Genomic DNA, 109,149 nt, shown 5'->3' with positions numbered 1-109,149 from the left:
AAAAGGCGGAGCCTTTTATAGCTGATGAAGTGGCACATTTGAAAGAAACTTCCTTGGCACATGCATTCTAAAAGCAGTTTGTGATCCTTGCTAAATCTTTCAAGTGGATCTCAGTGTGTACAGTGGCTGTGGTTACAGCTGTGGATGCACAGTTTTGTTTCAGGGTGAATTAGAGGATTTAATTTTGTGGCATTGTTCCTTCTGCAGTGCTGTACCCTGTTTATCGGCCCTTTTGCACCTTAATAAGAAAGAAGCCAGATTTGAATGCACTTTGTTACTGAGGGGGCACTTTTTAGGCAAAAGAAACGGGTACTTTTAAACAAAAGAGCAAATGTGCTGAGCAAAACGGCCCATCCAAGTGGTGATACTTGGTAGTTGTTGTTTTTTTATTGTAATTATTATTTTGGCTTGTTCATAAGTGTTCATTTTGTTTAGGTCTTGACACCGAGCTGCCAAAAAGTGCAGTCACTAAAGAGAAAGAAAAGGGTGAAGATTTTGATTGATTTAAATTGTTGATGAGTAACAAAGAATAGTAATGAAGATTATATGGAGATTTCATATATATATATGAAAGCATAATGATTAATTGCACTTAAAGTTGATTAAAAAAGTTCTCTATTTTGTTTTAATACAGAAGAGAGTACTGGTGTGGAAGCATCTGCAGGGATTTATGATAATTATCTACAACTACATACTCCTCCTGTTTAGTTTCTGTCAGTGCATTATATGTTGAGTTTCGCTGGTCAAGTGTCGTGTTCACTTTAAATTTGTTGTTGAAGGCCACACCCTAAGCATCACACTACTGTAAGTTACGAAGGAAGATTTTTGTATGACTGGACGACATGGCTGAATTAATCCTTCTGGAAATTCCAGTGTGTGAGCTTGTGTTTTTTCACACCCCAAAACGCTCAGTTAATAATACATCACATGCCTGCAAGGGTGTGTGGTAACACATTGACCTAGACCATCTCTTATCAACTGTTTCACTCATCGCCTGCGTTCATCCCATACGAAGTTCACAGTAGCTTTTAGATTTGTTTCCAGGATGTATATATACCTATGCCACGGCCCAAATTTATTCTCTCATTAGAGAAGCAGAAGTTGAAGTTGGAATTGTTGTGGAAAAAGCCTACTTGAGTTCCCTTTCTGTCTATTTTTTTTCTGTGCTATTAAGTGTGAGCGTTTTTTGTTTTGCTTTTTTTTGTTTTTTTTTATTGTGAGATTTTTTGATTTGGATTGTTTTTGTTTTTTTTATTGTAATGCTAGCTGTGTTTGTGGAGTTTAGGGTTAAATGGTGGTGGGTGGGAGGGTAAGGGAGGTACAAAGCCTGATAGCACTGGAAATGGTGCTTTAGCTGAGAAAGAGTTTTTGCACTAAAAGTCACTCATGTCCTTGTCCTTGGAGGAGGGGGACTGGAGAACCGGGCAAGGCCTTTGAGTTTCTGTGAACACAGAGTCTGTTTAATCTCCACTTCACTTCTCTATACTTACATCTGCAATTAACTCTTTGAAAACCAAAGCAGGGAAACACTAGGAGTACTTAAAGACTATTTTTGGCTATTAGAAGAAAGAGGTGAATCTTACATTTTCAACAACAGCATAAACAAAACCATTTCCTAGACGAGTGTAGGTTAAGAGTCCAAAGCAACTCCAACAGAAATAAGCAGCTTGAGGAAAGACACAGTATTCATGGAATGGCTTATTTCCAACAGTTAACAGGATCAAACCCTAAGCATCTGTGTCTGTGTAGCAGTTTGGTGGAGTTATCAGAGGTCTTTGCGAGTTCGCACAGACTCATTGGCTTGATCTGGAGGGGGCATAAACATTGTTCATTGGGTCCAAAAGGAGTCAGGGCAGAGTCTTGAAGCTTGACAAGTGAAGAAGGATTTTGGAGAGAATGTGCCTTAACTTAAAAAGAAATTAGGAGGATTGTTCAAAAGATGGCTTCCATTCCAGCTTCAGAAACGATTCTTGAATATTTGTTGGTTGAAATCTATGTTCTATTTTCTATTTTGTTAGTTTCTTAGTGTTGAATTGTTTATTTTTTCTTTGTTTGTATATTGTAAGTAACTTGTAAATACAACTAGTAAAAAATGTATCCTGGTAAAAAGTTGATTGCAGTGAGGAGATTCTGTCATCTTCCATTTAGCGCTGTTTATTGCTTCCAGCCCAATCGATCTTGACTCCACTGACAGACACTACAGCGAGAAAGTGTCTCAGAAAAACATTTCCATGACTTTAAGAGCACCATGTATGTAATATCCAAATATTAATCTATTTGTGTCTTTATTTGTTTAATTTATTGGACAGGATGTCAAAAAGCATTAAAGATTACAATGACAGTGATAACCGTAATAATCATGGAGGATAATCGTTTACAATTTTAGATGTTCTGGCTGGGTCGAAGCACAACTAGCTGAGGATGACATAATTCATGGCTAGATTCGCACAGTTGTTCTCACCTGATCCACTGCTGTTTGATGCCCAGTGGGCATGTTGCACAAGGAGCGGCTCATGAGCGGTGGGTACTAGTTTGCACAGATTGGGGAGGGTGGGTAGCATTTTTGTGCAGTTTGGGCAGGGGAACTATGTCTTACAAGGGGAGTTTGTTGAGCCTTGTCAGGTATTGCTGTGCCATTCTGTATACCTAAGGAATTTATAGCCATCTACGACTTTGACTGCCTCAGCTGGTTATGTTTCACTGATCAAGGAGATGATCTGGAGAGCAGATGTCAGAGGTTGTGGTGGGAGGCAGGGGGATTATGGGCCATTGTTTATGCTTCTCAGGTTAAATAATCACTGCAGTCCATGTCCATTTTTGTTGTTTGGTTTAAGCTCAAATTTTGCCTTCTGTGTAATCAAAGCTTTATTGTACTGAGTGTACACCAACCGAATATATATTATGAGTTATGGAGATGATATCGAAAAGCCAACTACCCATGTGACCACAACACCCTCATTTCTGTTTTGCCTAATAATTGTACATTCTTTTCTAGTGTAAAAAACAATGGCAAAATGTATTTTTTTTAATGCATGTTTTAACATTCTAGAACGGTGAGTGGTGTATTGTCTCAGAATGAGGCCAAGACATAACTGAATTGTGGGATGGAGACATCAAGTCTGAGGTCTTCAAGTCAAGGATGCATTCCATAACTTCCTCTTAATAGCTGTTAGAACGAACAGATGCAGGTAGATGGGAAAGAGGCGGTTTTTTTTAAGTGTTTTAGGGGTTTTTTCTTTTTTTCTATACAGAATGTGCAGGGAAGAGAGTGTGTTTTGGTTTTCAAAGAGATATAGATGTTGGTGGTTCTGTGATTGTAACAAAAAAAAAGCACTTTGCAAAAGGCCATCCAGAATATTGTGTGCTGTCTCCTTTGATTATTACTGTTATTGTTTTTTCATCTTGTTAATGCAATTTTTTTTTTTTATCTCATTGTGGATGTAATGATTTATTTAAATGCAAAAACTACATGAAAAGAAAAGAAACTTGAACATGCGATATATTTGGGTTGAAGTCCATTTGAACTGCCGCCCCGTACCACACACATCTCTGGAAAAAAATACACACGAAACAAGGAATGGCATATGTTCAAGTTGTCATACATGTTTTCTTTTAACAGTTTTGCACCTTTAAACCCAAATCTCATTACAAAGGACTTCACATTTGCTTAAAGGACATTTCTTCCTGGGTTTCCATTGTTCTGCAATGTGCTTCATAGACAGTTTTTAAGAGTAGATCTAGATTATTGGTATTGTTAGAGCTTAACTATCCCAAACAATGCCCACTAAACAGCTGCAGATACGCAACTTGCAACCCTGTCCAAGACAGTCAGGTTTGGACCATTATAAAACTTTCCTGCATATGGACAATATATGATATCTCTAATTACTTTCCTTCTATGTTGTTAGACAGTAAAATATATTTTCCATATTGTTTTTGCATAAAGTTTAAGAGTTTATAAGGGACTTGTTATATACTCTGTTCAAAGCTGATCTCTTGTACGTTTGAGGGTTATTTATTTTTTTCTTTAATTTTAATTCATTATGTGGTTAATCAGCTGAATGGACACAAGTTCTGCACAGAAAACAATAATTCATTTTCAGGCTTTGGGGGCACTTTTTAGCACTTATGTTGACTTTGGGGCGGCAGAAAATTTCCAGTGTCTCAGGCTTGGACAGCAGAAACCCTTTTTTTGTTTGGTTGTTTGTTAATTCAAGTCCTGTTCCTTTCCATTGTCTGTCAGTGTGTGTTGAAGCTATTGAGATGTACAGGAGAATTTGGGAGAATTTGCACTTTTGGCGATGAAAAGAATTTGTATTGTATATGAGACCACTAAATCTACATCGTCTAAATCAAACAATTCCATGTTGTTTTCCTTTTTCATTTTATTCTTTTTCTTTTTTGTTTCATTTTATTTTTACGAAATATATCCAAAAATGTCTGACGTTTAAGAAATAAGACATTTCTATTAAAAACAGAATGTTTACGACCTTCCTGTCTTTGTATGCTGTATTTTTTCTAAAAGAACAAGTGTTTACTATGTCTATATCTATAAATATGTATATGATTAAAGGGGTCATATAATGCTTTTTTTAAAGATCATTATTTTGTATATTTGGAGTAACAGAATATGTTGACATGCTTTAATGTTCAAAAATCACATTATTTTTCAAATACTGTACATTATTGTAGGTCCTCTATGCCCCGCCTTTCTCAAACGCGTCATTTTCTACAAAGTCCCCCTTCTGACAAGTGCAGTCTGCTCTGATTGGCCAACTGACCCAGTGCATTGTGTTGGCCGAACACTGCAAGCACTCATCGGAAATATAACACCCCTTTCTATAATCACAAGCTTCATCTTTCAAAATAAATGTAAAGACTGTTAATAATGTCCTTAGTTTTACCATCAGTTCAAGCCTGAAAGAGGAACAAGTCGCGTGACACACAGTGATGAAGCTCGTATGTGTTTGCCATACACAAGCCACGGACGGTTAAGACAGCTGACTCTACTGTGTGACCCTGTCTCTCTCTCTCTCTCTCTCTCTCATACACACACACACATACACAATGCGCAAAATGGCGCATTTGAACATTCAATAGCAAATACTTAAACTAATAACAAAACATACTTACAGTATATGATTCAGAAGAACCAGATTGTCGTAGCAAAGTCAGAATTACCTCCTCTCCTAGGTTCACGAAACGATCGTCCATAAAATGCGTTGCTGTTCTGTTGTAAGTAATCTTGTTGTTTCTAAAATACATCTACTTTCGGAAGGCCAAATAAAGTGCTATTGCTTTCGCCTAGATACACACAGCATCTCCCTGACAGCTGCTTCAACACTAACTGCGTTACTGAAACCACGCCTTCTTTCTTTGCGTGAACATTTGGGCGGCATTACGCAAATATTTCCACATAGTGATGTAGATATGTGCGGGCATTTTAGGGGGGCGTGGCAGAGGCTTAACTTTGATAAAGAATATCTCTTTGGATTTGAGACTTTAGTCTTTGCAACTTTACAGATCTTCTCCAAGGGCTTGTAACACTCCAAAGAGAAAGGAAAAATGGATATCGCATCATATGACCCCTTTAAGATGAAAAGGAAGCGGTCTCAACCGTGCTGGAAAAACACTTCTTTGACTGGATTTTAGTTAAGAGGCCGGCTGAAAAGTGCCAAAAATCCCTCTAAAACCAGCCAAGAGGCAAGCCTTACCAGCCTGGGAAACTAGTTTATAGTTGAAGATGCTTTTTTACACTTGTGAATGTAAGTTGTTTCCAATTTCAGAGTAAACTAAACTGTATTTTTTTTTTTTTTTATTTGTTTTTTTTGTAGAATTTGTCTGAAGTTTAAACTGTGATCTTGAACTTAATACTGACACCTATCAGTGTGGATACAACATTACACAAAAACTAAAGTTTTAGCCTGCTGAAGGCTGTATTTGCAGGCATATTTCTTTATTTATTCCTCAAATTAAAGTGTCTGATAATACGGAGGTTACCGAGATAAAGTTAGCACTATTTGGCAGGTCATGTGGTTTTATTTGCAGGAATATTTATTTTTTTTTTTATGAAGTGTAAAAAGCTTGCTTCTCACATGAGCCTTTGTCGTTTGAAACATATCCAGATGTATTTTTCATACACCACGGTTTCTCTCACCTGAATATGTGTAACACATGAGGTACTGGGTATTAATTTGATTATATAACTAATGCACAAATTAAATATAACACTTGGAAATACGCTGTTCCTTTAAATGCATTGTGGCTACGGCCAAATTATGCCATTCTTTAAACTCGTAGCTGGTTTAAAGTATTCAATATCTGGTAGACCATCTTAGTCCAGCAACTTACAAGGTGTTTCTACTAGTTTAAAGAAGCTGTTAGCTGGTCAGCCAGCTAGTAACCATTTCAGACTAGTCCCTTACCAGCTCAGACCAGCAATAAACTATGCACCAGATTAAAAACTACCAGTTTAAGATTATGCGAGTTATTGTAGCGTAATTATAGCATACTTATAACTGCTTGCCTTTTCTTAAGTCAGTTGAATTGGCCTGCATATTTAGACAAGTTTAATAAAGCTCAGAGAACTCTACACAATAGTAAACCATATACTACTGTAGTGTATTTACTGTAGGGTAATTAACAGTCATTTCGCGCCAATTCTGAAAATAGGCAGCGCTCTAACGACATAAATTCATGAAATCGCCAGATTAACAGAAAGTTAATATGGTTTGAGAAAGATAATTTGGTGGTGAGTAAGAGAAAGATAATTTGGTGGTGAGACTTTTAGGTTGTTAATTAATCCTTTAATTTTTGAGATGTTATTTTTTCTATATTATATGTGTTTTTTAAGTACCTCAGGCCAATGGACCGCGTACACAGAGTGAAGGCGCTAAAAAAGCATTCCAATGTAGTTCATTACATCACCACAAGATGTCACTCTACACCTTAACTGTTCTCCCGCGAAAACCCTTCAAGATTTCCCGTGTGATTATGGGTGTGCATCCAAACTATCTACATTGTTCTGTGTATAGCGAGTGTCATTTACAATAGGGTTGTTTAAAATAACTATAAATAATTATTTGTATAATTATTTTATTCTATAAATAATTAAGTATAAATTAATCTGATTTTGAACTGTGGCCATTCGTGCAGACTATTCCTGTTATGCAGCATATTTCAATGTAGCTTAATATTTTGAATGAAATATATATACTAACAATTAAATCATATTATAGCTTTGTGTTTTGTTTTTAATATTTATAGTGGTTTTTAATTTATATTAACGTTGAGTACTCACACAACAATCAAAATCTGGTAGTTTAAGAAATATTCCAGATTTTTCTTAACCCCCCACCCTTCTTTTTCCTCCCAACTGAAATGTCTCAAATATTTATATATTACTATTAAATTGATAATCAGTTTAGATGTTTTTCTTTTGCCACTTATCATTCCTTCCTTAGTAAAATCTCGTTTAACAAATAAAAAAAACATCGATTTCATAATTACTTCATCCTCAATAAAATGTAGAAAAGTGACAGTTTGTGGCATGAAAACAACACAAACATAAGCATTAGCAGTACTTAATATGAATTATGTGATGTTTTGTGGTCATCTGATGTGTGAAAGATCTCATGTGATAAAATTACAGGAATGAGTGTAATATCAAAATTTCAAAAGATACTTAAAAATGCATTAAAATGTATTTCAGGTTGACCAGTAGGTCAAGCAGTATTAGGGGAATGAGTCACATGTGGGTCTGAAATTAATTGTACCAGACTTTATTAGGGCGTTTGTATGTAAAATAAGTGAATAAATGTCCCCTCCTATTAGGTAAAGTGCTTATTTTGAGACTATGGGTAGTGTCCTCCTCCTCCTAATGTCCCAGGCACGACAGAAACAGGATGAAAACAGCAGAACAGAGCAGGCGAAGGGGTTACATTGTTTTTCTCACTCAGGGGTGTTTTTTCTGTCCGAACAGATTGAGTTGGAAACAGGGTCACCGGGATCAAAGAAAACCCTGAAGCAGCCGGTTACATTTTTTTAAGATATCTGCAGGCCCACTCTGTATTCTCGCTCTCTTTTTTTCCTGCAGTGTGTGTGTGAGTGAGTCAGTGAGAGAGAGATTTCACGCTATGACAGGACTATATAAAACCCCTGCAGATTTCCCAACAATGAACTCCAGGAGGTATATCTCAAAGGGATAAATATGTCTTAATCGGCCTCATTGACAGCCTATTATTACTGAGAGTCAAATGACATTAAAATCACACTTGAATTGGTTGAAACAGATAGTCACTCAGGAACACTTGCCACCACACTGGTTTTTTTAAATAAAGACAAAGGTAATAGTATCCCTCTAGTCTCTTTTCAAGTACGGATTCGTCTGTAACTATTCCATATGTCAATAATTTGGTGCCGCTCAAGACAACCCCCCTTTCATATGTTGATTAGGGACCTTGACCTTTAACCCCTGAACCTCACATCCCGTATCGTAAGTGCTCCCTAACCCCGTTCTGCACACAGAATGCTTTCAGGGCCGCACCGCAGGCCCGAAGCTTTGCCTCTGGACATCTCTCGGTCCCTGGAGACTGAGAAGCGAGGTACCTTTAAACCACTGCGGCAAAAATCCCCACTAAAACTCTGCAGTCATTAATATGCAAAAATGCAAATGAGTGGGTAATTAAGAGCTGGAGCTCTCTGGAGGCTCTTTGATTGCTAATGAATTCTAATCTGCAAAGAAGGGGGGAGGGGAATTAGGAGAAAAGGATGAAAGAATCAGACAAAAAAAAAAAGGAAAATATTAAAAAGTTGCTCCTATATGTAATCATATAATCCTTTATGCAAGCAACAAAGATCTAATTTTCTATCCATAATCACACAACTAAGCTAAAGTGTACAGGTCATCCGATGATTACAACCAAACATTCGCTAGAAATGCTAACAATTGGCCCAGGGTGAAATTATACGAGCCATTCCAGAACCCTGACATTCCAAAGGCCCTTTGAAAGACTTTCTAAACAATAAACAGGATACTGTAGGGCTATGCTGTACGTCCTCGAAACAGACATCTTGTTTTACGGTATATCGTGGCGAAGGTGAGTTCCTGAGAAAGACAGTGACAGAGAGAATGTCAGAGAGGTCAGGTAGCATGACTGTCTGCATGGCAGCGCCAGCTGTGTTGTGGGGAGGAGATGTTATTTCATCACTTTTGCAAGCGAAAACACCCCCCTCTCACACTCCCTCGCTCTGTCTCGCTCACACAGGCACACACAAACATGCTGTTATTGTTACTGAAGTAGTCCCACGACACCCCTCCACCATCCTCATCCATCTCTCCTTCTTTCTTTCGCTCTCTGCTTCACATTCTGCACCTCCTTGTTAGTTCACTTCATACAAAACGTGATAAGTATTTTTTTTTGTGTAAAGGAATAATGAATTTTCTGTGACTATTTACTTACCCTCATGTCGTTCCAAAGCCGTATGACGCACAGTGGAACACAAAAGGAAAGATTTAGGCCCTGTTTACACTAGTGCATTATCGGTTTAAAACGGCGATCCCCATCTACACTGCCATTTCAGAAACTATATCCGTCCACACTCTACAACCAAAAACGCATGCCACATGACCAACCATGCACACTGAGCATGTGCGCGAATGTGTTACAAATAGTTATTATTGTTTAATGGTTGTTGTATTTAAGGATTTTGAATGTGGGGATTATGAATGTGGGTTTTCAAAAGTTTATTTTTAGAGGTCTCAGTTTAGTGGGGTAGTGTAAACAATAGGCATAACTGTAGCAAAAGTTATGCATTTTAAAACGTTTTTAAACGTAGTGTAAAGGCCCGTTCACACCAAGGACGATAACTATAAAGATAACGATAAAGATATAGTTCTAAAAATCGTTTTCTGTATTAAAGAACAGCAGCGTCCACACCACAACTATAACGATAAAGACAAAGGAAAACGATATCGTTGGAATCACTTTCAAAACGATTTTTTCCAGCTGATGAACGATAAAAAATTGACAGCCAATCAGAATCCATCCTGTTGTAACGCGCTCGAGAATTTAAAGCGCCAGACGAGCGTGCGCTTAGAATAAACAGAAGATATCGTTCGCTGGTGTGGACGCTAATATCGTTATCTTTATAGTTATCTTTATAGTTATCGTTCTTGGTGTGAACGGGCCTTAAACTAGTGTAAACGTAGCCTTGGAGTATGATGTGTAGTGGTTCTTTTAAGTGAATTTGTTGGTTTTGTTAAAAAGTTCTTTTTGAGTGATTCGTTTGTTTTGTATGGAAGACTTTCTGTATGATGTGTTTTAGATCACAGAAGGCTTCTCTCAGAAATCTATCGGATGATTTTGAAAGACTTGGAACATAGAGCACAGTTCTTATGGTGTCCGCTGGAAGCTTAAAATCTCTAGTCGTTGTAATTTTATGTTAAGCAGCCAATTTTAATAACTTTTAGAATAAATTTTTATGTACCACAGAAAAAAAAAAAAAAAAAAAAAAAAAAAAAGAAATCCATACTGATTTGGAAAGATAAGTGAGTAAATAAACAGTTTTTATTTTCGGATAAACTATCCCTTTAACCTAAGTGTAACCCTCACGTACACATATATGCGCAACTATTCTGTTGTTACTAACAACATGTGTTTAGAACCTTTCAAAAGATCATTTGTGGATGTGTATGTAAACAGACTTACTTCGGATTGTGAAAGGGTTAATGAACTTATACAGCATCTCGCTCCGTGTCACGTTAAGTTAGCGCTTGAGCGACCGCGGGTCTGTGTGGCGGGAAGCTGGAGGGCTTGGGGTTTGTAAACAGGAAGTCTACGTTACACTCACTGTACCTGATGCGTGGGTGATAGAGCAGGGGCTGCCCGAGCAAAATGTGCATCGTTGGGATCCAAAAATGGCAGGTGTGTCAGAGATAGGGGAACACGTGATATAATCTTACGAGACCCTTGAGAGATTGAGTGTGAAATGGTTGAAAAAACTTACAAATAGCGAGGCAACCTCGGTACTGATATTCTCATAAATAAATAAAATAATATAAAAGATGCCTGTAAACAAATACAGTTATTTTTTTTTATAAACTGACATTTTAGATTTTGTGACATTATCTTAAATTAACCCCACCTACACTTTTATTAGCATAATGCAAATCTATATAATTATTAATGATCTAATAAATCAAACTATTATTGATAATAACAGAGGTAACAGACAAACACAGTAATAAAACTTACACATTACGGTAATGACAATTTGGGACTGTGCTTAATTGTCACAAAAATAAATGATTTATTATAAAAATGTTTTATGATTTTTTTTTTTAAATGTAACTTTTGATTTATTTATTCATTTATTTTATTTTATGTTATTTAATTTTTATTTTTATTTTTTTGCAATTAAACATTCGGGCAACAGTTTGTGAGAAATTAGCTTAATTGTCAAAAAAAAAAAAGTATATAAAAATAACTAATAACCAAAAATAGGCTAAATGATATAAGATAATGATATAAAATATCTAGACTTTTTTTTATTTTTTATTGTTTTTTTATTTGGGTAAAATGCAGATTTTGTGCAGTGCAACTGTTTCAGGCATGCTCAGGTGTCTGGTCTCGGCTTATCTTCCCGAGGCATTTGGTAAGCACTGGTATCGCTACAAATCAACATGCTGGGTTGATGGTCCCTTTCCCAGGGTGCTGTAAAGGTGGGTGTCTTGATTTTAGTGTCCGTTGACTGGCCTCCAGTCGAGTGAAGTCAGCGGGGGTCAGTTTACCATGTGCAGGGCAAGCAAAACAGATAGATACTTCGTGTTTTGCCTCTCTCCTCCCCTTTGACTCAGATAGTTCCAGAACATGGGCAGAGGGCCAAAGACATCAATCTGTTTCAGAAAAATGTTTCCATGTGGCTACACAATAATTTTTAGAATCACCATATTCACTGCTGTATTTCAAAGACTTAAAATAAATCGAGATTCTTGTTTGAGAATGAAAGGATTTAGCCGGTGATTGTCATAGAGATGTCACTGTTTGAATTGATGGGGGTTGGTGAGGCTTTGGGGTTGTGGTGCTTGGCCTAGTTTCATGTCTGATCACTACCGTATGCACCAAAGATCTTGCCCTGCGCTGCAGGTAGTCAACGAGTGCAGCACAGCGCACCCCAAACATCTGTGTGTTACAGGAGCCATGGAGGAGTTTCTTTGAAGAGCTCAAATGTCTTTTAGTGATGTGAAAAGAGAGAAGTAAATCAGAGATTAGAGAGTTCGGTGAGGAGGATGAATGCATGAAAAGGTTATGGTTTATACTGTGCAGTGCTGTAGAGCAAACAGAGATAAAAGGTGGGTTCTATGCTCAGATGACCTGGAAATGGAAAACTCTGGAGATGCACAATGCGAGAAGCTTCAGGTTCAAACCAGCCGACTGCAGGTGCTCCGTTCCGTGTGGTTTGGTTTTCCACTGATTGTTTTTTGAGTTATTTTTTTTTGTTTTTTTTTTAATTGTTTTTAAAATTACGGGAAGTGAATTATGTTATTCTATTCTCATTAATTAATCTGCCCATAGCTTTACTTCTGAGCTTTGTCATTATTCTTATAATGATTGTCATTAGATTCTCATTACTGTACTACATTAATTCTGTCCAGGTTGAATTTTAAATGATTCATTAACATTAGAATATTAGAAATGAACAGCACAAAAAGCTAATATAATCTATAAATATTTTACTATTCAAATAGTAGAATTTTCTTTCACAATAAAGTTTATTACGGTAAAGAAACAACAAATATGTAACCACAAAACCAGTTATAAGGGTCGGTTTTTGCAAATTTCCGCTGGAAATAAGTTGATGTGTGGTTTGTTAGGATCGGACAATATTTGGCCAACTATTTGAAAATCTGGAATCTGAATGTGCAAAAAAATCTAAATATTGAGAAAATCACCTTTAAAGTTGTCCAAAAGAAGTTCTTAGCAATGCATATCGAAAATTAAGTTTTTATATATTTACGGTATGAAATTTACAAAATATCTTCATGGAATCTTTACTTAATATCCTAATGATTTTTGGCATAAAAGAAAAATCTAAAATTCTGACCTATATATTTTTGGCTATTGCTACATATATACCCATGCTACTTATGACTGGTTTTGTGGTCCAGGGTCACATATACAAACATATATATTAGAATTTTTATTTAAAATTTGTATTATTTTTTGCATAACAGTAATGAGAATTGTGTAGGAATTTGCTCTTTCTGTAACATCATTGTTGACATGATTTTTTTTTTTTTAATTAACCCCAACTTCACAATTATTAGCATAAAGCAAAACATGCATCAAAATAATACAAATCAAATTATTATTGACAATAAAAAAAAAGAAAAAACTCAGAAACTCAACTTTCATTTTGGGGTCATTTGGAGATTGAAAAAAAAATAAACATGACAAATGAAAAAAATATATAAAAGAAATTATTAATAATAAAAAATAGGCAAAATGAGTAATTATAAAATTATTTTATAAAATGTATTGAATGTTTTCTTTTGATTTTAATGTTTATTTTTATGCTAATTTCAGTTTGCATACCTAAAATGCATCTTGAAAAATGTGTGAAAGGTGCTTAACTTTATTTAGTTTTTTTTTTTTTTGTCTAAACTCCTCAAAACAACTGCTTTTTGAACCATTCATGAATGCAAATGGAAAACATGCGAAAATAATACTTACGCTCTGTTAAACCAAATAAATACACGCTGTCGTGAATAATTTCCATATACCAATTTAATGATAATTGCATGGTAATTTCATTGTATGCTTTAAATTGAGTAGTATAATATTATGCCAAGGAAATGTTACAATAGCAAAACAATAGTCTTTATTCAGATTTTCTATGTAGATAAATATTTTATACGCTCACACAAATGTATGAATGATTAGCAGAAACGTGTGAAACATATGCTAATTTTACTTCTACATCTGGCGTTTAGTTACAGACAGAGGGCGGAGGATGGCTGGAAGGAGGATTCAATTGAGTCTCTTAATGAATCCGACCATGCATGGAAACAAGATATTACACTAAACCATCATGGATTTTTTGTGTAAATCTGTCACATTTCACAGCCACTCTCTGAATTGTCCTCGCCTGTTTTAGTCTTTGATATTTATTATGAATTTTTTTGATTGCGATTGCAGTTTTCATGTTTGTTATATTTCGATCGAAATATTTACATATCTTTTTTTGTCTTAGATTGCCTGGATGTTTTTGCATGGATGTTTGCTTTTTTAAGTAAAGATTTTTTTTCTTTTGTCTGTTTTAACCCTCCGTTCTGCATGACCCACTGCATGCTCTCCATGTCAGTCCCAGCTGTTACTACAAACTACTTGGAGATCTTACAAGCTCACTAATTTCCCTCTTGAAATCCCACTGTTCGCTGTGAACCACAGTCTGGCTTATAGCAGTAGGCTCATTTGTCTTTGCTTGGAAAACTGGTTAAACTATATGACATATAGCCTATATATTAATATATAAATAAATGTATGCATGATCAAACATTATAGTTACTGTGCGTGGTGCTCTCTTTATGCTAGTAAAGGTATGTAACCCAGCTGTATTCCTTTGCCTTACAGCTCCATTGTCCACCATATAGGACCCTTGGGGCTAATTATTACAATTTACTGTGCTTTTTGTTATTCTATAGAGATCCATGATATTATTTCCTAATTTTGCTTACTCCCTGCTGTGGAGATCTTAAACAGTTCAGTTTTCTGCTTTGATTTTGACTCCTTGGTCTTTAGATTTTTAAGAGTTAATTTTTTTGATTTGTTTTTTTAATTTTTAATTATTGTTAATATTAATTCGATTTTTTTTTAAAACCACACCCTCCTCAGCTGTTCTATCTCTTTGACATTTAACTAAATAATCAGCTTTACATATTCACTATTGGAATGTAACCCCCTTCATGACATTTTCCATGATCTTCACCAATATTTAGACTTCTGGTTGACCTCATTTCTTGCATTTTCATTTCTCTCTAGCTTTTCCTTTCTGTGGGATTGGTGTGGTATGAAATCTACAATTGACTTGTACCTCTTCATCTGTTGTTTCGTGCCATCATCCTTCTCTCCTCTTCTGGCCATGCTGCATGGCCTCTCATCCCATCCCCCCACTACATGCTCTGTTATGATCCCTGTGTTCTGTGATCCCATGCTCCTCTCCCCCCTCACTAGACCAGCTCTATGAATCAGCCACAGGGAGAGACGGCAACGATTATGTGGTTGTGGTACGATTTGTGACTGGAAGTACATGCTCAGTAGGGCAATGTATTTGGTGTGATGAACAACGTAGACTTTTTTTGGTTCCAAATACCAGCTTAGTTCTGTAAAAACAGACATTTTAAAAATAAATGATTATATTTTGCATGGGGTGGTTGTAGTGTAATGATTACGGGTTTACATAACTTTGCCGAGTTAGTTGGTAGTGTAAATTATATATATTTTGTATATATATATATATAATATATATATATATATATATATATATATATATATATATATATATATATATATATGTTTTTTATATATATATATATATATAACCACTGAATAATACTGTTCAAGAATGTTAAATGTAAAATTTAATATATGCTATGATTACTTTGTATTATATTTGGGCAAAAATGTAATTCATTACTGTTAACAGTCACGTGAGGCAAAAAAAAAAAAAACAACAAACAAAAAACATTTAAGTATCAACCGTTTAACTGGATACTAAAATGCAAAGCTTGTAAACACTACTTCTGTTTGAAGGCTTCTTAGAACAATAATGTTCAAAGCTTTCCTTAGCAAAGTCTTCCTTGAGAATAAAAGGTATGAACTTATCATCTATACATTAGATTTAGTAACAGACTAGCCTAACTAGTAGTCGCTAAGACCTCAATATGAATTGGTAATTCACTTTTACGAACGTTTTTAGCCAAATTAGCGACACAACGCGCGGGCGTCTGCGTTAACCAGACTAATAAAATGATGTCACGCAGGCTGTGCTCTAGCCCCTTCAGTCAGCCCCACTGAACACACAGTGTTCGTCACGAAAGGGGTGGGTGTGCAGTGAATATACGCGTGACTATTGGACATCCCAACTGCCTGTCACTTTCTGTCGCCTTTCTATTGGCTACTAGCATGCGGGTTTATCTCTTGCTGCTCTTGTATAAATGCCGCTTACTTTTCTACCGTCAACCTCCGCCGGATGTTATAGTCCCTATTATCAATTCTTTTCCCCTTAAACTACACCTATAAAATCTTGTCAGACAAACGACTTACAACCGTTCTGCGCGTCCTGACCAATCCGTGTTTTTTAATCGGTAGACCTTGTCGAAAAAACTCTTGACTCCCCTGGGCACATGAAACTGGACACCCGAGCGTTTGAGGCCCCTCTTTCCATGCGGAGGAATACATTGTTGCTGCTCACAATGTGGATGGAGGTGGTCAAGATGTCTACTAGGAGAATGAATTCACCTCAATTGTAACAACATAAAGGAAGTCGTTTGGTTCGGAGGAATTTGTTTTTCATGACTGTATTTATGTATTTGTTGTTTTGTTGTTTTGTAGGAGGATGTCAAAGGAGGAATAACACACATTGTTGCGCCCATCAGCCTTCAATGCGCCGTGCTTCAAATTCTTTCAAGTTTTATGGTTTTTCCCCCCCTACGAGATTCAACCTTTCTTTTTTACTGCTGGATGTAAAACAACTGATAATCAGAGGTAATGCTTTTTGCCCTTTTGTCGAGTTTTCCTGGGTTAGTAAGTTGAATCATTTCAGTCTCATATATTTACATCAGAGAGTCACATAAATATTGAAGTTCCATTTAGCAAGTTTTAGGGATGTGTGCTTATGAAAGTGGGGGGGGGGGGGGTGCAGAGTTTTTTTTTTCTTTTTTTTTTTTTTTGTTGCTTAGTTGGTGTGGTGTGATGTCCTGTTTTGTTTTGTTGGTGTTTGACCCAGTTCAATCCTTACAGAAATGACTCCTTTGTCCTTTTATCAAAGTAAGGATTAGTTTTGTGGGGCGCGTATGAGTTTGAGGGAGCTGTCAGTGAAAGTTTAATGTACAAATTACTAATAGATGAAAGTTACTTTAATTTGGTAGACTTGTTCAAATGTATCATTTCCTACTGAACTTGAGCGCTGCGTTGTAGCGTGTTGTATCCAGGTTTGCTTTTCATAAAAACCTTTGGTTAATTCAGTACTTAGTTTAATATTTTTTTTGGCAGGAAATTCCTCGCCCCCCCTCCACCCGCTTTCATCAAATCGCGAGTCTCTTGAGGAAAAGTTGACATTTTGTCGCGGTACTTTTATTAACTTTTTGCTTAATCCCCGGCCAAGCTTCTGCATTTATCTCACGACACATGAATAATTGAGAATTATCGGCCCGACGGCTGCTTAATATTGATAATAACGCCGTCCTTATCAAAAGTACGTGTTCGCGATGGATGTGGCCTGTTTGTTTTCGAAATGGTTAAGCTATCGGAATACAATAAGTTTACAGCTGAGAATAAATATTGACATTGTTCAGGTCTGGGTGAAGCTTAGCCCTACTTACATAAAGAAAGGGACGTGACTAAACTCTAGTTTAAACGTGTTTGCACACTCAGTAATTGAGATGGGGTTTAAAATAGAGTTTTTTTTTTATTCTTAACGTGGATTTAGTTCGGGTAGCATGCATCAAATTGGTGGTTAGTGGTAACACTGTTGCGCTCTGTTACAACTAACCACCGATGGCTGCAGTGACACAGGACTAAAGATACAATTTAGCATATCTTTTAACTTTGAAATACGTTTCAAATGTGTGTTTTGCCTTGTTTTTAGTGTCATCTTGCTCATTTCCCTTTATTGGTGTGTGTGATAGGAACCTTCACCGTTAGGGATGGAAATCGTTAGGAATTTAAGGATTCTGCTTCAGTTTTTCTCTTAATGATATCTTGACGATTTTAATGATGTTGATATAATAATATCAGGAAAAAAAATACTGTTGCATTTACAGCCCTAAGCAGTTTCTTGGCAAATTATGCGACCGCACCACATTTCAGCAGAACCGACGTAACAAATCATAAATAAATGTAGCTACATCTCTCGCATAGGTGTTTTGTTTATTTTTATTTTTTTACTGACTTTCAGAGCTATCATAAATGCATCATAAAACTGGCCCTAATTTTAATGCAAATATTAAACAAACAAAAAGGTGGGTAACCTGTTTCATTCATCATTTATTTAACATAGCATGATGTGTAGGCTAGGCCTGTCTTATTTGCACGTTGTCATACGATAATATGAGTCAGTAATATGCTTATGTAAGTTATTAGTTAACTTAAAATCAGACAAAACTAAATAAATAACTTGGGGTTCAGTAAGTGAGCTAGATTAATTCATTAACAGCTCCAACTGATTCATAAGTGTTTTCGATCCACTGCACAGAACCGGTTCATAAGAATCATTCGTTCGAAATTCAAATGGCTCTGGTGGTGCTGTATTTTATGTTATTTTTATTTTTATTTTTGATTCACTTAAAAGAATCGACTCATAGAGTCACTTGTTCAGGAATCGGATTGGACTAAATTGATAATAGGAAATACTGCCATATTACAGGGATCTGCTAAATGAATTGTAGGTTATAAATAATTCGGATCAATTTTTTTTTTTTTTGAAAGAACCGGTTCTCGATTCCCAACCTAATATAAGACCTTCACCCCATTCTTCAGCCAGGGCTGTTCATACCAGTTAAAATCAATTCATGTTTCTCAGATCTGAGACGTTTGTCACATTTTACATGGAAATATGCTGATATATACTGAGTAAAATATATTTTTACTTGTGGTTTGGATTTGTTTTGGCTGGCAAAGACTTGAGGGGAATTTGGGGCCCTCCGTTACTATCTTTCTTGTCTTTTTACCGAGGGGCCACTTTCTACATGTTGTCATTTAGTTGTTTTTGTTTGCGAGTTGAGAAAGCAGTGTGAATAAAATGTACTTGCAAGGTGTAAAAACACTTTTATTTTAGCTATTGGCTTGTAATGGTGTTATAATCAGACTGCTGAAGAGAAACTAATGGTTAATAAGCAAGACTGCTAAAGCACACCACCTGTTGGCATGCAATAGCACACAGCACCCCTTAAGATGTTTCTGAGAAAAAGTTACATTTTTTTTTTATCAATATTTGACAATTTCATTGTATTTTAGTAAAAGAGATACTTAAAATATTTGACTGCATTTGGAGGTTGTTTAAATCCCCCCCCCCATTGTTTGATGGTCTCCTTTCATGCAAATCAACTGGCCAGATAACTATAAATCATACACAGGATAGAGATGTACAATAAGTCAAGAACATTGATTTGCATGTTCCATGTGCTGATATCATGGTTTCATGGAAACTTATTGACTTGTGATCGCATTTAGTTTCCTTGCTGTGGTGAGGTTGCATAACACAACAATATTAATAATAAGATTGACAGACATTATAGAAGAGCTGGCTCTTTGAAAACAATCAAAATAAAACCTTGTTATGCTTTTTTGGCCATTTTATTGTAACACAAGACTAATTGTAGTGTGTAAAACATACAGGATGTCCTCGGCCAAATTAATTATCAAGCAAGTTTTAGATTTAAAATTAAAATCTTGGACACAGATAATGACTTGGCACTGGCATTTCATACAGCCTCCTGAAGCAATACGTAGTTAGTTAATTAAATTTAGTCCCATTTTTCATTTGAGACACGGAAATGCTGGTAATGTACTCTTATGAGATGTGTATATTATGAGTACAATACACTCTCACTTTTATTTACTATTCGACATGCACTTCATCACTGCTTTTCTCATTCATCTGGTCTTTAGATAGCTCACCCCAGCTGTGTCTCTCTCTGGTTTTCTTCTGCAGGGTGCTTTAAAGACAGAGGGGTATGAACGAGGCTCACCAGAGAATGGCTACAGTGGGAACAGATAAGGAACTCAGTGACCTGTTGGATTTCAGTGCAGTAAGGAAGAGACTATGGAGTCTTTGTTACTGATCTAGACAAAAACTGTCTCTCGTAAAGAATCGCTTTATGATTCCTTATTCGCTTCAACAAAATCTGACCTTGTAGTCAGAGGATAGCCGTTTTTCTTCATAGCACTTCAGACTGATCGAATCTCACGTCACAATGCCTGCTGTGTTGTTGGTGGCTATAAACATTATAATGAATCTGTAAATCATGTGCAGTCTCCAACTGGGTCCTTAGAAGTGCAGTTTGCCATTTGAATCATCTCCAGGATAAAGCAATAACCATCGCTCAGTCCTCTCTTATCCTTACCCTTCCATTTATTATTCTCATTTCACCTGTTGTTAAAATTTGATTATTCTTGGCGGTCATGCTTTCCTAAATGGCATTAAAAAAATAGCGAATATAAAAATGTTAATCGCTTGATTCATTGAATGGCTCGACCGTGCTTAATTTATTGCATTGGAGAATTGCCATCTACTGAAGCAGTGAATCAATTAAGACAATACATTGATAATCAGACGTGCCAGACCAAATGCATTATGATCTCACATCTAATTACAAATTGTTAATGGTTTAGTTACTCCCTCATATCGCATTCATTTTCCAGCCTTTTATTTTTTTTATAAATAATATAGAATTAATTTACAGGAGCTTATGCATTTGATATCTTCTTTCTCGTGGTGTAAAAGGTGGTTCACATTGTGAAAAATGTCTACCACACCAGAAAGTCCCTCTCATGCACCATGCAAGGCTAGCACTGTTGCTGCTTACGGGTTTCTCTTTGCACTTCAAAAACAAAGAGGCATCATCCATCCATGTAAACGGAGCCTCTTCAGCCCTTTCCGTGAAACCTTGACTTCTTTGTAGTACAAGACAAGATGCATCTTCAAAGAGCCATACTACTTTGTGAGAAAGGGTTTCTTTCAGATTGAACCATTTTAGTGGGTTATATCCGCCAAAATTTACGTCAAAATTTGAATTGAACTTTTGAATTAGATTTTTTTGAAGTCTAAGTTTGGTGTATCATAGATTGTGTTGAAAATTATGTTTATGTGTGGATGTGTTGATGTGAGTTTGTCGTGATATGCTACTATGCTTAAACTTGAGTTCTGCTTCTTATTTTTCTGCCTTAGATGTTTGCACCCCCTGTGGCTAATGGGAAGAACAGGCCTACCACACTTGCTAGCAGTCAATTTAGTGGTTCAGGTAAGTCTAAACGCATGCCTTTTCCTGTTTAATGTCACATATTACTTGAATTTGCCATATTAGTGCATTTCATAAGTTTAAAGAGGTGTTCTTTATAGCAGTGGAGATGTTTGGGCCAGTTGCTAAGTGCTCATTCCTCTCAACAGAAGAAACGGACATGCTTCTTCTTGTTTTCCTAAACCCCCTCTTTTATGAATTCACTGTAGTATATCCAGAGTCAAAGCTCGGGGCAGTTTGGATCTCTTTGAACTGGTTGTTCAGTTGAAGAGCCTATTGCACAAACTTGTACATCGTAAAAACTTTGTTAGGTCAAGAGGAGTGATTGATTTGGTTGGATTGCTGTTTATAATCACGTTTTTGTCCAGAGCATTTTAACAGCCCAAAACATCTCATCATCTTTTGTTTTGTTTGTATGTTTGTCATCTACTTTATAACCAGTTCCACATCACACTCACAAAAGTGTTGTTTTTGCTACCATTGTTGGCTTGTGTTGCTCTAGTTTAGATTGTTTCAGAAGCTGTCAAAGGCATGAGTGTTCCATGCGTTTCTCTTCATGTCTTTCCAGTCTGTGTGTCTGTCTCCCAATCGACACTCCAAACATTAGCCTTGAATAAGAACAATCTGAGAACAAAGACTTAAATAAAGGCCTCACAGTCTCCAAATGATTCCCCCACCCCACCGCGTAAAACACTCCTCCCCCCACACAAGAAAACACTTTCTCTCCCTGCCAACTGACAGGAAATGGACCCTTTCTGAAACAAAGCTCTCTCATACCTCCCACCACCCCGCAGGAGGCCCGCATGAAAACAGCAAAAGAAACACTGTGAAAGATCACCAGCTTCACTCTCGGTCCTAAAGTGCCAATTACATAGCAGGGCCAAGCTAATAATGTCTCAGTTTGAGATTTTTATTTGCGAGAGATAGCTGACTGAAAGGTGGGTGAGACTGTTTGTTATGTCTGTTGTTTGTTGGTTGTTTATGGTATTTATATAAGTCAGTATAAGTATCACCCTGTGGACTCGGTATAACAGTATATGACATGACAACAAAGGTCCAAGTGACAGTTCCTCAGCGTTAATTATTTAAACTCCTAACATAATTACGGGTTCAGTACATTCTAAGCTCTGTCGGCATAGTTGTGAACATGTTCTGGATTACCACAAAAAATAATTTTACGTCGACCCTTAGTTTTTTTTTTTTAAAGAAGTATTTTGAGGATTTAAAAAATGCTAGTGTTTATCCTTGAACTGTATTTTTCTGCTCTGTAAAGTTGTCAGTTTTGTGTTGAGACCACTGTTCCAGCCAGATAAATTTTAGTTACCAGTGTAATTTGTATGTTTAAAATCTTCTCTGTGTAAAAAGTCCTTCTTTTGCACAAATTGTCCCAAAGTTACAAAATGTTTTGACATTACATGGTTATGGCAGTACTGTGTATATTTTTGAACATGCGAGCTTATTGCAATGTATCCAACTAGTCTCTACTTATTGTATTGCCCTGTCCTTTCCTATTTTATTTTGCTTTGAAAGAATTAAAGGACAAAGGACATTTTATTTTCTGTGGTAACATGTCACAAATGCTGTTGATAGAGCTTGACATTTATTGAACCTAGAACATTCCTTGAAGATCATAAAAAGTATTGCAAATTAACAAAAGCTGTGATCTTGACTTCTTTGCATGGACTGGATTGCTTTTCAATTTTAAACCATTGTTCAGGAGTTAAACTTCTGACTGTCCTCTGCTATTCATTCAGAAGATCCCCAAAGTAAGGACGTCTTTAGAGGAAGCAGTGGCCTTCAGAAGTGCATCTGTTCCTCAAGACAAAAGTGTTCGGGAGGGTGCTAATCATCTCCTCCCCCTCCTTGGGCATAGTCATGGTGTTTGTGGGATTTTTTGCATGGAAGGACTTCACCAGGCGTCCTCTCACTCACCTCCACAGCTGCCCAACATGTCACCCACTGAGGACAGCATTAGGACAGGACAGAGCCCATTTCCCCCCTGGTCACATCCTTGAGATGCGAGCACATTCACACACACACCCAACCCTCTACATTGCGAGTAAATCACTCGCATATGCGACTAAAGCTGTGTCCAAAACAGTTCCCTATCCACAATATAGTGCGCTATATCGGGTGTCGGCCGTTTTGTAGTGCTGTCCGAATTCATTCACTACATTCGTTCACTACTTTTTACCCACAATCCTCTCTGATTTCGAGTGTACAACTGATGTACACTCGCTGAAGCACTATTTACAATAATCCAATGCGGAGAGGACTGAGAGCTGGAAGCGAGGGCGGGAACGAGTTAGTTTGAATGAGAGATGCCATTTAAATCTTTATTATTTCTTCGTTAATGGTTATTTCATGCATTATTAAATTAAAAAAAAAATATTTAGGCATCAACATCAACTAGGCAGTTTAATGTTTTACTAATTTACTGAGGTGGTGTTGTTAACACATGAGATGATAGAGATGTGATGATAATTTGGTGGATGATTATAAAATATCCGTTAATCACCTATGTGGCATATTCATCCTAATGTAACTAACGGTCGCCTGAGGGCGCTCTGCGATCACTGTCATCTTATTTGAGCGCAAAGCGCTGCTCAGGAGAGTTTCAAGACATTAAAAATAATATATACATAAAATTTATGTGTAATATGTGTTTATTTTTGTTGCCAGTATTTTAATTTAATTATGATGAACATATAAAGCATTACAAAACAAGTTAGGCCTAATAATACCATGGTTGAAACCACAAAGCTGGTGCGGAGGTTTGTATAATTGCAATATAAAGTCATTGTGAGTGTTATTGATATTCATTTTATTTTCTAAAATAATATAAATGTACATATGTGGAGATGTTTCTGAGACAGCTTCAGCTCTCTGACAAGCAGTTTATACATCAGCATCCGAATTCGTTCACTTCATTTTGTTCACTCCTTTATGATATAGTGCACTCAACTGCCATACACTATATAGGGATTAGTGAATGAGTGAACAAGTGAGTGATTTCGGACACAGCTTAAATCTTCACTCTGGGCGACTAAATGATGTCTAATATTAGCCAATGGCTAATAAATTCTTAGATTTTACTTGCCAGTGTGTGAGTTGGAGGCTGAGTTTTAGTTTAGCACGGATGTATTTTCGCCATTGACTGAGCGCTTCAGTGTTCCACTCTCCGTCAAGCGATCTGTACTATTTTTCAGTTAATCTCAGTGGATCCGCAGTGCACTTGTGTATTTGGCGTACCGTTAACTCTAGTGTGAAGGCACACGACTCGCCATCACTTTCTCTCACTCGCGCAAAGTATATGAATAGTCTTACATAACATACTGAATTGATGCACTACATGTAAATGATATTCTTTGTTGTATTTTCCTGTCAAAATAATGGAGATTATTAAATAATACTTTATTATCATATTATAATGCTTGACTGACTGATGTTTAGAATGTACTTACAGATATTTAAAAAGCTGTGCCATTTTACAAACATTTTATAAATATAGATATAGATATGTTTGTAAAATGGCACAGCTTTATAAATGCATATATATATAGTATAGTATGGTATAATATAGTACAGTATTTCAGTCTGACGAGTAAACAAAAAAAAAAATTACTTGCCAATGCTGAATCAATTGCCGAGGTGTCCACACAGGGTTGACACCTCAAGCCATTATTGCTTCACTTTTGATATCTGCTGCGATCTGAACTTGAATAACTGCATGCTGTGCAGCTGATGTATTTGAAGGAGTGTATAAAGGAAATTATCTTTCCTCAACACAGGAAATGGAATCAGTTCCTGCTTGACTGAATGTCAGATTTGTCTTTGTAGAATTGCATTTTGATGCTTCCAGCAAATAAGTGGCCAATGACTCAAAATATAAAACACATTATATCCTCAAAAAAAAAAAAAAAAAAAATTATATTTGCCCGGAAAAATCACCAGTTTAGTTTGCTAATGTGGTAATTAATTTGTAACAGTCTGACAAATCCAATCCAAAACCATTCGCCATGTTAAACATCTTGTATGGTTCTTCTGCATCTGAATCTGTATCTCTGCCTCTTTGTTTTCCCCACATAAGATGATTATGCCAGGGAGATTCTTTCACCCACTTCATTTCCCATGCTGCCTGCGTGGGCTCCATAGATCACGGCTGTCAGTGTGGATGTCGCTATTTGCTCTGCTTTGTTAGCTTCATCACTCATGCTCAGCCTTCAGTGGCCGCTCTGGCTGAGACCCCCTCTTCTCTCACACATTTTTAATTAGACCTAAAAAAAAAAAAAAAAATCAAAAGGAGAATATGAATATTCATAAACCAACTGCATTAATATGCACAATTATGCAAATCAGCATGCAATTAAGCCATGTGTCTTTGGAGAGCTTTGCATTAAGGCATAAGACAGGAGGCAGAGGGGAATGCTTTATGAGGAATTTCTGCTCCAGTACACTTTGAAATGTTGCCGCAGTGTTTTCGAATATCCATTTTTATACATATAAAGCATATTGATGGCTATGAGGAGAACCTTTTAACACTCTGTATCCTGTATGTCTTGTACTGAGACCTGTGTTGTCCCTATGGGTCTCCACTCCCAAATGTACAATGATGCTAATTTCGCAATTCTTTGATCAGCCTGTTTTTGTTCTGCTTGCCGTGATATTCCTCCCCCCCCAACTTGTCTTAATGAGATCCAGTGACTGAATGAATGCTCCCTTTATGGTCAGTGATGTCGAGGCTTGCTGAATGACATGGATATTAGTGTGGTGTGATGGTTTTGGATGAGATCCAGAGGCTGTCTGACAAGCACAGAACCAGCCACCAAACGTCCAATGGCCTTAATCCATGAAAGGAGAATTAAAAAGGATCTTGATGTAATGGTTTAGTGCATGCCAAAATTGCAGTATTGGTCTGAGAGTTTGTGATCAATTACTTTGTAGGTATGGAAGAACGCAGTAGTCCCTGGGCGGCTGGAGAGCAGAACAGTCCTCCTTTTAACCAGGTACAGGTAGACCCAATGACTTTTTTCTCATCTAAAGGTGTTGTTGGGACATGTTTTATTGTTTTGACCTGCTTCTGTCTTGGGTTTTTCCAGAGCTATGGAGAGGGCTCACACTTCAACGAACATGATGGACTATCTTCCCCATTCCTTGGCACAGGAATTAGTGGTGAGTGAGCTTTACCAACTTCTGGTTGGTTTATCTCAATGTAGAAACTGCCCCATGGGTTGCTTGGAAGTTGCTCAGGGTAGTTGATGTCCTCTTGGCCTCACCAAGAGCATTCACTCAACCTCCATGTTGTGGCATTGACTTCCATTTCTTCCAATAATTGTGACATATGCACTTTATTTAAAGTGCTGAGTGAGATTGGTTCACTCCAATTTCATATGTATTTGCAGGCAAGAATGAAAGGGGTCCTTACTCTTCCTTTGGGGGCCAGGTAAGTTGAATCAATTCTCGAGCAACACTTAAAAGTGCTTTAGTCACTTAAAGTGCTTAAATCTGCCATCTTGTTGTTCCCTAAAGCCAGGGTTCCTGCCCTCAGACATCGCCATGCCTTCTGCAGATGCCATGTCTCCATCCGGACTGAAGTCTGGCTCACAGTTTTACCAATCATACCCCAACAACCCCCGGAGACGCCCCTCAGATGGAAGCATGGGTAAATAACTTACAACATTTTCTAGACTTGCATAAGGTCAGTCGGTATGGAATGAAAGAGTACCTTTGTGTATGCTTTGATCTCTTTCACAGATACCCAACCAAAAAAGATCAGGAAACCGCCAGGACTTCCATCTTCAGTGAGTAACCTTTCTGAAATTTTCTTACATGTTTCCCACTAAAAGTATTTCATTACAACCTCATTTTAATGATCCGAATTGTGAGGAATTACACAGCTGTTAAGTCAGCAAAGTCCTGCCCTTTAGAAAATCGTAATTGCATAAACATGATGTAGTGGCTATTACAGGAACTTCCAGAATTTTGAGTTCAAGCATTTGTGGCATCTGAAATGGTTTGACATTAGCCCAAATGTTTAGCTCCAACACATCTGCCTGGAAGTTTTTAGTGATAAATTCTGCACAAAGGTGCCGAAGTAGGATTGGACACCCCTGATATGGTTCTCATTCAGAGTAGAAACATTTTTAATATGACGTGAACGGTAACACTTTAGTATAGGGACCAATTCTCACTATTACTTAGTTGCTTATTAGCATCCCTTTCATTGACATATTGGCTGTTTATTAGTACTTATAAAGCACATATTCTGCAAAACCATATTATACAGCCCTAATCCTACCCAGTACCTAAACTTAACAACTACCTTGCTAACTATTATACAGCATTAATTATACCCAGTACCTATAGTTAGAGAGTCGGACTCCCAATCGAAGGGTTGTGAGTTCGAGTCTCGGGCCGGCAGGAGTTGTGGGTGGGGGGAGTGCATGTACAGTTCTCTCTCCACCTTCAATACCATGACTTAGGTGCCCTTGAGCAAGGCATCGAACCCCCAAACTGCTTCCCGGGCGCCGCAGCATAAAATGGCTGCCCACTGCTCCGGGTGTGTGTTCACAGTGTGTGTGTGTGTTCACTGCTCTGTGTGTGTGCACTTCGTATGGGTTAAATGCAGAGCACTAATTCTGAGTATGGGTCACCATACTTGGCTGAATGTCACGTCACTTTTTTTCTTTTCACTTTGGTTACATGATGATTGGTAGTATTTATTGAGGCAAAAGTTGTAGTTAATGGTTTGTTACTGGCGAGAACTGGTCGTTCAATTAAAGTGTGACCACGTGAACAAACAAGAACATTGTTGTGAGGAGTAGATGTAAGAGTCCACAGAGATTGTACCGTTGTGTCAAATGATTAACGGATAAAAATGTAAGGCCCATTCTTCCATAAACATTCCAGATGACAGACTTTTGATTGAACAGGGTATGTATTTTCATTTGCATCAAAATATGTCTACCATGACTAAGGTCAATAATACTTCTGAACCTTTGACCATTGCAAATCGGCGTTAACTTGAACAAACATGCAAGAAGCCATACCCCTTTTTTCGATTCTTGGGAAGAGTAACCATTGTTTCTTGATCTAAATCCACATAAGCTCAACACTTTGCCCTCTAAAGCCCCTCCCTGAATGTGATCCTTCAGATTCGCCAATGCTAGACCTTATCCTCCCCCTCTTTCAAAGTGACCCAGTTGTGAGTCCCCTTGCACTTCTCTCTCTCTCTCTCTCTCTCTCTTGCTTGTCTTAGCTCAGATTAATGGCTTCTGATGAGCTAGGGTTCTAGCTCCTGCTGAATCCTACTCTACGGCTCAGTATAACTTCCTCTTGTGCCGTCACAGCATTATATTACACTAATGATTGCGCTAATGCTCACCTGCTACCTTTAGCATGCTTTTCAGATATTTAAAAAATTCTGAAGTTTAAATCCACCTTTGGCTGGGCACTAAAGGATATTGATACTTAACTTGTCTGGGCTTGCCTTGATCTTCTCGAGTGCATCAACAAATCATTGTGAGGATGTGTTTCCTGGTGAACTTGAGAGAAGAGGGCCATTTTCAGGGTTTTTTTTTTTTCTCCCTTATTTGTTCTTTTATGTGGTTTCTACATAATCAACCAGTCTATTTTGCTCCACTACTACCACTTCTTCAGCAAGACCTCTCCCCCCACTGTTCTCACCCCTCCTCTCTTCAGCCCAGCTGCCTGTGGAGTTGGACAGGCTCCAGGAGTAGGCAGATGGCTCTGTAATTAGAAGTGCATCTCTCCATTCCCATCCCACTTCTCCCTGTTAAATCAAATTACAGGCAAAAGAGAAATATTGCTTTGCTGGATTTGTATTCTCCGCTGGCCCGAGACCCACCCGCCTGCCGGCGCCCCCCTCCCTCCCAAACACTCGCTCATGTATGCACGCATACAGACAAACATACAAATCATACGTGTTAAGACATGCATGTTGGGGAATACGCTGTATGGAGATATGCCTCGGGGCTCCTGAATTCAGATGAATTTCCGATCATCATTCGGTTCCGTTTATCGGTTCCAGATAATTTTATTGTGACTACTATAAACAAAACATAGCTTTTTTTTTCCATTTCCATGTTATGGAATATGTCATTACCCAGTGTGCTTAGCTTGATTTGGACTCACTCTTTGTGATGGTGCTCCCTGTAGCTGTCCTCCCTGTCCTTTTTGGCTCATGGGAGTGTGAGAGGAAGCGCCGACTGTGCCATGAGATGGCTGTGGCGAATTTCCCAGCATGCTCTGTTCTCTGTCCCTGCCACTTTATCTGAGGGGGCACTATGGAAACACTCGTCCACGTCATTTGTACCGAAAATCATGATGCGCTTGCCAGCTTCATGGGCTCCATATCAGTTGTGCATTCAAGTGCAAGCAATTCACTATGGATATTTTGTCCATATGAAGCCTGTTACTGTGAACGCCATGTTTCTTTATGTCCTTGTTTGTAAACGCAGGTTTATGCTGCCACCTCTGGTGATGACTATATCCGTGATGGTGCGGCCTACCCAGGCTCCAAACCTGGTTCTGTGTACCCAGGATCTTTTTACATGCAAGGTGTGTACATGGGGAAATAAAATGGTCTTTTCCTTATCTCCCCAAGCCATAAATTCTAATATTATTGTGTACATAACTTGTTCATGTAGACATGTTTGCAAACAGACTAAGCAATAGTTTTGTTTTGCAGATTTGTTATTAGTGTCTTGGAAGTTGTCTTGTGTTTTTTTGGATTATAATAGACGTCCAGTTTGTTTGATTTGAAATTAGTAGCATGTCCTTCCCATCTGCCTTTGTGTTCGCAGAGGGCCTACACTCCTCTTCGGACCCCTGGGCCCCCTCTGGATCCATAGGTCAGTCGGGATATACGGCTGTGCTGGGGAATTCGCAACACATCAGTCAGCCAGGATCTTTCTCTGCGATAAACCCACAAGACAGAATGGTATGTCTCCTGAAAGGTTTGGAGAAGGGCTTAAATTGTGACTCAATTCGGAAGTTCCAATAACTGTTTATCTCCACAGAACTATCCCTTGCATGGAGCGGACGTGAATGGTTTCCATTCGGGCTCCGCAGCCTATAGCCACACATCCTCCATGAATGGATCAGACAGCATTTTGGGTAAATTACCTTCGTCATTTGAATTTAATGTCCTCTAGGTTGTGAAATGAGCTTGTAATTGAGTTCAGATTGGATCTTGAAGTTGATTCTTCTTGTGAAATCATTTTTGGCCTTGGACTAGTCTGAACTCGAACTGTAATTTAGAGGAAATGGCCTTCAATCTTTCATTCAGACTTTGAATGGACATTTTTAGCAGATAGCAAATTATGGATCACTTGAATAGTTGTGACATTGATGTAATGAATGGAGTTAATAAGTACTCCTGTTCTCTACCACAGCAAGCAGAGGTTCAGTCGCAGGCAGCTCAGGTGATGAGATCGGAAAAGCTCTTGCTTCGGTGAGTGAGCTTTCATTAATCACCATGAAAGAGCATTTGGCCATGTGAAGTCAAAGATAGATAGCATTATTCAGACTTTCAGTGATCCTTTGGGTATGGATTATTATTAGCCATAGTTGAAGGAGTGCAGTGCTTCACATTTAGTCGTGTTTTTGATTGACAGATCTATCCTTCGGACCACAATGGCAACAACTTCTCCTCCACTCCTTCCACTCCTGTGGGCTCCCCTCAGGGCATTGCAAGTAAGGCAGATGCACCGTCTTATTCCATCAAACCTTGATCTGGTGCATCAGAAAAGTTTGTGTTGAAAGATACCAAGACAAAAACATGTACGCAGAGGAAGAAGCCTGAAGAATCATAAATCATTCTCTTTAGATTGATGGGCTTTGTGTAGGTCAAGGTGTGAATGTGAAGCTCTAGAGCGCCATCTGCTGTCGTAGTGGCATACCAGCATTCAGATGTTTCACACTCAGTCTATATATCATGTTCTCTTCAGCAGGTGCAGCACAGTGGTCGAGAGCTTCTGGCCAGACTGCTCTGTCTCCTAACTATGAGGGTGGACTACATGCACTGGTAGGTTTATAAAGTTCTGTTTTGAACATTCCCCAATGTTAATGCCTCAAGTTTACTCTTTGATTAGACAAATGTACAAACTGTTGTTTTTCTACATTTGCTCTTTTATTTTTTATCATTTTAATTTTGTTTAGCTTAAATTGATTTGTTTTTTCAGTTTTAGTAATTTTAGTACTTTTTTTTTTATTTCTGTGAGTTGCCAGTGCAACATTTCTAATTTTCGTTTAAGCTCAATTTTTCCCCCAACTTTTTCAACTAACAACAATGACTTTAATAGCTTTAGTTTTACTTAACAATAACAACACTTATGTAAAAACACATTTAGCAATGACAACATTTTTAGTTTTTAGATTGTATTTTTTTTAAATGCTTTACTTAAAAACATTAAATAAAATGTATTGTGATATATATATATATACATATATATATATTGATAAATTGTATTAAATACTTATGTATACTTTAAGGTAAATATTAATAATTTTCCTCCACAGCAGAACAAAATGGAAGACCGGCTGGAGGAGGCCATTCATGTGCTGCGAAGTCATGCGGTGGGTCAGGCCCCGGGAATTCCTGGAGCCCATGCTGATGTGCATGGCCTACTGGGTGCCGTCTCCACATCCAGTGGATCTATGGGGGTTCTCCCTCAGACCTACTCCAACCCAGGACTGCCCCTGAGCAACAGACATCCTACCATGGTTAGTGTAGGCACTTATGTATGATCCCAACATATGGATAGCATAAAATTGCATCTAAGGCATCATGTTTTTACTGAATTAGTTGATTTAGGCAGTTCGTTGATTTAATTAAAGAGGCTCCTCCTCTCATGAATGCGTGATGACTGACAGAGAAGAGAAGAAATTGTTGAATAAAGTCGTTTTTTTTTTTTCTTTGCGCACAAATGTATTCTCGTAGCTTCATAAAATTGCTGTTAAACCACTGATATCACATGGACTATTTTAAGTATGTCTTTACTATCTTTCTGGGCCTTGAACGTGTCAGTTGCGTTGCTGTCTATGCAGGGTCAGAAAGCCCTCAGATTTCATCAAAAATATCTCTATTTGTGTTCAGAAGATGAACGAAGGTCTTACGGGTTTGGAACATCATGTAACTACAGTTTCAAACTAGCTTTACAAACACTGATTGCATGTCTCTAGTTTATAGCTGTTTGTGGTATTGTGTAACACAAAACAATAGTAATGCACCTGTGGGTATTGATATGTGCTAATTACTGTCCCTTGTCGCATTTGTCTGCAGGCTGGAAGCCATCATGATGACCATGCCTGCCTTCCTCCCAGCAGCACCCTGTTGCAGTCCAGTCATGCTTCAAGCACCCCACAGCCTGGAGGAGCACCAGAGGGTTTTAGCAGTGAGTCGAAGTTTCAATTTCTCTTTTTGAACCAACCGAACATGTAAACAACAGATGCAAATGCTGAGAGTTGCGTGTGAGTTTCAGCGGGATGCATTTAACGATTTCCTGTCTTTGGCTTCAGGTTTGCCCGGAGGCTTGGCCCACGCCACGCATTCGTCAAACAAGTCTGATATTAAGAGGGAAGACAAGGAGGAAGATGAGAACTCCTCTGTGGCAGATAAGTCTGAGGAAGAGAAGAAGGAAAGTAAATCGTCTCGCACCAGAACAAGGTACAAGAGCACTTTTTTAAGCATTGCTCTAAACTAATGGCTGAATGATTTTTAAACCATAAACACTCAACCACGTGATGGTTTAAAGCAAATCTGCATTGTCTTAATTTGATTGCCTACAACAAATGTCTATTAAGTTTCTGTGTTTGTTCGAATGTTTCTTCACATCAGGCCAGGCCTGATTTAAAAGTGTTTGGGCTTCCCCAACACCCAAAATACCATGTTTTATAGTGTTCTCCACCCCCCCCTTCCCAAACTCTCACATTGTTTTCAGAAAGGAGGTGTTTACCCATCAAGTCCTTTCAGGTCTATCAGACCAGGGAGAAGAGTAAGTCTATCTCCCACCATAGAGTGCATGTTTGTGAAAGACTCCGGATGCACACTTGATCGCTTTTAATGCTTTTAAACTTTAAATGTCTGTGTGTTATTGTGCACAAAATCAATTCAAAGCCATTAAAACACTAAGATGATTTTTACACAGGTGGTACTCTGACCTATATAGGACTTTTTATGAGTATAAACTAGAGTTGTCTGTTTTTCAGTGCACGATTGGCTGTAAAGCAGCATATAATGAACATTTGTATTTTTGTCTTTTTTATATGTTTGTATTCTTTCATTCATCTCCTGATCTAAAATTGGGTTAAAATTTATGTTTTTATACTACACCAGTAAAACGTTTGGACACAAATACTCATTCTTTGTCATGAAATGGTGAAAATGAAAAAAGTCAGCAAAACTTTGATATAACACTAATGGACTATGGGATGCTTAACCGCCTTGAAGGAGTTTGCATGTATTCTGGACACTGTATAGTCCAACTCAAGCAAAAATAAATAAGCAAAATAAAATATATGTAGCACAATTGTTTTCAACGTTGATAATAATAAGCAGCAAATTAGCATATTAGAATGATTTCTGGAGGATCATGGAATCTTTTTATCCACCCCAAACTTTTGAATGGTACTGTATTTAGACGCAAAATATTTAAAGTAATTTCACACAGTTATGCATAAACCTTCAGATGTAAAACCTATTTAGCATGAGAAGATTTGTCAGGTGTGTCCAAACTTTTGACTAGTACTATATTTAAGAGATTTATGAACACAACTTTACACTTAATATACTTCAGCAGGTACGTGGACTACAAAGCCATGTTAACATAGAAAATGTTATTTTTTATTTAATTTTTTACTAAAATAAAGTACATTTTCAATTCATTGTACAATTAAAAAAAATTGAATTTAAATGTTATATATATTATTATCTCTTCACAGTCAAGACAATGAAGATGATGAGGATTTGCCGCCAGAGTTAAAGGTCGAGCGGGAGAAAGAGCGGCGAGTGGCGAACAACGCACGAGAGCGACTTCGCGTGCGTGACATCAATGAGGCCTTCAAAGAGCTTGGCCGCATGTGCCAGCTGCACCTGAGCAACGATAAACCCCAGACCAAACTGCTCATCCTGCACCAGGCAGTCAACGTGATACTAAACCTGGAGCAGCAAGTCCGCGGTATGTGTTTTCTTCCTTAAAGGGATAGTTCACCCAAAAAATTAAAGTTTTGTCATTAATTACTCGCCTTCATTTCGTTCCAAACCTGTAAGACCTTCGTTATTCTTCTGAACACAAATTAAAATATTTTTGATGAATTCCGAGAGCTTTCTGACCCTTCATAGACAGCAAGGATCCTAACACAATCAAGCCTCAGTTAAAATAATCCATGTGACATCGGGGGTTCAACCATAATAATGGTACGAAGCTACGAGAACATTTTTTTTTTTTTGTGGGAAAAGATTATGTTTTTATTTTATTATTCGTTTCGTCTGCTTTGCACTATAGTGCCGTTTTGGAGAGTATCACATATGTAAACAACTTATGCTGTTCTGTCAGCAACACTGTATGCACATACGCTGTTTATGTTGTTTACGCTTTGATCTGAACGTAAACAAAGTATCTGCATACATCCATTGCATATGTTGTTTACGTAAGTGATACTCTCCTAAAAGGCGCTATAGGGTGATGCGGAGGAGACGAATTGTTGAATAAAGTCATTATCATTGTTTTCTTTGTGCACAAAAAGTGTTCTCGTAGCTTTGTAAAATTACAGTTGAATCACTGATGTCACATGGATTATTTTAACGATCTCCTTGCTATGTTTCTGAGCCTTGATCGTGTAAGGATCCTTGCTGTCTATGGGAGGGTCAGAGAGCTCTCAGAATGTATCAAAGATATTTTAATTTGTGTTCTGAAGATGAACAAAGGTCTTACAGTTTTGGAACGAAATGAGGGTGAGTAATTAATGACAGAATTTTCATTTTTGGGTGAACTAACCCTTTAATACTGACATAAAACAGCATTTACTTGTATAATTAGAAACTTTTGGAGTAATACTAAATAATCATGGGGAAATAATATGTTGGGACTTATTGAAATATTTTCATTTATAACAATATTGATTGATATCTGTTCACTTGGCCTTGCAAACATCAATGAAATGCTTTATGATAAATGAACAGTTAACCTTTTCTAAAATTCAGTATTGGACTTCCCTTTAGGTGAATCAATCCCTGATTTTGTGCTTTTACTTTCATTTTGTTTTAGAACGCAACCTGAACCCAAAAGCGGCATGTCTGAAGCGACGTGAAGAGGAGAAAGTGTCCGGGGTGGTTGGAGACACTCAAATGCAGCTGTCCGGACCGCATCCAGGACTGGGAGGAGATGGACGCATGTGATCATGTGGTATGTTAATGTCCATTTAAACATTGCCTCACTTTGTGTAATCCAGGTTATGCAAACGCTTTTTGGTCACTAGTTGGATTTTTTCACTATTGTTAATACATTTAATAGTATACAATGGTTAAACACCAAAAATTAGAGCTGCATGTTATCACTACTGTGTCGATTAACACTTATTTTAATAGCACTGTTAAAAATAGTCTTAAGCAAATGTCAAAAATAAAATCATTTTTTTAATGTAATGTTGTAATGCCTTTTGTCATTTATTTTGACAGAATGGTGTAGAATTTAAATATCTGCCATTTATCAGCCATGGCATTAAAATAATTTTCCTCTAATTAGTTATTTTAGTAGTGTATATGTGATATTATAGTATTTAATCATATTTTAAATTAGCCTTTTTCTTTGTATTTTCAGTTATAGCCTATTTTCAGCTTTATTTTAGTAATTGTGTTAGGCACTTTGTCATTTTTTTTGTAGTTTTATTGTATTTCTATGTAGCTTTAATTCATTTTTAATTGTTTTAATTGTAATTTTAATTTTAATTTTAGTACTTCATCTTAAAACTTATTTCAGTTAATTTCCAATGCAAGACCAAGTTTTTCATCTAATACGTATATTTTATTTTGGCAACATTTGTTTATATTAGTCAACTACATTAACATTGAGAAATACTTCTAAAGGAGTTATTGTTAATTTCTACATTTACTAATACATAAAGATCAATAGTTGTGTCTGTTAATATCTAATTAGCTTAAGATGACATAAACAATGAACAGCTGCATTTATTCACTAACGTTAAAGATTCATTGTTAATTAATGTTAGTTAATGCATTAACCAGCATGAAGTAATTACTGTAAAGTATTACTTTTATTTTAAAGTAGCTTCATTTCAATTACTTATTGATATTTTATCGTTTGAGTTAACAACTCTGATAGAAATCTGTTTTCTCTCCTTAGAACCAGTGAAATTTCTTGGGGCTCCTGGAAGAAGTGACCTTGAATCTCTTCCACCGTTCTCATCCTCTCTGGGTGCATATAGTGTCTCGGAATCAGAGATGCACCCTCCAAACCTTTTTGGACACACGAATCGACCCACCAAAACTGACACAGCAGATTTTGTCCGTGATCACTCTAGACTGCAATTACCAGCACAAATGTGAAAAACTCTTTCTCAACTCATTTTGTATTTTTCTGCTTCCTTAAAACAATGGATCGTAGGAATAGACATGTTCTGACCACAACTGACGTTTTTGTTTGTTTTTTCACTGCAGAAAGAGAGTTTTAAATGAGAGACGAGACAGATGTCAGTTTAATCATGGATTTGTGCCTAATTGTTACGTTTTATATAAGACGCAAACTGCTTGCTTGTGTGGAACAAAAAAAGTTTGGGAGTTGGTTGTATAGGAGGAATTTGTTTTTGTCATTCCCTACTGAAAGGTACAGTCTTACATGCGTTGTGTAACCAAACCCCATGAGAAGTGGGGCGAACCTGTGGTGCTTTTGAGGAAGGTGTATCCCAGCATGCCTCTGCTCTGTGGGCCAGGGCTCTTTTGGAAAGGGGGAAAAGTACACGGGCCATCGCAGCTCTCCAGACTGTTTCATCTTTTTGGAAACATCACGCATCATCAGCTCTCACGATGCCATTGACTATTTAAGCCAATCGGAAGAAAGCACATCATAAAGGAACGTGAGCTTCTGTTACCATGACAACAATTGCTTGGATTCCATTGCGTTCCCATGCACGAAATTGCCAAGTTGATATTTCACTTCTTTATTTAAATTTTTTTTTTTCTCGCCAGAACATGTTCATCACTCGCTTGCATCGATTCATTGTTGCCAAACGTCTGAAAACGTACACATGACAACCTCACACATATGTAATGGATATTATTTCAATTTGAGGAAGAAAAAAAAAAAAAGTAAGAATATATATAAATATATATATTTTTGTTAGTCTATACATTGTAGATTTCTAAATAACAAAAACGTATTAGTTTGAAGTTTAGAGTCTATAGCGCAAGTGAACGCTAGGAGACGAGTCGTACGATTTCAAGAAAAACCCTGCGTATATTTTCACAAACGTAAGGTTTGGGTGAGGCGACCCATTGTTACTTTTATCCCAGACGCCCCCTGATAGCACAATGCTAACGAAGAAATGATAGAGAGAATTGATAATGAAGGTTTGGGGCGCGGCGAGGTTTAAATCCTCGTGATAGTTTCCCGATTTCAGGGAACCGTACGTCTATAGAAGTGTTCATAGGCAAAGGTGCAGTGCGTAAGCAGCGTTCACCATCATTTCAGTCTCGCCAATGCACATAATGCAACCTGTTTGAATGTAATATTCAAATGTACACACTCTCACGTCTCCATCAGACTGGCTTACTGTGAGTTTAGTTGATTCATATTGTCATTTCAAGGTGTACGTCTCAACCCATTTTTTGTTTTTTTGGTTGTTGTTTTTAAATGATGGTTTGAATTATGTATGTAGGGAAAAAATGGTGTTATAACCTGTGTAATTTTCTCAGTGTCCACAATGGATATGATTTCGGAGTAATAGCATTTCACCGTAAGGGCGATACTGAACTTAGGTTTTCCTAAAGTGTAATGGAAACATAATATAAATTCTTGATAAAGATAAAAAGTTGTTGAACATTTATATATCGTGGCCTTCTTATTCTCAAGACTGTCATTTTTGAGAGTGATGCCTTGTCAGTGCCTAAACTTACTTTCATTGTAAACTTGACCATTTGTTTTATTATATCGAAATGCAAAAATGTCTTTTTGGTTTTGTTTTGTTTTTCTTTCTGGAAGCATCTGTGTAGTATTTAATCTGCAATTTAGAAGCATTGTAGTCTTTCATCCACATTATTATGCTGTGTGTGTGCACCCTTTTGGCAATTTTAGGATTCTCTTTCCTGTCATCTTTGGCTTGATTAGGTTGAAATTAGTTTTTTTGCTTTCAAGATGCTAGTGTCCTGTGATTTTTGAGGTGCTAGTGTATTTGGGATGATTTTTTTTTGTTCATCAGATGGGGGCCGGAAACACTAGACTGTTATGAGTGATTCTCAGTTTATCCAGCAGATACCATCTGAAATGAGTGTTCGTTTTGAAAATATCTATAAAATATTTGAGTGCTGGACTTGTTTTTGCCTTTCCCTTAATGCTTTTAGATGCTGAAGGAGGGCTGTCTAGTCATCAAAGATTCTCCTGCCTGAAATTACTTTCTTTTATTATCCCTGAAGCATCGTCTCTTGAATGTCCAACTGAGTGAACATTATTTGTGTGTTGTTGTGTGGTGAAGTTTTGTTTGTGTCGTTTATTTCCATCAGAATTAAGATGTGTGTGAATTTTACAGAACCTGGTGTCTTGCAGTCGCAGAAGGGACATGAACAATACTGCTGTTGTGTCTTCAGAGTGCCTCCGGTTTTTGTCATTATTATTTTTTTTTTTTTGTTTTTATAAATATATATATATATATAAAGTAGGTATTGAGAACTGTCATGTATATAACAGTAATGTAGCAATAAATGTGCCATTTTTAAATAACAGAATTATACTTTTTTTTTTTTCAATGTCTTGCTTTGGATCTTGTATACCTTCAAATGAGTTAAATAAAAGAAAACATTGTAATAAAAGTCTTGCAGTTGCGTGTCTTTTCCGAAAAATGCTTGGAGTAAAGAGAATTAAGTATGGAGCGCGTGGATTCTGATTGGCTGTAACTAAACAAAACAAACAAGCCAAAAATCGTTCTGAAAGTGGGCTAGTTGTACCTCAGTGTCGTTATCGTCATATAAACGTATTGGTGTGAACCGTCTTTTAAGAGTCATAACTCATAACATAAAACGTTGCACAGCAAAACTGAATATCTTTCAAAGATTTGATGCCACATGCTTCGCAAACTGCTTCACTTCTATACTAGGTCTTTCTCAGAAGTGCTCACTGTTGTCAGGTAACTTAAACTTTGTTTCTAGGTGGACTGATCAAAATCTGTAGGCTAACTACAAATAGCTAAAGTTATGCAGCTGCTAGCCAGACTATTTTAACCAGATCTTGCTATTTTTGTGCTTTATTTTATTGAACAATTTGTCACGCACAAACAAAATACCAACAACATGCATTAGAACGGTAGGAGCAGGTGTATCAAAGAAAAAAAATACTAAACTACAATTAATAAAACGAGCGAAAATTAAATGGGCTTTTCTTGTAAATTAGATTTTTCTATTATAGTTAAAAAAAAAAAAAAGGTGTTCAGTTTTCTTTTTGTGCCCATGTAACGTTACATTTCATAATTCTTATTTAAATCAATTAAAAACGCATCACCAGCATTTTGTTGACTATATGTTATTCACACTCTTATGCATACACAGTCTCCTCAGTTCCAGAATTTTCTTTCAGGCTAATAACGGACAGCCCGGGGTCCTGATACAGCCATTTGAACATGTTTACCTTCTGAACAGAGAGAGAGAGAAAGTTATGCAAAAAATAATAAAGCGGATCGGACCCAAATATGTCTCCATTGCCAGGATGTGGTATATTCATACTGTTTAATAGACAGTAATATGTTAACTGAGTCAAGCAGCTCATCTGACATTTAGCACGTGTTTCCACTGTTATAATTCTAGAATAGCATGCTAGTAACTATTTATTAGTAATTATAGATTTTTGACATATTTTTGGTTTCTTTTCTTGCAATTCAGGGTTCCCACTCGGCCGATTCTAGATTATGTTCCCTATATTAGAGGCAAATTCAAGAAGGATGACTAACTTAGTTGTTCAGCTCCTTATGGATCTGAGGAAGGCGGTTGCTGGGCTTTTTTACAGGGAACAAATAAAGCTGATGCTTCGACTAGCCAGTAGGCGGCTCCAGTGATGCCACATTCAGCCATAAAGACCGAAGAGGATTATCTGTCACTTTAAGACTTTTTTGTACTGCTATGGTTGAATAATACTTCATATTGTCTTAATGGTGTATTATCAGACTGCAGATAGCTAGCTTGTCTTGCTAATAAGTTGCTGTCTTTCTGTACAGGGATTGTTTTAGGCTTGCTCATGTATTCCAGCACAATCCCGCAGGATTTTCGAGTGGGATTTCCTGCACGACTTAAGCAGAATGAACAAGTAGTGAACTGTGCTTAAAATAAATTTAGATTGTTTTATTTATTCTTGCTCATTTTATAATAATTTTAATATTATTTGATTATAATATATTATATTTTTCAAAGATTTTACATTATTTTGTTTAATTTTTTTTAATTGTTTAAATTAATTTTTATGCAATGTAGGGAGGGCGACTGATCTAAAGTATAGACATGTGTTACCCATCCTCAGTTGGAACATTGCTCAAAAAAATGGCCCTGTGTACCATCAGCCTTACAGTATGAACAGTAACTGAAGAGGTTACCATGATAATTTTTGTAAGTGACAAAGCAACCAATATAACAAGCTCTGCTGTGTACAGACATCTAACAGATGTCTTTAAGATGTAAGTTTTACATACATTCTAAATCACTAACATCTTAAAGACATCTTCTAAACGTCTATTTGACATCTGATAGGAAACTTCCCATAGATGTATAAGTTAGCAGATGAGTAAACACTTTAAAAACACATCTTGCAGACATCAAATAGACGTCTATGTGATGGACGTGTGCTATCAGGGAAGCTAATTCACTGAATGCAACCTACAACATATACTGTAAAGCAAAAATGACCTGTATAATATAAAAATACACTTTCTTAGAATAAAAAACGAATTATAAAAACAAAACGGTGTATTGTATTGCCATCATGTGGTTTATGTTTACCCGACTACCGCAGGGCTTTGTCTCGTTAAGTCAACACTAATCGGGCATAAAGTCTTTCATTTGTCTCATTGAAGGGGGAGGGGAGAGAAAGTATAGAGGAAGAGAGGGGGATTTAACATTCACAAAAAAAGGCGACACCAACAGAGAATGCGCGATGGAGAAAAACGAGTAAGTATATAACCGATTTAATATCTCAAACGTGTTAAATCGAGATCCGCATTTGCATTTATAGTCACGCTGGTTTACGAGCAAAGCGATCGCTTTTGTTCGTTTGAGTCGACTAGTCTGCGCTTTGCCGGGGCTAACGTTACTAGTTTGCGCAGTGCTTTCAATCGGAGATGGTCTTAAAGAAAGAAAACGCGTTTGGCGTATGATAAACTAATTAATGCATTGAAGGGGTTTGTGTGGCTACATGCATGAACAGATACAATTCGGAAGTATTCGGAAGCGTGTTTTGTGTAAACATGAAAAGGTTTTGCTAAATAGACTGTTTATTTAAGCTTGTTTAAGCGTCGCGCTGGACCGGGTGCAGCATGTTTGCGTTCCGCGATTGTCATTTTAGCGCACGATGCGTAGTTTTCACCAACCGTAGTCTTTCATTCAGTTTCTCGATGAAACGACTCGTGCATATGTCTCTGGTTTTACTGGTAATGCATTTGTTTACGTTCACAATCGGTCGAGGTTGCAAAATATGATACTGTGGTAACATAACAAAGAGATGCCGGAATTGCAGCACTGCAACGAAAATACCGCATACATTTATTATACCACGAGTGCCACTACAGGGTTATGGCATCTGAATGATGCGTGAGGCATAAGTGTAGCCTGTTTTCCAAGCGGAAGAATCTTATATTGAGCAGGAGAGCCCAAAGTGATGAGGCTACGGTGCGGCGGAACGTTTGTAAAGTGACAAAGCAACATTATTGAAAATAGACACTTTACTGATACACGTAGGTCTTTTGTAGTTATTATTTAGTAAAAACATTGGATAATAAGCATGTCAGCAATGGACTGTCTCAAGGAGTGAAAAGTGTGTGTTATGTGAGGTGCTGAGTACAGAGGGGGGATTGTCATGTAAAAGTAGGCCCAGCTGTGGAGGGGATTTTGTGTGCTGTATTTCAGAAGAGGGTGGGGGTGCATGTCAGTTGAGTATGTGAAACGAATCCAGATTGAATTGGCACTTTTTTACCCTAATGATTCGGCCAGACCGGGTTAGAATTATAAAAAGTTATTTCACTGGCTTGTCAAAGAATTTGAGTCAAAGTGCACTGGATATCAGCGGAAGGAGAGAGAGATAAAGTGCACTAAATGTATGTAAATGAATACATATACAGAAAAACACCTTTGCCTGCAGTGGTAACCATAGCAACAGCTGATTTTTTTTTTCTTTGAAACAAGTGTGACATACAGCCAAGTATGGTGACCCATACTCAGAATTCGTGCTCTGCATTTAACCCATTCAAAATGCACACACACAGCAGTGTACACACACACACACACACACACACACACACACACAGTGGGCAGCCATTTATGCTGCAGCGCCCGGGGAGCAGTTGGGGGTTCGGTGCCTTGCTCAAGGGAGTCTTGGTATTGGTGTTGCGGGACACGAACCCACAACCTTAGGGTTAGGAGTCAAACTCTCTAACCATTAGGCCACAACCTCCCCGTGAACAAGCTGTTCAAAAGATGATTTGAGAAGTGAGTCAGGCATCTTATCTGTTGACAAGTCAGATTCGTTTTAACAAATAGTGACTGTTGAAAGAGGTTTTATTGATTCATCAGTTCAGTTCATTTGAGAAAGTTTACGATTGTTTGCATTGTCGCTCTGAATAAAACTTATTTTTGTTGTTGTTGTTTTTATTTTTTTTTGCCAAATTAATTTTCAAACTGGTTTGAAGGAATGTGTGAAATTTGCATTGTTTCATTTATGATTCACCAACCTAATTGTTTCTGCAGAACCATTCAAAAGAATCAGTTTTAAAAAATGGTTCATTTGGATCTCTATTCAGTCGGTTTCTATCACGGTAAATTTAACAAATTGTCTCATTTTGTGAATGTCAATATGTCTAGTGATGCGTTTGTTTACATTCACAGTTGACCGAGTTTTTATGCAAAATGTTTATTTTTTGTTTTTTTTGTGGTATGTTTATTTTTTAAAAATGATTTGTTTGGATCTCTATTCCATTTTCCTATTCCACTGTCAACTGTTAAGTTGAACAAATTGTCTCACGGTCTGAATAAACCTATTTTCCAAGGATTCCCAGTCAACAACATGTCATAAATAGACATGACTGTTCTTTTTTTAGCAGAGGTGAGGAAGAAGAGGAAGAACAGAGGCGGGAGAGGGGGGAGGCAGGTCGTTTGTATAGTTTGTGGTATTGTATTACTTAATCAATTATGAAAAAACATCTATGTTGTTATATGTTTGCACGCCTTGACAAGCTTGAAGAGCCATCGACTAATGCCAAAAAAGTTTGTCCAGAGTTGTGCATGAACTTGAAACAAGCACGAAATCTTCATGGTGTCATCATGCAGAGTATTCAGTGAACTCATCTTCGCATCACACCTGTGTCAACTAACTTTTAACAGAGGATCGTGATTTAAAAGACCGGGGTTGTTTCAGAAGCAGAAGGGCAACTGCTTAGTGCAGAACGTCAAGTGAGATCTAGACAAACAGTATTACTATTATATCAAACTATGTGAAACAAATGTATACATTTGGCTGAGAAGATTGACGGGGACAGCTTACAGAGCTTGTTAGGGCACTTAAAAGGACATCATCTAGTGCAAGTGTTTGAAAACCCTAGACACAGTAGAGGATTGTATTCACACTACACTTATAAGAAAGTTAATTGAGTTTAGAATAGTTTTTTTTCTTTCTGTACAGCAAATATGCAGCATTAAATATATATATTTTTATTTTTATTATTACTTTAAATTAGCTTTTAATTATTTTAAATGCAATTAATTATTTTATATTTAATTGTATATTAATAAAACAAGTATTTGCATTAAAATTGCGAAATTTGTATCAATTCATGTGTTTTAAGCATTAAAATGACATTTTGAATGTGATTTTAATGCCGTCATAACTGTCAGTGTTAAAAGATAGAAAGCGTTCAAGTCCTCACAGTATTCATGGTCTAATAACATTGTCATGTCGTCATCACAGGCTTGGGATTTATCAAATAATTATTTATTATTTGGGAGTTGGGAATGTTGTTTTTTGCGTTTTTTGTGTTTGTTGTGTTTTAATTTTGGTATTGAAGTCACCATAACCCATTCTCTTTCCAAATGTGCATCCATATGAGTTTATCAGCTCTCTGAGATGTGTCCTATTATGCTCCCCCTCGCCAGCCCCACTGGGAAGAAGTTCCGGAGCAAGCCTCAATTGGCCCGTTACCTTGGCAACTCCATGGATCTCAGCTCCTTTGATTTCCGCACAGGCAAGATGCTCATGAGCAAACTGAACAAGAACAGACAGAGACCCCGATATGACAACAATAGCCAGACTAAGGTAAGACGACTGCAATAAATTGTCATTTCAAAAATGTTATTTGAACAAACATTTTCAGATTCAGAAAAAAATATTGAAAAAAATGTAGCTTTACATCAGTTGCTCAGTAATGGATCCTCAGCAGTGAAATGGGTGCATTCAAAATGAAATTCAAAACAGCTGACCCAAAACATCAAACTTTAAATTCACAACTAATCTAGGTCCATTTGTTTACATCTTTTGAAGTATTGTGTTTATAATAATCCACTTCGGTTTATGTCCATCAGTTAACATCTTGTGAAGCAGTAACCAAATGAGTCCTCTGAAGACGATTTTAACACCAAACCAGATAGTATTTTAGTCTTAATTAGTATAGTGTTGTTTTTTCTTTTGAAAAGCGGTAATATTATATAAATAAGGAGAGAAATATGCACTTTACAAGAGACGATTTTAACACCATGGGGTTTGGAGTTTTAAAATAGGAAGTATTCTATCTAAACATTACATTTTTGTTCCTGTGGCTCAGTGGTAGACCTTGTGCGTTAGCAGCACAAAGGTTGTGGGTTCGATACCAAAACACATTCTAAGTAAAAAAAAAAAAATGTTACTGAAGCACTACAGGGGATATGCACTATAAGTTGCTTTGGATAAAAGCGTCTGCTAAATGCATAAATAAATGTAAGTTTTGTGCAGAAGCAACAGTTTAAAGTAATTTAATGATGGATTTGTTTTTGATTTTCACACAGCTTTTCAGTTCACAAGATGTTAAGTGATGGACTGTAGTCGTGTGGATTACTTGTGATGTTTTTATCAGCTGTTTAGACTCTCATTCTGACGGCACCCATTCAAAATGCAGAGGGTCCATTGGTGGGAAAGTGATGTAATGCTAAATGCTAAAAATGTAGCTCATCTACATCTTGGATAGCTTTAGGGTGAGTGAAATGACAATCACATGTTCATTTTTGGGTGAATTATTTATTTAAGGCTATTTCAAGCCAGTTTTACTGGTCAAGCTCGTCTACCTGCAACAATATCCAGTAAAAGACCTGCAATTCCCATCAAAAACCAGTTTAGTACAGTGTGTTACATCTTTAACAGGGCAAACCTGACCTGAATACGTCCCTCCCAGTACGACAGACGGCCTCCATCTTCAAACAGCCTGTCACAAAAGTTACCAACCACCCCAGCAATAAGGTTAAAACAGACCCACAGAAGGCCATTGACCAGCCCAGACAGGTAACACTCATCTACTCCAAGTTTTATTTAGCAATAACAGTATTTTGTTATAGTGCCACAATGCTAATGTACTTTTCATCTACAGCTTTTTTGGGAGAAGAAGTTGAGTGGCCTCAATGCCTTTGACATAGCAGAGGAGTTGGTGAAAACAATGGATCTCCCCAAAGGCTTACAAGGTACGTCTGTGCAAGATGAAGAACTTAATCCAAGTGTGTTTATTTTAATCAAGAATAAATGAAAGTCAATGTTCCATTACTTTGTGAAATCTGAAGAGAACGAGAGAAGCAAACAAAAACTGATCAAAAGTAAGCCAGAGTACATAAATAACAGCAGATAAGGCCCAAACAGAGAGCACTGACATGAAACAGGTAAACACACTCAGGGGAGGTAAGTAAAAAAGTGATGATTATTCTAAGATATTAGTTTATATAGTCATGTATTAGTTAAAGAACGTGAATAAGGTGACTAAAACACAAAACTTTTACAGGTGCAGAGAACTTTATAAAGAGTTTAAATTTGCTTTACAGTTTATTTATTTATATTTTGTTTGTGTTTGCTTTACAGTTTATTTATTTAAAATGTTATTTTTTATTTTTTTTATTTTTTTGAATTAAAAATACACACTACCTTTAAAAAATTTGCGACTGTTGGATGTTTTTGAAAGAAGTCTCTTATGCTCTCCAAGGCATTTATTTGATCAAAATTACAGTAAAACAGCAACAATGTAAAATATGATTACAATTTAAAATAACTGTTTTCTAATTTATTTCTGTGATTTTCGGCAGCCATTACTTTGTAAAATATGATTACAATTTAAAATAACTGTTTTCTAATTTATTTGTGTGATTTTAAGCATCTTTATTATGATTTATTATTATCAGTGTTGAAAACAGTTGTGCTGCTTAATATCTCAGATTTTTTAAGGATTCTTTAATTAATAGAAAGTGCATTTATTTATTGTCCAGAGTTACTTAGAACTGCATTTATTTGAAAAAGGAATCTTTTGTAATATTATAAATATATTTTCTCTCACTTTTGTCAATTTAATGTGTCCTTGCTGAACAAAAGTATTTATTTCTTGTAGCATCATAATGTGACATCTAAAATATGTTTAAAAAAAAGATGTTAATAAAATGAATGAATTTGATCATATTTGACGTCACTAAAGGAGTGGGCCCTGGCTGCACAGATAAGACCCTGTTGTCAGCTATTGCCAGTGCTCTTCACACCAGTGCGGCCCCCATCACGGGCCAGCTGTCCGCCGCTGTGGAGAAGAACCCCGGCGTGTGGCTCAACACGGCTCAGCCTCTCTGCAAGGCCTTCATCGTCACAGACGAGGATATCAGGTATTTCTGACCTTTGAATGATGCACAGTATCATATGTATGCATGGGAAATTTAAGTTAGACTAATACAGTTGATTTTTATGGTCACAGAAAGCAAGAGGAGCTGGTGTACAGCGTGCGAAAGCGACTGGAGGAGGCTTTGATGGCCGACATGTTGGCTCACGTGGAAGAAACGTCTAGTGAGGGTGACGCACTCAAACAGGAGGGGAATTGCAATGATGATAAACAGGAAGTATAGCAAAGGTAAGCAGACCGTTGGAGAAAAGTGATAGCATTTCTGCTATTGTTTCCTAAAAGAAATAGTCACCAAAATGCCTCTTTTCTTTTTTGACAGGGCATTCAAATGTGTCTGAATTACCCGCACATGAGTTTCCCAACACAACCAGACACTTGTTGATCAACACACCACGGTGATCTCCCAGCTTCGCTGAACATCCATCCATGTACGCCCCTCGGTTGGGTCCTTTCTGAGACTGTTGGCTCGATTTTCAGGCATTTTTCCGTTTTATTCTCATTATATTTTTAATTTTTCAAACATTTTTCTAAAAGAACAAAATGTTAGAAAAGTTCAGCAGTTGAACTGCCTTCTGTATTAAATGTTTTGAGTTTTTTTTTTTTGAGAGGAAGTATTTGGATTTAATAGGGAGATGACAATCAAGTCAAAAATACAGTCCTCTAGTTCTAGTGGGTGCTAAACTTGGTCACAGATGATCTAAACTGATCAGTTGATTATTCTCTGTGACTAAAACTGTTTAAAGCTCTGTCAAAAAGAGAAAGGTATTTTTGTTTAAAATTTTGATATTCTTTGTTATTTTTGATATATTTTATCTTTTTTATTAATAATAATGTGGTGATAATTATTATGCTGTTTAAATTCAGTATTTTTTGTGTGTTATTCTCAATGCCGATGTTTTATTAGGGATATAAGGCATTGATAAACATATTAACAGTTACAAAGTGTGAAGGTATGGCTTTGTTTTACTTCAAATGTTATGTTTTCAACTCATCTGGTGCTTGTTAAACCTGTTTTTTCATTATAAGCTATTCATACTTGACACTGAATAACATTTCCACAGTCTGAACCAGAAATTCAAATGTGAATGGTGATTCATAAAATGTGACGCGTGATTCATATGAAGTGATGTGTAAACATCATCCTGTGATAAGCAACTTAATTAAACGTGTTACGGGGCGAAAGCTGTTTTTTAAAAATGTTTTGTTCATAGCCCACAGCAGCACGCATTACTCAAAATAAAATGTTCTTGTGTTTCTTTCCTCAATGATCCTACAGATGTTGCACTCGACAGAATATTTATTTATGTTTCGTTAGTGCTATCCATTTGTTTGCAGTACTTTAAGCTGCTTTGAGATTTTATGGTTCAGATCCAGAGCTGTTTTAAATGTCCCTCTCTTAGCTGAAGGATTAACTGTTGACTTACCATTACGGTTATGATGCCTGAATCTCTTACTGACCAAAGGGCACGGGGCCAGTCACTCGCTCTGAGACACAAATGAAAAGAACAGCTGAAGTTGTAGTGAGGTCTCCTTTGAGCTGTCAAAGTAGAAAAATTAACTTTCTGGCCAGATGGCAACCACAGAGCTCTACACAAAGGTAAGTGCATATGCTAACTTTTAGTAGCTATATATTTTTTGTAACTCCATTGGATGTCATGATAGATAGATAGATATATAGATAGATAGATAGATAGATAGATAGATAGATATATAGATAGATAGATAGATAGATAGATAGATAGATAGATAGATAGATAGATAGATATATAGATAGATATATAGATAGATAGATAGATAGATAGATAGATAGATAGATAGATAGATAGATCAATTGATCGATCGATATAGTTTGATTTTGTTTAGTGTTGTGCATACAGTAGATAGATATAGTTTGTTTAGTGCATCTGCATCTGTATTATTTTCACTGTCAAAGGAGACCGGCTGGTGTTAATGTTTAATGGTGCGGTGAGTGTATTTATGCTGATGGAGGAGAAAGAGTGTCACTGGGGTGGGACGGGCAATCACTCAGGCACATGAGCCGGTTGTGTAACATACAAAATATTGAATCAATTTCCTTGGTATCCATATCTTGAGACATAATCATAATCAAGTCTGTAGAATGCAATGTCCAGTCTTGCTCCTATAAGGTCACCTTCATGCACAGTTTATCTCCAACACACCTGCAATGGATATTCCTAGTAGTCCTGAAGATCTCGAATAGCTAGTTTAGGTGCAGGAAGCACATTGCACCAATTCATTCCTTAAATGTTTTTGAGATCCAGTTGAATGATGTGTCAGTACACTCAACATTTGAGAGTTTGGTTAATATCAATTACAAATTTAGCAGGAGATCAGGATCAAATACCAAAAACTTTGGACTTGCCACATACTGTTGATTATGATAAGTAGGAATATAGTTAGTGTTTCTGTTGTCTCTCAGGGGGCAAGTGTGTGGGTGCCAGACCCAGAAGCTGTGTGGGTGTCTGCCCAGCTGCTTCAAGACTACCGTCCTGGAGACCAGCACATACGAATCCAACTCAATGATGGCAGAGTACTACACTTACACACATATGATTCTGATTTGAAATCATGAGCCTTCAAGAAAGAACCTGTCGCACTAACCACTAATCAAACTTTATATAGACACCATGTTTTTCATCATTTTCAGTTGTATAGCTGCCTCTAATTTTATTTATATATTTACAAGCCATTTATATGCTATTTTATTATTTTTAAACAAGAGATGGAGTATCCAGTGTTGCCTCCAGCGGGTCTTCCTCCTCTAGGTAACCCTGATATTTTGGAGGGAGAGAATGACCTCACAGCTCTAACCTTCCTCCATGAGCCAGCGGTACTTCACAACTTGCGTGTGCGCTTTCTCGACTACAGTAGCATTTATACTTACTGCGGTGAGTTAAATTCAACAGAAAACAGTAGCAAGTTTTTTTTTACAGCCATTGCCCAATCACCTCTATTTTACTGGGTGTAAAGTTCAAAACACAAAAACTTCAAATAACCTCACTCATTGTTATATTGGCTACTGTAAAGAACGTTTACCAAGCACTGGGTTTATTGAAATGTAAATTATGCACAGAAAATGATGGCATATTTTTAAAGCAGATTAATTTCACTTTTAATTTCAGAGATACATTAACCTCATTTAGACAACTTTTAATATTTATTAGGGATTGTGTTGGTGGCGTTAAATCCATATGAACAGTTGCCCATTTATGGAGAGGAAGTGATCGACGCTTACAGCGGCCAGGACATGGCTGATATGGAGCCACACATTTTTTCTGTGGCTGAAGAGGCATACCGAACTATGATCAGGTTAAGAACAAGCAAATAACAAGATCAGTTCATTTACAAAATAGTACCGTGTTTTTGGACATGCCCCGTGGAAATACCATAGTATTCTGTGAATTACTTGGAGAGCCATTTAAATAATATTTAAATATCAAAGTACCACGGTATTACTAACACTCTACTATGATAGTACACAACAGAGAAATTCATTCTGAATCTGTATTACATTACTTTAACTAAAACATATGGGTTTATTATTATAACAGAGAGGAGAAAAACCAATCCATCATAATCAGTGGAGAATCAGGCTCAGGTAAAACTGTATCTGCTAAGTTCACCATGCGTTACTTTGCTGTCGTGGGTGGTGCGTCCCAGCAGACCAGTGTGGAGGAGAAAGTGCTGGCATCAAATCCCATCATGGAGGTACTGAAACTTGATTTCTGACCTTTTTGGTAAAGTAGGAGGAGGCTGTTTATAACATTTTAATCCTTGCAGGCAATTGGTAATGCAAAAACGACCAGAAACGACAATAGCAGTTGTTTTGGGAAGTATATCGAGATAGGATTTGGACATAAAGGGGATATCATTGGGGCAAACATGAGGACCTGCTTGTTGGAGAAATCAAGAGTTGTTTTTTAGGGGCTTGCTCAATCATATAGTTTTCATATTATCTCACGATTCAATGACCGAGTTCTGTTATTGAGATTAATTTTGCTTAATAAAAAAAAACAGGCAGCTCAAGAGAGAAACTACCACATCTTCTACCAGCTTTGTGCTTCCAGGGATTTGCCAGAGCTGAGGACACTCAAACTTGGTAAAGCCTAAACCAATGTCCTGAAAACATGTTTATTTGTGTTGGACATTTTTGTTTAGTTACACCATGCACTGCATCTCGCTAGATTCTGCAGAGAACTTTCATTACACCAACCAAGGACAAGATGTGCACATTTTTGGCACAGATGATGTGGTTGAGCTACAGCGGACAAGAAATGCCTTTACTATTCTTGGTAAGCTAAAAAACATTCATATATATATATATATACCTTCAAAACAATACTACACACTTTTTTTGCAAAACTTGTGGTTCACCCCCGCAGGAGTGCAACCTGACCAGCAGATGGAGATATTTCGTATACTGGCAGCTATTCTTCATCTGGGGAATATCAACATACAAGCCAGTGGCCGTGGTGGGGATCGCAGCTACATTGATGTACAAGCACCATTTCCTATTATTTTGCACATTTCTGAGATAGATTTGATGTCTGTATAGATGAAGTAACGTGCTAATATGGACATCAATTCTTATTCATCACACTGGCAGGTCAACGACCGTTCCTTGGCCATCTTTGCCAAGCTTTTAGGGGTTGAAGGTGCTCAGATGGCCCAATGGCTTTGCCACAGGCGATTGGCAGTGGGTGGGGAAATGCTTGTGAAGCCCATTACAGGTCAGCAGGCTAATGAAGCAAGGGATGCTCTGGCTAAGCATGTGTATGAGCAACTGTTCACTTGGACAGTGCAGAGGCTCAACTCATCCTTAAAAGCGCAACGGGAACAGCCCAAATCTTTCACAGGAGTTCTTGATATCTATGGGTAAGAGTTATTTTGTGTGTAACAAAAGAAAAATGTACATGTAGGATTGTTTTGTCAATCTTTTCTTTGATCATTTATAGGTTTGAGACTTTTGACAGGAATAGTTTTGAGCAATTCTGTATTAACTACGCAAATGAGAAACTCCAACAGCAGTTCAACAGGGTAAGTTTCCAGATATTGGGACTTGGTGTACTTGGGTGTCTAACATCTTCTGTCTAGTGAAGAGTGACTTAGTCCCTGAAGGGTTGCTCCACCCTAGTAGGGTGACCATACGTCCTCTTTTTCCTGGACATGTACTGGCTGGGATTTCTAAATTGCCTAAAATGTCTGGTTTTTCCTATTGACATTCCAATTCCTTCTCGAACACTGTGATGGGTAGATTATTGTACAATGGCTGCACACTATTGGTCAAACTACTTTTTAGTCATTAGGTGTGTTAGATTTGAAGTGGCGATGCTTAGAACGCATGAGTGATTAGAGAGCAGATGGCTCCTTATGCTTTCGAATCACTCTTGCGGTACTTTGATGGCATACACAGGTCTGTGCAGTGCTGCTTTGAACATGCCTATTATCTCCAACAAATATGAAAACAATAGAAAACAAAGCCAAACCCTGAACATTTTTGGCAATTTAGAAATCCTGGCCAGGACATTTCTGGGAAAAAGAGGATTATGGTCACCCTACACCCTAGTGTACATTGTACAAGTGCATATTCTTGGTTACACTGAGCTTTTCAGAATCATGACTAATCATTAGCTGACCCTAACGCTGACCCTAACCCTAACCCTAACCCTAACTTTTGAACTTTTTTTGTGTTCAAAATGTACAAAATCAATATAATAAGCGGGTACATCGTGAATACATTTTCCAAAATGTGTTTTTGGCTTATACTGAATCACTATGGCACACCTATAATAAGTTTTTATATTCAGCTTCAGAACTGATGTGGAGTAGCACAGTACCTGCGTGATTCGTCATAGACATGAACAGAGAGAAGTAGCTCCGGCTACAATGTTCTTCTGCAAGACGCACACAGTTCTGTTTATTAACTGCTAGAGTGCCAAAAGTTACAGAGTGCAGCTTTAAGTATTTGGTATATGCTTTTTGTCCTCGTCAGCACGTGTTTCAGCTGGAGCAGGAGGAGTATCTGCGAGAGGAACTTCCCTGGAACCGTATTGAGTTCAGTGATAACCAGCCATGCATTGTGCTCATCGAAGGTCAGCTGGGCCTACTTGATCTTCTGGATGAAGAATGCAGAGTGAGGAATCTACATGTTTTAATCCGTGCTGTAGTCCCTCTTATCATGTCATCAAGGTGTACAACCCAATATCGCTCTGTTCTAGATGCCTAAAGGCTCAGATGAGAACTGGGCTCGGAAGCTTTACGACCAGCACCTGAACCACAGCCCTCACTTTCGTAAACCACGCATGTCCAACTCTGCCTTCATCATTGTGCATTTTGCTGATATGGTCAGAAAACATCAATTCACTAATTGATGGCACCAAACCTTTCAGTGTTTGATATTATTGCTGACTTTTTGAATTAGGTCCAGTACGAGTGTGACGGCTTTTTAGACAAGAACCGAGACACTGTATTCGAGGAGCCCATCAATATACTGAGAGCTAGTCAGGTATTGTTTGACTAGTTCAAGTCTTGGCTGTTGAAAAATTTTGCTTTGTACTCACTCTGCCTCCTCACGACTGTTTGTACCCTTCACAGTCAGAACTAGTTGCCGAGTTGTTTCAGAAGGAGTCAGCAGGTGGATCCCTCCCCAACTCCTCTATTGCAAACGGGAGCGTACGTTCAGGGAAGAGAGCTCACCGAGAGCACAAATTAACTGTGGGCTTTCAGGTGAGCTGCTAAAGAAAACTCTTGACTAACCAGTCATGCTCAAGCCCATCTAATGTTGGCTGCACACTAGATGATTTTCAAATCCTAAACGATTTTAAAACCATGGGAGACCACAGACATGAAGACAGTTTCAACTGATTTTTAGCCTTACAATCCTCTGAACGCATACACTAGACCAAGGGTGCCCAAACTCGGTCCTGGAGGGCTGGTGTCCTGCAGAGTTTAGATCCAACCCCAATTAAACACCTGAACCAGCTAATCAAGGTCTTACTAGGCTTAATAGTAAATTTAAGGTAGGTGTGTTGAAGCACGTTGGAGCTAAACTCTGCAGGACACCGGCCCTCCAGGAATGAGTTTGAGTACCCCTGCACTAGACGATTCGACCAGACCGCAAGACCACACACTTGTCAACTGTAGGAACGATTTCACAGTGACATGGGCTCTCACGAAGACTCACAAGATCAAATGTGACTAGAGAACACATGTTTGATATTTACGATTTGAGTTCGGAGACGCTTCGTCTAAGTCGGGAGCAGTTAAATAATCATAAGGACACTACACAATAGAGGACTTTTTGGACTAAAAATTGTTTGCGACAAGCCTCAAATCGGGCCAAACCCCCGATCAGGCTTAAAATCGGCCTTAAAATTGTCTAGTGTGCAGCCAGCATTATGGTATTCTTTGATTCTTAAGGTCTTAGATTTCTACCTTTTTTTTACATATTTTGTCTTTGTGTCTAGTTTCGTCAATCCCTGCAACTTTTAATGGACACCTTGAACAGCACCACACCGCATTATGTCCGCTGCATAAAGTCCAATGACCTCAAAAAGCCATTTCTGTAAGAGAATAAATAAAATGTAATTTGTGTTCATGTCTATTTGAGTTTGATTAACTCTCTCTTGTCTCTCTATATCAGTTTTGATCCCAAGCGAGCAGTGCAGCAATTGCGTGCATGTGGAGTCTTGGAGACCATCCGAATCAGTGCCGCAGGCTACCCCTCCAGGCAAGTACTCTTCTATAGGTCTCTCAGTTCAGTTCCCGCTTCCATCCCTGACTCTCTCATCTGTACTCCAGGTGGACATACGAGGAATTCTACACTCGTTATCGGGTGCTGCTACATGGTTCTCTTTCTAAAGATGATATGCGCTGTTCCTGTCAGAGTGCCCTTCCTGATCTCATTCCTGATCCAGAGCAGTACTGCTTTGGCAAGACCAAGGTCTTCTTCCGGGCCGGACAGGTTGCAGTACTGGAGAAGCTGAGGGGGGATCGGCTACATGCAGCAGGCGTTTTGATCCAAAGCTGGGTGAGAGGATGGCTGCAGCATAGGCATTATCAGCGGCTCCGGTGGGCCACCTTCATCCTGCAGCGGTACATCAGAGGAACCCTGGCCCGAAGGTGGGTTAGAGTGTTACCTAGAGGGCACTCTATGTACTTTCTAATGGGTGTTTTTGTATATTTGTGACTCTAATTTAAAGTATGTGCTTTAATGTTACTTAACCATTAGGTTGGCGTGGAGCCTCCGTTACACACGTGCAGCTTTAATCATCCAGAAAACATACCGCATGCTGGCTGTGCGACAGCTTTATCTCACTATCAGAGAGGCCACCATCAAAATCCAGGCCTTCATCAGAGGCACTCAGGCTCGTCGGATTTATAGACAGGTAAAGTGCTTCATGTGTGTCTGGGTGTCTAGTTACAAAAATACAAATAAAGTTACAGGTACATTTCCCAGAATGTTTGACCGTACACCTAAATCCTGAAAAAAAATAGCCAAAGATTTCCTTGATTCTAGTCTTTTGGTTTACTTTACAATCTTGAAGTTCTAAAGGGCTGTTCATACCAAGGACGATAACTATAAAGATAATGATAAAGATATAGGTCTAGTTCTAAAAAGCGTTCTCAATATTAAAGAATAGCAGAGTCCACACCACCGCTATAACGATAAAGGCACAGGAAAACGATATTGTTGGAATCACTTTCAGAATGTGTTTTTCCACCTGATGAACAATAAAAACATTGACACCCATCTCTATTATAATATGCCAGAGTTTTAGAGTCAAACTATCAGGCAAAGCAGTTGACTAATGTGTGTGTGTGTGAGTGTGTGTGTGTGTTTTCTGAGTACTATAAGGTCTATGCTAAAAATCTTTGTTGTTCAGTTGCACTTTCCCATTTCCCATTATCCCTTCGGGCATAAATAATTAATATGGTTCACATTTAGCCAGTTTTATGTATATTGTTTTGTCATGTTCATTAACTGTGTGTTGTCAGAATAAGTTCATCAACAATTATTAGTTGATTGTTACCCTTGTTGTGTTTTCCATGTGTCAAGTGGGTCTGTAGGATTTTTTTTTTTTCTCCATGTGTTGTTTTAAGTAGCATAAGAGTTTGCTCTCCATGATGTACATTTGTCATAGAAATCAATAGCTGAAGCTAGCTTAAGTTAACTATTTAACATAAGGGCACAATCCGCTAGACTTTAAGCTTAAAAAAATCCTCTTCAAATCACTGAATCTTAACAGGTATTTGATATAACAGGTGACATTTTCGGTTATGGCAGCTTGACATTTTACGTTACGTTCAGTAAATTAGTAGCCTACTGCATATATATGTGAATGTTGTTGTCTAATGTAAACATTATTACTTTACCGTGCACTTTGTTTTATAAATCTCTCTCTCTAGATGCTGACAGAGCGGGCGGTGGTGTTCTTGCAGGCGCGGGTGAGGGGCTGGCTGGCCCGGTGCAGTTTCAGACGCGTCAGAGCTGCAGTGCTGCTCATGCAGTGCTGTGTGCGCAGGCGAGCGGCGCGAAAAGAGCTGTTGCGCCTGCGTGCTGAGGCTCGATCAGTGGAGAAATACAGAGAACTCAATAAAGGCATGGAAGTCAAACTCATGCAGCTGCAGCTCCGAGCCGACCAACAGGTGAAAGCATCAGTGTTTAGTTGGGATGTTCACAATTCTGTAATTCCTTTATTAAGATTAACCATGGTTTTACTGTAGTAAAAGTGTAACCATTTTTTTTTTTTTTTTTTTTTTTTTTTGACGTATAGATTGCAATTTGTATAACCACAGTTTTACTACGTTACATACCCTGGTTAAACTATGGTTACTGTAGCAAAACAATGGTTAATATGTGGTTACCATAGATTAACTGTGTTTTTGTGGTTTTATTTGTACTAAAACCCTGGTTAATTTTCCTAAGAGAATGACCCCCCCCCCCCCCCCCCAAATAAATATTTATTTGACAAATATCACTTTTTTTTTTTGATAACAACTTGTAACTACTAGTTACTTCAAAATGTAATCTGATTATGTAACTCCCATTACCTGTAATGCATTACCTCCAACACTGGCAAGATTTGAATTGTTAGATAGTGTTGTATATTGTGAATCGTGTTTTTTCTTCTCTCAGGCGAGAGAGAGTGCGTCTCTGAGGGAGACTCTTCAGTCCGAGCGAGAGGCTCACAGCTGTGAGCTAGAACAGCTGCGGTCCAGCCTCCTCAAACTCCAGATCCAGCTGCAGGAGAATGCAAATACTGCTCCTTCACTCACAGACAAACAGGAGGAGGACAGGAGGAGAGCTGAGGAGAAAGCAGCTCAAGAGATCCTCCAGCTTACACAGGTGAGCCATGTGTGACATATTAAATATGGTTAACATCAGACACTTTATTTTCCTTAAACCACTTTCTTTTCTTGCAAGGCAGCTGGTTCTGTTGACGTGCTAGTTTTGTTTGTTTACTCACTCCCTGTTTACTCTAGGAAATCCAAGCTCTCCGAGTCGAGAGAATCTTTGGAGAAAGAGAGGGATGATCTGGCCATTCGTTTACAGGATCAGGAAAAAGCTCTGGAGGGTGAATCATGTGTCTGCCACAGTGTCATTTTCACAATCTCAACTCGTGTATTGTTTAATAAATGAAAGAGATGGCTGACTAAGACTAATCTGAATGCATTTAAAGACACACAATAAATATTAAAAAACACTAATGAAAGTGTTTGTGTGTCTGTATGTTTCAGAGAACCATCAACAGACTGTGAATCAGGCAGATGCATCGGTGCGAGCAGAGCTGGAAGAGGAGAGGAGGAGATACCAGAGTTTACTGAGAGAGTTCACAAGACTAGAGCAAAGATACGACAACCTGCGGGATATGAGTGTATTTACAACCAATGAGGTACGTCTTTACTGAAAATGATCTTTCAAGACAATGTTTCCATATCACATATCTCTTCGGATTTCTGAGCCGTGTGAATTTTGAATGCAACATCTAAAACACACACACACACACACACACACACACACACACACACACACACACACACACACACACACACACACACACACACACAAAACTGAAATAAAAGTAATAAAAACAGTATTAATAAAAATGACAAAACCACATAGCAAAATTAATAAAAGGTTTACTAAAATTTAACTGAAAACAGAAAATATAAAAATAAATGATGCTATAAAAGTATCTAAAATAACACTGCCCTGTACATGTACAAATCTAAAATATGACTTTATATATTAATTAAAAAGACATTTGAATGTAGTAGCTAATGATCTGTTATGCATTATATAATGTTGTATTTGTTTACTAAATATTAATATACAAGTATTCAATATGAATATTGTTAATATTAATAAACGTGTGAATATATGTGGGTGTTCAGCGCTCACGTGGACACAGACGAACAGATTCGGCTGTGTCTTTGGAGCCTCCTTCACCCGTCACCACACCGTTCTCCAGCTCGCCCGTCTTCCCTTCACCTGAGGAGGTCCGGAGGATCAGCGTGACGTCGCCCACCGACAGGAGACCCTGGAGAGATGAGCAACCTCTGGTTAGTGTTTCAGTCGAAACTAAACATGTGTCTCTCACTGTATGCATAATAAAAATGCTTACCTGCAGAACATCCTGATGGAGGACATGAGCATTGCGAAGGACACTGCTGAAAGAATGAAGGGGGAGGATCTCAGATACGCTTACGACGCTGTACGGGTGGCCAACAAGTCAGTTTCTTTCTGCTCATCTCATGTCCATCAGACTGATACTCTGGGAGTCATAAATGACTTATATTATACGCATCACATTTTACGCTTTCAGGTTCCTAGAGAGGCAGCTGTTGTCTCAGAGAGCGCAGTGGGAGCAGGAGATATCAGATCTCAGGATGAAACTCCAGCAGGCCAAGACAGAGATACACCTGGAGATCCTGAGATAAATGTACCTGTTCCATTTGAACTTACCATTTATTAAGTTGGTTGCTTCTTCTCCTTCTTCTGAGACCAAATTTTAAAATGTATCTCCTCCTAGACTTTTAAAGCTACAACCACCAAACTCGGGTCAGACCTTCAGACTGGTCTGACTCGGGTTGCTATATCTTTTCTAATTGATCTGGCTTACGGTTTTTGTAAACCAGACTATCAAAACCACATAAAATCCCATAGACTTTCATTGAGGGGGTGAAAACTTTTGTACAATAAGACATACGGTGTATTTAAGCTGTCTGCTGCCATAACAAAGCTTAAAAACTCCATACTGAAAATACAGCTAAAACCAGCCTAAGCTGATTGGTTGCTTTGGCTGGTCTCACAAGCTGGTTTTAAAGTGGTTTTGACCACTGTTTTAGCAGGTCACGCTGGTCTTAGCTGTTTTTTAGCTGTTTTTTTACTGAATCAATTGGTTTTAGCTGGATTAGCATAGAAACATGCCAACAACATGCTGATCACTTGCTAATCATGCTAGCAACATGCTAATCACTTGTTAATCATGCTAGCAACATGCTAGTCACTTTCTAATCATGCTAACAACATGCTAGTATTTGCTAATCATGCTAGCAACATGCTAATCACTTGCTTATCATGCTAGCAACATGCTAATCCCTTGTTAATCATGCTAGCAACATGCTAGTCACTTTCTAATCACGCTAGCAACATGCTAGTATTTGCTAATCATGCTAGCAACATGCTAGAAACATGCTAATGACATGCTATTAACTTTGTTAATCATGCTAACAACATGCTAGTCATTTGTTAGTCATGCTACAACATGCTAGTAACTTGCTAATCATGTTAGCAACATACTAGTCACTTGCTAATCATGCTAGCAACATGCTAGTTTACTATTTCTTATCTATTTATCTATCTATCTGTTTATTTATCTATTTTTTTTTGATAGCTTGTATTGCCTTCAAAACTTTAAAACTACTTCAAACTTTCTGGCTAGGCTTTTTCAAGCCATCTTAAAGTTTGCCTTCAAACTTTACTATCTAGTTGTTCTTTGTACTTTGTTCATTTGTTTTTTTTTGCTTCTTTATGTGTGTTTATGAAGGACCTAACAGAGCTGGTGATGGTTCAAGAGCAGGAATGTGTCCGGTTGCGACGGGAACTCAAGGAACTGAAACACACCGTGAGCCTCAGGAGAATCCTGTCTTATGCAGGTCTGTGTAGATCCAAAACATATTTGGACACCTACTGTAAACTACACTCTTAAAAATAAAGGGGATGCCGTGGAGGAACCAGTTTTGGTTTGCAAAGAACCTTTCAGTGAACCCTTCTTAAAAGAACCATTTTTAAATTTGTGTGAAGAACTTTTTAAAAATCTGAAGAACTTTTTTTCCATCATAAGGAATTTTTTTTTGGAATGGGAAGGTTCCATTGATGGTAAAGGTTCTTCATGGAGCCATAGATGCCAATAAAGAACTTTATTTTTAAGATTGTACCATAGGATTTTTTAATGTTTTGAAAGAAGTCTCTTATGCTCACCAAAGCTGCATTGATTTGATCAAAAATACAGTAAAAATAGTAATATTGTGAAATATTATTACAATTTAAAATAACTGTTTTCTGTTTGAATATATGTAAAAATTTAATTTATTCCTGTAATGGAAAGCTCAATTTCCAGCATCATTACTCCAGTCTTCAGTGTCACATAATCCTTCAGAAATCACTCTGATTTGCTGCTCAAGACACATTTCATATTATTATTAATGATAAAATCAGTTTTGCTGCTTAATATTTTTGTGGAACCCATTATAATTTTTTCTTTTAAAGCAAACAAACAAAAAATGTTTGAACTTTAAAATATCTGAACACCACTACATTTCATATTAATATAATCAAATCAGTTTTTTTTTTTTGTACTTTAATGAAAATTAGCACAAACGCACTTCTCAACCAAAAAAAATTCAGAAAAAGAAGTTTGTTATAAGTTTCAAATCATGGTACAATAGATATAATATTGAAAATGTATTTAATGCTCAGGTGTGGCCATAGCAGCGTCCCAGGACGCAACATCTCCTGCCCCTCAGAAGAGCCAGATGCTCACCGGACTGCTGGAGTGCAGGAAGAAAGATGAGAGCAAGCTGATCAAACACCTCATAACCGGTCAGCAACATACAACACTTTGAGTTTAGTTTTAAGACTATAATTCATGCGCACTGAGTGGACTGAATGTTTCTCCGTGGCAGATGTGAGGGCAGAAGGTGTCTTGTCTCTGCCCCCTGGACTGGCGGCTCGGGTTCTGTTTCTGTGTGTACGGCAGGCGGACTGCAGCGGTGATCAGACGCGGGTGAAGGGGCTCTGCAGCGCTACTGTGAGCGCCATTAAAACCACCCTGAAGGTGAACAACTAACTTTGATTTTACTAGCATTTATATCTTTAGCATTTATCACAGTGTGCCACAAATAATTCATTTCAACTCATCAGTTTGTATCAGTTTCCACAGTTTGTATGTATTTATTCATAAATAATAATATATTCAATATATAAAATTATTATATATTTATTTAAAAAAACAAACAAACAAACAAAAAAACAACAACCTTTCTACGTGCACTGCGTTAAGCTAACAAAGACTTGTTATAGCACTTGTATATCATTGCTCTTTTGTTGATTAGGGTTGTTAAAGGGTGAACTATCCCTTTAAAAGCAGAAATGTGAAGCTTAGAAATTAACACATTAATTCTTCTGTTACAGTTTGTATTATTTCAGCTGTGTAGCTGTTTAAATCACGATTTATACAGTCACCTTATTGTTTATGAGTTACCTAATTTATATGTTAAGTTGTAAAATTTAGACATTAAGTCCAAAATTAAAGAGATAGTTCACCCAAAAATGAAAATTAAATAATTTACTCATCCTCAAGCCATCCTAAGTCTATATGACTTTCTTCTCTCAGACGAAAATAATCTCTTTCAAGATTTATAATGGCAGTGAATGGGTGTCGAGATTTTTAATAAAGGCCTTTATTAACCCCTGGAACCATATGGAGTATATTTCTGATGGATGAATGCACTTATTTGGGTTTCAAAATCTTGGCACCCATTCACTGCCATTATAAAACTTGAAAGAGCCAGGACATTTGTAATATAACTCCGATTGTATTTTTCTGAAAAAACAAAGTCATATAGACCTAGGATGGTTTGAGGGTGAGTAAATAATGGGGTGATTTTCATTTTTGGGTGGACTTTAAGAATGCGTAAACGCCAGAACAAATTTTAATCTGCATCTGGGAAACATGTTTGATGTGTACGGAGTAGATTTTAAGACATTAATTGTTGTGTGATTCATGTTGTAGAAACATGGCAATGATCTGGACGTGACGGCTGTGTGGCTGAAGAACGCTTACCTGCTGAAAGACTTTCTCAGCCAGCACTCTCCCCGACGGGTCACACATCTGAACGTCAGCTCTTACTTTATTTCTTATGCAGAAATTACTTTAAATGGAAATATGCCTCTTCTCCTGCAGGACGTGAGGGGCTCAGAGGAGCTGGTTCCTCTGGTGACGGACGTGCAGGACTCTGTCCGGGTGCTCAGTGATCTGTGTATTCAGGACAATCAGCAGCTGCTGTCCATCTCTGAGAGTCGCCTGCAATCCATCATTAGTACAGTAATACAGACACAAGGATTTTTTTTAGTTTATGTATATATTTGTGTGTATATTTATATCCATCATTAGTACAGTAATACAGACACAAAATATATATGAATTTATAAATATTCTCTCTCTCTCTCGCTCTATACCATTATATACCATTATAATTAATTTATATACATACAATAAAATATAACATATATGCTTGTGTACCCTTAGTCCCAGCAATGCTTGAAAGTGAGACCATTCCTGGTCTGGCTTGATATTTTGTGATTATGAGTTGATGTTGTGTGATTGATGTTTTAGACTTATGACCTACAGCCAGTACGGAGGGAGCGACTATGTCAGCGGTCCTGAGGGAACTGTCAGCGCTGCACACAGCCCTGTCCCGTCAGGATCTGCCCTCGGCCCTGCAGGAGCAAGCCTTCCATCAGCTCATGTACTGCTGGCCGCCTCCACCCTCAACAGCCTGCTGCTGCGCTAGGACATGTGCTGCTGGAACCGCGGCCTGCAGATCAGGTCAGAACTGCTCTCGCTTCAATTACTTACACATCTGTTTGAGTGCCTTGAACTGAATAGTTATATGCGTATATTTTAGATATAATGTGAGTTTACTGGAGGAGTGGCTGCGCAGTCGTTCGCTGCAGACAGGGGGCGCTGTGACCGCGCTGGAGCCGCTCATACAGGCAGCACAGCTTCTTCAAATGAGCAAGACTGAAGCTGATGGACAAGCCATGGCCCAAGCCTGCAATGCGCTGTCCAACCAGCAGGTGGTGGTTTATATGTTATTGCCTTAGGCTGATGTGCGATGTATGGCCAGAGGGTGGAATGTGTTTTATTACAGTTACATATATATATATATATATATATATATATATATATATATATTTTTTTTTTTTGATGAATATTCTTTTTTTTAATTCTTTTTGTTATAAACAATTATTATTATTTTTTTAATTAAATACATTATATTAATTGTGTATATATAATTTATATGTAAATGTATTATTAATAAATTATATTAAATGTTTTTTTGTGTTTATGTGTAGAATTATATATAACATTGAAATTAATGTATATAAATTGAAAATTGTGTGTGTATATATATATATATATATATATATATATATATATATATATATATATATATAATTTAATATGTATGAATTCAATAATATCAAATGTAATTGGATACTAGAATTGTTTTTTGTCTTGATAAACCTTAGTTTATAACATATATAATTTATAACTTTCATTATAATACATTTATACACATATATAATACAATGTAATATAAAATATATAATATAATATACTTAACTTACATGAAAATACAATATACAACTATAAATCAATATTTAAAAAACATGATCCTTTATCCTAAATTATTTTAAATACATTTGTAATTTTATTTTTTATGAACAACAAATGATATATGATATAAATAGAATCATAAATCATTTGATTTCATTTATCCTTTATCCTAAATTAATTTATTTTAAATATACACATTTGTACTATCATTTTTGGTTAACATTATTATAATTATATAATTATAAAATAATATAATTTACTTTGTAAAAGTATCATAGTTAAATTATTTTAAATGTTAATTATATACACATATATAGGTATGTGTGGGCATGTATATGTACAATATTTAAATTTGAATTTCAATGTTCAATATATATATATATATATATATATATATATATATATATATATATATATATATATATATATATATGCTAAATTATAAATACACAGTTTTATGTTGGCATGCTAACTGTATTTGCATTTTAAATGTGTTGCAGGTGGTGAAGATTTTAAGCCTCTATACACCTCAGAGTGACCTTGAGGAGAGAGTAACGCTCAATTTCATCCGTATAGTGCAGGTAAGAGCAAAAACATTCAATTCTAAAACAATATTCTAGCAGGGTTTTGTCCAGCAGTGACAGTGGTTTCCCAGGGGCTGCTGAAGGGGCGTTCTGAGGGGCAACCTCCACAGCTTCTGATGGATGTCAGGCGCGTATTCCCCGTCACGTTCCCTTATCTGCCTCCACCACAAGCCAGTGCCGCCCAGCTGGAGATCCCAGAGTCCCTCAAGATCTCCTTCCTACGCAGAGTCTGAATGTGGGTGTTCCTTTGCCTCCTGAAATGCATTTTTTTTTTTTTTTGCCTTTGTTGCCTTACAACATCACTTTAAAATGTTATCTGGGCATTTTGTGTATGGCATGCTAATTTTAGGCACAGAATGTAGAATTGTGTTAGCTTGAAAAATCCAAGATTTTCTCCCTCCTTTAAAAACACTTTTTAATGTACATTTTAAATGTACATGTCAGGCCAAATAAAATAAAATTTTGCCTTCATGAACCTTCCTCATTTTTGAAAAAAAAAAAAAAAAAAGTTATGTTTTAAAAATAGATTTCAAATTTCTGTCTATATATATGTATCCATCAATCCATAATATATAAAATACAAACCGTATTTAACAGAAACCAACAACAAAAAAAATCCATTACACATTGCATTTTTTGAACCATTTATTGGAAGTAGAAACAAACCAAGGCTGGCATCTGTTTTACCTCCATCCCCGATAAGAACGATCATATTTAGAAAAAAAAAAAGAAAATTAGAAACATCTGTGTATAAAAAAATCTCTCATGCTAGTACTCTGTACCACTACACATCAGTAATACATATTTATATATTCACAAGCCTTCCAAAAATAGAAAATAATACCCAAATATCAAAATAAATGACAAATCGAGAAATAAAGAAAACAATTGAATATCACATCAAATATACATGCTGGCACAAAGAAGAATCTTTCCCAACATGCACTGCTTCTTATATACAGGCAAGGAGTCACTGTTTGGGTGCATGTCGAGTTACTGGGATCCCTGTGCACTTGTGTCTGCGTGTGCTTTGTCTCATACTACATGCTCACGACTGTATCCTGTAATATTATTATTCACAAACAGCAACACACAGCTTTAATATCTGAAATCCTACCATCCAAATTAAAGTATGTTCTTGCTACAGATTCTGTTTTCCACTCTGCAGTCAATTCAACATTCATTAACGCCATTTCCTGCGGCAGAACCCTAGTGTTCAATATCACAACACCGAACATAAAAGGATTTAGTATGATTAAGTATGAAAAAAGAGAAGTTTGAGTTTTCAGTTTGCGCTGAGCGTTTGCGATGTAAACAATCCAAGGCTGTTGATCACTGATGACTTCAATAGAACAGATGCACAAGACTATTTTCAGAGAAATGATACGGGGAAACATCAAAAAATAGCTGTAGCGCAAACTGCTTAATTGCTAAATTCAATAAGCGACTCTATCTAGATAACATCACCTCAGATTTTCATAAGTAGATCCATAGCACGGCTAGTTTTTGTCAGTAACGGTTTAGCGCAATACAGCAAGGTATGGATGGATATACAGTGCTTAACCCACATTATAAAGCATCCCTCTTGTGCATTTCTAATATGGTGGATGGTTTGGCAGTAAAATGGCAGGATTGATCAACGGTTACTATGGCAACTCTATAGGAGCGATTCTCAATGGCTGTGATTCTTTTGAAGTGTGAAACTAGTGAGTGGATAAAAAAGTCCCATTTTGCATGGAATGATCTGAAGCAATATGACATTTAAACATGACGTTATAAAGTGAATTTTTACTGAAACAGGCAGCTCTGGTGTCTCTAATGCAAGCAGTGTTTGTCAATCTATACATCGTGGTATATAAACCGTAGTGCCTTATCATGCCGACAAACACCGGATAAACCGCACAGGCACTCGTACTTGAACATGAACAGATCGGAAAACATACACAAAGACAGGACAGACGTGGCCCTGTGATTGAATCTAGATGTGTGAAGCATCTTCACAAAGTCAAAGTATCTTGTATTCTTACAATAAGTAGAATTTGTAGGATTTCCTGCAAGTGACGCCCCCGAAAAAAAATAAAAATAAAATGTTTTCATACTACATGAAAAAGCAACCACTCTGTGTTTTTGGTGTATTTGGTTGTAGGTCTATTTTTTGTGCTTCTAAACAATTGCATAACATTAAACTCTGACCCATAAGGGGGTTTGGTCCCTATTAAGGAGGTTAGGGGGTGAAATGGTTGTACGTAGTGGAGAAACGATACCCTGACATTAAGGCACCCTTTGTAGGGTGCAGGAATGATTGACAAAAGGCCGCACGAAAGAGGTTTGACATCATGGCATTATGTAGCAATCTCATGTTTACATGCCTTAATCTGGTTTTATTTCACAGATGCATTTGAAAAAAAAAAAGAATATAAATAAAATATAAATTCATTTTAAATATAACTACTGTAAATAGTATTTTATTATTAGTAGTATTATTTTAAATATATTATTATAAATAATATTTTCTGCATTTATATTTTGAGACCTGTGCATTGATAGTGATATTTAATGCTTTGTGGAATAAATAGATAAATATGTGTTGTATTTAAGTACCTCTTGGCAGATTTTTGTCTTGGAATATGCATTATAAAAATCAAGGACATCAAAAACAGCAAGTATTTAAGAGATACAATATCCTGTGTCAGTTTCATGTGCCAAATTGTGCTTGTTAAACAAGCCCTTCCTGGCAATTCTAATGGCAGTGCACTGAGTACAAATATATAACTGCTTTGTCATGTAAACGGTTGGCCATTAAAGTGAAGGACTGAGATAAATATGTCTCGTGTATTTTTCTTCTATGTGCTAGTGCAACATCTGAACATCAGGGGGCAGTGTTTACGCCAAAGTTACCATGCCTCGCTAGCTACTTCCTGGTCTTAGCTTCGCCCCTCCTCAGCAGAGCGCTGGTCGGATTTGAGCTTGACGAATTCTTTCGCGACGTCGTCGTTGTTGCGCTGGGACAGGATTCGTAGTACGGTCAGGCCCGTTTCGTCCATGTGAATTCGTTTACCTAGCGGTAGCCAGCACGCTATGCTACCCCGCGGTGCTACGTCCTTCAGCTGCAGTACTGCCATGCCAACGGTGCGGTCCTCTCGCGCAAAGCAGTAGTCTTTCACGCACACCTGCAGCTCGTAGCACTCCGGACCCACTTCGTTACTCAATGTGCTTTGAAAAAGAAGCAGGGTTATGTTTTATTCAGGAACTGTTGCGTAGATTGTTTTTTGCAGAAACTAAAATGCAAGCTAAAGAAACAAGTGCATGTAACTCACAATGTAAAGGTCTCGTTGTATTTGGGAGCCCAGCTGTTGTTCTTGGACTTGGTGGCGTACTTTCTCTTCTTATCACTGAGATGAGGGCCAATGATGTAGACCTCCACGAAGGGCCGGAAAATTCCAGAGGTCTGCCATCGTAGGTCATTCGCAGCCACCACTAACAGAAAATGCAACAAGTTGTTTAATTTCCCTTCTCTTGTGTCCCATTATGATGCAGAAATGAGGCTACTTGAGAGACCATTTGGGGTTCTTTTGACCACCACACTATAAGAACCCTCCATTGTCAGATGAAAATCCACAAAAATTGTACATTTAGAGGTACAACAGCTTGTCATTGGGGCAGTACCCTCAATGGGTCATCTTTGTACCTTATTTAACCCTAAAAGGTGCCTACCAGAACCTTCAGGGCACATATTATGACTGTAATATGCACTTTTTAGAGGTAGATAAGGTACAAAGTTTAAGGGTACTACCCCAGTGACAAGCTCTTGTACCCCAAAGGTACAATTTTTGTACATTTCTTCTGACAGTTTTGAGAGCCTCTAGGCACCCTTTGGGAAGTTCTGCAAAATGGAACCCATAAGTACAAGCAAGAACTCTAAACAATGTCAGCGGTTCTTCCCATGTTGGAAAGGTTTTGAGGCACCTGACAAGGGTTTCTAGACCTTTTCAAGAGGGTTCTGCCAGTGAGATGATCTAAGGATCCAAAATGGAGCCTCACATACATTTTTGTTTTTACAGTGTAGGCTCCCCTTGATATTCTTCCCATTACACTGCAAAAAATGAAACTATGTGAGGGACCATTTGGGGTTCACTAGATTGGCACGCGTAGATCCTTGGAGAACCTCTACACACCCTTTTAAATAGGGAAGTTCTTGAAGGAACTTACAAAATGGAACCCATTAGAACACGAAAAATTGTCATTGGATTTCTAGTAACCCCATTATATTGTAAAAAGGTTTTAGGCACTTGATAATGGTTCCTAGCGGTTTTCTAGCAGGTTCTGATCTAAGGAACCAAAATAGTGTCTCATATACTATTTCATTGTCACTGGCTTCCCTTGACATTCCCCATTACATGGCAAAAATTAAGTTACTTGAGGGAAGATTTGCACACTAAAAGAACAACTAAACCAGTTGTTCTCAATTCCAGTCCTCGCGACTCTTTTTGGTTTCTTGGAAGAACTTTAAAGACATCAGTAGTTCCTCCAGGAACCCCATTGTAAAGGAAAGACACTGAGGCTTCTTCGAAAGAATGCCTAGAGCAGAGATCTCCAACCCCGCTCCTGGAGAGCTACCATCCCGCTCACTTCAGTTCCAACCCTGCTCCAACACACCTGTCTGTAATTATCAAGTAGCCCTGAACACCTTGATTAGCTGCTTCAGGTGTGTTTGATTGGGGCTGGAGCTGAAATTTGCAGGACAGTAGCTCTCCAGGAGCAGGGTTGGAGACCCCTGGCCTAGAGGTTCTCCAAAGAATCCCACCAGTGAGTTTCACCCAAGTTTAACTCAAGGAGGAATGCAAACAACAGGCTTTAATTGAACATTAAGAAACAATACGTACCCTTCACTGTGACTTTGTGCTCTCCAGTATTTGGATGAGTGAAGATCTCTACATGGATAGACACCTCTCCAACTGCATCATCAACACCAGTACCTGCAGACAAGACAATAGACAAGTCAAGACTCCATATCCGGTCTGGCAGGATACTTTGCATCGGTATGGCTCAAAGGAACTTCCAGTCACTTCCTCTATGAATTCAGTTACCGCAGAGTCATACAGAGGCAATGTATGCTTTAAACTGATTTGATGACATCAAGACGTTTAAACAGTAATGGTGTTGAACCTGGCTTGAAAGATCATTAATATGAAATGATTTTCAAGTTGGTCTTCCATGTTGGAGCACTTATTAAATACAAATTCAGAGCCTATTATTATATTGATTGAGTTTAAATGTGAATTTCATTTGCACAGAATTTTGAATGAGCCAATAGGGAATATAATTAAGCTGCTAATTTCCATAAGGGCTAATATACACAATTCAATAAAGCAGTGAGCTGATCAAATTTGACTTTACTTAATTGGGGTGATACATTAACAAACTTTTAAAAATCGTATAGCACTGCGCAGGATGCAAATAAGCTCTGAAAATGACTGAACAAGTGATCCTTGCAACGCATCTCTAAATCTGGATTAGTGAGGCTTGTTCAGGCACAAAATGTGGTACACTTTATTCTACTGTCTGTGTACAGCACTAACTAAAATAGCAAGCTAGTTAATTCATGTCTACATAAAAATGTCAACAAGCTGTCATGACCTGAAATAATCAATTAAATAAGCTCAGATTACACAGACAACCAAAATAAAGTAATGCCTCACAGGATTCTTTTGCAACAAAGTGTTTACGATACAAAGGGAAGTGTGTTTCCTCAGATTATCAAGAGTGTACCATTTACACACATGCTGTGTGGTCACACTTCATTTCTGGTGTTTCATGAAGGGTTTATAACCATGATGGGGAGGAAGAGAGCAGTCCTATTGGTCCAGTCATTCATAAGTAGGAGAAGACAAGGAGAACATCTGATATTGTCTTTCACTTGGTTTTAAATGCAGGCAGGTACATGCGGAAAACCACATCCATTCCCACACATCTCCATTCACACTCATGGAAAGTGCCAAGTTCTTTAGCTTAAGTTATGATGATATTCACAAACCAATTTTAATGCACTATTTTTTTCAAACACCTTTGAGTGATTTTGTTTTTTTTGATTATGTTCTGATGGTTGAATTGAATTGATATATCTTTACGCAGAATTTAATGTCTGGTTCTTTCAAATGATTATTTGTAAGATGGATTCATTTATTTCGGCATCTGTTATATGTGTGCGCTTGTCAGTGAAACAAGCTGGTAATGCAGTTTCCTCAGAGCAAAACTGTCTGAGCAAGCAGGGGTTTGAAAGTGCTTGAACTAACGGTAATGCTGACTCTTTTGACGTAGCATTGTATGATTACTCCTTACCAAAGAGCATCTGGGTAAATGTCACGAAACCCGTCAAGAAATGTCCAGGTCGTATTTCACCACAAAAGTCAGCAAAACAGTAATAAAGTGTGTAAAATAATATATCTCGTCAATAAATTTACAGAACAGTTATAAAATTTTTATAAAATTTGTAAAATAATTTTTTTTCTAGATATATATATATTTACACACAGTCAACTAAAAATATTCAGATCACCAGATATAGTATTTTCATAAATTTTTGACTAGACTTTGGGTCCATTCAGAACCCTTATGTCTTGAAAAGTTCATTTACCTGTAAGTGAAATCAAGTAAATTTGTGTGCATATAAACATCACAGTTATATCACATATAGTGAGGATATATATTTGTGTGTTATAATCACATAATGTCTATTTATGGAATTTAAGTAATTTTGTATATTGAAAGTAAGAAATTAAGTTGTAATCATGTAAATCCTATTGTTGGCTGAGGGAGGGTTGTCTTGTTAGACTGAGCCTGAGGGAGGGAAACCACGTTGCGTGGTTGTGAGGGAAGATCGCACTGAGCAGCAGAACGGACCCTGCCTGAGGACAAGCTGAGTCAGTCACAATTAATGTCACATCTACATTCGACAATGTGGTTCAGTGCTCGGAAAGTAACGTTTTGTCACGGTCTCTCACTCGCTTAATCACTGACACTCGTGACTCGTCATCCGCAGGGCACACATGCGCCTCTCACACTGCAGAAGTGTGTGCATTCCTCATTCACTGCCATTCAAAACACACTTCATCCTGGGCTTTCTTGCTGCTGTAGCGTCAAGATACATTTCAGACCAATGTATGTGAACATACAGCATGTTCTTCCCAGGTACTTATACATGCAAAGCCCTTTCTGTGGGAACATATGGGTGGTCGTGGGGCATGCGATTGGCCCGTTGGAATGGGAGGTGCATGATCTGATTTGGGTGGATCACTGATTGATTCTTTGTCATCAGGAGCACCAGGCCCCACGTGAACGTACCCTTCTCTGGGTACACGTCTTCACTATGGGTAAACCTTACCCCCTTCGCTCCATGAACTGGTGAAAGAGAAGGAGAGGATGCAGAAAAATACAGAGAGAAATTGAGAGCACATAGTCAAGAAGATTTGAGAGATTGTAAGAAAGAAAGAAAGAGAAAGAAAGACAGAAGGAAAGAACAAGCTCACAAATGCTTTCACAGTCTTTAACAGTCTTAAATGAACGAAGTGACATCTTCAAGCTACACAAACACACACAACACAAACACATTATCACACACAATGGCTCACCAGGGGCACACTCGATCTAACATGTGCAGGATTCCAAAGTGTTTAAATACTTAGAATGAAAGATGACATTTACCCTAATTACCATTTAAACAAATCTATTAAAATGTTTCTTTTTAAAGTCGACCAAAATTTTTCAGGATTCCCAAGTGTATGAGGGATAGAAAGAGAGATCTAGTCTATATGCTATATATATATATATATTCAGTGATAAATATATGTATATATATAATAGAATATAAAAAAAAGATATTTTTAAAGTACATTAACTTTGTTTTCTTGCACACAATTAAAAGTATTTGATATATAGCTTCATTGATGTTTATTAATATAGTTTTATTAATTTGATATATTGTTATTTGTTAATTTAATTATGGTTATTATTTTTTTTTTTATTGAAATATGTTTTGTATTTTTTTTTTAAAGAAAGCAATGTAATGTATCAATAATTAATACATCTACATATTTAGTTACAAATATTCTTATGCTGGTCTATACAGGTTTGGATGCAAACAAAAAAAAAAAATTAATGAGTGTGGGTAATTAATGACAGAACTTTCATTTTTGGGTGATCTATCCCTTTAACCGCAAACAATACATTTGGCAGTCGTTTGCAGACTGACTTTTTTTAAATTTTGATATTTAAAGATTTGGAATAGGTAGTTGTTATTTGAGGGCATTGAGATGTGTGTTATGGGATTGAATTGTGTTTTTTGTGAGTTTGTAGGTGTCTTGATTGTTTTGTGAGTGGGCTTAGTGTAGAGGGAGAGGGCGTGGTCTTTTCTCCAGGAACGTCTTCTTCAGTCCCACACCCCCAGCATGGAAATATTGCTACGAAACCACAAAACAGAAGATATTACTTGAGACAATGTTGCTGTGTCTGGCTGGTCGGGATGCTCAAACAAACCAAGATCGATGCTGTGACAGTGCTAGAAAATCTATGGTTGATTAATTTCATGTTGATTCCCTGGAAACAACCTACATATGGCTTTCTTATAGTTGTCTCTGCTTATTAATCTGGGATAGAAGAACATTTTTTACATCAAAAACTCTATATTATATTCTGCTCTACATCCCAAGGTGCAAATACAATCCACCGAATGTGATAAAGGAGTATAAATTTAATATTAAATGGAAGGATAGTGCTGTATGTAGTACAAATTAAACACACATCCTTATGTAATAGAATGATAATATTAGAAAATTTAATTATAAATTAAAGATTTATATTATTGTATAAGTATGAAGTAAACTATATAAAAAAACAAAAAACACACTGCCACTATATTTAACAACCCACTATTTGAAGCACAAAACTACACAATACTGTGTCGTCACAAACCAGTGGAAGATACAGTTTTTACACCGACATTCAGCTCTTTAACCCACCTTTATAGTATCCAGTGCTAACTCAATCACTGCACACTGTTTAGGGGACAGTGCCTTGGCTTCTTCACGAACCATGTGCTCCTACAAAAAGGACAACATTTTATAAGAACAAAATACGTATCCAGTGATTAATATTTTTATTCAAGGTTTTTTTGGACCTGAGTTAAAGTAATCCTGGGTTATCCTATGTCACACCTTTCATATTTTCAAAAAAATTAGAGAAATATATATAAAAAAAATGACATGAAGATGAGAAAATGACATAGTAACATATTTGAATTCATTTAAATAAAAAAAAAAATAATATGTCATGAATTTGAGAAAATGACATAGTTTTATATATAATTCAAATGAATAAATAATTTACATTAATTAATATTATATTTATATAATATTAAAATATTATTTTGTTTTAGAATGTTTATTTATAAATATTAATCAATTTTTCTAAATGTTACTAAAGTGTAATTTTTGCCACTACAAGTATTTATTTAAAATTAATAATCCAAGTCCGTTTAAGTTAACGTAATCCTATGTTATTTTATGACACACTGTTTATACTTTAAAAAATAAGAGGGGGAAAAAACATCCTTTTTTTTAAATTGATTCCATTTGTTTAATAATAATGCAGTATTTAATTTTTTGATTAAAATGATGAGTACGAAATACTGACAAGTCATTTTTAAAAAGATACAAACTAATGACCAAAACAAAATACTGTTAATAATTTAAAACTAGCTAGCATCTCTTTCTTTTTGTAATAAACTTTCATACCTTTAACTTGGAGAGCTGACCGAGTTCCTTGGCTGCGTTGAATATAAGTTGAGTGCCCTGGAGGAAGAAGAGGAAAAAAAATGGAGGAAGCGAGAAAAAGAAAGAGTATAGAAGAGAAAGCATTAGTCAGGTCACAGAGTTCGAAAGGGTTGTAGACAAAAATGCCACATCACAGAGGTAAGATACAGACAGTCTCAAACGTCAGACACGCACTCGCTCAATCCCAGCGTGCCCCGCCACCCCCAAACACGCTTGCACACAGCCACGCATCGACACACAACTGTTTGTGCAACATGAGACGGTAAACTAGCTACGTACAGAAGACAGAGACAAGAGTTGAAAGGTTTACGAAACCAGTAGGTCCACAGCCCGAACAACACCACTCTGGTGATATATCTAGTATCTACGACTGGCCGATACTCAAATTTTTGGATATATCACTAAGTGAATGAGGCGTGTGCACCTTATTATACCATTATAACATTATTCAAATGTGTACAATGTAGTCCTTCTTGGAAAATTAAATCGTTAGTATACAGAAATAGTACTGTATTTCTGACATCGCAAAAATAAATAGTCGTTTAGACCAGCATGGACATCGAAGTCTAAAGCGACTGTCATGCATGCATTATTTAACCTGGCATGTCCAAGCACCTGTAATGAACTATGTGAGGATTTGAACGGGCACATAGGTCTGAGTCTATAGGGAAACCCACAACTGCATTGAAAACAAGGGGTAAAAAAAAACACTGCTTCCACCGGTTTGTTTCAACAGGGGGGACCCAAGTCACACAAAGAAGACATTAAGAATGAGAGAGAGAGAGAGAGGGAGAGAGGGAGAGAAAGAGACAGGACACATTGAGCTAAATGGGGATTCAGTCCTTACATCACTGTGACAAGCAAGCTTCACCCTGCCCTGTGAAGAGAGGATAGTGTAATTAACTTGAGAATTGGTCTTGGCGCTCTTTAATAGGCTGCCCATTATTCAGTAACCGATAGACTAACAGGCCAATCACATCATTTCATAAAGTTCATGAAAATAATTCAAAACATGTTTTCTGTTTGTTGTTAAATAGACAGTTCACCCAAAAATGAAAAATTCTGCTATTATTTACACCCCCTCATTTTGATTTGAACTTGATTATTTTTTTCCTCCTTCTGTGGAACACAAAAGGAAATGTTTTACAGAATGTTTACGCTGCTCTTTTCAATGTAATGAAAATGAATGGGCCCTAAAATTATTTTAAAAAGTGCCCATAGTCTGCACAACTTGGACTGAAATTTCAGTCATTGTCTGCTAAAAGATTTTTCACTTCATTCAGTTTTCAAAATGTCTGTGTAAAATGGTTGGTGGAAAGGTTTAGAGAAAAACTGTAATTTTAAAAAAAAATAAATAAAGATTTTTTGATTTAAATAAATTATTGACATTTACTATTTATATATTAACAATATAGTACCTAACCCTAAAAGTATAGCATTGACATTTATTTACTATTTATTTGTTAACAATACAGTACCTGACCCTAAATGTATTTTGTTTTATTGATTAGTACAAAATATCATTAATTAACCATCATTAATTGACGTTAAAACTGGTGCAACACAATTTTGATGTGTCATATTTGACAATACACTAAAATGAATGAGATTTAAAGCTACAACAGATCTGAAGAATTTCTATATGAATGAGAGATTGAATTAATGACAACAGACTTTTCATTTTTGAATGAACTACCCCTTTAAAGTAGTTCAAATTCATTCTATTAATCAATATTTCATTCAGATTTTTGTATGGTATTCTTTTGTTATGTTTTTTGTGTTCTTGTGTAGTCTAAGGGTTAATTCAGATTTTTGTGTTAAGGCAATTCTTAAAAGAAAATGATGAAAATAAAAAAGCAGAGGAAAAAACAAACAATATTTGCACTGTAAAATGACAGTACAGTTAAAATAAAAAAGCAGAGGAACGAAATTGTTAAAATACAGTTTTTTTACAAACAACACATTAATAGACTATATTGTTAAAGGAAAAATTCTCAAGCCTGAGAACAGGGGGGAAAACTGAAAAATGATATCCCAGAAAACACATCAGTATGAGACCTCGGGGTTCCATCAGGCCAATTTTGGTACAACAACACGTAAAAACCAAACAGATTGACAGAATAATGTCTGCAGAGACTAAAAAAAAGAGAGGCTCGGGAGTTGAGGTGAAGATCAGACGCAAGCAACAACCCACAGAGGAGAGGTTTCAAACAGAGAAGGGGAGGGTGGATCAGCTGAAACCAGTTAACGTCCCCCAGAAAAGAGGATAAAAAAAAGTAGTGGAACCACGAGAGCGTAGTTTCCAGGAAAATGAGTAGAGGAAAGGGTTGGCAGTCAGACATCAGATTGGAAGTTTTGTTGGGGCGGAAAAGGGCCTTGTCCAAGTCAATTAGGAAATGCACCATGCTGCAGCCACCTCGGGTATACAGACCACTGAGGTGACCAGGGAAAGGAGAGTTAATGGATGAAGAAGAGAAGAAAGAGACAGCGGGAGAAGGAGAGAAAGACGTGACAGACGAATGAGGATGCATTGGACAAGAGGAGAGGACTTGGCAGCCAAACAGAGCAGAAGGAGGTGGTGGGAAGGGGGTCACCCGGCATGGACGGACTGTGGGACACACAGACGCACAGACAAAAGTGCTCTGGTACTTACTATCATCTGTGGAGGTGGAGCGGGGGGAGAGCGAGAATGTAATAACCAGAGAGAAGGGTCAGTGAAGCTACAAAGAGCCCCACATCAAATCAAAAGAAGCATTAACATTCAGTCTACAGGACCGACTTCAGGCCTGATATGATATTACAGTAAGTCCCAAGGTCTGTGCTTGCCTGAGGGACTAAAACAGGCTCAGTGTAGACCAATAATTCAGCCAAAAATGAAAAATCTCTACCTCATTGCATTCCAAACCTGGGTGATGTTCTTTCATCCATAAAAAACTAAAAGAGAAATTTGGATGAATGTTCAAGCTGCTCTTTTCCATACAGTGAAAGTGGATGGGGACCAGGGGATGTCAAGCTACAAAATGGACATAAAGTAACATATATGTATTCCATACAATACATTTTCCATAATTAAAGACTTCTGAAGCAAATTGAGAAACAGAGGAGAATGAAAATTTACAGTAGCTATCAAACCTCATTTGCATTGCCGCATATTCAAAGTCAGTGTTTCCAATGAATAACAACTTAAATTTGCTTTAAATCATTACACAAAGGTTTCAAAAGACTTGGAATAAAGTGCACAGGTCATATGGGCCACTTTTAAAATGTCCTTTTTGGAGTGGGTTAAATTTTATTTTGTTCTTTTTGGAGTGTTTTTATTGTATTTTAAAGTGTAGTTTTTGGAGTGTTTTTATTGTATGATTTTGAGCAGTGTGGAGTTAATTTAAAACTCCAATTTAATTTTGATTAAATAGGTAATGGATGTTTTGTGGATTTCCTGAAGTGAAGAGTTAAGCTCCAACTCCAATTAAACACACCTGAACCAAGGTAATCAAGGTCTTCGGGAGTTTTGGAAATGTATTATGGGGTTTGTTTGAGCTATTCTATGGAGGTTGTCATGTTCATGATGTTGGAGGTTTGAGACAAGTATTGTATAGATATTGTATTGTTATATTTATGTGGAATTTGTATTTTTTAATTTTTAATCATCAAGAACTGATATGGGTCTCTTTTGTCAAAATAAACAAATACAAACAAAAATACAAAAAGAGTAACAGTTATATCAAGACAAATTAAAAGCAGTAAGTTGTCTCTGTTCCTGTAGAAATGCTCTCAAAAATTAACTAGCATTCAAATGTATAGAAATACACTTGATTGAACTTTTTAGTCAAGATTACAATATATAAAATGTGCAACTGTGTGACTACAGGACCAGAGAGCAGTCTCGAGAGGTGCTTGAATGATATGGTGCACTCCCAATGTTTTTAGAGTGGAAAGATGATGTCTTTTGTCCAAGGTGATTTGGGGATTTTTGGAAAGGGACATGTTTTGTTTGGCATGAGGAGATACATTTCCAGTTGTTCAGAGTCTTCATGATCCATACCAGAAAACACAATGCTGTAAACAATTTTGGCATTTATATAAAATGATTTCTACATGAGGTATGTCTCAAAAGTCTTATTAAGTTATAAACAGTTCATTACCGTTTGGTCAGTCAAAGGCGGCAGAACAATCGTCTTCTCCATTGTGTTCATCACCAGCTTCCAAAGCTCTTTCAGCACTCGCTTCAACACTGTCTTCTCACAGATCTTGGCAAACAGTGTGAGACTGATGAGGAAAAAGTTAAAAGTGAAGCGAAGCTGTGAAATTTCCAAGAAACTGTCTAAATCTAGTGATTAGCATCTTACTTGCTGTCAAGGAAGTCCATGATGGGCTGGAGGACGTTGTCGGCGTCCTGTGCCACGCTGCTGCAAGCACTTGCTGGCACGTTTCCTGTCCCCTTCACCTGGCTAAGTATGTCACCCATCTGCTTGACATTTTCTTCAATGTTTGGTTGGAAACTAGTGGGTGGAGAACAGATGTTACTCCAAGAATAGAACAAAAAAACTACTTCTTCCTGATCCCTTGGTACCTCACCTGGTGGCAAAGATCCTTGCAAGGTCATCCAAAACATTGTTGAGCTTCACCTGGAGTTCCTTCAAGATGTCGCTAGCTTCAACGTTCAACTGAAAGGCACAATAATCAATGGTCAAAACCACCAGAGCTTGACCAGGTTCTCAGGAGGTTGTAGGTCTTTGCTCAAGAAGCAAACCTAGGCTTTGCTAAGCCATAATATTGGCATATTTGTGGTTCACTTACATCTTTACCACCCATGGCCTCAAACATCTTCTCAAGCTGTACCCTGAGCTGCTGGATATTGTTGATGAGGATGCATGGCTGTGGGAAGCAAAAACACTTTGTTAAAATGCATGTAATTCAACAAGACTAACTCGACCCACCAAAAATCTTGCATGGCATATTCTTCCCATGTCAGGTGTACATACCTTGACAGCACCATCCTTTGCATTCTAAAATCAAAGAAAAAGAGAATACAACCCAAATGAGATAAATTCAGGATATAAGCAACTATTTCAAAAATATAAACCTGATTCCATAGGGATTTTTAGACTATTACCACTTTCTCCTTGGTGCAGTGGTTGGGGAAGTCTCTGGAGATAATATCCGCATAGGACAGCAGAACATTGCTAATGGTCTGTGGGGTAAAGAGAGCATGTTAAAACAAGTCCAAGGAAAACGCAAACTATTTCACAGATTGACCGTGAAGGTAAGTGTTGTAACAAGTCCAATGAAAATGCAAAACTATTTCACAGATTGGTCGTGAAGGTAAATATTATTGTTGTTATGTTGGATTTTTTCGATTTTGTGCTTTTATTTTGGTCTGCTATGATCACACTAAGAAAATTTGCGGACTTGATTTTTCAGAGACAATTTTCAGGCATCAATTTTTCTTTAGTTAAAGGTCAAAACTGACTTTGGTTTGTAGCAGGTTACGATCATGCTTACTAAAATTTGCAACCAAAGTTTGGTTTGAGAATATAATTTAGTTTATGCTTAGTTTTTTTTTTAATGGTGTTTTGTTGTAAAATTCAAATATAAACACTGTTTTTTATTTGCTGGTGTTATGTTGTTTTATTTATATATTAATGGAATGATCATGAAACTATTACAAATAAAAAGCTGTCAGCTGAGGACCTTGGCAAATCTCTTCATGTAGTGTCCAACGATCTGTGGGTCTGGACACTCCAGCTTCTTAATGATCTCGAAGCTCTGATTAAGCTGCGAGAAAACGTCCACTACCGAACAGGAGAAGAGAGCGTGCTCTGAAGTTTGCTGATACTGTAGGAAAGAAAGAGTTGGATGTGCAAGTCAGGAAGAAGTTCTAGAATAGAAAGGCGCGAGAGACTGCGTAAGCAATTTGTGGCCAGACGTCAGGTGTGAGCTCTTTCGTCTGGAAATAATTGGGTCGGGGTGAGACTGTGGCAGGTTCCCAAAGGGGACTCAGTGGAAGTAATGAACTAAAGAGAGTGCTTATTGGTTCAGGAACATGCTGAGGTGCTACGAAGTGCACTCATTCATCAAATTTTGACATGTCTGGCTGCAGGCTTGAGGTCTGTTGTTACTGTAACTTATTACAGCTAAATAGTAAGTATAGCTTTACAGTAAATTTACAATTTTGCTTTCAAATTTTCTTCGAGATTCTACGAATTTATTATTACTTTTACTAGCATTAATGCAATAGTCAAACTATATGTAAAGCTTAAGTGTTACCAATAAACTAAAGTGTTATCAGTTTCAATAAGACATGTAAAGATATGTTTTTAACTTACTCAATGGTCTTTTAAATATTTTAATATAATAATAATAACTGGATATGTACTTTTTCGGAAGAAAATGTGAGTGGTGCTTGTGGTGGCAAGACTCGGCACTGTGCAGTGACTAAGGACTTTTTTAAAACATGTTTTAATTATTAATCGCGATTAATCACATCCACAATAAAAGTTTTTGTTTATGTAATATATGTATGTGTGCTGTGTTTATTATGTATATATAAATACACACACATACAGTATATATTTTGGAAATATTTACATGTATATACATTTACACGGTAGTATATGTTTATACTATATAAATAGATTTAATATATAAACATAAAATTTTTCTTAAATATATACATGCATGTGTTTGTACTGTATATATACAAAATAAATATACACAGTACACACTTATATATTATGAATATACACAGTACACTTTTGAACTCGATTAATCACGATTAATCGATTGACAGCACAAATGATTAGTTCAGATTTTTAGCATGTGAAAACTAATGGCTTTTACCATGTAGCTATTCACTGCCAGCAGGTGTAGCATACTGAAGTCCTGTGTGGTAGCATGATCAAGTGAGCCAAGCCCCATGTCTACACGATGTTCTGATGCAGAGATATAAGTCTTGCAAAATGGTTGCTAGGGTACTCTATTTGGTTGTTAAGGAGTGCCTTGGCAGCTGCCAATGGTGATACTTCAAAGGCTGATTGCCATTATGAATGATATAAACCAACCCTCATGCCTCTACAACATTAATATTTGGGTTGCTAGGTTGCTCAACAATGGTTGCTAGGCTGTGGAAAACAGATGTGCTCGGCTCCTTCACCACAATATGTCTATGGGGGCAACAAGGCTGCAAAGTCTATGGGATTTTTTGTTTATAATGTATATATAACTTTACATGTATTTATTGATTTATAAACTATGATATTTGTTGTATCATGTGTCGTTTGGGATTGGGGATAGGAAGGAAAGGGAAATAGATATAAATCTCACCCCATCTTTCTTATCGCGCTCCAGGGCTCCGTGCAAAAAGTCTCGGGACACCTCCTCATTCTCATCCAACCACTGGATGACAAATGGCTCGAACCACCTGCAGAGTAACATCAACACCTAAAGCTCTATTATCCATCATACCACGGTCACAGTGACATTCTGAGTGTGCATGACTTGGATAATACGCGTGCGAGATGGGAGAGTTCTGGAGTCACTCACGTGGGATATTCAGGCACTCGGCTCTTGAAGAAAGGCAGGTCTTTGCAGTATTCATTGTAGAGCCACTTTACTTTGAAGTGCAGGTTCATGTAATCTGCACTCTTGCACAGCCGGTTCTTTTCATGCTCTGAATGCCGTGAGGTGAAAACAAAGGCTCTTCATGAAACAGTTCGTGATATAAGAGCACATTATGGATCTTCGCAGTTGATCTGAGAAGAGATGATGTATCATAATGTGTGAGGAGTTGAGAAGAAATTCGACTCATGTCGACTTTTCAAATTTTGTTGGATTTAAGTGGGTATTAGTGAGAAGCTTTTGTATGTTTGTAAAAATCTAACTAAAAAGCATACTTTTTTATTGCATCTCATCAGTCAGTCAAGTTATGAGCATTACAGACCTTCAGCTGAATCTTTTTAATGAGGTTCTCTGGAGTCTACAAAACCAAGAATCAATCAATACAAAGGCTAGATAGATCAAGAAAAGCTTCTTAGCTTAGACTCACCTTCCATTGCATACTTCATATCTTGGGCAAACAGGTTCCACATAACTTCTGCGCTGATTTTTCCAACATTGAGCTCCTGCGGAAACCTGTGTGGACCAGAATACATAATATTAAGATCCTAAACAGGTTTATGAATGTACATTTTGTGCAATAAATATTGCCGGACTCACTGGTTAAGGCAGGGGGTGTAGGAGTTCTTGTCCTCTTCAATAATTGAGACAATGAGGGTGATTAGCTTAGACCAGAAGTCTAGATTCTTGATACTTGGACCTTGTTCCTCTGGAGGTACCTCTCCTTTTTTGTTCTGCACAAAAGGAATTCATTTTGAAATGGTAGCTTGAAGCATGTTATGGCTTTTCATAATCTGCCAACCTCTGGAAGAAACAACAGAAATGGCTTATTTCAGCCAGCAAACAAAAAAAAAACAAAAAAAAATATGCCAACTACTCTAGGGGAACAAGTGGGGGAACAGGAAGGATTAGCGGAAAGATTTGATGAGTAATATAATAAGTAGCCTAGGGTTATATGTTTAATTCAACAGGAACGGTGTTTGATATTTATGAGGGAAGCCTGTAACATCTTCAAAGCAGCATAAACAAAAGCTGCACGATGACCTGCTCTGATAAAATGACTTGGATGATCCCGGGGCGAAGAGAGTTTTGGGGCTGATCAGTGTGGTTGGGCCAGGAAGTGTCGACTTACTGGGTCTGTTTGGTATTCTCGACTATACAGCTCGTGACAGTTGTTGAAAATGTATTCGTAGGTAGAGTTGAGGCAAGCCTTCACACAGTCCTTCACTACCTGGCTGGCACGAGGAGGACTCTGGAGCTCTTGGACCTGGAGAAAAAAGTTAATGGTTCATTTAGATGGATATATTGATCGATATGAACGAGAAAAAATAGAATGCAAAATCTATGCAAAATGAGGTGGTCTGAAAAAAAAAAAGGTATCATTCAGAAATCATAGGAAAAACTGTATAGAAATTGTAGAACAACACCATGTGGAAAATATAACTGCACAAGAATTATATGGGGAAAAAAAAATCACACAAAAAAAGCATATGAAAATTGCATGAAAAACGAAAATTGTATTAAAATGACAACTGTAGAAAAATAAAAAAAAGTAAACCATAAAGCAAAGAAAATTGTATGAAAATGGTATGAAACAAGAAAATATTCCAAAAATAAAAAAAAAGAAAATTGCACAGAAAAGAAAACAACTGTTGAAAAATTAGAAAAATTTAATCATAAAGATGTTAATTATGTTTTTGTATAGATAATAATTTGAATGTTGTATAGATAAAAATTGCATGTATATGTAATTTATATATATAATTAAAAAGTGAATGATGTGTTGCAAAGTTAATTTTATTGTACAATAAAAAACGAATATAAAATAAAAATATAAAGATAAAATAGAAAATAGGATGATAATAATGTGCACAAGAATAGTGAAAAGGATGTTCATAAGATGTATAATATGAAACGAAGAAAAAATAGAACACAAAAATTTTTTTTTTTTTTTTTTTTTTGTTTTTGGACCCCCTACCCAATAAATAAATATATTGATCACTGAACACAAAAAGGACCCCCACCCACCCAAAATGCAAAATTTACCAAGTTTATCCAAATCAACAGCATCAGGGATTCAGTATAATTTTGGTCCTGCAGTCTCTCAGGGCTGCTAGCTGGGAAATTATTCTAAACACACACAAGAAAGGGTGTCTCTTTGTCATCAATACTCATTTCTTCCTCAGATATTTCAGACATTTCAATACAACTTAAAGCTTTTATATGAAGTCACATCACACATCTCATTTGTCTGATTCAATGAACCCACCTGCAGGTGAACCCCACTCTAACCATTTACCTTCAGTTAAGAAAGATCCTTCATACAGAAACAAGAAAAGGTGTGACTACTCAAGGAAACACCAAGAAAGTCACAATACCCTGTACATAGAGAGGTCAATCCTCAGGGAGTTGTGAAGCTGGTCCAGAAGCTTGACAAATCGCTCTTTCTACAAATAACAAACACAAAACCACCCCAAATTATTAGTACAAACACTTCAGTGCTTGAATTCTTCCTTTTCGGTATGGCTGGATGAAGCACTAACCCCAAAGTTGGAGGCAGCGAAACGGTCAGAGGCAGACACATTGTTGGTGGCCTGGGTTGTGTGAGCATAGTAAGCGTTGATGTTGGCCAGTAGGGTGCTCATGACCGCAGGCACTCCAGGACACATGTACTTTGATGACAAACAGGCGAAGTGTCTAGAAACAAGAAGGAACAAAAAGTACATAAGCAAACGGTTAAAACCTCAATGGCAAAACTTTGGGGAGAATCATACGTCATGGCTTGATAAATGGACTCCACCCCGTAACGCATGGCAAACTCATCCACGATTTCTTGGGGCGTCTCTTCGAAGTAAACCTTCCATGCATCATCACCCTTGGCATCTGGTATCTTCACCACCCCGTTGTTCTGGATGTCCGTTAGATAGTGGAAAAGGTTCTATGGAGAGATGGAAAGAGGATCACTAATTTGATGTACTCTAGCAGGGACTATGGAATTAAGCTTGCTAATAAATAATGGTAGGAGGAAAATGAGAATGACAAATATGATCATCATGACAGCATCAGACTGACCTCGTGCAAGCAAGTGTACTGGACGTGGTACGGAGCTACGGTTTCTTCTCCTTTGATCTCCACACTGATGTGCATACGAATGGCTCCAGAGACAGCAGACTTGTCTGTACGCTTGTCTGAAAGGAAGCAAAATGAAGTTGGTGCACCATAAAAAGAGGGATTGTTGGTACGATTGTCTTAAAGGTGGAAGAATGTAATTGGTGAAGTGTCTGAAAAAGAAAACTATGAAAAAAAATATATAAAAAAGATAACTGTATTAGAAAATTGTCAAAGTTGTAAAAAATAAAAAATATCTGCATTTACTATGTAAAGATAAGTGCAACGGTAATATGTATTATGTTTATTTAAAAAAATTCAGAGATTCAAAAGGTACTGTAAATATGCATTGCTGTCAATTTTTATAGTTATTTATGAATTACTTTACTTACTACAAAACATGAAGCACTTCTTTGTCGTCATCTTGTCTGATGGACTCAACCAAGCGTTCTAACCATGACCTCACCCTCCCCATCCCCCCAACCATTCAAATTTCCGTACGTGGGAATTATTTTAATGATATTCTAATGGCCCGCTTTGTGATGTCACAAAACCCGGAAAACAAACCCTGTAGTCCAAACAAGCCGTTCGTTGTAGTTCTTGAAAAGGGATTTTTTGAAAACGAAATATCTCCCTTTGGAGTGGACTTTGAGATTTGTAACTTTGTAGATATTTTTATGTCCAAACATACACACTGACTAAAATTCAGAAAGTGAAAAAGCATAATAGGACCCATTTAAGTGTCTTTTTCACAAGGTAGTGTTATGCAATGCCAATTTTACAAGGTTGCTAAAGTATGTTAGCTAGAAAGTGAGTGAAACCGAGCAAACAAGTCATGCCAATTAACGTTTTCAGCCAAAAACTGGAAACTTTTTGTGTTTTGTTTGTTCGTTTACATGGCAACAGCATTTTGGGGACTGAAAATGGATTTCAAAGTGCAAGTTTTTGAAAACGCCACCGTTATCGTTTCCATGTAAACACCCAAAACGGAAATCTTTGAAAATGGTGACGTCATGTGCATTTATGGTATGTGTTAGGTATGAAGACATGCGCAGTACTTGTCGATTTTAAAGGCAAGCACGAACAAACATACTCAACAATGGCGGAGTACATGGTAGTGCTGTTGCTGCTCAAGAGTTTGCTAACACTTCTTCAGCAAAGTGTGGATTTACTTCACCAATATTACAACCAACAAAGGAGACGTTTCATATACATCATATAATCATCACTTCCCTACAGGTACTGTTTACTACTGTTTACTAACAAGGTGACAGCGCCACCTACTGGCCTGGCATACGTAATACAGTGTTTTTGGCCGTTTTCGCGGCTATATGTAAATGCAAATCGTTTTGAAAATGTTGTCGTGTATACGTTAAATTTTTAAAAACGTAAGGGAAAAACTTTTCAGTTTTTGACTACATCGTTGTCGTGTAAACGTAGCCTAATATATCAAGATATGATATGCGACCGCCCACCTAATGATGTCACGCTAACTGTTCTGTAATCCTTGGCCTCGCTTCTAAAGGTCATTGGCAAATGGGGTCAAAGTTGAAATTGTTTGATCTATGAGCATTGCATTGCTGTTTGACCTGTGCGTAACATGAATATAACATTACATTTATGGAATGAACGTTTGGCTACTCACCCAGGTTGTACCAGACATCCATTTCTCCACTCAGCGTTCGAACCTCAATGATGGTCTGACCGAGGAAATCGTCAGACTCTCGTTTGAACTTCTGCTTTACTCTGGACTTAATATCGTCATCCTCGTCCCATACGCGCACTTTGATCCGATCCGAAGAGTTGTGACACTCACTGTTGAGATGTTTTTGTATCACCATAAGCACTGATCCTCAACAAGTTTGACACATATTAATTGAGATTTAAAGCCACTTACAAATTGAAGCTCTCATCCCATACAGGATTGAGGTTGCCGTAAATGGTCTTGGTTCGTTTTTTGGTCTTGCCTACTTGCACCGTAACGTAAGGATCACTGGAGCCAGTTTTGTCCTTTGCCTGCAGGCCCTGGGCACATAATACTGATCGGAGAAACAACAGGGTTGATATTAATATAACCGAAATGACATAAACTTGTACTAGTCAAAGTGGGTCAATACCGGTGATGCTGATCTTTGCTGACCACTTGGACGTTCCGTCCAGGACGCTTTGCTTGACCTGCTTCATGTGTGCCACGTGTGTTGCCTTGATGACTGCAAACACGTCCTGAATCAGCTCGAATATCTCAGGCTTGTTGCGTTCACGGATCTTCATGCGGTCTTTCAACACCATGATGATGTTCTGCGTGCGATCCTCAGCTCCATGCTTGGAGCTCTTCTCCGCCGCCCCTGTGATATACAGTTCGTGTTTTTTTTATCTCCTCTTTTGTTTCTGTTTACAGCCGAAAGTTTGGAATGTATTAGATTTTTTTTTTATTTTAATGGTAGTATTTTTTTCACACCATGGCTGCATTTATTCGATCGATTTAAAATAACAGTTTTCTACGTTAATATTTTAAAATCTAATTTATTCCTATGATGGCAAAGCTGAATTTTCATCAGCCATTACTTCAGTCTTTAGTGTCACAAGATCCTTCAGAAATAAGCTGACCGGGTACTCAAGACATCTTGAATAATATTTCTTCTGATTTCTTCATTAGATTCATTAGATTTAGAGCTTTATTTTTTAGTTATTTATTTTTTTGTGAAAACTGTGATACAAAACCAAAAATTTAATAACCGAAAAATAAATAACAAAAAAAAGGTAAAGAAATTAACACTTATTCAGCGAGAATGCAATTAAATTGATCAAAATTGACAGTGAACACATTTATAATGTTACAAAAGATTTCTATTTCAAATAAAATAATAATAATAATAATAATAATAATAATAATAATAATAATAAATCAGAAAAAATTTCAATAATTGAGCTGCTGAAATGGCTGCTGAAAATTCAGCTGTCATCACAGAAATAAAATACATTTTAAAATATATTGAAATAAAAATCGTTCTAGTAATAAGACTAACAATATTTCACAATAATTCTGTTTTTACTGTATTTATATTCAAATAAAATGCAGCCTTGGTGAGCATAAGAGTCTAAAAAGCATTATTTTTCCAAACTTTTGACGAATATTTAAATATGGTAAAAATAATAAATATAGGAAAAAAATTTAAATATAGTATTTTTCTATATATATATGATATAGAGATATATGCTACATTTTTAAATGTTTTTTAAAGACGTTTTTTCTGCTCATCAATGATGCATATATTTGATCAAAAATACAGAAAAAAAACAGTAATATTGTGAAATGTTATTAAAATTTAAAATTACGGTTAATATACTGTAAAACATAATTCATTCATGTGATGCAAAGTATTTTTTTTTATTTAATGTAATATTTGATTGTTTAGTGTGTTGATAAGATGATTTTTCTTTGTAATTGATCGGTTTTTATCATTTTTTTTTATTTATCGTGACACTTGACCCCACACTCGGTGCAGCGCATGCCCTGTCGAGCGATGCCCCACAGAAGCCCCTCGCACTCGTAGCAGTAGGTGGGGGTGGTGGCCGTCCACACCTCAAAGTTGTGTGGTGTAGTGCAAGAAATGGGGTAGATCAAAGCCTGAAGGGACTTCTTATAGACGTGACTCTTCTGCATGGTCATAATAAATCAACAGTTAAGTGGAGAACAGTTCTGAACTGCAAAATATGATTGTCCAGGCAGAAAACGAGGCTTGTTGACATACCAATTCTTCATTGTTAAGTGTGCTGGAGGCCATAGCAGAAGTGATGCCAGCTTTTCGAGAGTTCTGGACAAGAGACTACAAGAGAAAAAAAAATGTAGGTCTCAAAATAAAATTAGGATAAAATGTATGTATTTGTTGAGTTTGTAGTTTGAATTTAAGCATTTTACTAAAAAAGTGAAACTGTGAATACTTACCATTGCCTGCAGGAGGTGAGGCATTGGAAAAAAGAAATAAAACAAAAACATTTTAAAAGTTCGCCAAAGATAACATTTTTAATCCATACATCAACTCAACCAGGGTTAAGTAAAAAAAAAAAAAAAAAAAAATCCAGGTTATACTTTTTATAGATCTACTGACTTGGAGAAAAGTATTTATGTAAAGAGGCCACAAAAAGTGCTTATACAAGAAGAATGCATGTGGAAGACTGAAATAAAGAGAGAGCAGATAGAAAAAAAGAAATAGAGGGAGGAGGTACTTTGTCTCTAGTTGAATTGTTTTTGACGTGCATTTTAATTCTGCTCAAGTCAGCACTTTGGCGTCTGACTCTTAGAGTCAGTATTGGTGACGGTAAGCTGGATTAAAACCGACAAATTGTGGAGCTGTTTAGTGCAGTATGGTAATTTCTCCCTCATCTTCCAGTCCGTAGCGTCAAAGCGAGCCTGGTGCTGTTGCCTGCTCTGACAGATCTCCAGTGAAGGCTGCCAGGAGTGTTCTTGGCTGAATAAGTGCAGCCAGACCTACATGACAGCTGTCAGCTAATTAATGATTTTTTTTGGCTCTTGTTACTTTGTTTAATCAATACACAACTTACTCTCCTGTCAATCTAATGAGAAGCTTTTATAGAAAGCGTTGTTAACAAGTAAACTCAAAAATGGATTCTGCAGCTTGTTCGATGTAGTTAATAAACATGCACTAATGCAACACAACTCTTAAGCATTTTGTTTAAACTTAATTTAATTGCAGTGCAATCAATTTAGCACTACAGAAATACATTTTGTTGGCCAGATTGTATTACTAGCTACATTTAAATGTGGTTATTACATTATATCTTTCTTGTATTTGAACATGAATGGATTTATTTGTTTTTTTTATTTGAGAATGTTATATTAGTTGGATCAATTTAGATTTCATGTTGGCTTTAACATCTATATTGCCTCTATCCATGCGAGAACCAGTGATGTTTGATTTTATTTGCCATCTAACCTTCCACCTAAGTATCAGTGGAAAAATTCAACAAGCTCCCAAAGTAGATTACAGGCACAAAACAAGGTTAGCAGACAATGAAGTCAGCTCAGGAACAAATACACAGGCCAAAATGAATGGGACTGTAAAGGAGACATTGAGGCAGTCGTGAGGCTGGAGATTCATCAGTCTACAGGGTGAATGGAGCTGAGTAATGCTCTAATAACATCTAACCCTGTTGCCGTGATTCAGACAGATGTGCCATAGAGACTTCTGTGAACTACAGACCCTTGACAGACTGCTGCCCAAAATAACCACTCTGATGTGTATGGACGGTGCTTTTGAAGAGTTGGGAAGGTGATGTTGGATCCAGCAATGCTTCAGCTGAAAGTTTGACGCACTGAAGCGGGGTTGTGTGACTCACCAGGTCTCGGACGAGAGGGATGGCTTTCCTCTTGCGTAAGTCAGGCATGCTGTCTATGCTGTAAAGAGCACCTCCAGGCCTGCGGATCAAATGGGTAGATGTATTATATATAAATTTATATACAGGGACGTTTCCTCTGAGGAGGCAAGGAAGACTGTGCCTCCTCAAAATATTGGATGAGAGAATAAAATTGTAGTACAAAAATAAAACAACACCAATATTACAAAATATAACATTAAATGTATATAAATCACTCATTTTTCTAAAGCAACATTATCCAACAGTGATATCAGCAGGTAAAGTTACAGCAGGAGTTCGCATCTCTCTGGCCTCCACTGAGCCCATTGAGTTTTAACAGACCCCCTGAAGCGTGCTGTGAGTTTCAAGAATGAATGGGAGAAAGTCAAGTGAGAGGAAGCAATGCCTCCATCTCAATATGATTGGATATGACTGGTTAAAATAGTTAAAAGTTAACTATTAAAAACAATAGCTGAACATAAGTTCACAAATTAAATATATTGTTTAAATTGATACTGTCCTGAGTTATTTTTTTGGAATAAATAAAAAGCTTAAAAACACTAACTGAATTTACATTTGATTTGAGAAAAAAAAAATAATTGAGGACTTTGACTCCTCATTTGAGAATACCACAGAATAGTAGAAGTATGAAGAGTGTATTAGGGGTGGGCGATACTGCAAATTTTGGTATCCATCCGATACCAAATAACTACAGGGCCAATATCGCCGATACTGATAAAATATTACATTCACCTTAAAGCTATGTGGATATTCTTTGCCTTTCTGAAAGGAGTTTGCAAGCAGAGGAGCCCAGAATATGAAAGCAATAAGTAAAGTTTCATGTTAAGCATTTTCCTCCCATAGAAAATCGTTTAAAAAAAAAAAGAAAAAACTTAACGTGGCTTAATGCATTAAGAAAGTAATATATGAAGGCCAAACTCAGTGTACTGATGATGCAAACTATATGCAGGCAAACAACCCAGGATATGTACGCAAAGTGCATGCATGTTAAGTGTTTTCCTTTGATAGAAACCATTATAAAAAATGCTTAACGTGGCTTAATCGTTGAAGACAGTGATACTGTATAAAAAGGCCAAATAAGGTAAATTGAATGGGTCTGGCTTCCAAGCTCAATGCTTTCAGCAATTTTTAACTACACAAAACAGCTCGTTTTGCTGTTTGATGTTGCAAACCGGTGTTTCTTACCATATTTTTTTAATGTATTGTCTTAATTTTAAACACACAGGGTGGATAGAACAAACAATTTTACAGTTTATTGCACTTTGTTATTTTTTGCATTATTTCCCTACTGTGCCTAATGAAGCAGAAGTCTTGCACATTCACAGAAAAAAAAGTTTACTTCCACATTGAAAAATAAGGTGGATAAGTTGGTGGTGTTGCTACAGTAGCAAATTTCTACTGTTCCATCTCTCACTGCAGCCAAAAGTATCCGCTTGCGCTTGGAGCTGCTGAGTCACGTGATGGCATGACAACAAAGCCGCATAGCAGAGGAGGAACAGCAATGTTTGCATTCGAGATGTGAAAAGAGCGGCATATTCACACACAGACACGTCTACTCTTTGTTGAATGTATTAAGCAATGTATTAAGTGTAGAGGAGAAAAGAATAACCTAGAGTATTGATCTAATCAGGCTAGTATTGATCCGATACCAGTACCAATGTTGGCATCGATATTATCGATATTAGGATCGATCCGCCCACCCCTACAGCATATTCTTCATAGTGATTCATAAAGCTTCAGGTACTTTCCGATGTTTAAATGTTTACATAAATTATATATAATCTAAAGCATGAAGTTTGAATAGCTCAGACATTTAGCTGCTCCGGAAATTAGCTGCAGTCCTTTGGTGACACTCACCCTGCTTGCAAAAAGAGTGACGCAAGTCCTGGAGTCTCGCCTCGAGCCTGTGGACAACAGGGAGTGACAGCAGGGTCAGTGACAGAGCTCTATATCTCTCTTTTATCCATCTGCTAAACCATGTTACACTTCTCTTTAATATCCATGCAGACCTCTCAATGTAATTTCAATGACAGAAATGTGAATGATAGACCATTGTCTATTTTGATTGGAATCAGAAAGAGCCTGCAGTCAGCTGATCTCATTGACGTCAGTTGCAGGACTCTTTCATAATTAGACCTGGATTTGCTGGACATCTTTATCTTTTCCATCTTCATTATTCTTTCATAACAACTCCATGTGTATCTCAGAGGAAGCCCAACGTGCTGCAGTCATTGGTCAGGAAAATGTGTTTACTTTGGACCCACACATAGCCACACCCACCTTTCAGACTGCTTGTCCAGCTTCGGTAAAGCAGTGAAGAGCACGACAATCGCTATGGCAATGACAAAAAACTGAAAGAAAAAAAAAAACACAAAAAAGCAAAAACAAATGGGATGGAACACAAAGAGGGGCAAGGCATGAAATCTCAAAACAAAGACTTGTTTTGTAAACATATGTAACAGTAAAATGTAAAACTTAAAATCAAGTGACAAAAAAGTAACATGAAATGGACAAGACAGGCAAGAAAAATGATGACAACGAAGGGCAGAACTAACTTAAAACTAGCAACCCACTGTTGGCCAACAGAACCAACAGAATAGGGCATAAGCAAGCTGGCAAACTTTGATTGGTTACTGAATTACTATGCAGCTGGACGAAGCTGATCAAACAAATATAGTATCAACTTCAGGCTTCACAACTTCAGACCTTACGTACCTCCTGCAGCTGAAGGCGAACCCTGTTGAAGAGTCGCAACCAGTTGGCTTTGGCCCTTATTGCAGGGTCCACAGGTGGCTCCAGCTTTGGTGTGCTGTGAAAAGATGGAACATTTTTTAGATTTATCTTGCATTCAGCAAAATGTCATTAAGGGCTACACCTTATCCAAGGATTCGGCACATGAAGCTTACCTCTCTGGAGGAGACTCTTTCTTTTCTTGTTCTGCTTCAGGCGGGACCTCGGTGGCAGGGGTAGACAGAGGTTCCTCAGAAGGGGCTACCAGCTTGCCTACAGGTGTTGGGACCTTCTCAGGCTCCACTTCTGAGATTCGTGGTGGGGTCGAGGTACGAGGTACCTTGGCAAAGACATCATGTGGCTGCTGTGGGGGTGGTGACTCTCGCTTAGGCTCCTTGGTCTGGAATGGTGGTTGGGATTTTGGCGGCTGTTGCTGGTGCATGGAAGCTTGTTTCTCCAGTGGTGGACGGCTGGTGGGAGCCTCGGGAGCCAACATTGGGGCAGTGCTGGTTGGGGTAGGGGTGTAAGGTGGCTCCTGCTCTTCACTGAGAGTACCATCTAGTGGGTAAAGTTCTTCATCCTCTTCATATACCATTCCTTCCTCTTCCTCCTCATAGGGATACTCCCCTTCCTCCTGCTCATAGACCTCACCATCCTCTTCATCATATATTGCACCTTCTTCACCTCCATCTTTGTTGTACTCACCATCATCACTGTAGACGCCCTGTGGCTCATCTGGATCCCAATCAGGTGAGTCTTTACCATAGCTAACGGAGGAATGGCAGGAATGGTAGGAGTCATTCTCGTCGTAGAACTCTCCGGAACCTCGGAAGCTCTCACCATCCTCCGGGCCAAACTCCTCACTGAGTTGGGAGCTGCCGTGGCTCAGCTCACCCGAGGAGGCATAGCGACTACTGCCGGTGGGGCTGTGGGAGTAAAGAGTTGTTAGTTATATTAAGTCATGTAAGAAACAAGATGGCCTGCTGATATACGGGTTTATGGGCCATAAAAATTGAGGTAAAGAAAGCAGGAACGACCAACCACAAAGGAAAATTATCCATGTCAGCTGATAGAAGTCTCTCCCTGCTGAAAACAATAGCTTAAACCTGACAAAGATGGTTTTCTGGTCTTAACTGGTCTCTCAGAAGTCAGGCTAGTAGACCAGCTTAAACCAGCTAAGAAAAGCAAACAAATTTAGGGTTGGTTTAAGTTATTTTCTTCAGCAGGGAAATTGCTTATTTATGGATGAATGCGTGTGGGTAAGGTGGTAAGAGAAAACGAGCCAGAATCCTGAGGTTCATTTGAGGGAGTCGAAGAAAAAAACATTAAACATATGGACTCAAAAAGAGCCGTTTCACAAAATACGCTAAGATGGCAAATGGAAGAGTTGTCAGTGGACAAATTCACCCAGGTGGATTTAAGAAAGGACAAGACATTGAAAAAAAGATGGAGAGAGTAACACTGAGCTGACAGAAAAGGGGATGCAGCATTTTCCTGTGACACTTTAAACAATGGAAGGCTATTTATCTTTGCTGATGAATGAGCCAATTAGGTGTAGAGAAATTGATAGAATGGAATGAGTAAGAAAAGACACGCTGCCACACAGACAATCCACACACACACATGATCAATTATGGGATGTAAGGTTTAGTAATGCATGAAGAATCAGAAGTGAAAGAGATGGGACGTGTAATAGGCCAAAAAGTGTCTGGGCTTCAGACTGGAGAAAATACAAGAGCCACAGGACACACACACAATTTCACATACAATCACGCTTCTGTCAAGCCTTTCCGCCGTTTAGTTATATATCCTTGTCACCTTTTTTCACTTCCTTGCGCACAAACCCATAAATTATCAAGACACACACACAGCTTTATTTCCTGTCTTCCACACAACACATTTTGGCTTTCGGAAAGGTTTTGTCCATGAGATGTTGAGAGGATAAATCAGTGATTTGAACATCCCCTGGTCTCTGTCATAGCCATCGACATGGTCCTGCCTGCTGCCCACACACAGCCTAGTGTGTCTAAAGGCTATGTAATTAGTGCACACTAGGCTTTTGGAATTACAACGTTATTCTCTAACTCTGTCAGGCATGTAGCGAGTAAATAACAGACTTCAGAAAAAAAAAGACAAAAAAACAGACTCAGTGGACCCCCATTGGCAATTGCACCAATTTCAGATTACACGGTACAGAAGACACAAGAAAAAGCTTCTGAGACTTACGGGTTGGTTACCTAATAACACGTGACAGGTCATTAACAGTTACATAGTAGTCGTGATAGAGGACATAGATACATATACAAAGAGGTATAGATATATGTATATATATCAATAGACCATGTATGTAAAAGAAGGATTGGTGCGCATGCATGGCAAGCATAGCGAGGACCACAGGACCAGACAAGTCCAATTCCACGACATCATCACAGCGGGACGGAATCACAGGCTGGAGCAGGAAGAAGAGCAGGAGGAGGAGGTGGAAGAGGGTGGAGGTGTAGGAGCTACGGAGACCCACCTATCAGAGAGCGAGTGCCTACTGTCTAAGGAGTACTGGCGGCTGGTCCGCCTGCTTGAGCCAGAAGCTGAATCGAGATCGCTGCGGCCGTTGGTGGCGGAGTCTAAACTATCATAGTGTCTGGTGAGAGGGAAGGGGGAGGCAGGAAGAGGAGGAGCATGAGTAATGTCTTTTTCCTTATTTGTTTTTTCATCTCACCTCATCAGGTCACATTGGATGGAAAATGACCCAACTTAAGGAAATGGTTAACCAGCTGCTAAGAGACTTGTATCAAAAGCATCACTTTGGGCTCAGGATCTATCCATTTGTAAGACTTTATAAAGGAAAGGAACCCTGTCCCAGATGGCGCCCTTGATGTTGATTTGCAGTCTTGTGGCCTTTGCTTGCACGCATCTGTAAAGTCCATGAGACTGTAGGGTGGCCCATTTGACATTTTATGTTTCCAAAGTCTGCTCACAAGCTGCTCTGAGGCAGCTATGCCTACTTTTGGTAAAAATATCTTAAGGGAATATTATCCAACATTTTATGTGGTAAAATGACTTGGAGAAGGAAATTCAGGTGCCATTTGGGATAAGGCAAGTGTCTCCGAGCATAAAGTCTCCAGCATGCAATGCAAGAATGCCGGATGAATATCCCTTTTGTAAGACAAAATGTACAGGAAATAAAAGCTTGTTTTGAAGTGAAGTTGGGCCAAAATGACCAATTGAGGGAAAATGTTGCATTCATATAACAGAGTGGCACTAGTGTGGCTCCAAACCCATGAAGTGTGTACAATGAATGCTCATCCAAGGCTTGTATACTTTCACCAATGAATAGGAATAAGAACAGAGGAAAGCCGCACAGACACAGTGAACACTTTTACTAACTGATAGATGCTAAAGTTACTAGCATTAGCAAATACATTACAACAAGGAATTGGGACAATTTACCTAATGGCTCTCTGGTTATCATAGTCATAGTCATTCATGTCGTTGTAGCGGGAGCCATGGTGCATGTGACGGATGGGGTATTGGTGCAAGGATGCATTGGGCTGAGAAGTGGTGTAGAATGGAGGCGGGATGCTGTTGCTGGTTTCGCTGCGGTAATCACTGTCTCGGTCGTCCACAGCACTGTCTGGATCATCATCTGAAAAGCAAGTGCAGATTTTACATGCAAAATGTGTTTATAAACCGTAATATCTGATTCTTTTTTAAGTAGAAATGTTCCAGGACCAAAACCATACCCATCATACTTCGGTAAGTATCAATGAAAGTATTATGCAGTTTTTTAAAACTCATCAAACAAAGATTACTTACTTTGCTGGTCCCCCCATAGACTCCAGTTACCTATGTGAACAATGAGTCAACACAAAAATTAAAAGCAGTCCAAAAAGTCAGTGATGAAAATACATATTTTTGGACAAATACCTCTGTGTGACCATGAACAAGCATCTTATTATAAATCTAGGTTTAGAAGCTACCAGGTGTGACATGGACGAAAATTTGGATGTCTTGGAGTGACCTTGCCCATGCACACTAAGTGCTAATGGTTTATAGCTCTGATGTGAAGTAATAAAAAGTAGCCTGTTGGCAAGCCAAAGCTTCCCGCTCCTCCTTAACCCACCCATGCTTGAGATATTGCTGAATACTATCCAGGAAATCTCTATGGACCATGATGCTAAGCCATCCATCTAGTGCTCAGAGATAAAGCATTCTCATATTGTAGCTGTTGATGGGGTGACTGGTCCTCTAATGAGGTTCTGCACACATCAACCTACCAAGGGGCCATGTAATTTATAGTGTGAGTGTGAGTAGCGCTTGAAAGCTCACAGCACTGAGTTGATGGCATTGAAAGTGGTCTCTCATGCTCCTCCTGGTATGTGTACTGCAAATTGTATGTGTAATGATTAATGAGTATGGCAAGGATTTTTGTTTGGGTAGGTGTTTTTATTTTGAAGTGTTATTTGTTGCTCTGGCAAAGTAAAAAAATAAAGTTCTGTGGTTGAGTAGGATGAGTGAATATTATGCTGTTAGGGTCTGGGGAGTACTGTAAAGACAACAAGAATGTATGTTAGTGTGGAGTTTTTGCATTTGGTCCCTCATGGCATTTAGCTGCTCCAGTTTCTTGGCCCAGTATCGAGCTTCCTCCTCTGGTATATCTGGAAGTATGAAAACTATGAGTTAGCATTAAAACTTATTACAAAGTGGACCTAATACAGTATTGGAGAAAGCAATAAAACAGCAAGAACACCTAATGGGAGCTCGAAACGTGTATCCAAAAGAACTCGATGGAACGTGGGATCCTTGGTGCCGCAGATCTCATTCTCAGCCATAATGACTGAGAGTCTAAAGTCAGCCATTGTCCTGGACCTTCCTACAACACCAGAGTAAAAAAAGCACTGCCATCAGAGTCATGTTTTTGTCTGTATATTTGGTTTGGCTTAACTACCAAGGTATACAACTCTACCTGTTCAGGGTAATTTAGCTTAGGCTTATAGATCTTTGCTGGTAACCAAAGGATTGCAAGTTTGAACCCTATAAAAGGCGAATGTTAAAAAGCACCGCCCAATTCATTTAACAAGCCACTTAATCTCAGATTGCTCCATGGGGGCTGTGCTTATAACATTTTATGACAAACACTGCAGAAACCAATTCCACTGGTGCTGGTTCATAAAATATATTTAAACTGGTAAGAAATATTAAGAAATATTATCATATAGGGTCTTACAGGGAATAGTTTCTGCAACATGTTTGCAATGAGAGCCAATGCCAGGCATCAGCTACAGATCTACACATATAGCTCTTCAGTGGGTGAGGAAAGCTGCAAGCTGTTGGGGGCCAGGCCGGCCATCTGGGCTGTACCTCGTTCGACTGTCGAATGTTGCTCAAAGGGATCCACAATGTGCCAACCATGGTGTCCCAGATCAGTCCTTTGTTCCATACCTCCACTGTCAGGCCCAGATCCAGCCTGTTAATCTCACTGAAAGATGAATTGAAGGGTAGTATTGAGAAACAGAGAGATGGAGAGAGAGATTCATGTGTTGTATAATGAAATGGAGACTACACTCTGTTATGTTTCATATATCTTCAGTTAATAAACTCACATTAAATATAAAGAGACCTAAGACCACACAAAAAACACATTTCTGAAATACTGTGGAGAAACTGCCTGACTAGTTTAGAAATCGTGTTCCGGGGCACCTACAGTAGATTGGATAAAAGGGTCAGGGGATTCAGCCCTCCGGACATCCCTCTGTGCCTGCCACTGCCTCCAGTGACACTCCAAGTGAAGCTCCACAGGACTACAGTCTCTAAAGCCGCATCAAATCCTAATAATTGCCTCAACTTTGATATCAAAACCAATCTTTCTTACAGACCACGGAGGCTAATCTTGGGGACAGTGGTGGTGCTGCATTACACATCACACAGCAAGATACAGAGATGCTGAAGCACATCTGTCTTATAGATGACTCAAGATGAGGTTGGAAAAGAATTCTGCAGTGTCGACTAGATGCTTCTATAATATTCTTGGTTGTCCATTTACACTGCTCCCAGTGTCTCAAAAGCTTCTAAATGTATGTATTAGACATTTATATTCTGAACAAAATCTGAGTTGTGCTTGCCGGTGCAAAATCAATTTCTTGTTTGTGAGTAAATGCAAGTGTGTTGCTGAGTTATTCTAACTGGTTGCTTGGTGGTTACTAGGGTGTTCTGGGTGGCTTCCAAAGTGATTGCTATGACAAGCCATGCAGATTCTTATGTGTTCTGGGTGCTTGCAGAAGCTCATCCAAGGCTTTTTGAAGTGTCTAAATTTGAGGTATCATTTATTTAGAACTAGTCCATAACCCCAAGTACGCGTATTAATAATGGCTTTTATTGTACTTAACGAACTCCACTATTTAAATGTTTTATGTCTGCTCCTTTACTGTATCTAGTCTTTTAGGACAACCACAACACATATTAAGTTACATAACATCTTAAGTTTAGAAGACAAGATTTATTGCAATCAGTGCTAAGCAACATTTGGGCCATTGGGGGTGGAACCATTAGGTGTACTACCTGACTGCCACTACCAAGGGAATAAAAACTGTTACATGAGAAAACAGAAATAGCTCCTTCATCAAGGCTCTTGTCATCTCAGTTGTAAGCCTCGAAATATACTCTATGCAAGTTAGTGAATGCCAATGTTTCTAGCTACACAAGCTCTCAAGTTCTCAGGACATAGTATTCTCAGCATTGCCACTAGGGCACATACATTAAGTATGTGCAATGGGACCCTGTGCTTGGAATGCACTGGCCAAATATTTGCATCAGCATGTTTCTAGCCATTCTTCATTCTGCTAAGAGAAAGAGAAGAGGAACTCACAACATGAAGTCCTGTTCCCAACATGGCTGACTGCCTCGCACGGCTATGGTGGTGCTTTTCACATTCTGAACCTTCAGTGACACGTACGTGTTGAATTTCTCTGCACAGAAATACCAGTTCATTTAATAGGATGTTGCAGGGAAAAAAAATACAAAAGGATATTGTGGAAAGCTAGTTACAGTGAGACTTCAGGCTTACCTTGAGGTCCATCGAGCTTGGCTTTCTTCACTGTAATAGAGAGAGCCGTGTATGTAAATAAGTGATAATCATAGGTATTAAAAATAATCACAATTTACATATCAGGCAGCACATTTCAGATTCAATGTCAGCATATTTGCATTTGTGCAACAAGGATTCCTCAAGGCTAGACTCCAGTTTTGTAGGGATTTTCAATTAGTGGGAAGGCAATTCACTTTTTTTTTTTTGGACCTCATGGTACTGCAATGTCTGAACAAGCCAAAAAAAAAAAAAAAAAAAGTACTATGGTGCTACCACGGTTTTGGACACTGTCTCATGGTACTGGATTTTTTTTTTATATGTACCATTTTGCATGGTGGTACCATGGTAAATAAATATGATAATCATTCATTACCACAGTATAAGGTGAATGTAAGTTTACCTGATATCAAAATATCCTGTAATCATCTGATTCTATCACTGTACCATGGTAGCACCACAGTACCTTTTTAAAGGTGTTATTAAAGAGAACTACTTTATGAAAGCCTTTAAAACCATTATGTCATCCAACAAAAGAAACACAGAGCTTGGCAACAGTACAAACTCTCCAGGAAACGAGTTTCTCTTTGCAGATTATGAGCAATTTGAGTGGTTATGAAACTGCAGAGAGGTCTAGAGAGGCAGTCACTGTCAGTTATGCTTAGGGGAAATCTGAAAAAAAAAAAAAAAAAATTCTCCAACTGAGCTCCTTTTAAAGCCGAGTGACGTCAACGACCTCATTCATAATTCATATTCCCCTATTCAGAGTGGGTAGAAGCATCCTCGAGTTAAGGGGACCTTAAAATAATTCTGAGCCTTCCACTTTAATCCTTCACAAGTCAGCGTTCCTCTTTAAATTCAGTGCAGAATTTCTCACTTCCTTTAAACGCTTACTGGTTGACACTTTCAACACCTGAGAGTAGCTCTAAGTTATACCAAATGTAAAGTATATGAGTCAGAGGTAATTTTTTTTTTCTTTTTAAAAAAATGATAATATCACAAAAAAAATAAAAAAAATAAAAATACAAACAAACAAATTGAAACAATCGTATTGCATTTGCCTGTTTGCCAGCACACTGCAAATCTTCACTTAAATGCTTGGAGTAAATTGAACATCAGTTTCATGCTGAGAAGGGGGAATGTTGGTTTGGCACTATAGTCTACCTGGGTGGTCTGTTGTATTTGTTTGGTTGTAGTTAATCAGCATGATTTGTTTGGTTGGATGTGATTGTTTTTGATAGTATTTATTAAGGAATTCTTGTTGTTTAAGCTACAGTAATTAGGAAGCCTAACGAGGACACTATCATCCAAAACACGGAAATTTGTGGTGTTTCAAGAGTGCTAGTAGCTCCAGATGAGAGTTTGTGTGTGGTATGGTATGGAGTGGAGTTTGCCAACAGTAGTGGGTGTTTTCTTTCGCTCCAGGATGACTCTGAGTGGGATTTTGTGGGTTTGAATAAATCATAGCCTTTCTGATATTAAGTAAAATCTAGTTCATCTGCAACTGAATTATGCAGGATTTTCAGGAGTTCTTTAATTCTTCAATGTTCTTTTATGGTCATTATATTTACAACTTTGACAACAAGCTCTTTATCAGGATCAACTAAACGCTGGATTTTCAAAAGTATGTGAAGTTCACGGCATAGACTCTTGACGACTAAGGAAGACATTCTTGAATTCTTCATTTATTAGATGCATGCCGGTCTGTTTTTGTAGGGACACCGACTTTACATTATCATGTCCCTAAACATAACATTGAACAAAATGATCTGTGATTGGTTGTCAGTCAGATGGCCTGTTGAGTGATCTTTGGCCAATGAAAACTGCTACGGAGTCCAGACGGTGAACGGGTTTTCACCAAGTACAACATGTTCCATTTTCAGGAAATATCTGTTTTAGGCTTACAGTCAGGGTTAGGTGCTTCTACACCCTTGTTATTCAGCTATCATTTCACACTGATTTTAGAAATCAGTTATGGGAAGGGTTAGGTTTAGGGGTAGGGATTGGGTGAAATCTATATTTTTGGTCAGTTATGTTGATCCAGGATAAACAAAAGATGTTGATCCAGGAACAATCATGGCGACCGAGTCTAGACCTATAGGCCCTATCTTAAATAAGTACAAAGAAATTTTTTTCAGGTCATAACTAGAGAGAAATTGAGCAGAAACTGATGAAATTTTCTAGTGTGCATGTATTTAAGCCTGTGTTCACATCAAAACTAAAGTATACTTTGGGCTTAACGGTATGTTACCACTGCATAGAACGAAGCAGAGCGGGCATTTTTGATGAATTCCTACAGAAGCCGGGCTTCACGCTCGTGCAATGCATTGTGGGATTGGCATGAATTGGACAAAGCTTTTAAATTGGCTGTAAGCCTTCAAATACCCAACTCTATGCAAATGCTACAAAGAAAATGTAGAATGCCAGTCAATCACCATGAGATGTACAGTAGGTATTGACGTCTGTGTTCGAGTTTCTGCTGGATTTAGTGAGTAAATCATATTATTTACATATTACATTTCACTCTGATTTCTAAAGAAGTTCGGGTGCTTGAGGAAATGGCTGGATTAATGATAGTGTGTTAAATTGATTGTGTATCTTTACTGTGGGCATTGAGAAACAAAATTTTGCGTCTTTCCAACGGTGATGGCTTGTAGCCTATATATGATGATTCACTTATTCATCATAACCGTCACTCGCTTGACACACTAGCGTTTCGAGCAATGTTCTGCTGCAGCAATGGACGAGCAAGGCCGATACGAAAAAGTTTGATCGTTATGACAGTCTCAAAATGATCAACGCTGCACCTCCACTCGAAGATCCTGCTCACGAGTCGCCGACTCGCCGTTGTCTCCACCCACCTCCGCCAGGGTATCCTCTCTCGTGCTCCCACGTACCACTTCCTGCCATGTGGCTGGCATGCACATGTGCTGCCTCTTTATCTCTTCCCCTCTTCCTCTCGCGCTCCATTAATCGCTCTGTGTAGCCAAGCGAGGGCAGAGCGCGCTATATCCTGACACTAAAAATAACCACTTCAGGGTGAATGTTGAGGTAACATTTTTTGCACAAAAGGGATTTTTGATTTTTTAAGTTTTTAAGTTAACAATATTGCTATAATGCTATAAAGTTTTATGATTTTATTTTTTAATGTATAATATATAATAATTAAAAGTAAGTCCTTGAGGAACTAAAGTTTCTGGCCTATTTAGACCACTAGATTCAATGTTATGTATGTATCAAAGAAATATTGTATTTATTTAGTTTTTATACCTCTGTGTAAATCTACAACATCTTCAATAGGCTATCAGAGCTAAATTATACATGGTAACTGTTGTTAAGTGTTAACTACGATTCAGTCATATATCTGGGAGGTTAAACAGGCAGTTCTAATCCATTATTAATATGAAAATGAGTTGAGGCCCCGGTTCCTTAAAGGCAGAGTTCATCCAGAAATTAAAAGGCATAATTTGAAACCTGTATAAATCCACTGTGGAAAACACACACAAAAAAAGATGTTTAGTAGAATGTCCAGGCTGCTCTTTACCATAAAATGAAAGTGAATGGTGAATGGTTAAATATTTTTGGCAATTATTCCTTTAATAATTAATCATGCCATACTAGGTTTGAACTAATAGCATAGAATGCTTTCCTCTTACACAAACCAGACATTTTAAACAGAGATTAGAAAAGATGCATTAAAATTCACAGAAAAGTGGTGAAAAGATGGTTATGTAACAGGAATCCAAGACTTTCGACATCATCAAAACACATCCAGCAGGAATTAGGCAAGCCGTACTGTACATCTGCTCAGGTTACTGCCAAGAATGATGCCAGTCTATGTGACACAAACCCACACACGCACTGTCACATTCGGACGCTGGTTGTGAATCCGCTGCCTGTTTAATTGCAGAGTGGTGGCAGACGTGCCATGGATCAGAACGTCTGTGTGGGATGTGTTCAAAGAAACACGGCTTACAGTATCGTTTAGAATTCTGAGGCTCCTACAACAGTTCTTCTACAACAGACCAATCTGATTTGCATGTCATCTTGTGTTAAATGGCAATCAAGAAACTGAGCAAGGCAAGTGAACATGGGTAAGTGATCCAGTGCAAACTGCAGATCAAAAAGGCTAACATTAAGTGCATATGAAAGACATTTAGCCAAAGATTTGCACCATGTATTTCCAGGGAGCCACTATTCATACCCTCAGTCCCTGATATAAAAAAAAAATCTAAAATCTAGGTTGCATTATGTTAACTTAATAGTTAACATGAACTAACAATGAAGTATAATTTTACAGCATTTATTGCATTTATTATCTTGGTTAATGTTGATTTCTACATAATATATGAAAGAATATGAAACATAACATACATTACAAATGCTAACATTAAAATAATTGCAACCAAAGCTAAAATTAATAAATTAAGGTGTCATTGTGCTTAATTGTAAATACTAAAATACTGCAATTGTTACTTTAGACAAAAGAAAAACTGGGGGGAAAAAAAAGAAAAAAAAAAAACCTAAGTGTCTCGTTGTGCCTCATTTTATTTTTAAAATACCACACAATTTTTGTTAATTTTTTAACATTAAAATAACCGCAACCACAGGCAAACTTAAACAATGTTCAGCTAAATGTGTCATTACGCCTAATTTTTAATATTAAAGTATTAAAATGTTTTACATTTTTAACACTAAAACAACCAAAGCTTAATTTAAGAAATTAAAGTTCAGCTATACATATCTCATTGTGCCTCATTTTTAATATTAAAATATCACAAATTTGTGTTACATTTTTAACATTAAATAAATGCAACCACAGGTAGTTAAGAAACGAACATTCAGCTGAACGTCAATGTGCTTAATTTGTAACATTAAAAATTTCTGTAAGATAAGAAACGAAAGTTCAGCTAAATGTCTCATTGTCTCAACTTTTAATATTAAAACTGAAAATTAAATAATGAATATAAATATTTAGAAATTAAAATGTATCTGTACATCAATAATGGTTTTTAATGGCTTTGTTATGGAAGCATGTAATATGCGAAAATATCATTACAATATAGTAATATTAAAATGCATCACTTAATTTCATACAGTATGCTACAGATATCCGTCCCTCTATCCACAAAAGGGTCCTGAAAAATGCTGAAGACCCCTGATTTATACATCTCTCCATCTATAAATTTACACCACATGATGATTCAAAAAAAATGTTGGATTTTATTTTATACAAAAATATATATGCTACTAGGTCATTTAATAAATGTGGATAGCCATAACAGCAAAGTATTTTAGACATGTTTGGTTGTGTTTGTTTAATGAGGTTATTGTGGTTGGTTGTTATTTTAAAATATATTTTGTAAATATTTTTATAAGTTGGTTTATTATACATCAAAGCAGATCCCATCTGAGCAGGGGAGCAAACTAAGGCTCCATTTGGAATATCAAGGGAACACACCCCTGATTCCTGGCTGCATTTAAAACACGGGGTGGATTTACATTTTGATTTTCAATGGAAATCACTAGTGGTTATTTATTGTGTTTATATATGGGGTGGATTCACATTTTATTAAATAACTAGACCCATACAGCAATAAAAGAGTAAGTTATTAAGCTAAAAAAAAAAAAAATATATATATATATATAATAATAATAATAATAAAAGAGCCATTGCACAGAGGGGACACTCCTACCTTACATTTCATACTGTAACCTTACAGTTCAGCTTCATTTGCATGAATACAAACCAATAATACCATTAAACTCCATAGGGGACGAATATGTAACCGATTATTGATCACTGATTAGATTGAAAAGCATGCACGCGATTGTAAACTATGCAGTTTAATCAAATGTTTTATTAGATGGATTGGCTTGTAAGCGTTTGTTTTTTATAAATAACTCTTAATAAAACTAAATATAAACAATTCATGTAGGCTATATTATACATAACCAAAAGCTGGTTTAAGTAAAGCATCCATGCATGAAATAACGTAGACTACTTACCTCCAACACACAGCAGTGACATCTCTCTATGTATTATTATTCTCGTCCCTTTGCGTTATTTTAGATAATGACACTGCTATTAAAACGAAGTATGGATTTTTTTTACGTTGAGAAACCTCCCCTTCCCTTTATCATACTCTACCGCAAAATATACAAAAACAACAGCAGCTGCTATTCCGAACCGTCCAGATTACTCGACCCGAGGGTGTTTCTAGCCACCCTCTCGACGTAAACCGCTGTTAGTCGGGCTATGTGTGATTATTAGCGCTGTTTTTTTTCAGCCGCTCGTAACGCGACGCACAGCCATCTTGTTCAGCACCGCCGCCGCGAGGAGAGCTACTCCCGTGACGTCACGGCCCAAGCGGCGCACGCGAGCGATGCTGTGACAGCGGCAGAGCACGCGGACGCCTCTCCGCGGCGCACGCGAGCGATGCTGTGACCTATTTAACCAGCAGAGCCTAAACAAAGCGTGCAGCAATGGTTAAGAACTGTGAATTCATAACGGTTAGAACTATAGTTTTAATTGGAAATGAGGTAGAAATTAAGATCTGGGGTCAGAAAGACTCCAATGTCTCTTTTTAATCTGTCGAAAAACCTACTTAAAGGGATAGTTCACACTAAAATAAAAATTCCAAAATTGTCATAATTTACTCACCGACATGTTATTCCAAACTCGTGTGACTTACTTTCTTAGGTGAAACAAAAATGAAGAGTGAATGATGGCCTCAGACTCCATTAAATTTAATTATATAACCGCCTTTTTTTTTTAAATTCCTTTTTTATTTAGATTATTGTTTATAATTTAATATAACGGTGATTATTGAATAAGATATGTATAGAAATTGTTTTTTAGTGAAACTGTATTCTATTATGAAATTGGATATAAAGTTTATTTTATTTCAGTACTTTAAAAATGCATTTTTTTGACAGATTTGTGATTTATTAATCTTTTTTAAATTTTGACTCGCATTCGTAAGAAAACTGGATTCCGTAAGAGAAGGTTTAAGGAAAATTTTGTTAATCGGATATATTAAAAAAATTGTAATTCCAATAGGATAAAATTTAAAATGTATAAGATGTATTTTTATTTTTTTTGATTAAGGGAACACTCCCTTTTTTTTTCTTTAGTTTTGGGAAATTTTATTTTTTTTTTGGTAAATGTAAAACTCTAATGTGAATAATGTAATGGAATCATCTAAAAAATAAAAGAAAACGTGAAATAGTTATGTAAATTCTGGCCAGATTCTGGCCAGACTTTATTATCTTTTTTTCCCACCACAATTTTTTTTTCCATATTAAAATAATTGATAATCCATTCAACTACATCACTAAAGCAGTGTAAACTCTTGACACCTGAAATATTTCAGTGCTAGAATTCAATTTCCCTTTGCAATGCCAACTGACTTATCATTCGTTCAAAATGGAATGCAACGAAAAACCAACATCATTTAGGAATTTTAATTCAGAAAACATAATGATTAGGAATGTTACTCAATGTTTAGAGTAGAATTCATAAAATTCATGGAGTAATTCTCAAGAGGTTCTTGCAACCCACATCACTGTGCAGCAAGGGTTTAGGTCACCCAATGTAAAACGCTGCACTTTACATTTCATTACAACTTAGTAAAGGCAGTATTACTTTGTAAAAATCATAGCATGCCTTTAAGCCATGCTTTCCGTGATTCTAAATTTACTAAGTCTTTAAATGAGCTGCTGTAATTTTCAAAACAGCAATAACATGATGCATTATATTACATGTCTGAGTTTAGAATCCGCTGGCACCAGTGTTACAAATTAGCTTATAAAAATATCAAATTAAACTGTATGGGCCATTACACCCAGGAAGGGAGAGAATTCATAGGTAGAGCACGGTGATCCCAGGTCTTCCCAATGCTTGGGACATTTAGATCCACCACAGCTGTAGACATGTTTTCAAAGCTTCTCACTGAAAGAAAATAAAGAAGAACCAGATGACTATCAGATAACGGTGTCATAATACATCTCCAGCAGCATATGTATGATCTTATGCAGTGGTGGACAGTAACAAAGTACATTTACACTGTTGCTGTACTTGATTATTTTTAATTTGAGAAAATTTTACTTCTAATTTTAAAGCATAAAATTGTGCTTTTTGTTCCACTGTTAAAAAAATAAATACATATACACACATATATACATACATATATACACACACACGCTGAACAAAATTATAAACAACACTTTTGGTTTTTGCCCCCATTTTTCATGAGCTGAACTCAAAGATCTAAAACTTTTTCTATGTATACAAAAGGTCTATTTCTCTCAAATA

The 109,149-nt window shown here is 37.4% G+C and overlaps 4 protein-coding genes and 1 long non-coding RNA gene across 13 annotated transcripts; 4 read left to right on the top strand and 1 right to left on the bottom strand.

The window, feature by feature from the left end:
* The first annotated feature begins 16,635 nt into the window (after positions 1-16,635).
* Positions 16,636-38,109, top strand: tcf3b (transcription factor 3b). 7 transcript variants are annotated; one of them, XM_042749865.1, is made up of 21 exons: positions 16,640-16,766; positions 19,933-20,029; positions 21,169-21,241; positions 26,183-26,244; positions 26,338-26,410; positions 26,641-26,681; positions 26,768-26,900; positions 26,993-27,039; positions 29,719-29,818; positions 30,064-30,200; positions 30,280-30,376; positions 30,655-30,713; positions 30,877-30,955; positions 31,213-31,286; positions 31,784-31,984; positions 32,544-32,655; positions 32,780-32,927; positions 33,202-33,255; positions 34,202-34,437; positions 35,527-35,664; positions 36,622-38,109. In XM_042749865.1, exons 2-20 carry the CDS (start codon positions 19,955-19,957, stop codon positions 35,655-35,657), a joined length of 1,932 nt encoding a protein of 643 aa, XP_042605799.1. In that variant the 5' UTR covers positions 16,640-16,766; positions 19,933-19,954; the 3' UTR covers positions 35,658-35,664; positions 36,622-38,109. The 7 variants fall into 7 exon arrangements, with proteins under 7 accessions (XP_042605801.1, XP_042605802.1, XP_042605799.1 ...); XM_019064525.2 differs by having other exon boundaries at positions 31,781-31,984; XM_042749864.1 differs by having other exon boundaries at positions 31,210-31,286.
* A 1,946-nt stretch (positions 38,110-40,055) lies between these two features.
* LOC122141729 lies at positions 40,056-40,807 on the top strand. Its single transcript, XR_006158043.1, has 2 exons — positions 40,056-40,193; positions 40,362-40,807. It is a non-coding gene; the product is annotated as an uncharacterized LOC122141729 (long non-coding RNA).
* Positions 40,808-41,479: 672 nt separating this feature from the next.
* On the top strand, positions 41,480-48,002 carry mbd3b (methyl-CpG binding domain protein 3b). Of its 3 annotated transcripts, none has more exons than XM_042749312.1 (8): positions 41,525-41,636; positions 43,778-43,846; positions 44,829-44,988; positions 46,066-46,203; positions 46,289-46,379; positions 47,372-47,549; positions 47,639-47,791; positions 47,883-48,002. In XM_042749312.1, the coding sequence occupies exons 1-7, from the start codon at positions 41,623-41,625 to the stop codon at positions 47,784-47,786; spliced, it is 798 nt and encodes a 265-aa protein (XP_042605246.1). In that variant the 5' UTR covers positions 41,525-41,622; the 3' UTR covers positions 47,787-47,791; positions 47,883-48,002. The 3 variants fall into 3 exon arrangements, with proteins under 3 accessions (XP_042605248.1, XP_042605246.1, XP_042605247.1); XM_042749313.1 differs by having other exon boundaries at positions 41,554-41,636; positions 43,781-43,846; XM_042749314.1 differs by lacking the exon at positions 43,778-43,846 and having other exon boundaries at positions 41,480-41,636.
* A 405-nt stretch (positions 48,003-48,407) lies between these two features.
* On the top strand, positions 48,408-65,569 carry si:dkey-110c1.10 (unconventional myosin-Vb). The gene is given in 36 exon segments (XM_042749451.1): positions 48,408-49,160; positions 50,004-50,114; positions 50,304-50,472; positions 50,749-50,893; positions 51,136-51,292; positions 51,365-51,505; positions 51,599-51,683; positions 51,769-51,876; positions 51,967-52,079; positions 52,191-52,459; positions 52,540-52,621; positions 53,577-53,717; positions 53,803-53,928; positions 54,006-54,089; positions 54,179-54,310; positions 55,051-55,148; positions 55,227-55,313; positions 55,385-55,705; positions 55,815-55,971; positions 56,993-57,232; positions 57,723-57,932; positions 58,070-58,095; positions 58,097-58,161; positions 58,325-58,479; positions 58,982-59,149; positions 59,218-59,318; positions 59,413-59,490; positions 60,615-60,745; positions 61,569-61,691; positions 61,775-61,926; positions 62,884-63,190; positions 63,400-63,621; positions 63,624-63,699; positions 63,779-63,950; positions 64,995-65,075; positions 65,150-65,569. Coding segments are annotated over 36 exon segments (5,022 nt in total). The 5' UTR covers positions 48,408-49,133; the 3' UTR covers positions 65,312-65,569.
* A 922-nt stretch (positions 65,570-66,491) lies between these two features.
* unc13a (unc-13 homolog A (C. elegans)) lies at positions 66,492-107,197 on the bottom strand. The gene is given in 46 exon segments (XM_042749998.1): positions 66,492-68,291; positions 68,396-68,555; positions 69,962-70,054; positions 72,420-72,479; positions 73,390-73,534; positions 74,093-74,173; positions 74,867-74,923; positions 75,753-75,782; positions 77,559-77,564; positions 79,048-79,171; positions 79,252-79,404; positions 79,481-79,569; positions 79,703-79,780; positions 79,888-79,911; positions 80,019-80,096; positions 80,597-80,740; positions 82,229-82,325; positions 82,448-82,574; positions 82,950-83,035; positions 83,120-83,253; positions 83,652-83,798; positions 84,575-84,649; positions 84,898-84,966; positions 85,063-85,216; positions 85,294-85,457; positions 85,592-85,707; positions 87,273-87,442; positions 87,525-87,666; positions 87,745-87,972; positions 89,066-89,285; positions 89,380-89,454; positions 89,574-89,579; positions 90,986-91,064; positions 92,882-92,928; positions 93,740-93,833; positions 93,931-94,680; positions 97,202-97,397; positions 97,568-97,597; positions 98,081-98,144; positions 98,342-98,409; positions 98,502-98,588; positions 98,591-98,624; positions 99,113-99,230; positions 100,617-100,716; positions 100,815-100,844; positions 106,842-107,197. Coding segments are annotated over 46 exon segments (5,340 nt in total). The 5' UTR covers positions 106,864-107,197; the 3' UTR covers positions 66,492-68,002.
* Between the last annotated feature and the right edge of the window lie 1,952 nt (positions 107,198-109,149).

The sequence above is a fragment of the Cyprinus carpio genome, chromosome B22, assembly GCF_018340385.1.
Source record: "Cyprinus carpio isolate SPL01 chromosome B22, ASM1834038v1, whole genome shotgun sequence".
Taxonomy (NCBI): Eukaryota; Metazoa; Chordata; class Actinopteri; order Cypriniformes; family Cyprinidae; genus Cyprinus; species Cyprinus carpio.
Note: the sequence above shows the minus strand (reverse complement) of the source record. Positions and strands in the feature narration are given on the sequence as shown.

What these genes read in the sequence shown, in the direction of transcription:
- tcf3b (XM_042749863.1), top strand. Translation starts at nt 19,955, where the DNA reads ATGAACGAGGCTCACCAGAGAATGGCTACAGTGGGAACAGATAAGGAA. An exon ending in AGGATCTTTTTACATGCAAG is followed by an intron (nt 29,819 to 30,063) that starts GTGTGTACATGG and finishes TTGTGTTCGCAG; the next exon opens with AGGGCCTACACTCCTCTTCG. An exon ending in GCAACAGACATCCTACCATG is followed by an intron (nt 31,985 to 32,543) that starts GTTAGTGTAGGC and finishes ATTTGTCTGCAG; the next exon opens with GCTGGAAGCCATCATGATGA.
- mbd3b (XM_042749312.1), top strand. An exon ending in ACAACAATAGCCAGACTAAG is followed by an intron (nt 44,989 to 46,065) that starts GTAAGACGACTG and finishes CATCTTTAACAG; the next exon opens with GGCAAACCTGACCTGAATAC. An exon ending in TCTCCCCAAAGGCTTACAAG is followed by an intron (nt 46,380 to 47,371) that starts GTACGTCTGTGC and finishes ACGTCACTAAAG; the next exon opens with GAGTGGGCCCTGGCTGCACA.